The 123,679-nt window shown below is 35.1% G+C and overlaps 8 protein-coding genes, 2 long non-coding RNA genes and 1 pseudogene across 10 annotated transcripts; 5 read left to right on the top strand and 6 right to left on the bottom strand.

The window, feature by feature from the left end:
* Nucleotides 1–4,361: 4,361 nt before the first annotated feature.
* LOC123655419 (katanin p60 ATPase-containing subunit A1-like) lies at nt 4,362–29,417 on the bottom strand. The gene is made up of 8 exons (XM_045591234.1): nt 29,266–29,417; nt 18,412–18,635; nt 17,743–18,218; nt 15,343–15,522; nt 14,585–14,727; nt 6,107–6,216; nt 5,293–5,419; nt 4,362–4,788 (listed from the first exon to the last, which is right to left on the bottom strand). The coding sequence occupies exons 1-8, from the start codon at nt 29,415–29,417 to the stop codon at nt 4,590–4,592; spliced, it is 1,611 nt and encodes a 536-aa protein (XP_045447190.1). The 3' UTR covers nt 4,362–4,589.
* Nucleotides 29,418–30,205: 788 nt separating this feature from the next.
* LOC123654900 lies at nt 30,206–36,485 on the bottom strand. The gene is made up of 11 exons (XM_045590757.1): nt 36,369–36,485; nt 35,581–35,730; nt 34,928–35,024; nt 34,166–34,295; nt 33,615–33,699; nt 32,927–33,089; nt 31,965–32,369; nt 31,737–31,862; nt 31,467–31,655; nt 30,830–30,909; nt 30,206–30,593 (listed from the first exon to the last, which is right to left on the bottom strand). The coding sequence occupies exons 1-11, from the start codon at nt 36,483–36,485 to the stop codon at nt 30,339–30,341; spliced, it is 1,797 nt and encodes a 598-aa protein (XP_045446713.1). The 3' UTR covers nt 30,206–30,338.
* Nucleotides 36,486–39,649: 3,164 nt separating this feature from the next.
* On the bottom strand, nt 39,650–49,857 carry LOC123655416 (sphingosine-1-phosphate lyase). The gene is made up of 10 exons (XM_045591232.1): nt 49,722–49,857; nt 47,421–47,636; nt 46,607–46,815; nt 45,079–45,312; nt 44,518–44,727; nt 43,461–43,581; nt 42,606–42,723; nt 41,545–41,691; nt 40,620–40,740; nt 39,650–40,062 (listed from the first exon to the last, which is right to left on the bottom strand). The coding sequence occupies exons 1-10, from the start codon at nt 49,855–49,857 to the stop codon at nt 39,943–39,945; spliced, it is 1,632 nt and encodes a 543-aa protein (XP_045447188.1). The 3' UTR covers nt 39,650–39,942.
* On the top strand, nt 44,013–51,659 carry LOC123655417. The gene is made up of 3 exons (XR_006743396.1): nt 44,013–44,023; nt 50,889–50,894; nt 51,583–51,659. It is a non-coding gene; the product is annotated as an uncharacterized LOC123655417 (long non-coding RNA).
* Nucleotides 51,660–51,683: 24 nt separating this feature from the next.
* Nucleotides 51,684–52,775, top strand: LOC123654899 (annotated as a pseudogene).
* A 4,420-nt stretch (nt 52,776–57,195) lies between these two features.
* Nucleotides 57,196–83,093, top strand: LOC123655415. The gene is made up of 3 exons (XR_006743395.1): nt 57,196–57,443; nt 82,868–82,883; nt 83,079–83,093. It is a non-coding gene; the product is annotated as an uncharacterized LOC123655415 (long non-coding RNA).
* On the top strand, nt 57,455–60,750 carry LOC123655414 (ras suppressor protein 1). Its single transcript, XM_045591230.1, has 6 exons — nt 57,455–57,724; nt 57,992–58,282; nt 58,729–58,811; nt 59,186–59,300; nt 59,743–59,875; nt 60,290–60,750. Exons 1-6 carry the CDS (start codon nt 57,574–57,576, stop codon nt 60,375–60,377), a joined length of 861 nt encoding a protein of 286 aa, XP_045447186.1. The 5' UTR covers nt 57,455–57,573; the 3' UTR covers nt 60,378–60,750.
* LOC123655410 (nuclear envelope integral membrane protein 1a) lies at nt 62,483–71,238 on the bottom strand. The gene is made up of 8 exons (XM_045591227.1): nt 70,909–71,238; nt 69,390–69,517; nt 68,475–68,682; nt 67,141–67,307; nt 65,961–66,176; nt 65,548–65,672; nt 63,545–63,706; nt 62,483–62,802 (listed from the first exon to the last, which is right to left on the bottom strand). The coding sequence occupies exons 1-8, from the start codon at nt 70,979–70,981 to the stop codon at nt 62,643–62,645; spliced, it is 1,239 nt and encodes a 412-aa protein (XP_045447183.1). The 5' UTR covers nt 70,982–71,238; the 3' UTR covers nt 62,483–62,642.
* On the bottom strand, nt 78,296–106,447 carry LOC123655409 (myosin heavy chain 95F). The gene is made up of 25 exons (XM_045591226.1): nt 106,261–106,447; nt 102,704–102,777; nt 101,152–101,281; nt 100,751–100,915; nt 100,399–100,661; nt 100,173–100,322; nt 98,207–98,463; nt 95,960–96,117; nt 95,557–95,721; nt 95,261–95,384; nt 94,933–95,041; nt 94,336–94,533; nt 93,457–93,681; nt 92,909–93,116; nt 92,289–92,398; nt 91,660–91,791; nt 90,953–91,065; nt 90,646–90,753; nt 86,346–86,483; nt 85,629–85,721; nt 81,809–81,929; nt 80,874–80,991; nt 80,329–80,514; nt 79,318–79,489; nt 78,296–78,477 (listed from the first exon to the last, which is right to left on the bottom strand). The coding sequence occupies exons 1-24, from the start codon at nt 106,445–106,447 to the stop codon at nt 79,350–79,352; spliced, it is 3,672 nt and encodes a 1,223-aa protein (XP_045447182.1). The 3' UTR covers nt 78,296–78,477; nt 79,318–79,349.
* On the top strand, nt 86,684–89,712 carry LOC123655413. The gene is made up of 3 exons (XM_045591229.1): nt 86,684–87,056; nt 87,719–87,804; nt 89,057–89,712. The coding sequence occupies exons 1-3, from the start codon at nt 86,825–86,827 to the stop codon at nt 89,618–89,620; spliced, it is 882 nt and encodes a 293-aa protein (XP_045447185.1). The 5' UTR covers nt 86,684–86,824; the 3' UTR covers nt 89,621–89,712.
* On the bottom strand, nt 88,012–90,196 carry LOC123655411 (putative nuclease HARBI1). Its single transcript, XM_045591228.1, has 2 exons — nt 89,732–90,196; nt 88,012–88,815 (listed from the first exon to the last, which is right to left on the bottom strand). Exons 1-2 carry the CDS (start codon nt 90,143–90,145, stop codon nt 88,069–88,071), a joined length of 1,161 nt encoding a protein of 386 aa, XP_045447184.1. The 5' UTR covers nt 90,146–90,196; the 3' UTR covers nt 88,012–88,068.
* Nucleotides 106,448–123,679: the final 17,232 nt, after the last annotated feature.

Here is a 123,679-nt window from a genome sequence, read left to right as displayed (position 1 = left end):
AGTCGAAGAATGAGCAGTGTCGTCTGTCCATACTTTGCCAACAGTATGATTGGCGTTCAAACATGTCTAGTCAAGGAATACTACGTTGTTCCAATCCGTAATGTTTTTCGCCTTTTCTAAGAATGTCTCAAAGTTTTCACGCACTTTTCCGTTTGTTAACTTTTTTTTTATTTTATGGAAATCCAATTTTATTTAAAAGTCGCCATAACGATGTCACACTTCCATTAAATAATTTAGCGCCTTTCAAAGACATTAATTATTCTAAAACTGTGGGTAACTCATTTCTCCGCTAACAATCATATTCAACCTCAACGACCAAACATTTATTTCCTTTGCCTCTTTTTGGGAGTCAATAACTTATTATCTTCCATATTGGTGTCACCATACTTTTCTTTACTTATTTTTGACACTAACCTGTGTGGCTACGGTAATAAAGAATATAGCCACCAGCGTCTCTTCCCGTGAGTGTCGTAGGAGGCGACTAAGGGTTATACAGTTCCACTACCACCTTGAAACCTATAAAGCCGACCGATAGCGGGATAACCATTCAACTGCTGGCTTTGAAATACACAGGCCGAAGACGGGCAACAGCGTCTTCAGTGCGACAAAGCCGGCCCTGCGGTCACCAACCCGCCCAGCGTGGTGACTATAGGCAACACACATGAGTTCACGCCATTTTTTGGCACGAGCTTGTGGAGGCCTATGTCCAACAGTGGACTGCGATAGGCTGAAGTAATTTTTGACACTGTATTACGCTTAATTTCAAGTGCCTGTGCAACTCGATCCACTATGTGGTTGACAGATAGTAATGGACCGCTATTTTCTCACTCCCTTTCAAAGTATTCCCGAAAGCGGACAACCAATTGACTGTTTGTAACGGTCTTCTTTTGTTCTTTTCGGCATTTTAGAGAACAGTACACACACACAAAATGAATAACTAAAAAAATAATAACAGAACTTAACAACAATAAAACAGCAACAAATACAACTTTAGCAACTGGCAAAACCAAAACACGGGAAGCATACAAGAGACAGAAAGTACTGATTGAGATATTTCGAGTCAGTGAGATGACGCGATTCACAAGATAGCCGTTACGATTATTTATTTAGCCGATTACTACGAGTCAATCCCTATCATTAAACGTTTCGTTTGATGCCTGTAATTTTAAGTTATCATTTTTTCTGTACCTTTTTTATTTTGTTTAAAATATAAAAACGCATATATAAATACAATTTCAATCTAATCAAGCATTATTATTTGCTTTGGAAACTAATTGGTGATTTTTAAAAATGTATATTTATCCGATTTGTTGAAAATTGTGAGCGTGTATTGGAACATATCAAATGTCACCGTACCCATCTTATGTGAAATAGGGTATAAATAAAACTCTTTGTTATTTAAAATATAAACGAATATTTAGATCTATTGACAGCTATGTCCAACCGAGTACAAACATTTTATATAATAAAATAATTACTTGTAATCGAATAAAAATTAATTTACTTTTAAAATGAGCTTACTATTTTTGTTATTGTCAATTATACGCTTATGGCAGTAAAATAACAGGCTACAAATTTTATCGACTTTGTATGTACACCCATCACTATCATTATACGATTCGAATCAATTTCCTTCAAATTTAACTGTGTCATATGTAGTCAGTATAACATTGAATATGTGTATATTATGTATTTATTTTCTTGCCTGAAACATGTAATATGTTATATAAATTCTTTACTATCAAAAAATATGTACGTACAGATTTCAAATAGTGTATAATAAATAAATGGGATGATTATTACAATGAAAATGTAATTTGCGAGATCTTTATAATTTATCTCGCAAAAATAACAGCAATACAAAAAGTTTTATTCCTTAAAATGTAAGTCGATTTATTGTAAGTTGTATTATTATTTACATTTTATAAATTGTTTTATTGTAAGTTATATTTGATTGCATGTTGGTTGTTTATTGTAAATATAGACTTTCTCGTGCCTTTTAGAATTTAGTCAAACTTTTAAACTATTACCTAGAATTAAGTACTAATTACTAATGTAAAGACACCATTAAAATTTTATTTATTTTGTTTATCATTTAATATATATTTTGATATGACATATATAATAAATCACTTTATATCTTTTTTATAATTTAAAATAGTTTTTCTTTTTTTTATAATGGATAAAAATATAGCATGTAAAAAATATTTTAAACTGAAAAATGGTTTGAAAAAAAAATTAAAAAAGTTTTCGAATTTTTTTTAATCGAGCTATTTACTATGTTACCATAACAAATTTATCTGAGTACATTTATAATATGCATTTATAATGCAAACATATTAATATAATAATTTATAAAGGCACTGTGAGTTTTTATATGGAAATACGACTTTATTAATTAATTTCAGTGCAGAATACTCTCTTATAATGTCAAGTTTTGTTATGGTAATAAATATTTAGGCATAATAAGTCATAATCTATAAATGTATAAAGATTATATTATTGTGAAGACTATGTAAACCAGCTCTGTAGATAGTAATATATTACTGAGCGCAGGTGCCGTTCTGCTGTTTTAATTTATCGTTTTTCGATTAGATTCTGTTATAAAATTTTAACCCTATTGTCAAGCTGCACGAATATAAAATAGTATGATAATTGATAACATATTAAAATACAGTGCAACATAATTTAAGTTGTGGAATACTAAATTTGTCAAAAACGTTAAAATGATCGAGCTCTGATCTAACATAGCTCTGAGTAACATACGATTGGATAGTAGAATACGATCAAATAGTTGATTGAAAATAGTCGTTACCTCGAATTGCCATTTGCCAAATATTTTATTCAAACAAATAAAATTTATAGCTTCAAATCGAGTCAAACTTTACTTTTTTTTTTAATTTTAGACTTTTTTTATATAATGATTATGGGATAAGCGGACACAAAGGTCAATAGTTACTTTTTTAAATGTCGTCAGTACCACAAGTGTTGGTCAATCGTTTTTACGCAAATATTAGTTACGTAGAACCTTTTCGGGATAAATGAAATTTTTATCATGTTTCCCGCTGAGTTAATATCATTTGGAAAATATATCTTAACTGGTCTAAATACAAGGTCAATGAACTACATTTAAGGGATATTTTTAAATGGTCAGTTTCCTGGATAGTTCGTAAAAGCATGTAAGCTTTATTACACATACAACGCTGGACAATGTTAGATGACTATTCTGTCCCTTTAAGCTACATGACATAATCAAAAATACCAAAAAACTTTTGGTTTTAGTGTAACTGATGAACCTTTGTCCTTTAATCGAAACATTTATGTCAGCCAACATCGTCCTAGGTGCCCTGAATGAAGATGTCATGTCATTTTATTAATAGCGTTGAGCAGTAAATCTGTATAATAAATTGTAACACACTTTTTTGGACCAATTCTCGTGGCCTTGAATGTAACATATCGCTTTAATAAAACAATGAAATCAGAAAAAACAATTTATTGATCACAATTTTACAGCACATTACATTTTACATTACAGTCAGACATTGTAAAAAACCACACCATTCCTCAATAAATCTATTTTAATTGAATATGTTTCTTATTTCAAAACACTAATATGTATATTTAAATATTAAAAGGTACAATACTGTGCGTACTTCTTTGCAGGCGAAGTACTCACTAGACCATATGTTATCTTTTTGTTTGTGACAGAATTAACAGAGGTAAAAAGGTAATTATTCAACGTTTTTGTCTTCCGTCTTATATTTTTTTTAAGTTTACAAAATTTTGTACATATCATAAGCAAAACGAAACGGTTTTATAACTGACCTCTTTGCCGATACGTCATTTTAGATGTTTCGGCACGGATTACAAGTATATTAGCAGTAAGTATTAGTGGAAGCCATAAAATCATAACATAATCGATTTTTAATCGGCATACTCATTAGTTCCTAAGGATTAGTCTGACGCAAGGGAGAGGAACTAATCACGAAATAACCACAACCGATACTTCAAAGCCGGAGTGCAATTGACCAATCATTGTACGACAATATGATTACATCGCCCTTGTGCCTCACTTCTACCCCCGGAGACCCAAAATTCAGTTCTGCACAGGTTGAAAATCAGCGCTCAATACCCTTGTCAATAATTATAGCTTATTAAGAAAATTAAACTTTAAATTTATCATTACGTATCGGAGCTAACTTTACTAAGAAATTTCTCTGACGATATTTGCTATTACAAATACCAAGAAAACATTTTAATCACATCTTAGGCTATATTATAAATATTAATTGTAATATACAACCTTTAATTACATTCTTAATTTTACAAACCTTGCCAAAATATGCAAAATAATAAAAAAATTTTGCAACGCAAGTATCAAACTACTTTATTCCAATAACGTTTATACGTCAAAGTCAAGCAGTAAAAAAAACCTTATAATTTTAACGATAATAAATAACTGCATATGAACACGATAGATATATTATTATTCATTTTAAAATGTCAAAAAGTCAATTCACTTTCAAAACACTCTGCGCCTAAGAATTGTTAAGGCACCGAAACAGCGCTTTCAGCGCTTTAGCCCGACGCTAGGAGCAACCGTGCTTCTGTATCCAGGTGGTGTAACGCGCTACATCCGCTTGCGTGACAGTGCGGCGTGTTTTCTCTATGGCGACATTCAAATCCTCCTTGGAAACGGGAGCGTCTAATTCTGAACGCTTTAAGCGACGGATTTGGTCGGGACTTTTTCCGGCTATTTTGCGACGCATTGTCATCATCGCTGCGTCTCTATTAAAAACAATGCAAAGAAAAACATTAAATGCAATACGTACCAATTGTTTATTATAAATAATAAGCTTGTACGTGATTTTGTAAAAGCTGTACAAATATAGGACGTCTATTTTATAACAAATTTTCTATAACCTTGATAGTTTTTGGTATTTGAATACTAAACTTTACTTACTAATTTTCTTACAAGTTAGAATTATATATCTTCTATTAAATCATTTATTGTACTTGTACTTAGCCACATTTGTAATCGCGTCCGGGAAAACGACTAACATTAATAATGAAATTTGCAATACAAGGATTTACTGGTACAAAAAACGAACCAGCTAGGCTTTATTTTGGAAGCTTTTGACCAGGAGAGACATATGCATACTGAATATCAACGGTTGAAATTTATGAAAAATCTCGCTTTCCCTTATTTCGCCGTAGAATAAAAAACATTATGTGTTTCTACGCCATTCGTAATAAAAATAGCCTAAGCTGAGTAAGTTAATCGTATATTACCTGCACATGTTATTAATATCGGAGCCGCTGTACCCTTCTAGCTTAGCCGCTAATTCTGTGAAGTCAACATCGTCAGCAAGTACCACCTCTCGAAGACAAAGTCTTAATAACTTCACTCTTGTTGGCTCTGTAAACGAAAAAAAAATTAAGTATATTTTTCATTATAGTACAAAAAATAACTGGTAACATTCCGATGCTGGACATAGGCCTCTTTCCCCATGTAGGAAAAGGGTCGGACCTTAATCCACAACGCTGCTCTACTGCGGGTTGGCAGATATATTTTCGCATCTATGAGTAACGATCGGTCAGGTCTATATGATAACAACCGGGACCGACAGCTTAACGTGCTCTCCGAGGCACAGTCACGAGACCCACAAGGACAGGTATCCAAAACGAAAACAAATATTAGTACGAATGCAAATATCCATTACGAGCGGAAATCGAACCCGCGACCGCCGGTGTATTGGCGCATACATGGCACATGAATAACTACACCAGGGCAGTAAAATACTAATATGCACTTATTATTTTAGCGATATCATGAATTAAATAAACTTCTTTCCGAATAAAAAAATAGTAATCATTCTAAGGGTTTGAACTTTGTTACAAAAGTTGGTTACTGCAGTCAACAGTGTTTTTTTTATATATAAACAAAACATTTTAAAAAATTAATTAAAAAATAATCGCACACATGAACCGTGTTTTTTAGAGTTGTATTATAGGAAATCATTGCTTATTTTAGTATTTAACATTATTTTTCTCTAAAGCTTTGTTAATTATGTATAAGTTATTGTTTACTTCAATAATATATTACCGTCAGGTAGTCCAACGTAAATTCGTTTCTCGAAACGTCTTCTAAACGCCTCGTCGATATCCCACGGGTGGTTCGTTGCGGCCAGTACCATAATTACCTTATCTTGATTACTAGAAATAATACGATATTCTATATTCGAAAATTTATTACAATTAGACTATAATATAAGAAGAAATGATCATTTAAATCATAATATCATTCAAATTCAAATGTTTACTTCGTATTCAAAATCACAAATTTTGAACTCACATAAAGCAGTATCAATTTAATTGTTCAATTTCAATTTCCTTAGCATTTAAAACCCCTTTCATTGAAGAATAGGTACTTATATATATGGCTTGATATGGGTTTGAAATTAGTGGAGATATAACTCGGTGGCGTAGCGTGGATTTTTGCCGCCCGAGGTTCATCGAAAATTTGCTGCCCTACCAGTTCAATTAATTTTTTTACTAAATGAATTTAACGCACTCATGGCAAGCACAATTTTCATTGTATTGATTAACCGAGTCTAAAAAGGAGGGGATTCACAATTCTACTGTATTTTTAGGTGTCACATTGCAGGCGCGATTTGATTTTGTCAATAGAAAAAATTATAGGGATTTTCCCGCCCCTGACCCGTCACTGATCAAGTACAAACACGTACGAAAGACAAGTCAGGAGTTAAATTCTGATGTCGACAAATACGTCATTTATGTAATAAATAATAAAATAATATCTATAGCTTACACACACGGTCATCAGTTCCTAAAGTAAGCAACTTAATGTTTTTGTTATAGGTAACAGCCTACATAATATTTTTTTTCTTTCGATAATCACATACTTTTGTTATAGGTAACAGCCTACATAATATTTTTTTTCTTTCGATAATCACATACATATAACACCCAGAATCGGGGTGGGAATCGATCTCACAAACCCCGGAACAGAATACAGGCTAACTACAACCAGGGCTGGGCAAAATACATGCTTTGCTTTAATTGAAATACAAATTAAAAAATAGTGTATCGCAAGTAATTAAAATACGAAATACAAAATACTTTTAAGAAAGGTATTTAAAATATAAAATACAAAATACAGTATTTTAGCCATTTTTAATTGAAATACAAATTACAAAATAAGTAATCTAGACCAGCACGGGCTGAAAAGTAGTGGAAAACAAGATTAATTTATCAGTAAAACCAGAATTTCCTTTAACCCATTCGCTGCGGCGGACGCCTATCGGCGTTTTTTGATTTAACATTGAGGTTCGAAGGACGCCCATCGGCGTTTTTTTTCAATTCCTTTTATCTTGGCGAAAACAAGTCACAAAAAATTATAGTTGCAATATAGGCACATTTTTTTAAAAATACAACAAGGTACTGCTCGCCGTTTCCGAATATTTGTTTGAAAAATAACTTTTGAAAAAATGCGTATTCCATCCTAGGTGCGAAAGACGCCTAACGGCGTCTTCCAGGAGTTAACAACCTTTGATTCTAAATAAATACCTATTATGTTTTTTTTGCAATATTTCCTAAATGTATTTAGTTAATATTATTTTTTCTATAATAGAGGTAGTTATTAGTACTGCTTCTCCTCCGCCGCTTACGCGCCCAAACGCGTACGGTTATTCATATTGTGACATTCTTTAACGAAATGAAAAGAGACCTGGCAAAAGAAGTAATAATGATAAAAATGATTTTAGACTCAGTTCGAAACTTCGAACGTTCGTGAAGACCGTGAGTCTTACTTTATTCGCAATTTTACTATAAGCCAAAATCTTTGGACGTTTTATTTATTAACTTAACTAATTATGAACTTAACTTACACACTTAAACTACTTACTTAATTTAATTTACACATATTTAGATAAGTTAAAGCTTATTCTACAATATAAAGGATAAATTAGATCAAATAAAGAATCATTCCTGTTTTAATGAGAATAAATTACTCAGTCTATTGTATCAATCACTTAATTAGTTATCCTTTGACAACACTGGTCAACAAAATTTAACGTGTTTGGAAACAAATAAACATGTATGAATTCATCTACTCACTTTATATAAATTATTAGATAAATATTTACGAAGTTAAAATTTTAACGAATTGAAACTTGTCCGTTCTATATAATGTCGACGAATTGGATCAATTATTTCAACAAAAGTTCATTTTGATACTAATTTTCATGTTAACGAAGGTCTCTATAAAAAAAGGTCTGTAAATAAATAATAATAAAATTATAAAAGTAATCAAAAGGTTTGCAACCTCTGATATTAATTTATAATGATAATTTAGCCGTTGTTATCAGTTGACACTAAAATATATGAGACTGTAGTTTAAAAGTGAAGTATAATTATATAATTAAAATAATTTAATTACTATTTATCGCAAACAAAAACTTCACAAAAAAATCCTAATTAATGTTAATTTAATTTTTACACCAAACACGATCATGAACGTACCACACGTTTGGCGTATTTGTAGTTTTTTCTAAGATTTTAGCGCTAAAATGATCATTTTTATTGCACAATGCTGAAAACGCCGATCGGAGTCCCATATTATCCTAATGAGGTGCGGAGGACGCCCATCGGCGTTCGCGACGAAAACCTTCCCGCACCTGGCTAATAAGCGTAATTTTTATCGCCGCAAGGAATGGGTTAATGAACACTAGATTTTTAAATGTACTGTCAGACAAACAGCCTCTTGTTGGAGAGTGAATAAAACCTGCAAAAGAAAACAATTTTTCTACAGGTCCCGATGAGCACAAACTTGTGTTAAATTGTATGAACACATTTTTTATATTTGGATAGCGCTCAAGAATTGAAAGCTCTTTGCTTCTATCATTTAGGAAACTGAACAACTCTAACTCCATTTTTGATGTCTGTGGTTGATCACTGTCTTTGTTCTCGAAAATAATAAAATCATCATCTACTTTACTAGTGCTGCTACTCCTGCTGCTTCCAGGCATTATTTCATGTTTTTTGTAACTTGTCTCTAAGGCATGAATGGAAGATTTTGAATTCTTTGCCTCTCTTCTGTTGTGATGCTTTCTGGCAACCAACGCATTTTATAACTAGTTTATAACTAGGGTAGTAGCATCACGCTAATATGGCTCCATTTACTTCAAGTGACAGTTTAAAAAAATTTTCAAATCTTTTTTCTAAACTCTTTTTAGTTGTGGTACAATGAAAGTAAAATGCCTCAAGTTGCTATCTTGCAGTCGATCTAATCTGGTTCTTACAGAATGTAATCTAGAGCTGTAGCAATTGGTTTCTACACTTCAATGAATTCCTCCAAGTATAGTTCGATGGCAGAGAAAGAGTTACTCTTATCCAACTTATCAAATAGGTAATTTAATTTTGATTTGCTTCTCATAAGCTGCACTACAGAATCATAAAGAGAGTTCCATCTTGTGGGACAGAGAGACTATACTAGCTTCTTTACCATCAATATCCTCTGAATGAAGGTTAAATGTATTTTGTTAAAATGTATTTTGAAGTCTCAAGTATTTGAAATACTAATTACAAAATACCTCGGCGTCAGGTATTTGAAATACGAATTACAAATTACATTTTAAGAAAGTAATTGAAATACAAATACCAAATACGTATTTGTATTTCAATTACGTATTTTAATTACAAGTAATTCAAATACTGCCCAACCCTGACTACAACTATGCCGGAGGGAAATGAAATGAAATTGACTAGCCCTTGGCGCAGTTTGTAGTGACCCTGCTTTCTTCTCCGAGGGTTGTGGGTTCGATTTCCACCCCGAATGTGGGTGTAATATAAATATTTGTATTTCCTTTATTCCTTTATGTATAAAGGAATATATTCTTTTGAGTTTGTATATTTGTTTAGTACCTTTTTTTATAGCAATAGTCATATGTATTGTTTTATAAAGAGATTTTTGACACTCCATAATAGTCACATATAAAAGAAATATTTAATTTTAATTTTATGTATAGGAATTGGTAAATAACTTTAAATGTCGTTTCATTGTTTTTTCAGGTAGGTTAAGGGTTCTTATAATTTATTTTTGTACCATAATGTATAAAGAAAAATTGTATAATAAAATCTTTGTTTTTTCAGAGCAACACATTGTATAATTTTCCGATTCCAATTTTAAGTAGTCAACTAATGTCTTATAATATGTATTATTTATAAGTAAGGTACTACGGGCAATTAACGCCCACTTAACTTTAAACTATTTTTTTTTCTATAAATATAAATTCAATTAAAAAAATAATGCGATAAACAAATAAATCATACTTTTCTGAACCCAAAAATATTGATTAAAAATATAATTCGTTGAAATTTTGATACTTATGGCATATTTTTAAAAACTTTGTCTTTGGGCGTTATTAAAAATACCACGTTCATTAACGCCCGTTTACTTAAATGTAATTCTAGACGCAGAAAACATGTTCCTGGAGGATAAATATATAATAAAACACATCAGTCACATATAAATTTCTTTATTAAAAAGTTAAAAATATATAAGAAATCAAAATTTAACACAAAAAATAACAAACTTCCTAAAGTAGTAAAAGTACTCTGAAACTTCTCTGTATAATCATTTGAACAAAACTTTTTTGGTCATATATCAACATTTACATCAAATAACAATTAAAAAGTTTTTCTGTCTAAAAATAATAACATAAATATTATCCTATATTGGGCGTTATTAAACAGAAAAGGGCAATAACGCCCTGAGGTACTAGGTTAATAACGCCCGTTCATGGCAACAACAACGAAAGGTACATAAGTAAGTCTTTTAAAGTACTTAACATATATGAGATCTAAGACACAGAATTTTTAAACTATAAACATTAAATTATAACGATAAGATAATAATCAGTCTTGCCCCATCTAGCTACTGTATATTACTTAAACCATAATTTCTATCACTCTTTGATTCTTTGGCACTTAAGAATTAATTTTTAATCAACAAGATGAGCAAATAAATTCGGAATCATCTTTAGTAAGACCTACACAGTCCTCATGGTACCACTTCTTACAATCGTTACATTGTCGCATATCCAACTTTTGATTTTCATGGCATGCGTGGCAGTACCAATCTTCTGTTTCATCATTCTCTTTGTTGTTCATCTTTTTTATTTGTTTTCTTTCTGGTTCCTTTGTGTTCTTTTTCTTCGTATATTTTAGAGCTTTTTTATCTCTTACGAGTACATCTTTTTCTCGTGCTTTATTCGATTTGATCATAAGCGGTTTTTTCATTTTCTTTTGACTATTATTTTTATTATCAGTAAATAAATCTTTGGTAATTCTTTGTCCTTTATAGTTGATCGCTTTTTTACGTAGTCGTTTATTTTTAACTACGCCATAGTCCGGTGTAGGCAGAAATTCATGAAAAGGTGTTTTATTGGATTTTGTTTTAAATGTACTTAGTGGAACGTTGTCTTCACTATCATCCGAACGAGAAGAGCTATTAGACTTTTTTGAATTTATTTTGCGTTGTTTAATTGGCGTACTATATCCCTTATAAATGTAATCCAGATTATCATTCTCGTCATCAGAAGATGAATAACCATATATTTCTGCAACTGTAAACTTGGTCTTATTTTGGCAATAGAGACTTGATACAGCAAGTGCACTATTTGATTTTTGTAATCCCGAAGAACTTGGTCCTAAAATAGATGGTAATAAATCACATTCTTCGGTATCTCCTTCCTCTCTTTCTTCTTCTGAACATTCAGTAGATGAACTGTACTCAACAAGACGAGATTTTACTCTTATATTGTCTTCCAAAGTTTCATCTTCCACCTGTTTAGAAGTTCGAAGGCGTTGAATGGGCGTACTAAATATGTTTTCTATTGTTCCCAAATTCTGGTTGAGTGGTTCATGAGATGACGGATATGAATTTTCAGATGAAAGCGACAGGTTATCAATTTCTGACACTGATTCATGTATGGGCTGCGCACTAGTTGAAGACCGTGGAATATATGATGGGTTTGATAGTATATCAGCGCTTCTATCAAATTCTGACTGTTGAATTGACTGTTCACGTGTTGGAACGCAAGGAATCTCTGATAAAACCGATGGGGCATATGCTTCTTCTGGAATCGCCTCAGGATTAAAAGGAAAGAGACCTGTTGCTTTAAAACCATTAACGATATTACTGTATGTCATACACTTGGGCCAGACTTTACTAAATATTTGATTAAATGTGGGTTTTGACAATTTTTTATCAGGATTGGCGTACAGGAAGCTCATAACAGCCTCATCCCAGTGGTGTTCGTAAGACTTGTTTACAGATTTGTCTAACGGTTGAAGCTCATGTGTTGTATTTGAAGGAAGGCAATATAAAGTTATATCATTTTTATCGGCTTCATCAAGTGCCTCAATTGAAAGGTGACATTTTGCACCATCGAAAATCAATAAACATTTTCCAGCCACTTTGAATTTCCCTAGGTGTTGAATGAATTCTACAAATAGGTCACTATTCATGCTACCCTTCGGTGCCATTCTTACCAACGTTCCTGCTGGTAAGTTTTCTTCTAAATCTGGTCTTTGTCTCTGTCCTTTAAATAAAATCATTGGTGGGATTGCTGTACCGATTGCGTTGACACACATTGCTATTGTGACGTTTTCAGCGTGTTCAGGGGCAATTAGATGGACTCTTTTGGCTCCCTTTTCTGCCAACACTGTTTGCTGTTTATGCAGCGTTATACGACACCCTTTCTCGTCCATATTATATAATCGTGCAGGATATCGTATGATGTCTAGCTCATCATATAAATCTTTCACAGCCTGAAAATGTTGTTTAACTATCGGTTTATTTAACTTCTGTGCTCTTGCTGGGTTCATTATTTGTGGTTTCCTTTTGCAGATCGAGGGATTACGTTTCAAAAAGCTTCTTAACCAATCTGAACCAGCTAACCTGTTAGTTTCATTAAAGTTGTTTTTTATATCATATCTCTCACAAAAAAGATAAGCCTGTTTTCTAATAAATTTTGGTGTGAGAGGTACTCCGATGTTTGCAAATCGTTTTATTCTTGCAGCCAAATCAGATTCTTGTGTATCTGTGAAAACAGGTTTTCGTCCCAAACGTTTTTCAACACTCCCTATTTTTAAGTGATCCCTCAAAGTACGTCGGGGTATATTATATCTTATACTTGCAGCTCTTTGAGTGAGTCGGCCACTTTGGACAGCTTTCATTGCAGCTCTGAGTCCATCTTCTGTCCAAGATTCCCCTCTTTTTCTTTTACTCACAGAAGTCAGCGGCGACATTACAAATCCTAAACAAAAGAACAAAATTTACATATTTATTATATAATAAATTAAATACTTATACTAGGTGTAAGGGACAGTTCAACGAAACCCGAAACTATAGCTTTAGAACATTACCTTAAACTGAAAAATAGTGCAAATGCTCCTAAGGAATTTCAAAAAAAAAATTTGGTCTCTTAGAATGTTACGTGAAAGTATCGATACCCCACGAATAAAGTAAACATATTTTTTCGTTTTCTTGGTTACAATGCAATTTGGTTTAAACTCAGAATAAGAGTCTATAGCCCATAGTATAGCCCATAGGCTTCGTTAAAGCGTCCCTTACACCACCGGGTACATATCGATGTAGAAAATAAATTTAATAATATTTAGTTTCTAATTACAAAAGAAAGAATAAGTTAGTATTTTGTTGAGTTAAGTAAGTATGCTTATGTCCACATAATATAGTACTTATAAAATCGCTTACATATAATTGGTTCAATAACGCCCAAGAAGCGTAATATCGCCCAACGGTCATTTGAACAGGCGTTATTAGCCGAGCGGGCGTTATTGTCTTTTTCGCGTTTGTTTACGAAATTATTTATGTTATCTAATGAATATTAGTGGAACATTAAGAATAGTCACTTACAACACTACGCACAAAGTAAATTTAATAGAAGAAATATAAGGGAATAATTAAAAACTTACAATTTCGTTGGAGCAGTTTTTATAACAGCAACGTCCGTGAGCGATAACCTTGAAGCGCGGCACTATACTGGTAAGATGGCGGCTCCAGAAACTTTATTTTACGCTAGACGCGTTCCTATTGGTGTTAACTATGAATGCGTACGCTGTGACGCTGCTCATTTGAATTAAAGTGCGTTTTCTCAGTTTTGGGCGTTATTTGACAGAGGGCGTTAAATGCCATACCTACCTTATGTTTATCGAAAAAAAATGTAGCTATACCAGTCGCCCAAATATAACCCAAGTATTAATTTGCTTACTTTAGGAAAAGACGAGACCGTATGTGTATTGTGTAGATATTTATTTATAAAAAAAAGAAATTATTTATTTCACCATAAGGTATATACACACACGTAACGAGTGTCACAAAATTATTAACATTCAAAAAGAAACTAACAAAATAAATTAAAAAGTCAAGGTCAGGTAATAATTTCATTAAAAGTTAACTCAATTGAACGAAATCCACATCATTCAAAACTATTAACATAATTGACATATCTTTAAATTAAAGTACATAAAAGCTTACAATGCTGCAGCCAGACCATCCATCTGAATGAGCAATTCCGCTTTAAAGCGCCTTGACGCTTCATGTTCAGAGTCAGCGCCTCGGACCGCGCACAGTGAGTCGACCTCGTCGAGGAATATTGTGCTCGGTGCGTGGAAGGCCGCCTGGACAAATGTGACACGAGGTCAAACACACACTAGGACAAGTAGATCTATTAATTATTATACATTACATACGTACGTATTTACCTGAATTAAACGGACATATGTGTGAATAATTTGCATCTGTGTTGCAAATTTTTGTACGCGTGAATATAATTAAAATATCAATCAGTAACTCAATTAAAAAAGAGAAATACTGAATTTGTTTACAAGCTGGTGTTCTACTTTTTACTATTTTACTTTCTTTATGATCTATTTTAAAAGTCAACATACTCGATTCCATAACTCTCATTTAATTTAAAACAAAAATCTGACTGTCCCAAAAAAAAAAAAAAAAACTAACTAAACTTTTTATTCTTATAATTTACTGTAGTAAAAGTTTCTAAAAAACTAAAATATTCTTATATTTTATTCTAATGAACTACTAAAACACTTTTAAATCGTCACTTTCCACATCTATCATGTCAGTTTTACGTGAAACTACCAAGTAACTTTACGCTTTCGGAATATAAATTAAAGAAAATATCGAATAAAAGCCTTAATATATATATATATATTCCTTTTATCCTTTGCGATCGTTTATACTTATATAGTTCGTAATCGTAATTCACCACGTACCATATCAAATAGAAGTCTGACGAGCTTCTCCGAGTCTCCACGGTATTTAGATGTTAGAGTCGCCGATGAAACGTTAAAAAATGTGGTGCGACATTCGGTCGCTACCGCCCTGGCGAGCAACGTTTTCCCCGTACCCGGAGGACCGGTTAATAACACCCCCTTCCATGGACGACGAATGCCCTGAAAAACAGTGTAGAACGTAGATACAGCACTATTAAAATATATGTGATGATGATTAAGTTGCTGTGGTACACGCTTATTACTTTTTTTACTATTTCGTGAACTATTGAAGATTTTGGGACATGTCTCAAATTTATCTTTGGAGATTTTACTTCGTCAAAAATCAATTAAAATCTGAGTAACCCACGAAAAAATATTAATAGCATTTCGTCTACTTCCCGTCTTTGACGCTTGCCTTGTACAAATTATTAAGCGTGCAGCGTGAATACTTGGGTGTACGTAATCGCTCACGCGAATCGCCGCTTTAAACTAGGCTAGTCCAACGAATTTGGTGTGTTGATTGTTCTTTTCACTTTTTTATTACGTACACAGCTTAGCCATAAAACGATTTCTAAGATGACATGTGAGTTCCTTCTTTCCATAAGTAACAATATTTAATTATAAACATTAAAATAAAAATATAAATAAACTCATTATTAAGTACCGTAGTGGCACCAATGACCGACAAGACCCAATAACCGACAGTTTATATTTTGATTCAATAAAATAAGAGTAGGAAAACGATTTCTTAATATAGCAAAACTGTACCATAGATAGCACACTTTTGATTGGCTCCCAGTGACTTTTGAGCGATATCCGTCTTTTTTTTTGAAAATGACGGTGTGACAACTGATTGCGCCTGGAGTACCGGTGAAAATTACAATATTTCTTAGTGAAATCCTTAAGGAAGTGAGTACATTTTTTTTATTAATTATACTAATGTAGTCTAACATATTTGGATTTTATGTTTTTCACGGGTTTATTATAAGAACTATACGATCGATTTTTGTTCTAACGAAAGTTTAAGGTTATTTTGATATTAGTATAATGTTGGTGTCGATCACTGGTTTTCATAAACTGACTTTTACCAATAATCGACACGGGTCGATAATAATTTTTTGAAAACATTTTTCATTTGACAAGCGAATATAGTTCTTCTTACTTTGCGTATTTGGTAGATATTTGAAGTAAACTAAACAAAGTCGAGAGACCAGTAATCGACAAGTGTCGATTATTGGGAAATAATGTGTCGATGATTGGTTCTTACAGATGGTTCCGAGAAAAAATTATACTCCCAACCAGTTAGAAAAAACCTTAGAAGCTGTAAAAAAAATGACGAAAAGATTGCAGTCGCATACCATTTTTGGCGCGAACTTGTGGAGGCATATGCCCAGCAGTAGACTGCAATAGGCTGAAATGATGATGATAAAACTTTTTGATAATTGTTTGTTAATTATATTGATCCTTTTTATTATAATTTACATAAGTCTGTAAGTGTGTAATCTCTGTATTTTTATGATTAATACACTTCAGAAAGAATAATTGTGTTTGCAGGCAAACGAAGAAAAGCCGACTTCAATTATATCGACAAGTAATACAACGTAGGTAGACGAAAAATTAGTCAAGTAAATACGCATTATCAAAGATTACTCAAAAAGTTGTAATCAGATCTCGATGAAATTTAAATGTGACCACATGATAAACATCGGCTTTCGATTAAATTAAAAATCATTAAAATCGGTACACCCAGTAAAAATTATGCGGATTTTCGAGAGTTTCCCTCGATTTTTCTGGGATCCCATCATCAGATCCTGCTTTCCTTATCATGGCACCAAACTAGGGATATCTCCTTTCCAACAAAAAAAAAAAAAGAATTATCAAAATCGGTTCATAAACGACGGAGTTATGCCCGAACATACATAAAAAATAAATAAATATACGGTCGAATTGAGTAACCTCCTCCTTTTTTTGAAGTCGGTTAAAAATATGGACATTATACTATGGACAATAAATGAATACTTATTAAACTGTTAATTTTATTTTAACGGCCCACTAAGGAGGCCGCGATTTGGCAGATACACATTATAGGTAATAATCGATAACTGGGAGTCGGTAATTGGTAACTGTCGATTACTGGGGTGTCGATTACTGGAGATTCGGTGTCGATGATTGGAGATTTATACACTTTTTCCATTTTTAGGATTTTTTTCTAATCCGGATATAGTTCATAAAAATATTACACCCTATTCTTATATCAAGAATATATCTTACCATACTCAATCGTTACTTTTGGTTTAAAGATGACTAAATGACCTTTAATTTTATAAAGAAGTCCACTATCTCCTTAAAGTGTCGACGATTGGTGCCACTACGTTATATTAATACAATAAGTACGTTTACCTTGAAATAATCAGGCATTACGAGCGGCAGTACCATGGCTTCTTGCAACACAGACTTCGCATCGTCCAATCCAATCACATCCCTCCAGCGAACATCTGGATTTTTCTGCAATATATCCCTCTCCAAAGTTTCCACTAAGTGTATTTCATAGCCAGAAGTGTTAAATATCTTTTCGTCTTTTTCTAGCATGGTCACATCGCCTTCTGTTGGTATGTCACTTTTTCGCACTATTGGCTTTATTGGAACCAGCTGACGTCGTGTTCTAGGAATTCGATCTACAGAACGTGTCTTTCTTCCACTGCTCACTGAAGAATTTGTGGCAGAAACCTTTCGAGATACAATAGATGGTAGCGTTGGTTGGATATCAGGGTCTCGTTTCCTCAGAGTGCCTGCCCATTTCTCAGTAGTCGGATCTGTCTGCTTATTTTGATCAGTTGATTGTTCTTGAAATGAATTTACTGGCGTGGGTTTAACAACTAGAATAATTAATAATATATCATTACTTTTAAGATTTTTTTTTCAAACTACGTAATGAACTTTACATTTTAATTTAAAAATGTAGAAAATATGCTTTCGTATTTGTGTCGTATATATGGTAACATAATATAAACTAGGTATGTAAATAGTATATAAATTACGTAACTGTATCAGCTACATATACGAATCTACCTTGTGTAGGAGGATGTCTAGTGCCGTTGCCAGCGTGTGTGTTAGAGTTTTTGTTTCTCTCTCTCTTATTGTCGCTCTTTTCGGTTCTGAGACCATCCCTCGGACCTTCATCTTTCTTGTCTCCACCACGTCGTGTTGTCATCCTCGCAAATCCAAACGGCTGCAGACTCTCAGACATCATGCGATCCATCATTCTGGCCATTTGATGGAAGCCAGAAGATGGACTGGTGAAGATAAAATCTTGTTAATATACGTTTGTTACACGCATAATATACAGCATACAATCAAATTAACTACAATGATTATGATAATGAATATAGTGGCACTATATACATAACCAGCTTCTGCCCGCGACTCGTCCGCGTGGAACATTTTCTTTGGGCTAACTGTGGAAGCTCTCAAAAAGAAAAGAAAAACCGATTTTAAAACATTCTTCATTAATTCTCCGCTCCTATTGATCTTGGAGTGATAATATTTAGCCTATAGGCTTCCTCGATAAATGAGCTAACACTGAAAGAATTTTTCAAATCGGAGCAGTAGTTTCTGTGAGATTAGCGCGGTCAAACAAACAAACAAACTCTTCGGCTTTATAATCTATAATATAAAAATGAGTCGCTGAATGTGTTGCTAAGCGCAAAACTCGAGAACGGTTGGACCGATTTCGCTAATTCTTTTTTTAAAATATTCCTTGAAGTACGAGGATGGTTCTTGCGGAGAGAAAAATTCTAAAAACAAAAAAATTTAAATTTCCTGAAAAAGTCTAAAAACAACACTTTTCTATACTCCCATACAAAAGATTTGTGGTAATACTTAAAAGTCAATTTGAACTTTAATACCATACGATAAAGTTTGTGTTAGGCGATACAAAGTTCGCCGGGTCAGCTAGTATTAGTATAGATATGATATATAATATTATGTAGTACTATATTACATTTAATATATATTGTCTTAATCAACTTACGAGTAGGTACAACATTAATTATATACTTAATGCATGCAGTGTCGTAAACGTAAGGAATGTGTAAAAAAATTGATGAAAAATTCTAATGATACTTGTAGTGTAATATGCTAATTCAAATTTGAACATATTGCAAGGAGTTAATTAATTTTCTTTAGGCCTTAATTTTATGTTTAAAGTAACAATAAATGTTATCCCACCTTTTGTTTTCTACTTATACTTTCTACAAATTTTCTGATGTTGACAACATTGGATGTGGATGTATATTTTTATATTTAACAGATGTTTTCTTTACGTAATTAATGTATATAAAATTACGATCGAGTTTGAATGAACAAAATAACGATATTTCGAAAAACTAAAACCAACTAATCTTACATTGAAAAAAGATTAACACGAATCAATCGAAACTGCATCCATTGTGCTTAAACCGCGCGTCTTATAACTGAAAATTCCAATTTTTCTTCTCTAGGGCGTAAAGTCATAATAAGGACACATAAAACTAATAATAGTCATGCAATAAAACATAACCAGCATTAACTTGCATCTTCAAGGAGCACTTCATTTTGGAATCTTGGAATGTAGGTCTATGATGGGGATACTACAATTCTAATTGGTTGAATATTAAGGTCATAATTTTTAATAATTGGATTTCCCAAGGTAAACAAGTGAATTTTAAAGAGAAAACTTTCCCAAAAAAAGACTGTTCCTGATTAATCAATTGCACTTACTTGCCAAGTAAGAGGTCATTCAACTTTGCAAATGCTAGTCAATTTTTGCAATAGGATTTTATACAGTAAACTACGGAACCGGAATCATAGATATGTCCCTAATGATAAAAACTAAAATTGTGCAATTATTGTATTGGTTTTGAACTTTGTGTACCTTACCTATGCTTATAATATATTAAAGTATATCCCAAATCAGCACCTAAAATGATTTTTGAAAAACTATGAGGTATATGTTTTCAGCTTCAGCTTTCAACTTTTTCCTTTCATAAGAAATCTTGGCATACAAAAAACAATATTTCATATATATAACGGAAGGTTCTAGTAAATCTAACTTCGCGAAGTTTTTTTCGCAAATACGTACCTAAAAAATGGATCATGCTCAAAAAACTGCCGCAGACCGCCAACATTGGGAAACAGTGACTCGCCAAAACCAAAATTCATGGTGCGTTTGATAAATCTCAACGCGTAAAAGTACATAAGTATATTATATAGTAGTAGTAAGTATATTATATAGATTATATAAAATGTCACGAAAACATAATTTGTCCGTAATTATGTCATTTATCGGTCAGCCGAATTGTAAAAATCTTTTGGCAAGTCTGTTTTGTATCCGTTACCATGGTGACTGACCGGAAACTCCCGACGCTATACCGTGCGTGTAATGAGGTTTCTCTCTTCTAGTAAAAATAAAGGAAAAACGTCTTTATGACAATAGCCTAAACACTATTAATATTGTGAACTATTAACATATATATATTCGCTCAAAAGGTCATTTATTACGAAAAGATTTTTATCGTTATTCGTTATACTTACTGACCCAGTTTAACGGAATATCAAGACTTCTAGAGGCACTAGACGTCTCAACCTTTATATTGCCGGGAACACATTTTAATAACTACTAAAAACTTTTTAAAAAATTACTAAATTAAAAATCTTAAATATACATTTTAATTTAATCCTAGGCGATAAATAATTCATATATTGAACGAATACACCAAAATTCTGCAAAAATTAAATGAAAAGATAAAAAACAAGAAAGTATGAACACCGGCAGGAACAAAATTCAATGAAAAATCTAAAACATAACATAGTTATCTAGAGGTTATTCAACTTTGTTTGTCCATTGACGGAAGTGGGGTAAACTTACAAGCAACGAGGATGTGTGTCAAAGGCCATCGACTACGAGGTGATTGAACTGAAGGACCGATGGTATTGAAACTTTAATGCACGTATCTATTTTAAATAATTACATATAACGTCGCCCTTAAACAAGGTTATGAGGATATTAGGGTCTAATCCAAGGGTCGTTAGCATAGGTGTTCTAGTTCCTTCGAACATAATGAGTGTCACATATAAATATTAAAATAACTTAAACTTGTAGTAATGTATGATATACAATGAAGTAAGGAAAAAACTTTTTTAATACCTATTTTACTAGCTTTACGTTTGGCACTTCGCCGTCGTATTACACCGGTAAAATATCGCTTATGTCACTCAGTGACAACATAGCATTCTCCTGGAGATTTTCTTTAAATGGGTCCCGTAATTTTTGAGTTTATTAAAAATTTCAGTTTCTTTTTCGTTGACTAAACTAGCTTCAGGGTGTCGGTTTTTTTGTGATGGTGTGCGCGCGTATCGTCAAAATTTATTCTCATAATTTTCCTTAACGTGCCAAAAGAAGGATAACTTCAAAAAATATCAAAGCCTTCCTCTTTATAATATTAGTATAGATTGTGTTTGACTATGATATACAGTAAGTGACAACAAGGTTTTATAGGCAAAAATATGGTGTAATTTCACTCTCCACAATTATAGTTCCAAAAAGCATAAACTGTGATTTTTTCACCGTCTAAGTGTTTCGCTGTTGCACAAAGACTTTTGCTGTGAATGAAAAGCATACGGAACTTAATTCGTCATGCTGCGTTTAGCCCGGCATAGCTGTAAATGCACGTACGAAGTGTGTTTGCCCTGTAGATTTAGATTTTTAGTCTTAAGGTCCTTTCTTTTGTGTTCTCAAATATATTAAATTGATATATTTAATGAAACGTAATTGAATTTTTAAAAAAAGGAGGAGGTTCTCAATTCGACTGTATTTTTTTTTATGTATGTTACATCAGAACTTTTGACTGGGTGGAGCGATTTCGACAAATTTTCTTTTAATCGAAAGGTGGTGTGTGTCAATTGGTCCCATTTAAATTTATTTGAGATCTAACAACTACTTTTCGAGCTATATCTAATAATGCGTTTTTACGTGACGCTTTTTTCGTCGACCTACGTTGTATTATACCGCATAAATTTCTACTGGATGTACCGATTTTGATAATTCCTTTTTGTTGGAAAGAAGACATCCCTAGTTTAGTATCATGATAAGGAAACCAGGATCTGATAATGGGATCCCAGAGAAATCGAGGGAACTTCTTGAAAATCCGCAATAACTTTTACTGGGTGTACCGATTTTAATAATTTTTAATTTAATCGAAAGCTGATGTTTGTCATGTGGTCACATATAAATTTCATTGAGATCTGATAATTACTTTTTGAGTAATCTTTGATAACGCGCAGTTACTTGAGTATTTTTTCGTCGATCTACGTTGTATTACTCGTCGATGTAATTGAAGTCGGTTTTTTTTTCGTTTGCAAGCAAACACAATTATTATTCAATTATTACATCTGTTATGCCATTTTAAGCAGTTTGAAGTTTTGCTCATACAATTTTTTTATACCGTATCACTTCTTCTAAGTGTATCTATCTGTGTGGCTACGGCATTAAAGAATATAGCCACTCCCTCCTTCTCGTGGGTGTCGTAAGAGGCAACTAAGGGATAACACAGTTCCACTACCACCTTGGAACTTATAAAGCCGACCGCCTAGCTGGGATAACCATCCAACTGCTGGCTTTGAAATACACAGGCCATAATGTCTGGCGCGAACTTGTGGAGGCCTATGTCCAGCAGTGGACTGCAATAAAATAATGATGATGATGAATGACTTCCTCAATTGAATCTAAGTCATCTTACTTTTAACAATATGAATTTTAAACAATGCAATAATAATAAAAATGAAAGTTAGTAAGAAAGAAAAGCCAATGCGGATAATATTTATCATTAAAGTAATATTCCAATCAACCATATTGACGGACATAATCACATTCAATCAAAAAGCTGTCGAGATTTATTTCACAAGTACTAGAAAACCCACGCAATAATTATCATTGAGACAATAACATCACTGGAATATATCCTTGCGAGTTGTTCAACGTATCCTAAGGTCGTTGTTAATTTATTTTATTGTCCGTTCTCTCAATCATCGTTTTAGAGGCTCTTATAAATTATAACGTTGCGAATTGCTTGATACGGTTAAATTTGAAATGATTGCAGACTCAATTTGAACGATAAAAAAAAGGAACGTTACTGCGTAGATTCTAGAGGATAAAGTCAGGATAAAGTTCATAGAATAATTTTATGTGTAATTTAATCTAAATTTAAAAATATAAAGATACTACGAGTGTTTAATAGGAGAGCCTTATTTTAGAATATGACACACCTGCTGCAAAAGGTTATGAAATATTTTATAATAAAAAAAGACTAAACAATTTTTTCTTGTAAATGACGAATTGATATTCGAATAATGATCAAAATGGTTTTGTATTTTGAACTGAGAAGTAAAATGGTAAAGCCGAAACAGGTGTTACAAGACACGGAAACATCGAAGATTGAAAATCTATTGAGTCAAATTTAAAAAGAAACTATGCACACTTACAATTAAGTCTAACACCTCCAAACCAACCAAATTTCCAACTGCTAAATTAGCTTTTTAAAAATCACCTGGTGTTCGGTGCATTTTGCGAAAAAAAAAATTCGAGTACAATATCTATATTTGTACATATATTCGCTTAGTCTCTTTCATGTAAAAATAAGGAATCTTTAGACTATTTAATTGCTGTTACAGTGCAGTAGGATTCAAACAATGATTGAAAGCACATTATATATATATTTTACTTTATTGCACATTATATATATTTTTAAATTGATTTATAGTAACCACCGGTTTGTATAATTGATTTTTTTATTCAATATTTTTTTTAATAAAATAAATTAGTGTTGCCCAAATTCAGTCTTGGTCTTGCAGTCTTGGTCTTGTTCTTGCGTTTTTGCAAGACCAAGACCAAGAACAAGACCGCGTATTTTTAGCAAGACCAAGACCAAGACTGACCGTGCAAGACTTGAGCAAGAACAAGACATAGCCTGCAAGACTCTTGCGTCTTGCAGCTAGGACTTAGCGCTATTTCACTGAGTAGTTAGGTGTAACAGTTCGGTGTATAGGTAGGTACGCTTAGGAATTCTATGAGACGCAAAAAACTGTATCAAAGAATATGAAAAACTGGACCTATGCGCATTACGACTAATACCATAAACATAGCGAATAAAAAAATATCTATTAAAATCAAACTGAGTGCACTTTGATAATGCGGCATCAAAGGTTTTGTACTTACTTCTCAAAGAAATTTGCCGCTTTTCGGAAGTACATGGTTATGATACACGCGCCGGCGGCTTCTTTTGAAATCTAAAACAATCGTTGCCGCCACGCCGAAATCATAACATTTGACACTATTTGATTGCCGCCATAGGGCGTAGGTATACTCATGCAAAATAATTTCGAATTTTAAGAGTACCTACAGGTGTTCCAAAGAATAAATAAGTTTCAGAGTGCTTAGAATGAAAATGAATACATTATACTGATCACGCAAGTAGTATTATGATTAGGATAAAATGGTAAGGATAGGTAGTAGATGTCATATTAATTCATTCTAGTAAGTATATATTATAATATTGGTTACTTATATGGTTTTAAACTAATTACTTAGGTACTATTATTGTACATTTAGTCATTATATTTCTTAAGTTTTTACAAGAAAAAATAGCAAAAAGTGTTCAAATATCACCCGTTTAATAAATATTGGAGCCACTTTTAAATATACTTGAAACGTGTAAAAAAATTCTACAAAACTAATAAAATAATATAAAAAGCGTAGGTACTTACCTACTAATAAAATAAAAAGACTGCGATAAGAGTTTTGTATTACTTACCAGCCCGAATATCTCTGAGAGAGATGATGAGAGTAAGTATTTACTAGCTGTGCCCGCGACTTCGTCCACGAGGAATAGTAACTTTGGAGGTATAGTGACGTACAGGACTTATTTATTTATTTTAAAACTTCTGTCATCAAACATACAAACGAACTCTTCAGCTTTATAATATTAGTATAGATGTACGCCAAAACATTCACTTATATGTAAAGAATAGTGATTGGCACTAATTCTTTACATATATTTTATTCACGCGTCGCGTCTGTACAAGTAGGTAATATTTAGTGTGTGTTTGTACGCCGCACGCGGCATTGTTTGATTTGCGGCGGCATCCTTTTCATAGAGCCGGCACGTGGCGAGGCGGCGCGGTAGAAAGCAAGGAAACGTACTATAAATAAAGGAATTATTTTAATTCCAGTCATTTCCAATTGAGCTGTGCTTCGAGCACTTGTACTTCTTTAATTTTAGACCCAAGGCATAAGGCTCAGACTTTTGACCTGACAATGTGGGGGAAGCAACTTAAAACAGAAAGTCTGCGCAAGTTCAATGAACTTTATGAAGAATATAAAAGTCTACACTCACTGAACAAATCTCTGGAATTACCAGAAAAAGAAGATAAAGTATGTGATGAAGATGAAGACGTAATAGACTTTGATAAACTCTATGAATGTCCCTCGACGTCATCTGGATCTTGTCTTCAAGGCTTAGTGATAGACGAGTTGGAGGAGTACCTGAGAAAACCAAGAACTGCCAGCTCGGAAGACATTTTAGATTGGTGGAGGACGCATGAGACAGAGTATCCGATTTTATCGAAAATGGCCCGTGATTTTCTCTCAATACCTGCAACTTCAGTACCTGCTGAGAGGTTATTTTCTAAAGCATCATTAGTAATTAGAAAACATAGAAATAGGTTAAGTGATGAGTCAGCCAGATGGTTACTTTGTATTAATTCTTGGTCAAAAAAATTGATATAAAGTATCATAACCTAATGATAAAGCTGTTGATTTGTGTTGTATTTTATTTTTTATTCAAATAAATGATAAATCGTAAAACTCTTTTATTAAATTTCTTATAAGTTGAGGGTTCAATCTCTTTCTAGACAGATAAGTATTGTTCTTTAAAATACAGTCAAGTTATTGTAATTAATTTGTTTTTTTACATGTTTTAGCAAATGTAAGCTTATAAATCATAAATGTTTATTAAGAAACAGTTACTTCCATGGAAAACGACATATAGGTCAGTTGATTTTTCGAATTTCTTATCAAATCTTCAGTTATTTATTAATCTGCTTGATCTTTACTATGGCTATGTTAATTCAAGCTCACAATGTTCCAATTCTAATACGTTTTTCTAAGATTTAAAGTAAACTTTAATAAATAGTAATAGACTAATAGGTAATTGCAAGACTTGCAAGACTCTTGCTGCAAGACCAAGACCAAGACCAAGACTGGGAGCGCAAGACCAAGACCAAGACCAAGACCAGGTGTATTGGCGCAAGACCAAGACCAAGACTGGCTAAGTCTCGTCTTGTTCTTGCATTTGGGCAACACTAAAATAAATATCTATATAAATAAAAATGAATGTTGCTAAACGCATAACTCTAGAATGGCTTGACTAAATCGGATAATTTTTTTGTGTTTTCTTAAGGCCCACGGAAGGTTTGAATACGATAAAAAAAAATAATCTGTATAAGTAAAAATCTACTAACTTTTCGACAAAACAAAGTCTGCCCGGGCAGCTAGTTTATAATAAAATTTATACCCATAGTAGACGAGATAGACATAACAATTATACAAATATAGAAACCACTTGTAAAACAGAAAGATAGTTTTTCAGATCGCAATGAATATTAAAAAGCTTCATTGACAAATGACAGTCAATTGCTCGGTCAGTTTTAATCGATACTTTATCACGCTAGCAGTAATTACTCGCTGTCAAGTCCGATGCGCGTCTAGACTGTTTTTATTTATTGGTGTATTAAATAAATGTGACGAGTCAAATTAATTCCAGTGAATTTTGTTAATTGTCTGGGGAAATGAAATCACTCTTTATATTATTATGTAAAAATTAAGTCCTTTTATGTTCAAAGTAATTTGTTCTTTTTCTTTACATTATATGATTTACTACATTATAGTAAATCGGTTTATTTCTATTAAGCTAACTTTTAAATAATACCAATATATATTTAAGAATACTTATTTGCCGACCTGAAGATACGCAGCATAAATTAGGTTCCAACCTTCTAACCCACCACCTACATAGGACAAAATCTAGAATTTAAATTAAAGCTAGCACAAAGTAAATAAATAAAAGTAATAAAATAATGTTGTTTGGTTTCAAAACCCGTTTCCTCAGTAAAACATTTCCACAAAAGTAGAATAATAATAAGATTTAACAATAATAATACGTGTATTTATTTAAAAAATGCATGTCAATAAAATCTTCTATCGAAATAGGTTGTTTTTAATTCAATTTTGTATTTAAGTAATTATGAACTCTTTAGTCTTCACCTACATAAATCTCGACAAGTCTATAATTAGTGGTCATATTTGAAAATATCGCGTGAGGAAACGAAAACGGGTCACACAAAAGGTTTTGAGCAATAGCAATTGTACACAGTACAGTACAGTAATTGTACAGTGTTGTAGCAGTTCTTTTTTTATCTTTACGTCCTCTCAATAATTGTTTTAAGTGTTTCTTGCGAAATAAAATAGGTACTTTGAATTTACTTTAAAAAAAAAAAAACAGTTTTCGTTTAGGAGCTACGATGATGATGATCATACCCTTATTTTGGCATCAAGGGCTACAATCGTAAATAAATGTCAACTCTCAAGAGTCCGTTATAAGTAAAGTATGACAGAGAATTTCAAAATATATACCACTAACTGAAATAAACTTAGCATTATTAACCGACCTTATTAACCGACATTAAAAAAAGAGGAGGTTACTCAATTCGACCGTTATTTATTTGTTATTTATGTTCGGGGATAATTTCGTCATTTATGGACCGATTTTGATAATTCTGTTTTTATTAGAAAGAATATATCCCAAGGGGTATGGTACCATGATGAGGAAACCAGGATCTAATGATAGAATCCCAGAGAAATCGAAGGGAATCCTCGAAAATCGTAGTGACGACTAGTGCGTTTGTTAATTTTTTCGTCTACTTACGTTGTATTACTTGTCGATGTAATTGAAGTCGGTTTTTTTTTGTTTGCTAGCAAACACAACTATCTTTCATACAAACCTTATCCTGACAATAGCAAGCTCTAAAAAAATATCCAATTTGTTGCAGTCTCAGACTGTAGACTCTTTTATTTCAAAACAACTATAAGTAACTGTTATGAATCATGAAATCAAGCTCATGATTAGTGACTGAGTATAAAAACTCGACCCGATTCATAATAATCTGTAACTATAAAACTATAAAATCTAGATTAGTTTTAAAGTTAACCAGTTAGCAGTTAATAAATATTGAATATGAGGACTGCCATAGCGATTATATAACATTGTATTTATTTGTCGAAAATCGCTCGTAACATATTGAAGTTTTTAGAAAAATAAACATTGCAAAATCTTGACCGCACAATTGTAAAGTTTTATAGCTGAAAATGTGACTTTGTGACAAGTTGAAGACTGTACAATTAATAAGTAAGGCTATAAATATCATCCTTAAGCTTTGTTAAATACGAGACAATAATATAGTTATGATATTTATTACTGATTTTACTTATTAACTAGCTATGCCCACGACTTCGTCCGCGTGGAATTAAAAAAAAAATATGTTGTTCAGTTCGCAGCGTACAAAATAAATAAATTTCTAAATTAAAAGTAGTACTCCTTATTACATCAGCTATCTGCCAGTGAAAGTCACGTCAAAATCGGTCCAGCTGTTTCAGAGATTAGCCGGAACAAGCAGACAGACAGACAGACAAAACAGTCTTCGGTATCTATCTAAGTATAATGCGGTAGGATAGGAAGTACGCATGGGTTAGTGCTGCTGTGATGGTTTAAAGAATATACTATCTTTAAATAACGTAGGCTACCTTTGTGCTTAGCTTCTGTTGTGTTTACTTACCAACCGATATCCCAAGCGGAATGGAACACAGGGTGAGCGGACATCGCTCCCAGTGGTACTCCAAAGCCAAACTCGATCTTCACATCGTTATCTCGCCTGCACCAGCGAGAACCGTTCAGATCCATCGACGCCGACTTCATATCGTTCGACATTTTATCTTTTCACACATTTACGTACATGTGACTGATATTATAAGGTCTTATATTTCATATATATTAATTATGTTAATGATCCCTTATTACTTTTTTTATAACGTATATATTTAATTAAATGGCAATTATAAAATTCGAAATGCAAAGTATTTCTAACAAACAAACAGATTAATATAGAATTGACTTTTTTTCTCAATTTATTAGCAAATTGCGATATGAAAATGACATCAATTAAAAAGATACGTTCGTGAGTTATTTGAGAGCATTGGATGCTCTGTTTTATACGTATTCAGCATCCATTACAATGAAACAATGCTTTAGTCAGGGCCTATCAATATTAAAATAAATAAAACTCTTAATTCAACTAACAAATGTAAACGAAATATTTTCAAATTATCAATGTGTAATTTCATTAAATTGTAATCTGAACTAACAAAACAACGATCAACCGGAGCAATGCATCTAGCAATGCAAATGCACGTAATGTAAGAACGCGTATTCTCGTAGCGATCTACGGTGCTACGCGCCGTGCGAGCACACAAACGCGACTGCGGCCGATGACCGCGACACAAGCCGTCACTTCTCGCTGGCCTAATTGCACTGGCCTCTGAAAGTCTGTACCTACGTAAACTATACACATAAAAACATTAAGGTGTTCTTTATAATATATTAATACAATTTTGGAGCTAATGTTTTATCACACCCCTTTGCGTCGTGACGGCAAGCGTTACCCTAGGGTATAAACCTGCAACTGTTTAAGTAAAGTTTTTATTTGTAAAACCACCTCGATATTTCGTATTATTTATTAAGTTATAGTTTAGTGAATGATATAAAGAATTATTTCTACGAAATTGTAATAACAGTTAAATGTATTAACATGAAAATTCAAATACAACAACAAAAATTATCAAAGTAAAAATTCTAGACAATATACATAAATAAAAAAATTGTACAAGAAAAAGTATACAAATAGATAGAAAAATTATTTGTTCCAGTTGTACTAGTACCGCCTATGATATCCTTTTCATATTGTTTCAAGTATGGTACATATTTTAACATCATATTTAGCATTGGTCCCCTTTCTATAGATTTGTTCCTTTCTGCTTCTTCAGAAAGTATTCCTCGATTCTTGTTTTGATTTTGATCTCGTTCAACATTTCTCAATTCCCTTCGAACCTGAAAGTAAATCGCAATCGGCTGACATATTCACGCCAAAGCCAGCAAGTCGAAAAACATTACATTTAGTGCAAGAACAATTATCTGGTACAGGTACATGTAAAATTTTACGCGATATAATGTCAGTGTGCACTATATCTTTCATCTCAACTCGACATCGTCGTGAATATTATAGACTAAAAATTTTATCTCATGTAATTGGAATAGGAAATAACTATATAAAATAAATTAAATACCTTTCCCGAAACATTATCCGGCGATGCCAACTTGTACTCCATACGTTTTAAACTTTCTTGTATCTGACGAACCGTTTCAGCTGCATAATAGAAATGACAAAAATACACAATGGCTGCTATAAGGTACAATTATATATTGTCTGTTTTCTATTATAATCATTTAACCTACAACTATGCCAGAGTAATACACTTTAATTAATAACTAACTCCATTTTGCTTTTAACAAGACAACACACACACCAACAAACACTGACCAACTCAGGCATAGCTGTGTTGCAATTTAGTAATGAAGAAAATGAAAAGTGCGCTTTGCGAAAACAAACTAAACAGTGGAATCGCTAAATTTATGTTATATTTTTCAAATACACGCGTTCATGATTATACCACAAGTTTTATAATATCAATACCATTAATATTGTATATTATTTTGACAAAGATTCCAGATTTTTCTTTTTCATACAAACCATATTCTTGCAATCGATTAAATCGATCTACAGTGGTGATAAGTTTACATTCGTTATTTACTTTTGTTTATATATTAATTGAGTTATTTTACATAACAATAACATGTTATTAATCAAATAGTCGTAGACTATTATCATAAGTAGTTTCCTGGTCATTATGTTCCTGTACTTACGATTAGACAGATATTCTTCAATATCATTTTCATCTATAGCCGTTTCATTTAAAATATTTGACAGAGTTAGGTTTGAAACGATTTCGTCAATGTATGTTTCTAACATTTTAGTAGTTGAATTTCCTAGAGTTTCCACAGGCAACGTAGTGTCTATGTTATTTGTCACGGTAATGACACTCAGGGTAGTGTCTGTGAAACGTGTTTTTATTAGTTTTCAACGTAGCAAAGACTACAGTTCAAACATGATAAAGGAATCTCAAAAATGTTGACCGTATGAAGGAAAAGTAGTTTCTGTCGAAGTAATATTTGCGATTGTCGTGCTATCTCTAATTTCCAGCAATTTGTAACCATCGTAATCATCTCTTCTCTGATTTAAAGTTCCTTCTAATTTGTCATCTGCAACATACGACAATTCATTTTACACCTATTTCATATAGGAAATAAATTTATTTGTCTATTCTGTTCTGTTGTTTTATTCTCCGCATTCCGAGTTCTTACCATTGAATCGATGATTGTTCTGATCATTCAAATCTTCTAAATCATAGGTTTTTGGTCGACCAACAAAACCTTTAAGTTTTAACAGTTTTTTACTCGTTATAAGAATTGATTTATTTTTGATACCTTCAGTAACATTCAATTCTTTATTTATATCTGTTGTACCTCGAGTATTTTCAGAATTATTTTTATTTACTAAATCACGTTTTTGTATAGAATTAAACGGCAAATCGGTTAAAGCTGAACTATAAATAGTAGCCACAGCTAACTTCGTCAAATAGATTTCATCTAAATTTCCAATGTTATTCAAGGACGGATTTTTTTCAAGCAACATAATTGTATTTAACAGTAAATGCTCTTCAGTCGTCATTACGTTATCTTCATCATATGTTTCATCCATATCATATTCTGAAATGCAAATGTGACTTCTGATTTTACCATTACTTAAAAGTTAGTATCACTTAGACCATTATTCGTTTATTCAACTTCATTCATATTGCAACTATTTGGATTACACTGTTCTTGCAACGTAGTCTTATATCAATGCACATTACTTTAAGAACTCATATTTTTTTAGGATTAAAAGTGTACTTGTCTGATCTTCCTTTCGTTTGAAAAAATAATATACTTTAATATTTATTACAACAGCTAGGTTGTGCCTAATCTGATATCAAAATAAAAAAACAAGTGGTCTCTAGACCACATGACTGAAGTAAAACTTCTTTAGCAATAGGCCTCCCTAATAGGCCTGCACTGTGTCTTAAATACCTATACGAAACGTAACTGCCTATGTGAAAAAGGCAGAAAAAAAATTGGTGCTCGTACCTCTCTCTTTTGTTCCGTTCGCCAGATCACACTTTTCGTAACGCTTTCGTCACACATTCGCCAGCTTACTAAAAGTCAAGCGTGCATAAAGAAGTTTTACTTCTAAAATGTGATTTATATTGTAGTTCATATTGACTTACGAAAAGTACACAGCGCTGGTGAGTCGCTATCTGGACGAGTTCGCGGCGGACAGGAGGAGGCAGGAACACCAGGTATCCACAATGCTTGCCAGGGAACAGGTCCTCTAGGCGCGAAGTTGCACACTAACCTCTCCACAGTACGATGACGATCATGCCATGGTATCTTAAAATCCAATACGTGTAATTGATTATTTTTTTTTTTATTTCCTTATTTACCTAAATTCCTTTTTGTCGCTTTATGTCAGCAGATATTTTCTTAGTAATAAATAGTAATAAAACATAGCCCTAAATCATTTCTTTGCAAAGACGTGAGTTTTAATTATTCGTTACTCTAATAACAGATGAACCGATATCCAGCTCAACATTTGGAGCAGCCCGACTGGAGAAGTACATCGACCTTACAAAAAATCACAGCGAAGTAATACTGCTTTCAAGTGTTGTATTCCTTTGGTGAATAAGGTAGCCAGATGTCTAAGGGATTGAGGGTAGGGTCGGCAACGCGTTTGCGATGTAAGTATATGATACATATTGCAAGCGTCTTTAGGTTACGGTAATCGCTTACCATCAGGTGAGCCTCACGCTTGTTTGCCAACCTAGTTGTATAAAAAAATACTATTGAGCTCGCTTCTAACAAAATATATTACTTATACGTAATTGAAAACGATTTTAATCAATTTAAAATACGAACCATAAATTTGCTTCTTCCGCATCCCACCATGTATGTTCGTGACCAGACCATTTGAGCAAAGTCATCGTAGTTATTTTTATATGGACTGGAAACAACGAATATCATTTTTTTCTAAGATAAAAGTAGCCTTGTGCTATTTCAGGCTATAAACATATCTTAAATTTCATTCAGATTTGTTTAGGGATTCTGTCCTGATAGGGTAACAAACATCCATTCTATCAAGACTTTTTTATTTGTAATAGTATTAAGATAAAAGTAAAAATGTTGATGGATTTGTATCACAGCCACCTATTTAAATATAAAGCAAATTTGAAGGCTACAACTCTTATTGTATAAAGGCATTTTATTAGTAAAATATTGTTGGTAAAATACAAAGACACCATTTAAAAGTACTGAAGTTTAAAGCTCCCTGTGGTGAGTAAACTATTTTTTACCCGTCTGTTAATAAAAAATGTGGGAACAGCTGATTGTAGACACAGATAACATACAATACATTTAGCTGCCATGTTATACAATAATTAACAGCAGATTACTTTAACAACGATATTTACGGTTTGTATGAGGTCGCATTTCCGTTATAGTTCATACTTTGCATGAACCATATATCGACCATCGTCTCCGGGCGCAGCCCTGGCGCTTCGCCCACCACCGACGCTACGCATTGCCCGACTGATATGGAGACTAAATAAAGAGATGGAAATTTTAAAGCGTTTTTGTCAATTTACGCAATTATGGTACACGTAAAAAGTAACAACGATAGAACGAAGTATTGGGTAGTTCAGTTTACCTAAATATGTTATTCATATGCTGCTAAATATGTTAGTCATATGCATATAAATTACTACCAAATTTTAAAGCGCGAATTTCAATAAAGGTTTCCCAGTAAACATTATAGGGAAACTCGATGCTTTATGAGACAATTCGCTAATTCGCATTAGAGAACCGTGAACAACCCAAACGAAACAAACAAAGAACTAATATTTTTTATAATGGATGAGATACCTTTCTAATATTTCTTTATATATTGCCATAAATATACTACCATTACAGGTTTATTACCTAATGCGATAGTACATACTAAAATATTATAACCAAAACAACCACCAACCATAACATATAATAAATAAAGCAGCTCTTGTGAATTCATTCAGAGTACAACAGAATATGTCCACCTGATCTGACAGCTGATTCAGAAGGCGTGTAGCGTGAGTGAGCGGCGCCGCCCGCAGAAAGTAAGTGCGCGGGCGGGGATTAATTGTTTAATTTTAATATTTTACAAGCATTAGATATAAATGTAGAGTATGGGTACATACACAGATCACGACAAGCGTCATGTTCTTCCGGAGTAGTGGGCGGTCGACACTGGTCGGCCCAACGCTGAGCTTCTCGCGCTAATTCATCCACCCAACGCTATATGAAAATTAATTTATTGTATTTGAAAGTCGTTGTTAACCATAACCTACAACGTGTAAGATTTAGATTGTATCTGAAGCTAATTAGGTAAAGTTGCCTAATAGGTAATAAGTAGAAAGAAAAAAATCATACATCCATCCACTGTACCTACATAGTACAGAATTCGGTTAGGATATTGAGCGCTCGTCAATGAAGTAGGACTCGCTTTCCGCGAATATAGAATATAAAAGTAGTTTCGTTCATTACAAAAATATAAAATAATTGTAAATTTCAAACAAAAAAAAACCGACTTTGTTCAATTTACTTTGCATCAACAAGTAATAAAATCCGCATATTTTAATGGGACTTCATGACATATCATGTGGTGATACACCATCTATCGAGTTCCCGCTGAGGTTGAAGGTCAGCAATCGTTTAATTTTTTTCATTCCGTCAAACAATCATTCGTCCACTACATCATCATCAGTCATTCAAAAATGTTAGCGTGTAGAAGTCTTAGACGGATTCTTTCCAGCGAAAAGTTTTGTCTACTAAAAACTATTTAATCAATTACCAATTTTAACATGTTCCCAGCTGTTGGTAATCCACGTATACCACGCGCTACTTCGCTTCGCCTCTGATTTAAACGAGCCAAGACTCGAGCTTGCTCTTCTAGCGAGAGATTTGAATCAATGTACCCCATGCATGAAAGATTTGGACCGGGCTGAATAAACAACTCTTATTATGTAATTATCTTAAACACTTATGGTAGATTTAGATATGTAGGTACACAAAGCAGAAGATAAACATGTGCCTTAAAATCAGACAATTTATATATAGCAGAAACATTTTAAAACCTTTTGTAAAATGTGTTTATTCCTAATCGGGTAGTAATAATTTCAATGATTTAATGTTTTCTTTTGTACGTCTACCTACTTTAATTTCTGTCTGTATCCGTTCCTTTCTGGGTGTGCTGGAAGAAATCCCTGACAGGGATAAGCACACCCATTATACGTGAGTCTCCATGATAAACATTTTATGTATATAATTTTGTACGTATAAAAATTATTAAATAAATAAATAATACGGCATAACAGCATGCTCAATTATTTTATGAAGATTTTCCAGCGGTTGAAAATATTGGAGCATTTATCTATAGTTAATGAGGGAAGAACAGCAATGTCCGCATGGACTTTTACGAATATTTATTGATTTTACCGGTTTATTTTTTAGTAAGCTGTGAGCTGAAGTGAAATCTTTTTTAAATGAAAATAATGACTTCGCCTTAAGTTACACAACTTTGAATTTTAATATAATTATAAATGATATGACAAAAAATATAATTGTATAATCTATACGTACAGAATAACGACAAAATGTATGAGCGTTAGTATATCCACACATTTTAGCCCCACAGTAATTAATCGTCCCTTCCACAACCAGTATATTTAAAAACATTAATAACAAGATACATTGCATTTTGTATACCTTTGATTTTGACATATTTCTGACTGATTGATTTTAAGATCACGCCCTTTTGACAGCGGTTATAAAGAATGTAAATAAAAATAGCATAGTTTATACGATGCGAAATCTTTCTGATTGGACGGACGTATTGATTACAATTTATTAATAATCAAAAGTTTTATGTGAAAAATCCTAAGGTCCTACTTTCAATTTTTTTTTTATACAACTAGGTCAGCCAACAAGCATACGGCGCCTGATGGTAAGCGATTACCGTAGCTTATAGACATTTACAACACCAGAAGCATTGTAAACGCATTAGCGACCCTAATATAATAATAATAAATCCCCCAAAGAGTTCTGTTCACGTTACTCATCACAGGAACACGACACTGCTTAAAAGCAGTATTGTTTAGCCATAATCTCTTGTAAGGCCGAGGTACTTCCCCAGTCAGGCTGGTCAGATTTTGAGCAGAACATTTCTCCTGCTATACCTCAATCAAAATACAAAACGGAAATCAGTCAACAGAACCTAAACCAGGCTTAGACCTTTCTTTTGAGCCTTCAAAATGAATTTAAACAAAAAGCCGTAGCCTCGAAAAAGTGCATGTTTTTTTGTTTAATATTAAGATTCCTAAAAGTAAAGTACAGTTCCATTGAGGGCACAGACAGAAATATCTTCCTTGTGTATGAGAATTTAAACGTGTCTTTGTGGTTCTAACTACAATGTCTCACTCATAGTAGGAAATATATTCGCCAACCCGCATTGGAGCAGTGTGGTGGATTAAGCTGATCCTTCTCCTACATGGGGAAAGAGGCCTATGCCCAGCGGTGAGATATTACAGGCTGAAGCGATTATTTTTCTGTAAAATACATTTTTGTAAAGATATATAAATATTTAATCTGTGAATAGTTTTTATCTAATTTTCAGTTTTATTAAACAATAATTGTTTGCAGGCAAACGAAGAAAAACCGACTTCAATTATATCGACGAGTAATACAACGTAGATCGACGAAAAAATACTCAAGTAACTACGCGTTATCAAAGATTACTCCAAAAGTAGTTATCAGATCTCAATAAAATTTATATGTGACCACATGACAAACATCAGCTTTCGATTAAATTAAAAATTATTAAAATCGGTAAAAATGTCAAGGAAATACGCATTATCAAAGATTACTCCAAAAGTTGTAATCAGATCTCGATGAAATTTAAATGTGACCACATGATAAACATCGGCTTTCGATTAAATTAAAAATCATCAAAATCGGTACACCCAGTAAAAAGTTATGCGGATTTTCGAGAGTTTTCCTCGATTTCTCTGGGATCCCATCATCAGATCCTAATTTCCCTATCATGATACTAAACTAGGAATCTCCTTTCCAACAAAAAAAAGAATTATCAAAATCGGTCCATAAACGACGGAGTTATTCCCGAACATACATAAAAAAAATATACGGTCGAATTGATTAACTACCTCCTCCTTTTTTTGAATTCGGTAAAAAAACAACAAAAAAATTCAAATGATTTTATTTATAATAAACAAATATAAACAACACTAATTTGATTAGTAAAGTTATGATTTCAATTACAAAATTATATAAATGTACAAAAATTTAATAGTTTCGTCGACCACTTTTGTAGAAAAATATGAGCTTTACAAAATAAATAGAAATATTAAATTTTAAATATTACACTGTTGCTTCTCTTTTTAACATACCTAAGTACTTCGTAGATTATTGGTGCGAGAAAGAGACAGCAACATTTATAATATCTATCTCTTGTAATAGGTAAGAATAAAAAAAATGTAATATATAATGGTTAGCAATAACTTAAATATTCTATTTTAAAACACTAAAGACCTCTTTCACCAGCTACCACTAACCCATATTCCGTGAATAGACTAGGATTCGATGGAGAAAAGGAAAAATACTTTATAATCTTTAATCTATTGGATATCGTCACGAAAATTTATTACGGATCAGTGAGAAAAGAACCTTATTAATATTTTAAATGTTTCTAATCACATTAGACGTGAGAAAAGCTTATTTTCTATATTACAAATATTAATAATGCTAATAGAAACTATCACAATGAGACTAAATTGGTTTTGTGTTATAATATTTTTAAAAACCATTAACATTATTGCACAATATAACTTACATCTCGTATATTCTTTAAAAAATTTCGACTTTATACATAGTTACTGGAATGTTTTACAAGCCCCCAAATTAAAAGGTTTTTGAAACCATATATTGACAGCTGAGAGGTAGAATTTAGATGTAAACTCTTTTTAACACACCGCGTGTTTACGCGGTCGTCTGTTCCTGAGATAGGCAACTTGTAACCTTTTTTAGGTAACAGTCAAACTGCTTCAGATATATTTAAATAGGGGTTGAGATTAACTCTATAATAACAGTCTATCGCTGGTAAAATCAGAGATACTTTGCTGAAGGCCAGCGGTCGTTAACAATATCAAATATTAATTAAAAATATTTATAACCATTTCATCACATGACAAGTTGCCTGATGACCTTCGAATGTGGTAGATCAGTTCTTACAGAATGAAAACATAAGAAATTTGGGCAAACGTTTTGAAAAATTTAAGGATTATTTAAATTTCGAGTGTTTGACAGACTGCAAGACAGAACAACGTTAGTTAGTTCAGACATTACTAAAAAAAACTTTGGTATTATTAGGTCTGGTTTAGCTACCAGTACATCCAAATTACCTACAAAGCTAATATTTTCAAATAAACACGACTATTGATAATTACAAAAACAGTAACTTAAAATTACTATGACACAACCAGACAATATCGAATTTTAAATAAAAAATCTTAAATAAAAGTAAAGTTTTTATAACGGCCCCGAAAACCAAATTATTATTTCAATAAATATTTTTTTACATATGGCAACTCTATAAAATATATTTTTTATTTATATAGCTATCCTATTTTAAACTTTATTGCATAGTGTAAATTAGGCGATTTATATGTATAGAGTGGACATAAGTTAGGCATTAAATACATCATATTATAATTAAGTTCACTTGTAAACCTGCCTTGTGTCTAAACTATTAGTTCTATTTAACAGATATTTTTGTACATGTCTCTGAAAAATTCCTTTACGATTAATACCAATAATTAATCTTTGGAAAATAAAAATAATAGAACTTGTAAAATAATATAGTGACGGACTGATTTAATAACTCCTACGAAAAAGAAACATAAATATTAGCAAGTAATAGTTAATAACCTTACATCCAATTAAAAAAAATTAGTAAATATAATCCATTAAGAGGCAAAAAAAGAATATAATTTGTTTCGACTGTTATTTCATTTTTGCAAATTAAACATACGAAAGTTAATTCGTGTAATTAGAAAAAGAATAACTAGGTGTTTCTACACTGGAATTAAATTTACCACGCGAGCGAATCCGCGGGCAAAAGCCTTGTATAGTATCAAATATATTATTCCTCAACATTATCTTCAGGCTTCGGTAAATAGTACATGGAATCGATAAAATACTTCGTGATGTCTGACACTAGGCTCCTGTCGGGGATGCCTTGAGCGACTCCGTATATGGCCATCTGAAAAATAATTTATAATTTATAGGTACTTCTTATCGAAACTGGACTGAAACAATGTTTAGAACAGTGGAGAGAACGTGGGAAATCGTGTGAAACAAGTTATGAGTGACGTTTTACCACACAACGTCGCCTGCGAGAGAGTCCAAGCTGTCACACTTTTTATTAATTTATTTCTATTGTGTGTGCGTGTGCGTGTGCGTGAGTGCGTGCGTGCGTCCGTGTACCCAACGAAAAATAATATTAAACCGTATACTCTTGCGGATAAAGCTCATCTTTCCTTAAACGGCTAGCCTTCCTTAAGAAAGTCGCTCGTAGCAGATAGCACATCTACTGCGAAGTTCTTTGCTACGCGTTTCCGTGTGTATATGCGATTTCAAAGAATAGTAAACCGTATGGTCGTGTCGATAAGGCTCATCTTTCCTTCAACGGCTAGCCTTCTTTAAGAAAGTGCTCGTAGCAGATAGCACATCTACTCCGCAGTTCTTTGCTACGCGCTTACGTGTGTATATGCGATATCAAAGAATATTAAGCCGTATGCCCGTGTCGATAAGGCTCACCTTGCCCTCCACGGGCTCGCCGCCCTCCCGGAGGCAGTCGGCGGTCGCGGCGCGCACGTCCTCTACGAACCGCTCCGCTACGCCGGGCAGCGTGTGCGCGTGCGTCACTGCTATGTGGATGCTGGCGACAAATGTTACGTTTGAACTCATTTTATACATACAAATAGAGTTTTTGTCGGAAATAAAAAATATTTTTTTTATTAGGTGCTGTGTGGCTACGGCACCAAAGAATACAGCCACCCCCTCTCTTCCCGTGGGTGTCGTAAGAGGCGACTAGGACGTTCCACTACCACCTTGGAACTTAAGAAGCCGACGGATGGCGGGATAACCATCTAACCGCTGGCTTTGAAACACACAGGCCGAAGACGGGCAGCAGCGTCTTAGATGCGACAAAGCCAGCCCTGCGGTCACCAACCCGCCTGCCCAGCGTGGTGACTATGGGCAACACACATGAGTTCACGCATTTTTGGCGCGAACTTGTGAAGGCCTATGTCCAGCAGTGGACTGCAATAGGCTGGAATGATATTAGGTAAATAAGCCGACGAGCAACTGCTTGGTAATTCTTGGTTATGTTTTTATTATAACCTAGTTTATATTTAGTCATGTATTAATATAGTGTATAGTGTATACTTAATCTACTTTTATGATTAATCATCAATAATACAACTAATAGCTACTATTTCACACAGATTTTTTTGGCATATACAATCATCTGTTTTGACGTTTGACAGAGAAAGTGTTTCTATGTGACATTGGCGAAATCATCTGTGCTCATTTGGCACTATTGAAACCCCTTTTAATTTTAAGAAGAAGGAGAAGTGAAAGTGACACGAGCATAGCCATTAAACGTTAGTTCAAAAGATAATAGCGAAAACCACGCTGGCATCACGTAATTTTAAGGTATTAAAAAGTGAATATGTCTCACCCGGACGGGAACTGCAGAGCGTTCAAGCTCCAGCCTTTTTTGTGTAGCTTGTCTGCCAGTTTGAATACGTCGAATTTTTTGGATCCCATGGCGATCACTGTGGTTGCCGGCTTGCCGAATATAAACAGACCGTCGATTTTACGCAACCTGAAAGAAAAAGCAATAAATAAATATGTATTTATATAATGATACTGATGTATTAAATATTCTCGTCTGTTTCAACGGTAGGCTACTTGATGTTTCAGATACAGACAAATTATAACAGATAGACTGATTAACATTCTGGGTGTTGTATATGATGTATATAACACCCAGGCTTGAAAATAGACGTACAAGCATACTAGAAATGTAGTCCAAATCAAATCGCCGTTTAGGAGAAGTTAGGTGACAAACACATGTACCAAAGAATTATATTTGTCGTATACAGTCATTGATACTAAACGAAAACGGAAGTTTGACGCGACTTCCTAAGGTTAGCGGCACTGTCACACAATCCGGTCAAGATGACAGGCCGTCAACGCGACGGAAAATTAAGTAGAATTTTGTGAAAATTATTAAAATTAAGATTTACGACGGAATTGTGAAATTGATGACGTAGTTTCTTTGCTCGATTATCCCACTATTCGCCGACATGATATTTGATGATAATTAGAATAACGCTGTCTTTGACAAATATTTTCTGATTATTTATTTATTTTACTTTATTTCTTACATCTAATATTACAGGCATAACCCAATTCATTAGACATAGTAAAGAAGACAAAAAGCAAAAGGAAAAAAAAATAAACTACAATTAAGAAAGAATTAGCTGACTTGCGCATAACACATTAATAAATATAAAAAACATTAAATTCATTTCTCATAACATATTATATACAAAGTAACTTTTGCGAATTCACTCCACGAACAAGAAAAAAGGTCTAGTGTATCAGCCACCAAGTTCAGCGTTCTGACTGAACGAGCAAGGGGGCCGTTGCGCACTAGCTCGGTTCTGCCGTATTATAATTCGTGTATATAGATAATTGTAATACTAATGATTACACGTATATGTAACAACTCACTCGGCCTCTATGCGCCTGGCGGTGTCCAGTATCTCCCTGGTCATGCGCACGTAGCGCGCGCGCCCCACGAACAGCATGGTGGCCCAGCACGCCGCGATGAGGCCGCCCGCGCGGCTGCCTGGACACACATTATATGTTTTTAATTTACATTTAAACACACAACACGTACGCCCGTACGCACGTTTACGCACACACACACGCACACACGTAACGCCCGCACACACGCATACGCACGCACACACGTAACGCCCGCACACACACATACGCACGCACGCACGTACGCCCGCACACACGCATTCGTACGCACACACGTACGCCCGCACGCATACATCACATATCACAGACTCGCAAGTGCAAATAACTTACCGAATATTTACGGTACCCGTATCTTACCACACTACAACACTCCGCTGTTTACCAACTTAAAAAAGGACCAAGTTGTCAATTCGATAATTTTTTATGTGTGTTACCTCAGAACTTTTTACTAGTTGTACAGATTTTGATGATTCTTTTTCTAATCGTAAGCTGGCGCTTGTCGTATGCTCCCATTTGAATTTGATCGAGATCTGAGTGACAAGTGCTTTTTGAGTAATCTCAATGTAACGTAGGTGGACGAAAAATTAGTCAAGTAATGCTTATTCACTTGAACATTATTTCGTCAAATAATACAACGTAGGTAACGTTGTATTATTTGTCGATGTTATTTCAGTCGGTTATTTTTTTCGTTTGCAACCAAAGTTATACTACATATGGTAAGGTATAATAGTGTTTAAGGTATTAGTGAATAAGGTAAATAAGGTAAATAAGTAAGGTGCACTGTACTGTACCATAATACATTGTCAACACATCACTCACCGTTAACGGTGGGCGAGCCGTACACGCCGCCCGGCCAGTCCGTAGTGACGGTGTACTGGTGGTGACGCAGCGCGGCCTTCCGGTATACCACCACAGATGTACCCTTCGGCGCGTAGCCGTACTGCGAAACGTACATTCATACATAAAAGGGCAATAATATTCGCATAATGTGTAATAACAATAGTCATACGTTAGTAGAATTAATTTTATCTTTAGTATAGTTAGTTTTTATTTTCTCAGGTAACTTTTAATTTTGTTTTGCGTAACAATTGTACATACAGGGTGGGGATGACAATACAACGATAAATTTGACATCGTATATATAATGACATTCCAAGCCCACATACAAAAAATCAATAAAATACATCCAGTAGTTTAGTCACAAAATATGATTTTTCATTTTTTTTAAATTTCTACGTGATGTAGAATATTAATAAACTGTCACCCGCAGGTTAACGACCCTTTGAACGCGATCGGTACAAACAATCGATTCGTCACTTCATAATATTACGCGTAATTAAAAACGTGCAAAATTGTTACCTATTTTAGTAGGTCAGTGATAGGTTAAGACAAATTAAAAACATTTGTTAAATAGTTTCAATTCAGTATGATTCTAATAATTTTCTTTATATATTTAGTGTTTTTTAAAAATTTATTGTTTCTTTTAATGCTTAAATTTTAAATTCTGAAAATGTAAATTGTGAATCTAACATAATTTTTTCAAATAGGTAATATCACGGGAGATACACATGGCATATCAAATTTACAATCTTATGCGTGAGAGAGTGCGTGTGGGAGTGCGTGTGCGCATACGTGTGGGAGTGGGAGTGTGTGTGCGCGTGCGAGTGCATGTGGGTGTGCATGTGCGTGTGCATGTGCGTGTGCGTGTGCGTGTGCGTGTGCATGTGCGTGTGCATGTGCGTGTGCATGTGCGTGTGCATGTGCGTGTGCATGTGCGTGTGCATGTGCGTGTGAATGTGCGTGTGCGTTGTGTGTGAGTTCAGTGTGTGTGCGCGTGCGCGTGCGTGTGCCAGTGCATGTGAGAGTGCGTGTGTACCTTGTGCGTGTCGGCGGACATGCTGGCCACGCCGGGCAGGCGGAAGTCGAAGGGCGGCAGCGGGTGGCCGGCCTGCGGCATGAAGGCGGCCACGAACCCGCCCAGGCACGCGTCCACGTGCAGCGGCACCCCGTACTGCACGGCGATGTCGGACAGCGCCTCGATGTCGTCCATCGTGCCGTACGGGAAGTTGGGAGCCGAGCCCACTATCTAGAAGGTATTACATCATTTCGTTTCAGCCTGTAATATCCCACTACTGGGCATTTCTTTCCTCATGTAGGAGAATGATCAGAGCTTAATCCACCACGCTGCTCCAATGCGGGTTGGCACATCATTTAAGTTCAACTTATTCAAATAATAAAATATATATATATATATATATAAAGTCATAAACCAACAAACCATGAGCATAAAAAGTTTCAACGCAATCACTAATCCTTCCTCCACAAATGAGCTGTCCAACATTAAAATATATATTTTTAAATTGAATCAGGCGTGTTCAACCAGAAATATTTAGCCTTATAAAATTAATATAGATTCAATTCTTAATACTCAACTCACCATACAAGTTCTCCGACCAATAGCGCGTCGCACAGCATTCAAATCAACAGTGTAAGTATCACTTGAAACCGGCACAGTCACCACCCCGATACCCAAATATTGGGCAGCCTTATCGAAAGCCGTGTGGGCTGTTGTTGGCAACACCATTTGAGGGTTGCTAATTCCTTTACTGTACGCCAGATCTCTGAACGCCTTGCACGCCATTATAATTGATTCCGTGCCACCTGTTGTTACCTGAAAATATGTACAAATTATTATAACTTTGTATATTAATTAAAATTATGTATTAATTGCAAGTTTGTTAGACAAAATTTTTAATTGAAGGTTAGATTATATAAAGTTATATTTCAGTTTATATTTATATAATTAATTTTTTAAACAAAAACTCATTACACAATTCACTGATTTTATAATACATAATCATTCATTCACTAAAAAGTTTGTTGAGAGTATTGTTGTGGATATTTCTTTTTGGAAATTTTGATATAAAAATATTAAACTTATAGTCGTATAAATATATATTTTTTAAATATATAAATTTAGTATTTTTTTTTTATTTTTAATTAATATTATCTTAGAATGGTTATCAAATAATAATAACTGTTTTATATGTATAGCCTGTGAATTGTGGACGAAATAAGGAAAAATTTCAAAATAAATCTTTGAATAATTACCAAACTGAATAAAAAATTTAAATCACTAATTAATAAAGCTAAACATAAACCACTTCATAAATAACATTGTATTATTCGTTACTTTAAGCTTGTTTTACAAGATACAAAGAAAAAACGCAGTTATAAAACAAAAGAGCTACAAGGTAAATCTGCTGGTAAATTATTTTTATGAGTAATTTCCTCGAACGTTCAACAGTTTTGTCTTAATTGTAAACTATATACTTCCTTGAATTAAAAACAATTTATAAAATATATCAATGTTTTGACCTTACATTGTAAACATTTTAGCTTTGTACCTATTTATTTATTTCATACCTCATTGCAAATTTAGAAGTAAATTAAAGACATGGTACGGGTCATACTGATTCAAACATCAGAAAACACACCATTTGCAATATTGCTGAAATATCGTGAGCTAATAATTACCTATTACAAACTTCATAAACATCCAGTTTCGATTATAAATCGCAAGGTTAGACCGTGATATTTTTAAAAATAACAAATATTCTTTATTGCAAACTGAAAACAAGTACAGACTAGAAACTTTTACAAGAAAAATGTACAACAGGCGGCTATATTGCTGAAGTAGCAAAAAAACGTTACATTCCTATAACCTATAGGAACAATAAAATTAAACTGTGTTTGTTCTTAAACAAAAAAAAAATACTGACTCCAATTTACATCAACAAGTATAGTACAATAGTACACATAATGAGTGATAAATCAAAAAATACTTGTCAGTTCGCACTCAAATTTAAATAGGACAACATGACTAATACCAGCTTTCGATTAAAAAAAAAGAAATCATTAAAATCGGTACACCCAGTAAAAAGTAAGCAATGAAATTTCCATACTGTGCCACAACACTCGTCGTCCCCGTGGAACAAGTTGATAGTCATCCGTACTACTTCGGCCTCCATCTTGTTGATGCCAGGGAACACATCCGAATGTAATGGATTCGTGTATGCAGTCAAGGCGTAGGCGTCGCACGCTACTTTGCTTATATCTTCGCTCAAGTGGTACACCGCCCCAGACACATTGCCACCCTTCCAATCGTAAGAACCTGAAATTAAAACATATAACTCTAAATTTGGGCTATTTAAACTTTCTCTAAAATTAGTAACATGTATGTTTATGCAAAACATAATTTATGCAAAATATAATTTACTGAGGTAGGGCACAGAAGGAAACGTCTGCTCAAAATCTGAAGCAGACCAGCTGGGGAAGTACCTCGACCTTACAAAAGATCACAGCTAGTGGTGAGTAGGTAGAAAGCTCTTGGGGTAAGGTAGGCAACGTGCTTGCGAGGCTTCTGTAGTACACTGTCTTGTTTGTCACACTATTCGTATAAAAAAGAATAATGATAATATCAATTGAAAACACGGATATTAAATTACAAGGAAAAGTAATTTGACTATTTAAACACGTGATTTGTTACCTACCGAAAGTGGGGGGAATTATCATCACTGTTGCACATTGATCATAAGGCACTACATAAGGGCAGTGTTTTTGGCTGTGATTTTGTGTAAGCTTGGGATACTTTCGCAGTCGGACTGATCTAAATTTGGAACCTTTGCTCCTGTGCCCTATCCCTATAAATGGGTAGCTGAACTTCGTTGTATTATTTTCAATATATAAAATTATATTTTTAGTATAGAAATAAGGTACCTAGTGCCACAAGTTTCTTGACCTCTTCAGCAACCTCCTTCGCTGTAAACCCGTTCTCTGGCAGTTCTCTGTACAACGTCATACCGGCCAGACGTTTCGCCACGTCTTTTTTGAAACCACGCTTGATTTCTGTCATACGTTCCTCTATCTTGCGACGAACGAATGGCACTTGACGAAGCCATCTGAAGAACTCTCTCCTTAGTCTTACAGTGACGCCTAGAATAAAATATCATCATATAATCTTCAAAATTTTGAAATATTTGAATAATAAATTGAATAAATTAACGTCTTTAATACGTAATTAAACATAAATGAATGACAACAAACAAACAAATGAATAACATGTTGAAGCTGGTTAAGAGTTTGTGGTGGGTTCGATGCTGTTGGACGTTCCGACGGACGAAGTTCGGACGGTTCGGACGGTCAGAAGAAGAAGAAGAAGAAGAAGAAGAAGAAGAAGAAGAAGAAGAAGAAGAAGAAGAAGAACAAGAAGAAGAAGAATGTATTTTGATGTATTATTATTATGAATGAATCTGGTTAATGTTTCTTTTTAGTTAAATTTAGTAGTTGTTTAGTTTGGAAAAATAATTTATTGTAGAACCACCCTCTTTTTCTTTTGTTTTGTAGCTGTTAACTACATTTCACCTTTTCTTTAGATATAATAAATAATTAGTAAATCTGTGTTATGTATTTTTATTATAATGCATCATTCATTTCATTCATATTCCGCTCCAGGGTTTACAAGACCTCATGTCCCTGTGATACTAAATCTGAAATTGATAATATGTATGTCTCATAGCTAGTCCGGTCAAATTTTAATGATCCAACGGGAAGCGCTACAACGCCTAACCGAGTGACGTTACAGACTGAAGGGTCGATAGCTCGAAGGGAGGTTCCTGGATTTGCCAGGTTTGGGGATTCCTATCACGGTCGCCTCTTCCCACTGATCGGGGAACGAGCAACCGGCCAGAAGGGCGTTATAGATCATGACTAGCAGCATGATAAGCTGCTGAGGAAGACATTTAAGCGTCTTGTTGGTGATACGGTCGGGAACCGGGGCTTTTTTCGCGTGGAGTTCCTTAATGATCGATTCTACTTCTTCCGCCGTCGTCGATGGAAGCGTTTCGTTGGATGGCGGTGAAGCCGCCCTGCGTTCCACGGATCCGTCCACCATCGAGAGGTGTCTGGGATCGCACGGCTCAGTGCTCGGAGAGCATTGGCTCTCCAGACTACTCGCAAGGCACTCGGCCTTGTCCAGGTCGTCGAGGACTGCCGGGAGATTCGGCCTAATGAGGTGCGGAGGCTACGGTGACGCTTCGGAGTCTCTTCGCCCACGACCAGTAAGCGGTGTGCGACAGGGTGAGCTCTCCTAAGCGTCTGCTGTAGTAGTCATCCCTGAGGCCGGCGAAGCAAGTTTTCACCTCCCTCTGTAGGGCACGGAGTTTCCTCCGATTGTCGTCAATCGCGTTAATAACCTTAGCTTTTTGGAGAATATAAACTTTTTTGATGTAGCCTAATGACGTTTGACATAGAATTGACAGAAAATTGGTTATAACACTTTTTTTTAATATTTTTTATTTCTTCTACCAATTCGAAATTCAATATTCATAGTTAAGACTCGACAACGTCTATCAGGTCAGCTAGTTTATTTTATACTAGCTGTGCCCGCGACTTCGTTTGCGTGGAATTTAACAAAACTTTTGGTTACATATTCAATACTTGCTTATGAAAAATATTTGTATTGGCCATATAAAAGATTATCACGGTCTGGGTGTTTGTGCTTGTTTATAGTGTGCGTTTTTGGACCCCGACACAGGAGTAAATCTTACTGGTCCACATTGAGCTTAAAATGTTTACTTATTTATGTGTACTTAATTAAATATTTTAATAATTCTTTTATTCAAATTTTTAAATATCTTAAACATAAGCTATAAAACTTAAGACAGGTAGGGGTTAAGATTAGCTCAAGTAGAACCTATATCCAGGATAACATGCAATAAAATAAAAAAACACAATCATAAATATTTACAGTCTAATAGCTAATTTGGTGAACTTGGTGTCACCATATCTTGTTTTTCGAGAATAAATATATTTTTTAATATCCTTTAATACAAACTTTATTGTGACAATCAGAAACACAAAAAAAGAATGATCTAATTTGGTGTATATTCATTTGAAAGTTATGTGCAAACACACATTTCGGCATATGCAATCATTAGTCACGTGAGGGGACCGAGCCTAAAAACAAGTTGCCGACACAAAAGCTATAAAAATGAGGAAAACCATAAAATGTTTACTTACTGTCTTTAGCGTTATAGAGACTGTGAGCCCAAACTATAGCGAGCACTGAAGAGGCAGTCATGGTCACTATCTGCCATGGTTCCTTCCCTTCGAAGAACCGGTTCACGGCTTTTAAAGGCTGCGGGCGCTCACTCATCTCTACAGACAAACATTTACACAAATTTATAAAACATTTAAATATAAGGTATTCAGATAAAAACTGACGCTAACAACTTTGAAAAGTATATTCTGATTTTACATTTTATAACAAATAGGAAATCGTTTTAAGTTATTACTATTCACCATTATGTCCTTTGTGTGGTGAATAAAAATTATTTTAATCACACACTGTTTTTAATGTAACTTTTTTTTTTAACACACGACAATCGGTGGAATAAAAAAGGAAATTAATATCAACTTACCTAAGCCTTTGAATTATTTTTTATACAAAAATGTGGCGATTATGATATGGATATTATGATTTTTTTTAACAAAGTTACCAATTTTTCAACATAACTATTATCAGAATAATCCCTAAGATAACAATAGTTGGAGATACACAAAATCAGGCACAATTACGTAACTACAATGTAGTAATTAGCGAATAACAATAGTTGTTAATTGATATACAGAAAACTAGAACGGATAAAAGGAAAAACAGCTGTATGCGATACAACTGGACCTTGAACCTTTGAAACACCTGTCAAATTAAATAAAACACAAAGTCACAAATGTCAAACAGACCGCGTTCCATTAAGCGTCCGCAACGCCCCCGGTGCCCATTCTGGGTGCGCTCTACCTACGGCCCACAACGCCATCGATCAAGACCGCTGAAATTGCCGTTTCACAAGCGTAAAAAACGCTGCGGGCGTTTTGGGCGAATTTTATAAGTGGAACGCATATTTGGGCGCTGTCAAGAGCCAGGTGTCAGCTGTGTACTCACAATATGGTGGCATGGTGAAAACATACAGCTGTGGGTTTTGTGAGTGAATATTTCGCATAGATTAGAGTAAAATTTAATTCAACATGGGTTTGCGAGAATTTATCATTGCGTTTTTACAGAATCGAATGATATATGACATTTACAATTTGACATTGACAGTTGTATTAAATTCCCGCCATGTTTATGAAGATCATTGCGATGTAAGTATCTATTTAACTATACCTACGTATTATTTAGTTGTTGAGAAAAAAGTTGCTACCTGCTATTAAACTTAGTGTAATTAAGTATTCTCTTATTATAAGCCTTCTGTATTAATAAAAACGTAACTACTTACTTTTTTTGAGTTTTGTGGATAAACCTACGTACTTATCTACTTGCCCGTTCCGATTTCTACACGATATTCCAAAGTCAAAACAATGACACAGAGACGTACTCGGATAAAAAAGCAAAAAGCACAGGATATTTTTTTATTACTGACACAACTTCGGAGCATTTATTAACCTGCCCCAGCTATTTCATATAGTTAGATGCAAATAAACGAATAATAGTTTTTTATATTTCAGTTGGAAGAAGACATGGAAAATTTCATAAAGTTTACGTTGGTTGGAGGAAAGCTTAAGCTGAAGAAATGAGTTTTGCTTCTCTACTTCGTACTGATCCTCATTTCAGCGGTCGTTGTTGCGTTGGCGTTGTGCGCCTTTGGTGGAATGGTGGAACGCGCTCATAGCCTTCGGGTTCGGACTATTGCCATTTAATAAATTTTCACGATGATCTTTTTTATTAATCTTTGTGTGTATTAAGAATTTTATTTTAAGTTAAATAGCAGTAAAAAAAATCACAAAAGCATTACAAAAATATTTTTAACACACCCTAAAATATTGAAATAATGTAATAATTAATATTGTGTTTAGTCTGTTGAGTGTTGAATTTAGTTCGCAGTTGATTCTCTTTTTTGGCGGGAAGAGAAACGCGCCTTTTTTAAAATCGTCCTATAATTAAAATTAATTTTAATAGTATTTAATATTAAAAAATAAATAAAAATGCAAGGAGAAAGCGATGGATATGAGGAGGAGCGATCAGTGAAGTCAATATCAGGAAAAAAAAGAAGAATTACAACTCCAACAATAGATAAGTATAAGACATACACTAAAAATGGATATACAAGACAATATCCAGACAACAGCTCAAATGGCGACTTTGTGGTTTATTTAGAACATTTAGATAGAGAAATAAAACTTGGCAATATGAATCCTTTAAACCTCTCCAAATATTTCAAAAATATCAAGGGGGTTCATGAGAGAGCAAGGATTAATTCAAATAAAATTAAAATATCTTTCAAACAGGCAGCTTTAGCGAACGATTTTTTGAAATCCCGATGCTTATTAGAGCATAATTTAAGAGCATACATACCTGCATCCTCTGTGGAAAGGGTAGGGGTTATTAGATATATTCCGAAAGAAATAGGAAACAAGGAATTATTTGAAAAAATTTGCTGTGATAGAGACGTTGTTGGAATACGTAGATTCATGAAACGCGAAAAAGGTAATTTAATCCCATTATCAACCATATCAATAACATTTTCAGGTACTTCTCTACCTGAATATATTTTATTAGACGGATGGAGATATAAAGTACATACTTATATCCCTCCGTTATTACAATGTTTTAAATGCTTAAAGTTCAATCACTCAGCTAAAATATGTCGTAGTGAACAAGTTTGTTCTAAATGCTCTGAAAATCATTCATATAAAGATTGTAGTTCTGAAACGTTATAGTGTACTAATTGCTCTGGAAATCATCTAGCTATTTCAAAAGATTGTCCAATAAAAGCAGCTAGAATATTAAAACATAGGCAATCTTATGCAATGGCTACTATAAATAAAGATTTTGTAAACTTTCCAGCTCTTCCTAAGAGTAGCATACAGAAATACACAGGAAAAGTTGACGGTAATAAAAATATAGAATTACCTCATGTACCAACAAAAACAGATAACTTTAATATCTCAGATATTGTAAATAATACAAAAGTCATGAACTCGATAATAAAAACATTAGTAGCATTAGGAAATTCGGAATCAATTAAGACCACATCTCATATTAAGGAAATTTTTATTAAAAACTTATCTGAATAATGGATAGTTTAAAACTAGTACAACATAATATACAAAGTATTAATAATAAAAAACCTTTGTTACAAACACTTTTATTTGATAATGAAATAGATATATGTTTATTAAATGAAACATGGTTAAAAAGTTCCCATTCACACTTTTACATGCCTGGATATGATTTTATTTTTAAAAATGCTGAAAATGAACATGGCGGTGTAGCCTTTTTAATTAAAAGTTCTATAAAATATGTCCAACTTTCAACTCCAAATTTCCAAGATGTTCAAACGATTGCCATTTCTGTTGATACAAAAGTCGGTCCTCTAACTATTCTATGTGTATATTGTCCACCTAAAAATAAAATTAATATTTCTAAATTAAAAAATATTATAACCAGTCTCCCTAAACCATACATAATATCAGGTGATTTCAATGCGCATCATGTAGCATTTGGATGCACTTTAACTAAAACTAGAGGTAAAAATCTATATGATTTAATAGATGATCTAAATTTGTGTATTCTTAATACTGGTAGTGCCACTACTGTACGTAGGCCAAATGACAACATATCTGCCATTGATGTTACTTTAGTTAGTCCAGAGTTAGCACCCATATGCGACTGGTATGTGGGTGAGGATCCATTAGGTAGCTATCATTACCCTACATTTACTAATATAATTGCATCTCCAAATACTTATGACTTTAATAAAAATGTAAATAAATATATGTATAATAAGGCTAATTGGGAAAAATACTATTTTCTTTCAGAAAGTCATTTCATTAATTTTAAGATAACCAATGAAGATCCTGTAGGATCTTACAACAAATTTTGTAATATCCTAAATAATTTAAAAGAGGAATGTGTTCCCAAATTGAAATATTACACAAAAAAGAGAGATAATAAAGCCCCTTCCCCTTGGTGGAACGACATTTGTGCAAAGGCTGTAAATGATTGTAAATCAGCTTTATGTAATTACCGACGGAATTTAAATATGGAAAATTATCTCAACTATAAAAAAATGGAAGCTACGAAAAAGAGGATTATTAAAGAAGAAAAAAGGAAAAGTTGGAAAAATTTATGCACTTCATTTAATAGATACACTCCCATTAGCAATATATGGAATTTTATAAAAAGATTTAATCGCATAAAAATAGGTTCTAACAGTAGAAATGATAGTTTTATACCAGACTTTTTTGATAAATATACAAAGACTGGAGTTGAAAATGATACTTGTTTAGATAATTTATTTGATAAAACAAAAGAAGATAAAAATAATGAATTTCTTCTAAAACAATTTAGTTGGGATGAATTTAATAGTGCTTTACTGTCAAGGAAAGATTCGACACCTGGTTTGGATGATTTTCCATATTTAATGATTAAAAAGTTACATAAAGTAGCACAATTAGTTCTTCTAAATATATACAATCTTTTATGGTCTTTTCAAATTGTTCCTGAATCGTGGAAAACACAATGTATTCTTCCAATTTTAAAAAATAACAAACCAATTCAAGATCATAACTCTTATCGTCCTATCTCTCTCACTTCTTGCGTAGGGAAAATATTTGAACACATGATTAAAGTAAGGTTGGATTATTTTGTAGAAACAAATTCTTTATTACCTGATTATCAACTAGGTTTCAGAAAAGGTAAAAGTGCAGTTGAAGGCTTCGTTTCATTCATTGCTGACATCAAAAATTCTATCTTTGCTCACTCTAATGCAATCTGTGTATTTCTGGATGTTGAAGGTGCATATGATAATGTGAACCTGTTTCAATTGGTCAAAGTTTTGAGTGAATTAAAAATACCTGGTAAGTTATTAAGATGGATATTCAACTTCTTTTATAATCGTACAGTATATGTTAAATTTAATAATATTATACATGGGCCTAAATATGCACATAAAGGATTAATGCAAGGTGCTATCTTATCACCAATTTTATACAATCTATACACCTCTCAGATTCAAAATAATGTAAGAGAAAATAATGTAAATATCCTACAATATGCAGATGATTTGGTCATGTATTCTATTAATCAAAATATAAATATAGCTAAATGTAGTATAAACCAAGGTCTTAGTCAATTGCAAACTTTTTACCATAATAAACTTAAATTAAATATTAATTCTACCAAAAGTTCAGTTATGTTATTCGGAAAATCAAATTGTAATGTTCAAGTTACATATAACAATGAAAACATCCCTATTGTAAAGGAACAAAAATTCCTTGGTGTAATTATAGATAGTAAACTTAAGTTTAATAGCCATATTGATTGTATATGTAAAAGAGCTTATAAAAGAATCAATATATTAAGATATTTATCAGGAGTTTTTTGGGGTGCTGATGCAAAGATTCTAAGTATTTTATATAAAAGCATAGTAAGAAGCCACTTTGACTATAGTTGTATTGCCTATATAAATGCTAGACCATCTCTACTAAAGAAACTAGATATTATTCAAAATAATGCATTAAGAATAATTACGGGAGCTATGAAATCTACACCAATTAACTCAATGGAAATTGAAACAGGTATCCCTCCTCTAATATTAAGACGCTTGATGTTAGCCCAGAAATTTTGTCTAAAAATGCTTGCAATAAACTCTTCTTTACCTGTTAAGAAGTTAACGTTAGTAGAAGAATTATCAAGTGGTATAGTGTCTTCTACAAATATTATTAACGCTCAATCAATAAATTCTGCTATGCTTCCGCAAATGTCAGTTATTTTACATCTTACGATAAATATCTCAAAATCTGTCTATTCTAGCTCTCTATGGCCTATTTATGGATATAAATTTGAAAGCATTTGGGAAAAAAAATTTACAATTATTCTCGATATCAATAGTAAAACAGAATTACTTAGAATATTAGATCACAAAAAAGATTTTTATAAAATTTATACGGATGGATCCAAAAGCACCCAAGAAGTTAAAGCAGCCTATTTCGACAGTAATTTAGGCTGTACAAAATGTATTTTACTAAACAACAATTGTTCAATTTTTACTGCGGAATGTTACGCAATTTATATGGCATTATTATATGTTAATTCCAGTAGTAATATTAGAAATGTTATTATTATTAGCGATAGCAAAAGCGCTTTACTAGCTATAGACAGTTGTAAATTAACCTTTAAAACAAATTATTTAGTATTTAAGATTAGAAATTTACTGTGCAATTTAAATACGAGAAATGTTTACGTTGAGCTAGCCTGGGTACCCTCCCACAGAGGAATATCAGGTAATGAAAAAGCTTTTAGGGACTGTTGTAGTGTCGAAATGAAAGTCTTGATCAGAAGGTGTCGATCGAATATATTTGAATAAAAAGTGGTAATATAAATATAAAATAATTAACAATAAAAAAGTAAGTATAACAATAGTTGATTAGTTTTTATGACCAATCACGGATAAGCCTTGCGTCTCTTTCTCGCGCGTGGCTCTCTTTTTCCGCGCGTGCCGCTGTCGATTACTCATGCGCTTCGTCGCGAGTCGGAGGCACGGTAGCGCGGAGCGATATCTATAAATAGATCATACGTTCCCACGTCTCGCCCTTTTCGGCGGCGATCGGCGCGGCGAACGGATCTCTGACGTGTACTTCACTCGGCGGCGGCGTGATTGTACTTCGTGAAGATCATCATGAAGAATACGTGCGAGTTAGCTTGAAGACTTCTGTGAAGATCTGTGCATGTGATTGCTAGTGCATCCGCTTGCATGGTGTGCTGTGCTGCTTTCAAACAGTTCTTTTCAGAGCTAACAATCTTGTTTCACGAACATTAAAACAGTTCTTTTCAGAGCTAACAATCTTGTTTCACGAACATTAAAACAGCTCTTTTCAGAGCTATGTGCTTTCTGTTTCACGTACACGTCAATGTATCTTGGTAAGGTAATGGTTGAGGTTATGAACGGTAAAGGTATCGGTAAGGTTAAATGGTAAAGGTATCGGTATGGTTAAATGGTAAAGGTATCAGGTAAGTTATCTTGAAGCCTCATTGAATTACTATTACTACTTATGTAATAATAGTTCGATGTGGTAGGTAGCCACAAGCTGATCAAGCTGCAAAAAGTAGATATGATGAGGACCATAGAGATGTTGTTAAAACACCTTTCTCAGATTACTTTCCAATCATCAAAGACGGAATTAATATACTTTGGAGAGATTATTGGACCATAATAAAGCAGAATAAAGGACAATGGTACGCTAAAATTCAAAAAGACTTCAATACGAAACCCTGGTATAACATCATCAGCTGTGAATCAAGAAAATTTATTTCCATAATTAATAGAATGAGATTTGGACATTGTTTAATTCCCTCTCATCTTTTCAAATTAAAAATTATCCAAGATCCTAAATGTACTAAATGCAGTGAGCCATACGCCGACATAAACCACATTATTTTTAAATGCGAGTCATTGAAGTTGCATAGATTAATCCTGGCTTCGGATATAAATGAAAGCTCAGAAAATAAAATAAAGACTCCCCGCCGCCCAGAAGAAATATTAGCCAACCCAAGATTTTTTAAACCATTATTCAAGTTTATATGTTCGACAATAGAGAAGATATGATAAGAAAAAAAAAAAAAAATCTGAAGTGTAGAAGTTTTTGTTTATAATTATATACATAATAAAACAGTAAAAATTTGTACAGTTTAGAGCGAAGGACTCGAATCCAGCTCTCAATAAATTAAAAAAAAAAAAAAAAGTTCGCAGTCATTTTGTTTTGCTCCTATTTTGTCCAACCACATAAATGTAAATAAAAAAATTAGACATCTTATTGGCTGAAATTTTGACACATTATTGTAGCTACGAAACGCGTAACGCGCCTGCCTACGATGAGTCATCCTCCTCCAGTTTCCTGTATTCCAAACACTGCCAAAATGTCGAAAGCTAAAAAAGTTATCGAAGAAGCGAAAGAAATAAATAATCCAGAAATTGATTTAGTGGATAAGGGAATTTCTAGCTTGGACGAAATACCTGGGCTATGTGAGTTGACATTCTGAAACTTGTTTTTCCTTTTATAGTATAGAACAAGCTTAGCTTCGTTTTTCAAGATGTTTCATTTTTATTTATAAAACGTTTCTTGTGTTAATCATTACTATAAAAAACATTAAAAACACAAATAATTTTTTAAAAGAGTTGCTTAAAGCTATATTGTTGAATCTAATTGGGCGATGATCTAATACGATAAAGCTATGTATGAAACATACTATTGAGGATAATTTCAATAATATATTTTCGCTTATATTTCAGTTAGCCTAGATAATATAACACGATTAACATTAAGTCATAACAAGATACAAGTTGTTCCGGCCGGGTTAGCAAACCTCATCAATTTGGAAATTCTGAATCTTGCTAATAACCACATTGAAGAGTTACCAGTCAGTTTATCATCTTTACCAAAACTCCGCATTTTAAATGTATCCCTCAATAGGCTTTACACTCTACCGAGAGGGTTTGGTGCATTCCCTGTGTTGGAAATTTTGGACTTGACTTATAATAATCTGAAGGAAAAAACTTTGCCAGGAAACTTTTTTATGATGGGTGAGTATACAGTAAGAGTTGTTAACACAGTTGTATGTAAAGTTTATAGTCAAAACTGGTTTACTGGAAGCTAGTATATTTGAAAGTGTTTAATAGTGTAATTATCCTTCTTTGACAATGGCAACAAAACAGTCTCTAGTTTTTTTGTTTTCTTCTAATTGCTAAAGTCAAGTATCCATAGTGTAGAGTGAAATAGTAATAATGGATGAGAGGAGCAGCAGTTTTGTAAAAAAATTTAAAATAACTGTTACATAAATAGACAATGTTGGCTACTAAAAGTTACCTTTGAAGTTTAAATTCAATGTTATATTTTATATTTAACACTAGCAATGCTATTCATTCAGCCAGAATCTTTAGGCCATTAGTGCCATTATTACTCAGAATTTTTTTTAACTGTATAGTTTTTTTTTTTGTGTAATAGCAACAATTTCTCATGCATGTTTCAGAAAGTCTGAGAGCTTTGTATTTGGGAGATAATGACTTTGAATTTCTACCACCGGAGATTGGGAACTTAAAAAATTTACAAATTGTAAGTATAATATTATATGTTTGATATTTTTCCTTATTTTGCCACAAAGTACAAGGAAAATATGTTAACAATACATAATTCTGTTACTTACAAAGAGATCTACATTTATAATGTATATAGTGATTATATTGATTATATCTTATAAAAACAGTTGTTGGAACTGTAATTCTTCTCACCAGTAGACATGGCCCTTGGTCACCAGTAGGATATTTACACATTGTTACAGTACATTGCTAGAAATATACAACTAAGAAATTCTTATGATATATGGTCAGACTAAACGATAATCTAAGGTTTCTAGTTATAATGTCAATGAAGTCAAATGAGATGCCAAGAATGTTTTTGCATTTATTATTATTATTTTTATATTTTAGCTATCCATGCGGGAGAATGATTTGATTGAAGTACCAAAGGAACTCGGTCAATTAACTCGACTAAGGGAATTGCATTTACAAGGAAACCGTCTCGTCGTCTTGCCGCCAGAAATAGGTAAAAACTAATTCATATGAGTTAAACATTTAAGAACAAGCTTTGTGTAGATGGAATATTTTTGTGGTGCACTGGAGAGGAAGAAAAGTTATATTTTGACTTAAAATTAATCATGGTCTATTGTGATATAGTTAAGTTGAGTTTATTATAAAATGTGCATGTGTGGACCTATAAAATGTGATAAGATATAACTGGAATTGAATTTATAAATAAAAATGAGGTTTGTTGCTATATGCATATGAACATGACTGGATAGGTTTTAATTGTCTAAAATAAGTTTTATTTTCCATACATTTGACTCCTATGTGGAAAAAGAAGAACTCATAATAAAATAAATTATTATGTATTGAAATATAAAAAAAAAAAAATTCTTCAGAAGTTTTGCTAATATAATAACTAATTTACACAAAAATTCCAGTTACTAGTATGTTACATTTTTTAGGTACACTTGACCTTGCCAGTAACAAATCAGTGTTGAGATTAGAAGGTAACTTCTGGATTCCACCTATCGAAGATCAACTAAAGTTGGGACCCTCACATGTGCTTGACTACTTGCGGTCGGAGACTTACAGAGTGTGAGTAATAGTATACTACTTGGACTATGTCTACTAATCCTTAATGCTAATGTCTTGTAGAAATAAGTGCTGCATAATTTCTTCTAAAATAGGCAAATTTAACAAATTTTATAGACAAATTTAGCACTCATAAGCTTAATGGTTTCACTGAGATTTGAAAACTTTAACCATTTCTTGTTAAAATATTTAAAAAAAATTGCATCAATGCTTATTTTTATGGACCAACTATCGCCTTTTTTAGGCATTGTTAATATTAGATTATAACACTACATAGAATTTTTTCAAAAACTCGGTAGTAGCCATTCAGTATTTAAGCGGTAGTAGCCATTTAACTGAAAAATTTGCGAGAATATACACTATAATTATGTACTTTTATGTATTGAACTTATTTTTTTTTTCTAATAAACGTTGCAGGTTGTACAGTCGTCATATGTCGGCGAAGCCACCCCCACCGCCACAGACCCTCGACAAAAGCAAGAAAGCTTCGAGAGCTCGGTCTTGAATACTGTGTATTAGTACTCGTCATAACAAATATTTAGATATTGTAGAACTAACAATCTTAACAATTTTAAAATCTGTTTGATAGATGTGTTGTATGTTATAAAATGTTCTGAATAATTTTTTCATTGTATTAATATCCAATCGATATATAATCCATAGTAAAAGTCTCACAGTCAGCCCCTAGAGATATTTATTTTGTATGGGGGTCACACACAATACACAAGCACAAACGCCCAGAACATGACAAAAATCTTTATAGCCTTTATAAATGATTGCAATAAACAGATCAAATTTATAAATACCAATGCAACCGTCGTTAATGTTATCTATTTATATGTGAAAAGTATGTTAAAATTAAAAAAAGTATTCGCAAACTACCTTCAATTTACTGTATTCAAGGTTGATTGACTCAATATCAGTTAATTATCATATTTTATACCAATGAGAATAATGGAATAAATTACCTAAGTGTAATAGAATAACTACTTTGTAATAAACAAGCTTGAAGTTTTTAACATATATATATATATATATATATATATATATATATATATATATATATATATATATATATATATATATATATATATATATATATATATATATATATATATATATTTTATTTAGAGAAGATTAATATTTCTAGAGGCCACTGTTTTTTTTTTTTTAATATTTTGCTTAAATAATGCTTTTGCTTACTACATTTTGCTAGTGTTTTGCGATTTAATATTAGTTTTATTTTAATTTTTTTTTGTCACAAATTGAAAACAAGTAATTCAAAACGTGGCATAGTAAAAAGTATTCTTTTTTTATATATAATCTCATTCAACCCATGACATTAAATTTTGCTAACAAAATATTTAAAATGGCTACATTTTTTTATTACAAAATTTGAAGATTTTCCACAATTACATATAAAAGAACTAAAGAAAGAAGCAGACATCAATTATTTTATGTTTCAAGTAAATTCATCTCGCTTTAATGTATTATTAGTGTGCAAATTTTTATTCATTATTTAGGTTTCTCATATTATTCAATTGAACTGTGGCCCCTGTAAGTGCCATAATTAAATTATAAATGTTATTTAAAATATTAATTTAATAATTTAAGGGTAATAGAAAAATAATTTTAATAAAAAAATCTTTATTTCAACTTAAAAATAGGAACACAATGTTAAAACAAAATCAAATTAATATAAGCCTTTCAAACACATGGTGCTAATCAGTAATGTTGTATTGTCAATTTGTAATTTAATTTAAATAATTTAATTCTAAGAAATAAAATTGTTACTAACAAAATGACTTTTTCTGCCAAAACCTCATTAAATTGTCTCTAAGAGACTGTCTCAATGTGAAAAATAGTTATTTTGAATAATTGTGAAGTATTAATGGCTCATAATTTGCTTACAAAACAAAAATATTACAATTATAAAATTATTTTAATTATGCAGATTTTTTTACTGTGTACCTTAGTTCAGAAATATTTGTTTACATATTATAGCAAAAATATAACAAGAAAATGAAATCATTCATATGACGATTGAGGCTGTAACATCCCACGCTGGGCATAGGCCTCTTTCTACATGTTGGAGATGGATCGGAGCTTAAGTCACCACTCTATCCCGCTGTGAGTTAGCAGATAAAGAATTCATAGTAATATGATTCAACTCTTATATATGTTATACACAACCAACTGATCACACGGTCAGTTCTCGGCACAAACTTGTTTTATAACGAAGTATATTAGAACAATTTCATTTATGTATGTACCTTAAAATAAAAAACAAATTATGACTACATTAAAACAAAATTTATTTACAACTTATTTTACTGTGTCAAATCAAGAAGAATGAGAGAAATAGAACAGATCACAAAGCATAGAAAAAAACAAAATAGTTTTTGAAATAGAATTGATGTTCGAAAGACACAATTATATAAAAACTGAGATCAATGAAATTGGTTGATTTATTTTAATAGTACATAATTAATTAAAGAAAACACACACAATACATGATTTAAAAAAAGCATAGAAATTAAGTAAAAAATAAAAAAATAAAAGTTAGACAAAAAAAAAATTAAAATTATATTTTAAAAATAAACAACTTTATAACCCTAATGTATGTAATGTTACAATTAGCCATTGTCATAAAACATTCGACAACACTCACCAAATCATCCCAAATCTGGGAACAACAAACTTCATCGACTCGTCGAATTTCCTTCTGAAATGTTTCTTTCAGTGAAGACCATATCGACTTTTCATCATCTCAGTCATCATCATCGTAGTCTGAGTCATCATCGGATATCTCCATGTTCCTTGTGGAGTTAGCGACGGGTTTGGGGTGTTCCATGGAGAACGCGTAAGACTCGTAATTTAGTACCTCATCGTCGCTTAGATGAGAGTCGCCTTCTACAAAACTGGCGAATCTGAAATAAAAATTTTAAAACTAGATTCATGATAATCATAGTTGGGGTAGTGACGAAACATACTTGAATGAGATAGGGTTAAAAATGAAGCCATTCGTAAATTGGATCTAACAGCGGAAAGCTGCTTGATAAAATATGATCTGACAAAAAAATAATAATGATATAAAAATAAAAATTAATAAACTAGGCTATAAATAAACTAGGGGATTTTTAAATCAAACAAAAGTATGCTTCTATTTAGTGTAGTAGTATATGGCTTTTTAGCTAAAATATATTTTGTAAGGTAATTTTGAAGTGAACCTTCTTTACACTCGTTGTGATTTGTAACTCGATGAAACGAAAATGCGTCACAATCAAGGGAACGAGATTTATGAAACATTACACAGTATTTTATATTCTTAGTGAAAAGTCTCTCGTAGGCTACTTTAGAAGTTTCACCTCAGCCGTACGTGAATTGCACACACACTAATTTTATATTAGTCACACGACTCTCTAGGTTTAGACGTACGCATTGCTTAGGCTGCGTAACTGCAATTATAATATAACTAAATAAAAACTTCGTCGTCTCACTCGCACACTACGCTTGTGCGTCATCAAAGAGCAGGATGGATATACCACGAATATCACTTTCCGATCTTATCGAGTGCTGTAAAAGCACAACACGAGAGAAATATATTCGTCTCGCTCGCGCAGCACAAGGCTCGGCGAGTCCGGCGCGCTAGAGAGAGACGGCAGTACGTACCGCTTGCTGTCGTGCAGCTTGAGCATGATGCTCCACTGCTTGCAGTCGGGGCTGGCGCAGTAGCGGCGCAGCTCGTCGAGCGCGCGCTTGGTCTCGCGCGCGCCCTGCTCGTAGTACTGCGCGTCGGTCAGTAGGCGCGGCCGCGGCGGGAAGCGGCGCCGCCTGCGGGCGGGTTATAAATACACTAGGGCGGCAGAGCGTACGGCCCACCCGATGGTGAGCGGTTACCGTTACCTAAAAACGACTGTTAACAATAAAAAAATACACCAATAGCATTTATTGGTGTACTTTGCGACTTATCAAAGGCATTTGATAGCGTGGATCACAAGATTTTATTTAGAAAACTTGAGTATTACTGTGTTAATGGTAAAGCTCTTAGTCTCATTGCTTCGTATCTATCTACTAGAATTCAAAATGTATCAACGGAACGAAGTCTTCTGGACTTGCACTAAAAATGGGCGTTCCACAGGGATCGATTCTAGATCCTTTTCTTTTTTTAATATCTATAAATCATTTTCCATTTTTTGTAAGAGTTATTTATATTATTTTGCCATTTGCTGATGATACATAGCTTTTTTAAAGGTTGATAAGAAAAAAAAAATTGTGTTGACATGAAAAGTTCTTTATCGCAAATTCAAGGTTGTTTTAAAACAATTTGGTTTTAAACGTCACGAAAACCAAGTGCGTTGTGTTTGGGTTGCCCAATGTTAAGCATCCGAATTAAAACTTTGAAATAAATAACGAGAGCCTTAATTGCCTGATTTAATACTACAGTTTTCTTAGGAATAAATTTGGATTCGCAACTTCAGTGAAATTTCCATTTGTCATCCTTGAATGGCAGACTCAGCTCCGCAGCATTTGCAGTTATAAAAGTTCAACTACTGACCGACGTTGCTACTGCACGTTTAATATATTTTAGCTATTACCATAGTGTTATATCTTACAATTTATTAAGGGGCTGATAGACGTGCGAACTTAAAGTACGCGATTATTAAAATCGCGAACTTGCTCGGCTCGACGTCGGTGACACACGTGAAGCTTACTCATTTTAGAAATTGTATCGTATTTTAAAAACCGAAAAAAGACGAAGTTCTGAGATAATTCATTTTGAGTAACTTCTCAATCAAAAGTAACAAAAATTACAAATACCTACACTACAAGCATTGCGCGTCCACGGACTGGCGAAACATAATTGTGTTTGCTTGCAAACAAAAAAAAAACCATTAATAGAAATAGCTCCAAAAAAAAACCCGTTAGATCGCAATCAAATTGACCACACGACACACACCAGTTTTCGATTAAAATAAAAATCATGGAAATCGGTCCACCCAGTCAAAACGCCTGAGATAACATACATAAAAAAAGTGCAATCGAATTGAGAACCTTCTCTCTTTTTTGAAAGTCGGTTAAAAATAGCGGATTGCGGCTCGTAGTGTTGCCACACGTAGAAGCGGAGGCGGGTTACGAGCAAAATTTCAAACTTGTCGGATCACCAAAGAACTTGCTTGGCGGTTTTAAAAAACGCGTACTTAGGGTGACACACTGGCGAAAAAGGTCGTCGAGCCACAAGTTCACGAACTTTCTCGCACGTCTATCACCCCCTTTACTGTAGAGTATTGCTATTATTATATTACAGATATCATGACTGTATTTATTTTGCAGATTGAAATGCGTCGAATTGCCGCATTTTTTGCCGATTCTTCTCTATAGAATCTACATTCCGAATCGGTGGAAGCTTCATTTTAAAGTATAATTCACTATAAAACTTTAGTTTGCAAAATGACGATTCGAAAGTGCTTTTGAAACCTATTTGAATTAAGTTATTTTTTATTTTGATTTTTACAACTTTATGTAATCCACGCAGAGTACAATAATCAAGATGCCAGATTTTTTAATGCAAATGAACTAGTTTTTATTGGCATTAATGACTAACCAACGAACAACCTGTTATATACAATCTCACGATTTAATCTTATTTAAGAAAGTTTGTCAATAATACCTACCAATAGCCCTGTATATAGTAGAATAGAGATTTCGGGAAGTACTTGGCTCCCAGTGAGAGTATTGCGACGGCTGTGGATGCTTCTTGATACTGACTGCTGAACACTGTTACTAAGGCACCCACACCCTGGAAATAAATAAATCATTTAAACTCAACATCCAGGACATAATATGTCAGATAACATCAAAGACAGAAGGTTACAAATGACCAAAGATAAGAATCTGGTCAGAGGTCTGAGTTTCAAAGATTAGTCATTTTAAGGGATAAATCCTCTTTATATCACAAAAGCAAGTGTCAATGTTTTTTTTTTATATTATGAATAAAAAATATTGCATAATCTGCATTAATTCATTTCATGAATTATAAGGAGTTTGTTTGTGTATTATTTTATATGTAAGTAATGATACTATTTACCTGCAAAGTCCACATGACTAGGTTTTTACTTCTCTGGTTCTTTGGTGGTCCGACTCTATAGCAGATTAAGAAACTTATGAAGGCTGCTATCAAGATGTACCAAAATAAGTACGCACTGTATGTTGCCACAATACTTTGTATGTTCTCCCACAGCTGCTGCACTAAGTAGACACCTACTGTCCAACCACCGATTAAAAGACCGTAAGTTAAGGTTCTCTGAAATCAAAATTTATATTAAAGATTGACTTTTTAAAAGCTTTTATTTAACTTACAATGTATTATATTATTTTTGTACGTATGTATGGATGTTTGTTAGGGTGGGATCTTGCAACTCAATTTTGAAGCATATCATTATCATCATCAGTTCAGCCCATCACAGTCCACTGCTGGACATAGGCCTCCACAAGTTCTCATGTGTTTTGCCATAGTCACCACGCTGGGCAGGTGGGTTGGTGACCGCAGTACTGGCTTTGTCGCACCGAAGACGCTGCTGCCCGTCTTCGGCCTGTGTATTTCAAAGCCAGCAGTTGGATGGTTATCCTACCATCAGTCGACTTTTTAAGTTCCAAGATGGTAGTGGAACTACGTTATCCCTTACTCGCCTCTTACGAGTTACGACACCCACGGGAAGAGGGGGGGGGGGGGGGGTGGCTATATTCTTTACTGCCATAACCACACAGCAAAATCTTTGTAAAATCATTAGTTGAAGCATATATCTTTGCCAATTGCACTAATTTTTTTCTAATTTACCTACATAGATAAACAAGTAAATTAAATAACTTCATTTTATTTGTTTTTAATTTTAATAATTTTGAAACAAAGTAAATACAAGTACTTGAATCTTATGACAAGCTTAGCGCATTCCAAATAAAAGCTTGTTTTTTTAATCTTTTTAAGTTTAATTTATTTACAATTAATAAATTAAAAAAAGAAACGTAAAATTATATTATTTTCATGAGAAAATTCATCTATAAATCAGTCAAATACACTACTTCTAGTTCAGTTGGAAACTATCTTTTTTAAAAAATATATAAATTAAACACAGATACAGGGATAAAAAAAAAAATAATCAAAATTCTAATCAGCCCAATTGACACCGGTAATTTATCCAAATATGGCTAAACACTTAAAATTTAGTAACAAACATTAATGATAGGTACATAGGTACATAGGTACATACCCCCGGTATGAATCTCGTAACGTAGTAAACAAGGACCATGAATGAGGCTGACACACCAACCACAATACCACACAAGTAAAAGAACACAGGGTTGCCGCTCAAGGACCGAGATGCAAATATAAGGGATACACCGATAACCATCATCAGAACACGCCAAAGATCGACCCCTGCAACAAAATGGGTTAATTTTATCACTAGCTCCATAAAATATACATTTATCTGAAAGGTATTGTTTATATAGGTGTATTTGCTTTATTTTTTAGCATAGTTATCATAAATACATATAAAAAATGTAAATCCAATATGTTTGTGCACGCTAATCTCAGAATCGTCTTATGGCATTTAGTGTTTGTTTCATGTCAATCGGTTCATAAATAAAAATAATAAATAAATCAAAAAGATCTATTTAAAAAATGCTGTCCAAAGTCACTTATCCATACGGACGAAGTCGTGGGCACAGTTAGTCTTATATAAAAAAAATTAATTACATACAGCATACAGATTCTACGAGTGCTTTATTGCATATGTGTGTGAAAATATTAAAAGGACATTTCTTTGTTTTACAAGTTACTTATAAAGTGATCAATATAATTAGTTGATATCAAAATGATCGGTAATTAATTACTTAACAGTATACACTGTACGCCGCGTTGGCGCAACGGTCACAGCCATGGATTGTACCTCTTGCGCTTGCGGTTGCGGGTTCGATTCCCGCACGTGACAAACATTTGTATTGGCCATACAGGTGTTTGCCGTGGTCTGGGTGTTTGTGCAGTCCGTGTGGGTCTCCCCGCCGTGCCTCGGAGAGCACGTTAAGCCGTCGGTCCCGGTTGTTATCATGTACACCTGATAGCGATCGCTACTCATAGTAGGGAATATATCCGCCAACCCGCATTGGAGCAGCATGGTGGATTAAGTTCTGATCCTTCCCCTACATGGGAAAAGAGGCCTATGCCCAGTAGTGGGATATTACAGGCTAAAGTGTATACACTGTACTTATACATGTTAAAAATAAAACTTTTTACTAGGGTACACAGCAGAATATATCTTGCACAATATCTCGAGTAGCTCATCTGGGAAAGTACCTCAACCTTACAGAAGATTCTCAAGTAGTATTGTGTTCGTGTAGTGAGTAAGGTAGCTAGGTCTCTAGGAGAGGCGAAGAGGTTAGTGTCAGTAATGAGCTTGCAACTACAATTTCTGCTTACTTTCAGACAGACATACACTTATTAATTTACAAGAAACAAAACAAAAACAAAAAAACTAGATGAACAAGAACAGGGCTACTTTGTGACGGTAAACTTGTTATAAAAATAAATAAGAGTTCAACTTACTCTGAATGTGTAATTCAATATTGTAGTTCTGTTTAGTGTTAAGTGCCATACAAGTAGATCTGAAAATATCCAGCGACACAGTCTTGTAAGATTTCTTCCTGAATAGATTACTGGTCAGACCATAATCGTTCTCATACTCTTTATAGACCTCTTCTGGGTTTTCACCAAGGTACTGACTGAATTCGTCATTTTTTATTTTTATTTGGAACTAAAAAAAAAGAAAATTTTATAAAAGTACAGTTTATTAATGTAATGTTTAAGACATTAAATTTGTAGCGACATCTATCCTCGCCACATAGGAACTAAGAACTGACGTATCCTACATCGCGATATTAAAGTTATTCGAAGATTGAAGATATACACAAGAACCCGACAACAACTGTCTGGTTGGATGAACTTCTCTTTGCGATGGTGGATGAGGGACTCCACATCCTCACACACTTTTCAAACATTAATAAACTATGGAGTTACAATGTATAGCAAGTTCAAAGACATTTTGCACTGCACATATGCTAAAAAGGCTAGGAAGGCTAGGAAACCTTATGGTTATTAACATGTTAAACGCCAGCTTGATTTTTTAGTTTTTCTGTTTGGGCCATGGGGGATACCATGTAGTTTTACACACAATTTTTCCATTGGTGCTGCGGGGGACACCACATGAACATGAGCGAGATGCAACATAAAAAATATGACTTAGAAAAATATGTCATATAGTGTAAAGAAAAATAGGTAAGATCTTTAAGAATGGGTATGGTAATGCAATAAAAACTTATCACAAAGTTTGTGTAAATTAGGACTTTTCAACTGGCCCCATGGACTAAACAAGTGAGGCCCAACTGGTGTCCCCCATGGCGTTCAACATGTTAACACATATTGCTTATCTAAGAATATTATTAAAATTTAACAGTATCTTACCTTGACGGTTTGCCACAGCGTCAATAAGTTTTTCGCGGTTCCATTGTAGCAGTAAATGTCAATATTTTGTTTCAAGGACTGCACATTATGCTCGGGTAGGGTCAGCTTGGTTTCGTTGAGCCAGTGAACTAAACATATAATAGTATATATTTTTAAATTAATGTATCTTGCATCCTTAATGACGTAATTAATCTTGACCAATCAAAAAGTTATCTTAGCTATGTAAACAAACTAATTCTCGACTAATTTATTGATTGGTTGATTGATAGACTTAATAGCTTTCAGTTGTGCCATTGGCGTACGGTTGATTCAGCTAATGTCACGTAAAATTTAGAAGACACGGTGGAAATTGATCGGTGTTGAAATGATTTTTCAGTCTTCAAATTTAATCAAATTGTTTACAAATGACATTACATATTCAATTTTAATTATATGAGAATTATGCTTGCAGCAGTCAGGTTTAAAAAAACCGAAGGTCATTCGTTAGTTAAGTGGCCTCGAATTTATGGGGTGAAATGGGGGTGGGGGGGTAAAGGGTGGTGAGGAGGATGGGTTTTTAGCCCGCCGAATGTGACGTCGCCGAAGGCGACCAGCTTCCGCTGCGGAACGGAGCATGAGGGCGGAAGGGCTGCACTTCCCGCAGCGCCGGAGCCAAGCGTTCCTCTAACTTTCGAAATTCTTCTTCTAACCTCAAAACTTTAACCATGGATATCTCCATAACCATGGGGTTCTGAGGTGTGACAGTGGTACCAGGGGTAGCGTCCCCCCCCGTTCCCCCCACGGTCCCGAAATTCGGTTTTTCCTAATCTAAAGCTTTGTGATTTAAAGGAAATGCTAAGTGACGCGTTATTTTGGTCAAAAGTGTCTATTTGTTAGTCGTTAAACGTCAGTTCGTATCGTTTGTTGATCTTGCAATCGAGATCGTTTTTACATAAATTTGTTCGAAAATAAAGTGTGAAAGTTGGTGAACGGAGCATATGAGTGCACTTCCCGCAGCACCGGAGTTAAGTTGGAGTCAGATGCGGAGCTCTAAGGTATTGTAATATCTCTGAATCACGTAAAGTTAACCTCAAAACTTCAAACACAATATCTTCGAAACCACGGGGTTTACGCGAAAAGCACACTACGAGGGGGGTAAAAAAAGCCACCTTCCCCCCTCCCTTCACCCCCTCTTCCCCCAGGACCCCCTAAAATTGGAGGCCACTTAACTAAAGGTTTACCAAACCGAATAATTATTAATTATTTATTAATATTATAGTACTACAATAATTATCTTATAACTAACGACTACTCTACTCGAAATGTGAATAAAAAGTAATCAAAATAATAATACAATTACTAAAGTTAGAAATTAAAACAATGGGGGCATTGAAAGGCTAATACGGGGAACTTGACTAATGTGGGAAGCTCGTAGGGTGGTCGCCTGGGAAGATTCCATCCGTTTGGTTAGGCATATTAGTGGGATCAGGATTCCGTAACTAGAGTAAGTAATCTAATATTATAAAAATAAATATCTTACCGTCATAAAGTTGAGAATTAACTTGAGTGTTTAAAAATAATAATAACACAATAAATCGTCCGTTTGACTCCATATTTCTATGACATAAAGTAACAAAAAAAATAGTTCGAGAATGTTGGTATATATGTTAAGTAAATGTCACGATTTAAAGAGACATTTATAATGTTATATTACTTTTAATATGTAAACAGAGAGTACAGTGCACTCCACAGAAGCTTTGAAATCGAGAAACCAAAGTAAATTAGTTTATTAGTAAATACAATTGACAGCTACATGACATCAAACAGCAAAAAAAAAATCGTGATCAAAACAGATAAAATATGAAGGAAAAGGATCAAAATGAAATTACCTACCCCACCCCAGCCTGCAAAATAATGATATTTGTAATAAAATAAATACTAATTGATAGATTTTGAATAGCTCAATTCAACTACGTTGTCCTTTTAAATTGCTCACCTCAAATTGTATAATTAAAAATCAATTTATTTTTTTTTAAAAATCAAATATTTTCAAACTCCTATATCTTTTGATGTATACAATATTTTAAATTGCTCAAAGTGTAAAAAAACTGCTCAAGTTGCATTTATAATTGCTCAAGTATAGTTTGGAACAGATCCACTTTCCTTAATTTTTAAATAAATATAAATAGTTTGAACAAATAAAATAATGATATTTGTAAAAAAAAATACTAATCGAAACATTTTCAATAGCTCAATTCAACTACGTTGTCCTTTTAAATTGCTCACCTCAAATTATATAATTAAAAATCAAATTTTTTTTAAAAAAATCAAATATTTTCAAACTCCTATATCTTTTGATGTATACAATATTTTAAATTGCTCAAAGTGTTAAAGAACTGCTCAAGTTGCATTTATAATTGCTCAAGTGCAGTTTGGAACAGATCCACTTTCCTTAATTTTTAAATAAATATAAATAGTTTGAACAAATAAAATAATGATATTTGTAAAAAAAAAAAATACTAATCGATACATTTTCAATAGCTCAATTCAACTACGTTGTCCTTTTAAATTGCTCACCTCAAATTATTTAATTAAAAATCAAAAAAGTCGTTGAAAAATATTCTTTTATCAATATTTTCAAACTCCTATATCTTTTGATGTATACAATATTTTAAATTGCTCAACGTGTTAAAACCCTGCTCAAGTTGCATTTATAATTGCTCAAGTACAGATTTAAACAGCTCCACTTTCCTCAATTTTTAAATAAATATATAAAGTTCGAACAAATTTAACGTTTAAACCATAAGATAAGGTGAGCGCTGCGGATGCGCATAGACAATGACGGGAAGCCAAAAAAAAAATGCGGATATTCGTAATAAAAAGATGCGAATCGTTCGATTTTCAATAGCTCAATTCAACTACGTTGGCCTTTTAAATTGCTCACTTCAAATTATTTAATTAAAAATCAAAAAAGTCGTTGAAAAATATTCTTTTATCAATATTTGCTGCTGAGCTGTTCCAAACTATACTTGAGCAATTATAAATGCAACTTGAGCAGTTTTTTAACACTTTGAGCAATTTAAAATATTGTATACATCAAAAGATATAGGAGTTTGAAAATATTGATAAATTATTTTTTTGTTTCAACGACGTTATTGATTTTTAATGAAATAATTTAAGGTGAGCAATTTAAAACGACAACGTAGTTGAATTGAGCTATTAAAAATCTAACGATTAGTATCTTTTTTATTATGAATATCCGCAATTTTTTTGCTTCCCATCATTGTCTATGCGCATCCGCAGCGCTCACTTGGCTTATGATATACGTTAAATTTGTTCGAACTATATAATTATATTTATTTAAAAATTAAGGGAAGTGGAGTTGTTCCAAACTGTACTTGAGCAATTATAAATGCAACTTGAGCAGTTTATTAACACTTTGAGTAATTTAAAATATTGTATACATCAAAAAATATAGCAGTTTGAAATTAAAGATAAATAAATATTTTTCAACGACTTTTTTGATTTTTAATTAAATACTTTAAGGTGAGCAATTTAAAAGGACAACGTAGTTGAATTGAGCTATTGAAAATCTATCTATTAGTATTTTTTTTTACAAAATCATTATTTTATTTGTTTAAACTATTTATATTTATTTAAAAATTAAGGAAAGTGGATCTGTTCGAAACTATACTTGAGCAATTATAAATGCAACCTGAGCAGTTTTTTAACACTTTGAGCAATTTAAAATATTGTATACATCAAAAGATATAGGAGTTTGAAAATATTGATAAAAGAATATTTTTCAACGACTTTTTTGATTTTTAATGAAATAGTTTAAGGTGAGCAATTTAAAAGGACAACGTAGTTGAATTGAGCTATTGAAAATCTATCGATTAGTATTTTTTTTATTACAAGTATCATTATTTTGCAGGCTGGGGTGGGGTAGGTAATGAAATTTGACATAAATGACAACAGATAACTAATGGCTCGTATATTCACACAGACCATAGAAATACTACATACTACTCCGTGTATATTCGATTTGTTTTCTTTAAAATTTTAAATCTCAATCACTTTCTTTCTTTGTATAAAATATCTCATAAACTCTGTCATTAAATTGTTGCCGGGGCAATCGTAATCGTTCCGCTGCACAACATGCGTTCTTGCTTGCTTGATTTTTTTTATTGATAATTTTGTATCGTGTATCAAAATATTTTATCTAGTTTAGATTGATCTTAAACACTCTGACTTTGGCAATTCCTATGGGAATCCAATTATAAAAGAAGAAGAAGTAGTTTGATCATATCTTAAAATATTATAAAAGTCTCTTCAGATTTGTCTGTTCGCGATGAACCAATTAAAAAAAATCACTGAACGGATTTTTATGCCTAAAGATTAAGACTGTTGGCTCCGTATGTAGTGATCCTGCTGTAGGGGCTTACTCCCTAGCTATACTACCCGTAGACTTCTTCTTTTGGAGTTGAAAAGAAATAACACTTTTTGCTGTTCGGATCGGAATGTATTTATTTCAAAAACTTACGACTACATATACAAAATCTTATTGACATTATAAACGTCTTACATTAATTTTAAACAATATTTAAAATTTGGCTGTCCAATGAGATTGTTTACACATAGCGAAATCGTATGTAATCATATTATGCATATGTGTAATGTAGGTAAACCCCACACAGCTTTCTGTCCAAGGGTTGTGGGTTCGATTCCCGCCATAGTCTGGGTGTGTTTATTTAGAAGCTAGTAAGCTTGGAACCATAGGAACAAACTTTCTTCTAATTGGATGGGGGTGGATATAGATTACCCCGCCTGGCTCACGACCACTATCATGACAAAGCCGAACCGCCAAATAGCTTCGGATGTGTACCAGTTTGATGGCATGTAACCCAGTTCCTCTTATACCACCCTATCATTTGCCTTTGTGTGTGGCATCCACGCCAGTCTTTGGTCCTACACCAGTGGCGCGGCATTTCGTGCGGTGTGGCGTGTGGCGCTGCCATGGGCTCCAGGGAGACCCTAATAAAACGGTTCACCGCTGGCCGCCCGGTGGTTAGTACCCGAACCCAGACCATCACAGCTTGGTAGGCTTTCCCGCCACCACCAAAAAAGTCCGTTAGCTAATCACCATGCTGGAGTGGGAAACCGGTGTGGAACTCGATGATTGGTTAACGGGTCGGATCGTGGGCCCTTCCGTCCCCCGTGCCAGTGAGAGACTTTTTTTTTTTTTTAATATATATATGTATACATCCACGGGCTTATGAACCCATGTCCTTTTTTATCCTAAAAACATCCAATTTTTATTTTTATTTTTTTCTATTTCAAGGCAGGCGTTACTCAGCAACATCGCTGTTCAAGTCAGACTATGTTTTTCTCTTCTCTTTCACTGGTTCTTAATCTAATGTATGGTACAATTTGTTTTTTTTTTTGTATTATTATTATTTCCTTATCATACTATACTTATATCTAGCTTAATCTTACATTATTTACATGCGAAATAATCGTTTTCTTAAAAATATATTTTTTAATATTATCTATGTTACTACCAACTTACTTTTCCCAAGCAAAGCAACCTATTCGAATTTTATTTTGACATCTCGAGAATACTCTCAACGACGGCGGTGTCTCTATTATGAATCGCCATCTTGAGACTATGCTCGAGGATGTCTTTTTCCGTAGCCTCCGCCGCCCTACCGACGAAACGACAGATCGCGTCATCTCTGTAGTCGGTATAGTAGACACAGGCCTTGGTGTGTCTAGTCACCGCGACTATCGCGTGCGAAACGCTGTCATGTATTCGCAGCCTCCCACTCCTCGTCTGGATGACGATGACACTCTCACTCGTCTGGCCCTGCGCCTCGTGGATAGTCAATACACGCGACCCCTCCCCTTTCCCGTATCCCCGGTCCACCAGCAACTTCTTCTCTTCCTGCGTGAAGACCAGGTATAGGGTCCAGTTCTGTCTTGCAGAGATTCGCACGCCCGTGAAGCTTTCCATGCGCAGGGAACGGATTATTGGGCTTGAGCTATAAATATCATTGTAGACCTCGCTGATGGCGAAGGCGACATCCTTGGGGTTTCGGTGCGTACAAGACAGCTCCCACGATATGCCTGTTATCAGGGTTGGTCTGCTGTACCGCATCTTGAACAGGTTTTCCCTGTCGATGTACGCTGCTGGTTAATATCTCCGATGAGGACCACCTTCTTGGCCCCTGATAGTCGGGCTGCCATCACTATGGCCCCGAAGTGGTTCATGAGGGCTTCATCTACCGTAAGACGGCTGATTTTTGCGCCCCCTCGAAAACCATTGACCAGTACGGAGGCCATAGTGCGCACCTTAGATTTGGCTTTAACGCCATAGCGGTGTGCCAGCTTCTCCTTAAGTTCTTTGGCAGCCTCGACTGTGGTCGTGATGACGACTTCCTCGTCCTCATCGAATTCCCCGACTATGCGAGTTGTCTTGCCACATCCTGGAACCCCATTTATCCATTCCAGTGATGGTAGCCCCCAGACCACGGAAGAATCATCGGCGTCACGGTCCCCCGTGATGGTTTGAGCCATCCGGAGTATCCGATCATCCAGCATTACTCTCGTGCATCTGGCCACTACCACCACCGGGTCCCCTGGTGGTGTATTGAAGATCTGAGGCTCTTGTTCCTGCCCCTCAGACTCGACTGCGCTCACGAAGCCTGCTGTGATGTTATATGCAGCCATATACCTCCCCGACATATTTCCTTTGAGTACCTGTCGAGTGTCGTTGTTGTAAATGGCTGCTTCGGCTTCTTCGAGTTCCACCTCCAGTAACTTTAGGTTGTTGCACTGGTAGGTCTGCATGATCTTATTGCATGTGGCCAGGTTCACCTCTCGGTTTGCCTTTGTTATGGCCAGGAACTCGGTAAGTGCATTTTGCGCGTGTTCAGACGGTGTGGACGCTGGTCGAAGTCTTGGTGGTGTTACTTGCCCCATATCGGCCCTTGTTCGAACAGTTGGTGGCGCCTCCGGGTGCTTCGAACTTTCTTCCTCGGTGAACCTTTTACCCCACTGAGAGACTACTGTCTGTTGTCGTAACTGACTAGTGCCGGTGTACTCATTGCCCACGGGACTGCCGGGGTTGCCTTGTGATCCTTTCTTAGCACTAGAGAATATGACTAACGGATAAGTTTTTAACACATTCGATGTGGACTTCTGCATCATAAGGGGTCTCCATAGTAACTTGAATGTCGTCCACTACTATCTTGAGACGGCGAAGCCGACCTTACTCTTTCTTGTTGAGACACGTATATCTCCTACTCTACTCCTAAGGATACCTCGTACCTGTGCTATCCAGGGTACAATTTTGAGTAAGTCTTTTTACCCAAGGCCGGCGTGTGTATGTACGTAATGAGTGATATCTGTTGTCGACGGCTCCACAACTTGTCCGTTGGAGATAGAGACCTGTCCATTTTATGGGTGCGCGTAGACTTTGGTGGCGTTATACGTATCCACTCGTGCCAGTAAAGATCTCAAGCGGTGATGCTGAAGTCGATCGTCTCTTCGGCACGTCGAGAAGACTGCAGACCATGTGTTTCGTCGGTACACCTGCGCAGAAGTAGTGAACCTGGGTGATTTTAATACTCACCACGTTGAATGGCTAGGTTCACGCACCACAGACCGCGCAGGGAGAACCGTGTATAACTTTGCCCACGCGTATGGTTTCTCTCAAATAGTGTCAGGTATTACCAGAATTCTTGATAGAGAAGATCATACTCAATTAAGTGATATTAGAAAGAAATAAAAGACATAATATAATTAGCTTAAATTTATTTGGTAAGGCATAACACAAAAGTCATGTAATATAGGCATGAAAAAGGCACTCACTATAACTCTGTACTCAAGTTAATTGTACTACACATTTCATAATACACAATTATAAACTCTATTTTAATATATTGATCATAGGAATGTTTGAAATACTGTTAGAATTATACTTTCAGTTAAATTTTTAAATAATACCAAAACTGCCACACCAGTCTTTTGCATTTGGAATGCTTTAATAAATACTTTTTTTTTACAACTCATCTACTAAAAAATAATCACAGTTACAAACTTTATGATTAATTCATGCACTGTAAATAATAAATATAAATTTCCGAATAGAATATTTAATATATTATTGTATACTTAGGCACTTGTACTTCATAATGAGTGTTATTTTTAAACATTTCTTAAAATTTTAGCTAAGTTACAAGCTAGTGGTAAGGAAAGCGGTCGTGTTAAGGAATGGAAATTACAACTTTCAATGGAGTATAAACTTTTAGTATTTGTAACTTTGTATCATTCTTTTATTTACTTAAATAATACTTTAATTTTCAATTTGATATGTTCTTTTATATAAAATTCACAGTAAACATGTAATTATGCTTAAACAACAAGATAACTATCCACTTTCCCCACCAAAGCTATTTACTACTAAATTGTGTACTTTAAATTTAAAATATCAATTCTACGGTGGAATATCCTTTGAATATATATTGCACTATTATATAACTATATTTCACATTACAAGCGATTTTATAAATATAATAAAATAACTTTAATTTCATTATTCAAAATTCGTTCAAAATATTATAATAAATGAAATTTCCGATTGTAAATTTTATCCCTTAGTCGTACTAACGATTAACATCAAAAGAAATATATTAGTTTTATCTTGTTACAGTAATCTCCTAGGAGCGTTGTTACTAGTTCTCATACAAAAAATTTAATGAGAAAATATAAATAAGCTAATATTCACTGTGTGTAATGTGCCCTTTGGGATAAATTTCTTCATTTTTCAAAACGGAATATATCAAACTACTCTCGGACTGTATGACTTCATATTTACCTTTTCTTATCGCAACATTATAATTTTCGTTAAAATTATTAAATAAGGATCAAGATATATGTATATATTATTATTTTGTATATATTTTTAAAACTGTAATAAAATACAATATAAATACGTGAAGGCACATATGAAAGCACTAAATTACTTGACGTATCTCTATCATAATTTTGAACTATGTTTCTATGTTTTGATAATTTAATGGGCTCGTTCTGAAATGTAACCCAATACCTGTAAATGAAAATAATATAGTCAGTAGGGTTAATGTGAGTAAAAGTCAAGTTATTGCGCTTATGCATAGTGTCGGATAATATTCTTTTCAGATTTGTCGATCAACTAGTTCGCTAGTGTACAAGTCTCCTCATTTCTCACATAGTTACTAGGAAACCAATAATTCGTTTAAAGCATTATCGGCAAGTTTGTGTGCATAGGCGAACAGTATACGTAGTGTTGTTCTTAGGTCACTATATCAAAATTCTAGGACAATTTACGTATGATATTTCTTAGTGTGTGTGCCAATAAATTTGGTAACATTTGCTCATGGTCAATGCAGTTATCTCGGTATGGTTGACCGCACACATATGTAAACACCGGTCAGGACATTGAATTTCACGTGCATGCGTATTGATCACACACACTAATCTATGTTAGCTTACGTTGCTACGCGTCAGAGTAAGTACGCACTCAGTCTTAATACGCACGCGTGTAAAGAACACACACTCTAACAAACCTTATCTACACATGCGTGTGTCTCACATAAACATACCACATACTGTTATGTAGTTTAGTGTGTGTGCACTTACTTTTAGTCACACACACTAACCCACCACACCAGAATCTATCCTGCTCAAAATCTGGAGCAGTTCGTCTGGGGAAGTACAGAAGATCGCTGCTAAATAGCACTGCTCTCAAGCATTGTTGTATTCCTGTGGTGAGTAAGGTGGCCAAAGCCTCTGCAAAGGACCAGGGGTAGCGATGCTTCTGGTATTGTAGGCATTTATAGACTTCGGTAACCGCTTACCATCAGATGGTCCGTACGCTTGTTTGCCGACCTAAAAGAAATCACCTTACCTAAGTATGCACGTATATTGCCAAGTGTTAGTCTAGAGGGCGCGCGTGTATGGAGAACCGCTGTGTCGCGCCCATTCGCGTTCAAATTCATGTTCCAGGATCTCAGCCCCACGCTTACGTGTCAAACCTGTCTCGTCTAGGCTCAGTTCACACATCTGCATGTCGTCGATACCTGTAGCGAAATGGTCAAATAGAAAAATATCCGGCACACGGAGGAGTAATTTTAAATAACTAGGGCTGTCCATAAACGGTTTTTGCTTAGCGAGACGACTTATGACAAGGGGAAGATTTATTTATATAGACTATATTAATATCAACCATAGACTGTACCATACAATCATTAATATAAAAAAAATCATAATATAAAAATAAATTATATAGGGGGTTAGACTGCGTTCCTTCAAACGGGATCTGTAAGTGTTAAAGATCACGTTCTACGTGAAAAAAAAATTCCTAGCTCTTTTTAAAAATAGCTTTGTCTTAATACATGAGCTACTCTGGCAACGTACTTCTGCATAATCGTCTAGTACTACTTTTCATAGCCCTAAAAACATTAATAATAGCTACCGCATATAACTAAAAAACTGATATAGAATCTAATTATTTTTCAAAATTACCTCCTCTATTTAAATAAAGCCAAATTTAAAAAATGGACTAGGATTTTATTTTCACGCAGAACATTATCTATTACGCCTACAGACTTACATTGCCTTACTCCCCATTTTAAGGAACGTAGTTAGGAGTGGAACATCTGTATGTCTGTGTGCTATTTTTCAATCACAAAATCATTTATGCGGGTGAACATAGCTTTTGTAATGTAACATTTGTTATAGAGGTTCATTGAAAGCGTGCGTGTGTCAAAGTGACCAAAAGGGTAAAATTCTCCTTGGCGTATTTTATGGATAGCCTCATACAGATTTCTACTTTATTTTCAAAATATTTGTTAAATTGAATTGGAGACGAAAAATGGAAGGAAAAGAGGTACATAGAAGACACTTTTTGAGTGCTCACCAGCCTGGAGAAGCACGGGCGTTTTGTCTGGGTGTAGTTCCATCTGGCGCGCCACGTACTGTCCGTCGAAGTGAGCGTACCACCAGCCGCGTCTCTCCTCTCCTCCGGGACGTACGAAGGGGATGCGGAAGTAGCGGTGTCGGGCCCCTAAGATGTCGCCTTTTTGCGGTAGCCGTGGCGTCTTCGCTGTTGTCGTATTGTCGTGTTAGACGGTATATTAAGGGAGGCATATAATATAATTTTAATATGCAAAATGACATGTTTTTAAGGCAATTTGAATAAAATAATCTTTGATTAGTATTTCATCCGAGGGGAGAGTGGGGTGAGTGGGGAGAAGGGTGGGGTGAGTGGGTAGAGGGGTGGGGTGAGTGGGTAGAGGGGTGGGGTCAGTGGGGAGAAGGGTGGGGTCAGTGGGGAGAGGGGTGGGGTGAGTGGGGAGAGGGGTTGGGGTGAGTGGGTAGAGGGGTGGTGTGTGAGGAGTGTTGAGGGTGGGGAGAGTGTTGAGGGTGGGGAGGTTGTGAAGTAGACAGTGGGGCGGCACTGACCGGCGTCGAGCACGGACTGCGGCGCGCGCTCCTGCTCGGCGAGCGTGCTCTTGCGCGCGTTGCGCGCCTTCCACGCGTGGTACACCTTCAGGCGGCGGTGGAACTCGTGGCGGCACGCCTGCGGGCGCAGCGGAACTAGCACTATATACTTTTTTTTATGTCACTAGATCGGCAAACAAGCGTACGGCTCACCTGATGGTAAGCGATTACCGTAGCTTATAGACACCTGCAACACCAGAAGCATCGCCAAGCGCGTTGCCGACCCAATCCCCAATCCCCCCAGGAGCTCTGGTCACCTTACTCACCAACAGAAACACAATACTGCTTGAAAACAGTATTATTTTGCTGTGATCTTCTATAAGGTCGAGGTACTACCCCAGTCGGGCTGCTCCATATTTTGAGCAGGAAATTCCTGCTGTGCCCTACCTCAGTATACAGTATACTGCGGTTATATATGCATATGCGGTCCATATTTGGTCTTCGCAAATATGACCATGTCTCCAATTTTCGTAAACAACTCAAGTGGTTCCCTATCCGCTTTCGCAGGAATACTCACATCCTATCTTTACTTTATTTTTTCTGTTCAGATACTCCTCTTTACCTAAAAAATCGCTTCGAGTTTTTCGACTCATGAGCGTTCTCTCAAGTCATCTTTAACCTTAACACTCAAAACTCCTTCCCATACTACTTGCTTTATTCAAACTCATTTTTTGTTAAAGCTGCACAACTTGGAACTCTCTTCCCCTTTCTATAAGGGAAGCTCAATCTCTATCGTATTTTAAAAAATATCTAATGGTTTATTTTATGTCACAAAATAAGTCTTAAATATTATCTCCGCACTATATTATGTAGAATTTGTTTATGTATTATTATCGCATTTGTATAAAGTAATGTATGTGTAGAAAAGATTACTGTAAAAGAAATCATTACTGTACCTCTAGTAGTTCAATATCACAGGACGTATTAATAGTGTCCCGCAGTTCTGAATACTTCCACTTCGACAGGTCGTACTTCTGCTTGCCTTGTAGAGCCTGCTGCATGCGGACGCGTTCTGATCTGTTACGTGATAGACATACATACAATATTGAGGTTATTTGTATATTTGTGTGTGTGAGACATACAGTTCGAACGAAATTAGCGTTTATTTAGTTAAAAGACTTTTTAAATAAAATTACAATTAAATTAAAATAAAAAACTTGCACATTTTAATTTATCCATCATGAATAGGACATGCTGTAATTTTTGTATTGAGAAAAATTTATAGACTTAAAGAATTGTGTAGTATTTTTTTTTAATTCACAACAAAAAAATAATAAACCAAAGTATATTTAATTTTACAAATTAATCCCATTAAACATAACATATAAAAAAACAAAAACAAACATCACTAGCTAGTTAGATATAGTTCAATTCGTTTTTATTTCGTTAGAACTGTATTAGGAATAGACAACTAGAGCTACAACTACAGACTAAATAAAGGATAGTTAAACAGGTTACATACATGCTAATTAATTACAATATACAAGAATTTAGGTACATAACGTAATGTCATACAGAGAAATCATATTGTAGATGATTTTTAAGGTGATTACTATGACTAGTAACTGAGGTAGGGATATATCCTGCTCAAAATCTGGAGCAGACCATCTGAGGAAGTACCTCGACCTTACAGAAGATCACAGCTAAATAATGTAGTGTTGACAACAAACGTAATAAAAATTCCGTTTAACATACTCGTATAAAGCAGTGTGACTATGAAAGTATAGACATTGAAAAATTTACTCATTATGTAAGCATATTTATTTTTTAAGTCTTTATTATATATTAATATGATAAGTAAAAAGTATTTTGATGTTAGAGTTGTTTAGGAGTTTTATTAATCCAAATTCATAATAACTAACGTAAGGATTGAGTTTTACTTATTTAGCACTTATTTTAGACTTAGATATTAACAGTAACACCTTTACGCCTTACACCGTAGCTAGAGTCACAAGAAAAAAAAATATGAAAGTGTATGACATTGCGTTATTGACAATCGAAAATAATAAAAAAACACGTGCAAGAAAGAAATATTAAGCGACAGCCTAGTGTTAGGAGTTAGTTTTGTTAAGAACCTCTTTCAATATCTTGCTATATTTTAACTTATGTTAAAGTGGAAAAACCTTTTTTTATGACATTTTTTTTTCGAAACAAAAAAAAAATAAGAATTTTTTTTTATAATTGATTCAGTCTGTAACATCCCATTGCTGGGCATAGGCCTCTTTCTCCATATCTAATAATACATAATAATTACTTTATTGTATCATTTTCTATTAAAGTTTCTGCAATATTTATCTAAAATATATCTTATATTTTTTAATTTAATATTATAGTAGTTATATTTATATTGATACTAGTGTAGTATATGATACTAGTATATTTTATCTGATATTATTTCTACACTACTTTTTTTTTTTTAATTTTAATAAAAACAGTCAATATATTGAAAGAAGGATGTATAGCGTGCGAAAGATAAAACATTCTCATTTAATTCAACATTCATTGTACCTGTTCAATTTATTTTCTCCGTTCACTGAGTCCATTGTTGGGAAACTGTGCAAACACATATGATTACAATGTGTACAAGCTATGTACAGAAGATCGCCGGTTGTGGACTTATGTTTAACTATATTATATCTTAATATACTATATTATCAGGAGGTAATGTTCAAAAGTGATGAAGTCCGTATTGAAACTTGAACAAAATGTAGCACACGTTTATACTGAGGATTGGAATTAATAAAAATAATTTTATGCTTATTCCTATTTTTGAAATAGGGATGCCCGATACAATATGACATATCGGAATATCGATTCACACCTATAATATATGTCGATATACACTACATCGTAGCCATAGGTTTCGTTACGATGTATCGTCTTTCTATTAAAATTATTTTAAACTACGACAACATTTCGTTTATAGTTCAATTAACTTAGTTGCTTTGATCCGTACGATTGCAATATAATAAATAGTAATATTAAATATTGTTATAATAATGCGTGTGAAATAACTAAACAGCGTGTAGCTTCAAGAGCCAACTTTTGTTTAAATTTCGACAAACCTCATGTTCGTATTTTTTCTTAATTTTATCCTTTTTTGGGTCAAAAGAAGTCTAAATGATTACTACGCAAAGAACTTATAGAGTAGATGGAACGGCTATAATTTGATCTTCATCACTACGTAACGATAAATAAATCGAAAGATATGAAAATTACCTCCTAATATATCGCTGGCCCCGGGCAATAAAGCGGTATACGCCGGTTACACCCTTTTTAATGTTATTTAATTTTTGGCTTCTCTGAGTATCAATCTATCACTCTTATTTTTTTCAGTTTTTTTTTATTAATATTTCGTTAGAATAAATGACAATTACCGTTTTATTGCATGGATAATTCTCTTACGACTAAGCTATGTATTATTGCATTACTCTAAGAAAAATAACACAAAAAACCTGCGAACATCTTTACAGTAATTGTTAATGATCTTGCAATTAAAATAGTATCATCTATGAATTGTATTATACATTTTTTTAATTATTTCATTAAAAAATTATACGATTTGTTTTTAAAAAATTATTTTTAAAAGCTTAAATTGGTAAAAAAAAATAGCTTTCATTTGACATATTGAACGTCTGTTTTGGATCACTGTACACTGCACTATAAACAAATTAGCTTCTTTTATTTCTCCTGTAAAATTTGATTTTTGATATTACCGCTTTATTGCCCGGGGACAGCGATATCACATTTCTTTTATCGTATGATAATTGCCTTTTGGTAATCAGTAATACATTTTTTTAAATTTATTATAAGATTATAAGCAATTATTTAATGATAAAGAAATGTGATATTAAAGTGTCAACACTCATATTGATTCAATTAATAATTAATAAATATAAAATAATTTATAAATATTTATTTCGTAATTATTAATATAAATGTAAATAATTGTTTTATTATTAAATTGTATTCTATTCAATAATTAAAATATTGAAATTGAATCTGTAAAATTAAAGTACAAAATTATAGTATCGTATATTATAGCACCGGTCACCAACCCGCCTGCCCAGCGTGGTGACTATGGGCAAAACACATAAGTTCACGTTATTTTTGGCGTAAACTTGTGGAGGCCTATGTCCAGCAGTGGACTGTATAGGCTGTAATGATGATATTATAGCAATGAATTAAAAAAATTTATAGTTATTGAAGCAATTTTATCCCCAGTAAATGTACACGTGACTGCGAGACCAGTTCAGTCTCACTTTACATTAACGGGGTTTATAAGACTACCACAATCAATAACTCAGTTAAATAGAATTTTAAATCTTGGACACCTTCGATCAGCGATCGATGAGACACTCATAACATTTTTATATTCAGTTGTATCTTAATATAGTTTTTTTAAGTTACATAGTAATAATTTATTTATTTTAAAAGATCATGTATAGTATCAGTTATTGGTTTTGATATGGTAGGAACTACTATTAATGGGGTACCTTGGTTATTAGAACTGACTTTAAGTTCAAATTTTCAATAAATTAAAATTAGGAGGGGGGGGGGCATTAATTACAGGGTCCGGAATAGTGGCCCAGAGCGTTTAAAAGTAAAGTAGGTCACTAAGGATTTATTATACAAACTTAATACAAATTTAACGAAATATAGTTCAATGAAACATTGTCAGATATACGATTGTTTAATTTAATCGAATAGACATACCTCCTGAGTTGCGGCGGAGATCCTTCCACATGTCCGTTCGTCTCGCGCGCCAGGCGGACCGCCATCTCGTGGTCTCTGCGCTCTTGTTCCAATCTGAAAAATAAATAAAATTTAATAAGTATGTATTTGTCGTATACATATTATGAGTGATTACAAATTACAACGAAACTTGGTCCCGCGCCGCCTGCTCCACCTCCCGCTGCAGCTCAGCGCCCCGCCCCTCCGCCCCGCGCCGCGCGTCACTCACCGCTCGCGCTCGTCGCGCTCGTCCCGCGCCGCCTGCTCCACCTCCCGCTGCAGCTCAGCGCCCCGCCCCTCCGCCCCGCGCCGCGCGTCACTCACCGCTCGCGCTCGTCGCGCTCGTCCCGCGCCGCCTGCTCCACCTCCCGCTGCAGCTCAGCGCCCCGCCCCTCCGCCCCGCGCCGCGCGTCACTCACCGCTCGCGCTCGTCGCGCTCGTCCCGCGCCGCCTGCTCCACCTCCCGCTGCAGCTCAGCGCCCCGCCCCTCCTCCCCGCGCCGCGCGTCACTCACCGCTCGCGCTCGTCGCGCTCGTCCCGCGCCGCCTGCTCCACCTCCCGCTGCAGCTCAGCGCCCCGCCCCTCCTCCCCGCGCCGCGCGTCACTCACCGCTCGCGCTCGTCGCGCTCGTCCCGCGCCGCCTGCTCCACCTCCCGCTGCAGCTCAGCGCCCCGCCCCCCCTCCCCCCGCGCCACTCACCGCTCGCGCTCGTCGCGCTCGTCCCGCGCCGCCTGCTCCATCTCCCGCTGCAGCCTCAGCGCCGCGGCGCGGTCGCGCTCCTCGCTGAGCGCACGCTCCGCCTCCTCCGCCTTGCGACGCGCCTCCATCTCCGCTTTCCTGCAACATTCACGACCGATATAAATTGAAATTAGTTTCCTTTCATTTCTTAGGAAACACCTAAAGTTAAGGCTTTGTTATTGTTTTTACTAACTATATCACAAGATACGTCTATATACGTCACACTTATAAGAATTGGTGTGTTTATCTCCCTAACCAAAAAAAAAAAGTGAAGGCGTGTCCAAACATAGCGCGGCAATCGTGAGCGGCATGCCGCGCGCGATTTCCGCGCTGTGTTTGGACGGCCGCCGCGCACGAATGCCGCGTGTTGCTGCCGCGCGCGAACGAGGTTGCCGCGCGCGTAGTGTTCGTTCGTCAGTGAAGGTGTGTGGACGTAAACGATGGATAACGAAACGGCAATTCGACTTATTGAAATATATGGTTCATTTAATGCATTATGGGACACCAGGCGCAAAGAATATCATAACAATAATTTAAGAGAAGACATGTGGGATGAAATCGCAAAAAATTTCGAGCAACCGAAAGCAGTTCTAAAAACCAAAATGAAAAGTCTTTTAAGCTCATACAGAAGGGAGAGAAACAGAGAAAAAACGAGTAACATTACTGGTTCGGGTAAGTTTAATCTTTTATTTAATGATATTGATGAAATGACAATAAGTACTCCTACAGCAAACAATAACAAAATGAAGTACTTGTAACAAAAGATTCTATTCTACTTACATATAGGTATCTAAGTTAAATGTATACTGTGGTATATGTAGTTCTTGGAATTTACGTAACCGAGTGAGCTTTATTTGTGGTTACGTCGTGTACATGTATAATTGTGTAAGTGTGCGTGCCTGTCGGAGCCTAGGTGAGAGCGGTCAGGCGCATGCATTGCGCTCGCTCACATAATGATAGTAATATGGTTCGTACGCAGTTCGCACGTTTGTAATGCTCAACTAAGTATAGTACGTTTTTTCATGCACGACCCAAAATATAAATAAATATGGCAAACCGATTGAGTTTGACATTTCTTAGAGCGCAAAATCATTGAATGAATGTTTTTAATAAATCAATGAATTAATGCAATTACGTAGATTGAATAATTTTCGAAATACGTATAATCATCATCGAAATATTTTGGTTAAAATATGTGACCGTTGTAAAATATGTTTAACGGTCTGATCAGCTGGTAAACTAGACTGATGGTCGTGAGTTTATACACACATGTTTAGGAAAGTATTTCTCACAAGCAGATGGATATAACAGAATTGACACTTTTATTGTTACAGATAGAAACAAGGCCTACAAGTCTAAATGGTTTGCCTACGAATCTTTCCACTTTTTGCATGATAGGGGTAATCCTATTGACACAGTGGTAAGTACGCTAATTTCATACATACATTCATGTATAACCATACTAATATTATAAATGCGAAAGTGTGTTTGTTGGTTTGTCCTTCAATCACGCCGCAACAGAGTTACGGATCGACGTGATTTTTTGCATAGGTATAGCTGAGGACCTGGAGAGTGACATAGGACTTTTTATCCCGGAAAATCAAAGAGTTCCCGAGGGATTTTAAAAAATAAATTCACGCGGACGAAGTCGCGGGCGTCATCTAGTTTCTCATAACGTAATTATTTAATATCTATCTTGCCAAATAATCGACCCGTTTGCCATAAAATGTTCTGCCAAAAAATTACGAATATCGGTTGGAGTGCCACCTATACATTCGTTCGGTGTTAAAGTAACTGATTCATTCATTGAGTTATTAGAGGTTGTTATTGAAGAGCTGTTTCGAAGAAAATTATGCAAGTGAACAGCAGCTAGAACTACCTTTTTAGCTGATGTTGGGTTTAACATAATTGCATTTCTCAGTACTCTAAATTTAGACGCCAAAATACCAAAAGCATTTTCAACTACTCTACGTGCTCTCGATAGTCTGTAGTTAAAAATCCGTTCTTTAGACCCTTTTGAATGAATTCCTGCAAAAGGTGTCAACATATATTTAGTTAAAGCAAAAGCTTGATCTCCTAATATGACATAGGGTACTTTTGTTGTGTAGGGTATATTTAAAATTTCTGGTGCTGGTACATTAAGTTGATTATTTTCTAACTTTCGGTACAATTCACAATGTTTAAAAACGCCTCCATCTGATATTCGACCTTGACTTCCAACGTTAACGTACATAAAATTGTAATTTGAGTCTACTAATGCTAAAAGTACAATACTAAAATATTTTTTATAATTGTAATACTCGGTGCCGCTTCTAAAAGGAGCCTGAATAGTTATATGTTTTCCGTCCAAAGCACCGATGACATGTGGGAAATTCCATTTTTCCTCGAATTCTTTAGAGACTATCTTCCAATCTTGTTCCGATACTGGTAACTGAAAAATATAAAGTTCACATTAAAAAAATGCGAAATTTATCTTAACACGGGTGGGGGTGGGTAACCTCAAAGAATCGCGTGGAAATCTAACTACGACATTCTACGACAGATATAAATGAAAACAGTCGGACATCATACGAAAGCATTTTAGTCCTAGCTGAAACGGAGACACTTCTTAAATCCCAAAGACTATACCTATATTCTACAAACACAACTAAAAATCGTTGTTTTGATTACAGGATTGTGGCTCATCGTCGCAGTCACATAATACAGAACAAGGAGCTACAGAACAAGGAGCTACAGAACAAGGCGCTACAGAACAAGGCGCTACAGAACAAAGCGCTACAGAACAAGGCACTTCAGAACTAAATACGACTAACATGAATACTGCATCTACGATTCCAACTAAAAGGAAGCCAACAAAGAGAACACACGAAGATCCGGAGTATGATGCCGAGAATAAAATGTTAGAAGATGCATTGGAAGAAATGCGAAAACAAAGCGATAACAGCAACGATTTATACGTTGCTTTTGGCATGCACGTAGCGGCAGAGTTGAGAAAATACGATCCCATAACCTTAGCAAGAGTAAAACATTCCATAAATACTATAATATTTGACGCTGATATGGCATGTATAAACCAACTCAATCAGTCTACAATTCAAGAAAACGATGAAAGAAGACCAGGTTATTTTACTACACATTATACCGATATCTCCAATACGGCATCCTCTAGTGACTCTAGTATGGGATCCGGACTTACACAATTGATTAACGATTTGAATACTGAGAATAGTTTATAATTAAATAGTGATTGTTTCATTTTTATTGTCTGCACATTAAACATGCACATATTTATGATTGATTAAAAACTTAATAAAAATAATGTAAGTAATAAAGTTGTTCTTTTTTACCTTTATCACATCCTTCAGAGCTTTCACTAGGGCATCGCACACCTCTGGGACTATTTTTGAGATTGTTTGCTTTGACACGTGAAATATATATTGTAGACTAGTATATGAGTCTCCTGTGGCCAAATATCGCAAAGTTATTGCGAGTCTCTCTTTCGTCGTTATTGCTACACGCCAGTGTGTATCAGTTTTTTTAATAAATGGTTCCACCAGTGTATGTATATGTTCAAATTCTTCCAAGGTCAATCTTAAAAACTGTGTTGTTCGATAGTGGATTTCATAATTAATCACTTTCAAATTCTTTACCCTCTGTTGGAAAAGTGGTCGTATCCAGCATTGCCTTGTTTTTTTCAGTCTCTTCCTTCTGCGTAATTTTCGAATAATAAGTAGAGCTACAACACACGCGGCCGCTTTCATTTTGGATCGAATGCAAACTGAGAGCACAGCGTGTCTAGGACATGCCGCGCAGTATTGCCGCGCACACATTTCTGGGATGTCTATGTCACTAGTCGCGCATCAGAGCTGTGTCTCGCGATTGCCGCGTGTTGCTGCCGCGCACTCGCAGCGCTATGTTTGGACACGCCTTGAGTCAACTCCGACCACGACTGGAGTTTACTCCGAGAGACTGACTTTCTAAATAGTCACAAAAAGGCTTACTCGTCTAAGAAAAAGATTAATACCATATCAAATGCTAAATAAACGATTCAAATAACGCCATCTCCTAACCTAACCCAATAGAGTTCCGATAGATGGCGTCATTAGATAACGTCGTAACGCTATTTATTATAGATGGTGTTAACAAAACGTAACGAGGTCATTCGTTCAGTAGATTTTACTGCTAATAATTTTTTTTATACTGGTGGCCTTGTATGAAAATGGATTCTTAAGGAGTAAATCTAATAAAATAAATAACTAACAGCCTGCGATGTTCCTCTTCCTGTCGGAGTCGCTCCTGTTCTTGTCGCTTGGCCTCCTCCGCGGCTCGCATCTCAGCCTCTAGCTTACGTAAGCGCTCTTGTTCCTCTCTATAAAATATTAACATTCTTTGAAATTAATGTGTTATTTTTTAATCAATTTAAGTTCGTATCGTTAGATTTTATTTTATAGTCAATTTACGATACCTCACAACCTAGTAAAAAATCTTATTTGTAACCGTTAAGTATGAAGTGTTACTTATTATATGTATAAATATTAATTTAAGTAAGTCATGCCTTTGTCACTTACCTGTTCTTCTGTTCAATCATAGCCTTTTGAAGAGCTGTCATTTGCGTCTCCACTGCCTTTGTCAAATCGGTGTACAGTTTATCGATTTCTTCAGGCGATATTTTTTCATTTTTCTGAAAGTGTAATTATATTTTCATACTAATAACTTGCGATAGTAAATAAATTTAAGTAATGTAGAAATTGTAAAATAATAAAATAACAACAAAAGTGCATTTTTCGAAACAAGTTGAATAACAATTTTAGTATTTGTGTCAATGAGTGCGATCCACAAAGCGACCGTAACGCCCTTTCTATCTAAGACCACCTACACGGCACGTGGTCGTCACGAGCGATCGCTGGACGTCATAGATGACGTCACTGTTCGCGATCATATTGCGCCCACAGTATACAAGTGGATCAGAGTTGGCTTCCAACAAAATGTTGCGAGAATTTAAAAATAAAACAAAATTCGCCTACCTCGGCGTTTTTCACGTTAGCGAAAGGGCAATTTCAGCGGTCGTTGTCGATGGCTTTGCGGTCGCTTAGTGGAACGCAGCCAATAAACAACAGATTCATCATTACAGCCTATACAGTCCACTGCTGGACATAGGCCTCCACAAGTTTACGCCAAAAATAACGTGAACTCATGTGTTTTGCCCATAGTCACCACGCTGGGCAGGCGGGTTGGTGACCAAACAACAGATTACATAGATGAAATTAGTAATGACCTTGATGGCGGCGCAGGCGTCCCCGACGGCGGCCCGCAGCGCCGCGATGCGCTGCTGCGCCGCGGCGCGCCCGTCCCGCAGCTGCGCCGCCGCCGCCAGCACGTCCTGCAGGCGCGGCTCCAGCTGCCGCAACTGGGCCGCGAGGAAAGCACTCCGCTTATTTATTTTTATTTATCATTATATAGTATGAAATAAAGTCGCTTCCCGCTGTCTGTATGCTTAGATCTTTAAAACTACACAACGAAATTTGATGCGGTTTTCTTTAGTAATTAGAGAGATTCAAGAGGAAGGTTTATATGTACAATATATGCATAATATAGTAGAGGGACACTGATAGTTTTTGCAACCATGCGAAGCCGGGGCGGGTCGCTTGTTTATTTATATAGTAAGCCAACATAGTATATATTGTTTTTTTTATTGTGTATATATTTGAACCGCACTTGAAAAACTAACAGCATGCAATACACATTAAACGGTTGTTTCGAACCTTATGCTAACAATATATATTTATCTTATGACAAATTAACTCATCAAAAATTAAAACCCCGTGCTAAAACAGTAAAAAATATGTCAAAGAATTTTCCATCAATCCGGAGGGTAGGCAACAAGTGAGCCCGAGGGCGGCGCACCTTGCGCAGGCCGCGCAGGCGCGGGCCGTGCCGCCGCCGCGCCAGGTGGCCGCGCACCGTGCGCTGCAGCGTCACCAGGCACGCGCGCCGGTACGCCAGCTTGTTCTTCACTGCGGGCAGACAACGACCTTCTATTAGCAGATGCGTCTCCGACCCGCCTTCGTGACGGCATTTGTATGTAGATCTTTGTCGTGGTCTGGGCGTTTATACTTGTGTAGTGTGTGTGTTTCCGGACCCCCGGCAAGGAGAAAATCTTACTGGGGGCCGTTGACTGTGAAGCGTTTATTTATTTCAAAGACTACTTATACAGAGTATTGACTCGTACATGTATTTTTTTAGGTATTATTTAGTATTTATATATTTTTATGTGTTTGTAGTAGGGGGACAGAAGGGATATATTCTGCTTAAAATCTGGAACCTACCTGGGGAAGAATATCGACTCGAATTGATATTGCTCTCAAATGGTGTTTTGTTCCTGTTATGAGCGAGGTGAACGAAGCTCTCTCGTGCTAGTGGTGTTGCAGGCGTTTATATGCTATGGTGACCGATAACAATGTCATAATAGGTGCAATTTATAGCGAACTAAAACAATAAGTAATAACAAAATAAAAGCCACCTACGCTTAACAATCGATAGTACGGAGAATATCCCCTTCCTCCAGCGCGATTTAACGAGCCAGGCCAGCACTGAGTCCACTATGGCCTTTAAGTTCTCGGGGTCCGAGCGCATGATGGTGTCGAACTCCGAGTACTTGCCGGGCCGGAAGAACACGCGCGTCACTCCGAACTTGTAGTCTTTGTCTGACAGACCGAAGCTGTGCACAATCGCCTGGAATTTTATCGATACATATACTTACAAACTACAATACAAATACTCTAAGATAATTAATTATAGATATTATTTATTGAAAGTGAAGAAGAGGTGGGAATCAAAAGAATTGGACATATATTCAGCAGAAGGTATCCTGCTCAAAATCTGGAGCATCGCGACTTCGTAAGTACATCAACTTTACAGATGATCATGGTTGAATTATAGTATAGTAAAAGGTTCATCGAAATCGGTCCATACAGTCAAAAGTTCTGGGATAACATACATAAAAAATACCATCGATTGAGAACCGCCTCCTTTTTTGGCAGTCGGTTAATAAATAAAAAAAGACCAGACCCACCTGGCAGAAGACCTTCGGCGAGAGCGAGTGCAGCTTGGGCGGCAGGTAGGAGCGGTACATGGCGTGCAGGTCGGCGAAGGGCGCGCGCGACGGGAAGCCGTGCTCCATGAGCGCCAGCACGGCGATGGTGCCGCTGCACTGCAGCTGCGTCAGCACCAGCGAGCCCTCGATCTCGCGCCCCACCATGCGCGAGTTGGGCTTGATGCAGCGCACGAAGTTCGTGCCCTGCGAGCACGCTATGTCACTGGGGTAGGGCGCGGCGGGACTTATTGCTAGCTTGGGGCTACCCTACTGGGGCGAAGTTGGTACTCTATCCGAGCACGCTATGTCACTGGGGTAGGGCGCGGCGGGACTTATTGCTAACTTGAGCAGCCCTACTGGGGTAAAGTTGGTACCCTATCCGAGCACGCTGTCACTGGGGTAGAGTACGGCGGGACATATTGCTCAAATATGGAGCAATGCTACTGGGGAAGTACCTCGACTTCACAATACACAGCTAAATAACACTGTTTATGAGCAGTGTTGTTTTCCTGTGGTGAGATGTGGCCAAAGCTCCTGGGGGGGGGGGGGAAGGTTTGGTATTTCAGGCGTCTATATACTACAGTAATCGCTTAGAGTCAAGTGAGTCGTACGTTTGTTTGTAGTCCTCAAGTTTTATAGTAGTCTTCAGATTTTATTATCATTGTTCTTTACAATGTGCCGTCATGTCAGAAACAGTGATAATGAATTTGCTCGGTTATTTTTTAAACACGATGAAGTAGTTCTACTTTTGGACTACTTTATTTTGGAAACTTTATTTTGTTTTATATTGAAAAGGAAGATTAATTGTTTGTTGCATTATTTATGATGTCAAAAGAATGGTATATAAATCCCACTTACATTCTCCTTCAATTTATCCATGAGCTGTGACAATTGACTTTGGAACTTAGCGCCGACGGATATAAAGTTCAATTTCCCCTTGGCATTATTGTTGTCCGACATTTCGAACAGTTGTTGTACTAAAGTGTTGTTGGACTCTTGAACGAGGAACTCAAGGGAGGCGTGAAGGGCGTCATTATTCTTTTCTATGAATTGACTCTGTGGAAGTAAGGCGTGTATTTGTGATTCTTCGTTTTAAAAATGTTGGCTCACCAAATAGAAAAATATTTTTGTATGCGAAAGTCTCTTTATGCAGAAAGTAACATAGGCGAGGTGCTTAAATTGTAACTAAGAGATTACTGGGCTTATCTCAGGATTTCCCAAAAGAGTCGTCGGTCAGGAAGAAAATGTTGATATAAGGCCACAAAACACCCAAACAAAATGTAAATCTGAGATTACCTCTGATCTTCTTCTAGAAATGGTATACATACTTAAAACAATTTTACTTATTTCTGAACTTGGAGAATTTAATGTATCATAGTTTTAAGTGTAGGTGACTTTAGTGAGAAGTTACAATGGTTGGATCATGGGAATGACAGATTAGGGGTGTATACGCACGGTGTTGTAGCAGACGGCGCCGGCGAAGTGTCGCAGTAGGAACCCTTCGTGGTCTCGCAGTGTGCGGTGTGCCTTCAGGCGGGACGCACGAGGCAGTTGTAACCTCGAACTGAAAAATATAGAAATTACACTGTAATACATTAATCTTCCAAAACCCGGTTCCTATTTTTAAAAGAATGATTCGTTTTTCTTGCTTAACCAGTAAATTTCGGTAATAATTTTTTTTCCGATACACCCAGAAGCAGCTTTTTGTTCTATTATTGAACAATTTCGATTTATAAGTGGATTTAATAAAACTTAGAATAAATTTTGACTTTAAGTCGCTTACTTTGAGTTGCTGCCGCCGAGTTCCTTGTGTACCGAGTTTGTGAAATGTCCGTATTCCGGTTTTGGTAGTTTTGACTCTTCGTCGAGTATGTGGAAAATACCATGATTTTTGCTTTCGATGAGATCTGCAAAATTTATTTTACAAAATTTTTTAGGGTTTTCCGCTAACTTAAATTTTGCACAGAAATTCACTAGTAACAGTTTCCTATATGGGCCAGAACCATAAAAAGAAAATATCGATTGTTGTATGTAAATTTTCGTATTTTGTTTAAAGTTCATATAAAAAATAATAGTTACCAATGCAGTCCTGATTATCCACGAATCTGATTTCAGGTACGTTCAACCCCTCACGCTTGTACAACTCCTGTTCATTCTTTAAGATACGTTCGTTGAAGAATTGCTGCAATTTTTCATTGCAGTAGTTGATACAGAACTGCTCGAAACTGTTCATTTGGAAGTATTCTGAAAGGAAAGGTAATAGAAATTTACATAAATATGTACGCATATAGTGCTGTAGATGTGTAGTAATGCATAGATGTGTGATGTAAGAGCATATCGATTTATAGACACAATGGTATAGGACTGAGGAACTATAGGGATGTGCCATTAAATTTTAGGATTGAATGAGGAGGTAATGTGAGGTGAAACTGGTATAAGATGCTGTAGGACCGTCCTAGTGTGGCATGAAGGCAATAGTTACCGAAGCCGGCGATGTCGAGCACGCCGATGTAGTAGGCGGAGGCGCTGGAGGGGATGCTGCCGTTGATGCGGCGCACGATGTAGTCGAACAGGCGGCTGTACACCGCCTTCGCCAGCGCGTCGCGTGCACTGCACGCCTCGTACGTCTTCAGCGGCACCCTGCACCGGGGGGCGAGAGGTGAGTGGTGTGACAAGTGATGAGAACTTATTGAAGAGAATTACTTATAAATAATTAACTACGAACAGTTTGGTGGTGATGGTGGTGGTGGTGTGTGTGCGTGCGCATGTATGCGTGTGCATTTGTGTGTTTGTGTGTCAGCGCATGTGTGTGTGTTTGTGTGTCAGCGCATGTGTGTGTGTGTGTGTGTGTGTGTGTGTGCGTGTGTGTAGTTACATGATGGCGGTCCCCTTGGCGCCGCCGCGCGCGCTCTGCATGAGGCGCGACACGAGCGCCAGGCGCAGCTCGGGGGGGTGTGTGTGTGCGTGTGTGTAGTTACATGATGGCGGTCCCCTTGGCGCCGCCGCGCGCGCTCTGCATGAGGCGCGACACGAGCGCCAGGCGCAGCTCGGGGGGGTGTGTGTGTGCGTGTGTGTAGTTACATGATGGCGGTCCCCTTGGCGCCGCCGCGCGCGCTCTGCATGAGGCGCGACACGAGCGCCAGGCGCAGCTCGGGGGGGTGTGTGTGTGCGTGTGTGTAGTTACATGATGGCGGTCCCCTTGGCGCCGCCGCGCGCGCTCTGCATGAGGCGCGACACGAGCGCCAGGCGCAGCTCGGGGGGGTGTGTGTGTGCGTGTGTGTAGTTACATGATAGCGGTCCCCTTGGCGCCGCCGCGCGCGCTCTGCATGAGGCGCGACACGAGCGCCAGGCGCAGCTCGGGGGGGTGTGTGTGTGCGTGTGTGTAGTTACATGATGGCGGTCCCCTTGGCGCCGCGGCGCGCGCTCTGCATGAGGCGCGACACGAGCGCCAGGCGCAGCTCGGGGGGGTGTGTGTGTGCGTGTGTGTAGTTACATGATGGCGGTCCCCTTGGCGCCGCCGCGCGCGCTCTGCATGAGGCGCGACACGAGCGCCAGGCGCAGCTCGGGGGGGTGTGTGTGTGCGTGTGTGTAGTTACATGATGGCGGTCCCCTTGGCGCCGCCGCGCGCGCTCTGCATGAGGCGCGACACGAGCGCCAGGCGCAGCTCGGGGGGGTGTGTGTGTGCGTGTGTGTAGTTACATGATGGCGGTCCCCTTGGCGCCGCCGCGCGCGCTCTGCATGAGGCGCGACACGAGCGCCAGGCGCAGCTCGGGGGGGTGTGTGTGTGCGTGTGTGTAGTTACATGATGGCGGTCCCCTTGGCGCCGCCGCGCGCGCTCTGCATGAGGCGCGACACGAGCGCCAGGCGCAGCTCGGGGGGGTGTGTGTGTGCGTGTGTGTAGTTACATGATGGCGGTCCCCTTGGCGCCGCCGCGCGCGCTCTGCATGAGGCGCGACACGAGCGCCAGGCGCAGCTCGGGGGGGTGTGTGTGTGCGTGTGTGTAGTTACATGATGGCGGTCCCCTTGGCGCCGCCGCGCGCGCTCTGCATGAGGCGCGACACGAGCGCCAGGCGCAGCTCGGGGGGGTGTGTGTGTGCGTGTGTGTAGTTACATGATGGCGGTCCCCTTGGCGCCGCCGCGCGCGCTCTGCATGAGGCGCGACACGAGCGCCAGGCGCAGCTCGGGGGGGTGTGTGTGTGCGTGTGTGTAGTTACATGATGGCGGTCCCCTTGGCGCCGCCGCGCGCGCTCTGCATGAGGCGCGACACGAGCGCCAGGCGCAGCTCGGGGGGGTGTGTGTGTGCGTGTGTGTAGTTACATGATGGCGGTCCCCTTGGCGCCGCCGCGCGCGCTCTGCATGAGGCGCGACACGAGCGCCAGGCGCAGCTCGGGGGGGTGTGTGTGTGCGTGTGTGTAGTTACATGATAGCGGTCCCCTTGGCGCCGCCGCGCGCGCTCTGCATGAGGCGCGACACGAGCGCCAGGCGCAGCTCGGGGGGGTGTGTGTGTGCGTGTGTGTAGTTACATGATGGCGGTCCCCTTGGCGCCGCCGCGCGCGCTCTGCATGAGGCGCGACACGAGCGCCAGGCGCAGCTCGGGGGGGTGTGTGTGTGCGTGTGTGTAGTTACATGATGGCGGTCCCCTTGGCGCCGCCGCGCGCGCTCTGCATGAGGCGCGACACGAGCGCCAGGCGCAGCTCGGGGGGGTGTGTGTGTGCGTGTGTGTAGTTACATGATGGCGGTCCCCTTGGCGCCGCCGCGCGCGCTCTGCATGAGGCGCGACACGAGCGCCAGGCGCAGCTCGGCGGGGTCGACGCCCAGGCAGGCGGCGGCGGCGGCGAGCGCGGGCTCACTGCGGGCGCTGACCCCGCAGCCCCCCCGCGCGCCGCCCTCCTCCTCGAACTCCACGTTCCCGAGGTGCAACACGCCCGCCACCACGCCGTACACGGACATCTTCTCGACGTCCGTCAGACCCACCCGAGATAGCGCCTGAGAGATAACGATAGCCATAGTTTACATACATACATATAATCACGCCTCTTTCCCGTAGGGGTAGGCAGAGACCACTTCTTTCCACTTGCTACGATCCTTACATACTTCTTTCGCTTCGTCCAGTTTCATTATTCCCTTCATACACGCTCTTCGGTTTAGGGTACTCTTGACCTGGCCTTTTTTCAAGACGTCCCTTATTTGGTCTCGGAACGTCCGCCTAGGTCTACCTCTTCCAACCCTTCCATCCACACTCGCCTTCACTTCGCCTTCACTTTTTCGTCAATCGTTCTTCACTCATTCTCTCGACATGACCTAACCATCTGAGCATACCTTTCTCAATATTTGTTACTACATCTTCTTTCAGACCACAACGTTTCCTTATCTCACTATTTCTTATCCTGTCACTCAGTTTAACTCCTCCACCATACCTAACTTTCACTTCCGTACATGAGTGTCGGAACCAACACCCTCTCATGCACAGCCAAACGGGCCTTGTTAGACACCTCCCGACTGCCCATGAAGGAGTGCAAAGCTCCATTCACCCTGTTTTCTGCATTCACTCTTCTTTCAATATCACTCTCACGATTTATATCTCTTGTAAACTTTGAACACAGATACACAAACTCATTCACCTGTTCAATTTGTTCATCTCCAATCACGATGTTGCAGTCTGTCATTGCCTCATCTCTTTCGAACACCATCACTTTCGTCTTCTTTACATTCATCCTCATTCCCTTTCTTACAAAAGCTCCACTCATATCAGTTACATCTCCTGCAACTCCTCGGGCGAAGACGCAAGTAATACTTGATCATCAGCATAGAGAAAACATTTGACGAGTAACTCATTCATTCTCAACCCATTTTCATTCTCTTTTAATTCTGTCAAACAATTGTCCATGAATAGATTAAACAGCCACGGTGACGCTACACATCCGTCTAACACCTTTTTCGATATTAAATCATTCAGTGTATGCCCCATTTATCCTCACACAAGCACTAGAATCCCTATAAAGAGATTGCAATACTCTTATGAGGATACTGCTCACACCATTCACGGACAATGTTGACCACATTCATTCCTCATCACTCTATCATAGGCCTTTTGTAAATCCACGAACGCGCAAGACTTTTTTGTTTTTGGCCAAACATTTTTCGGCTATGCACCGCAAAGAAAAGACCTGATCCGTACATCCCATTCCCTTTCTAAATCCCGCTTGTGCATCCATAGTTTACATTTACCTATATAAAACTCTCATCGACTCTTTTAGTTTAACTTAGCCCTAAAACGTTATTCTAAATATCTACTCAGGTAGAGCACAGCAGGAAATATCCTGCTCAATGTCTAGAGCAGCCCGATTGGAGAAGTACCTCTCTGCTCTCAAGCAGTGTTGTGTTCTTATGGTAAGGTGACCAGAGCTCCTTGGGGCGATTGGGAGCAGAGTCGACAATGTGCTTGCGATGCTTCTGGTGTTGCAGGTGTATATAAGCTACGCAAGTAATCGATTACCACCAGGTGAGCCGTACGCTTGTTTGCCGACTCACTTATACAAAAAAAATGTTCTTTTTAAATCAAAATTTAGCAGTATAATTTAACTTTACAATATAAAATAACTGCTCGATTTATAATTGAAAGTTCTAGAGATGACTCAAAAATAAACAAAAAATCATCAAAGTATGGCATGAAATATTACTGCGTGGTTTCTGACCTGATGTAATCTTTGGAAATCTTCTACATCATCTAATATTGGGTCTCGTAGGCCACCCTTTGCTTGCTGCTCCTTACTCTTCTGATTGGCTTGTATTTTTTTCTCAGATTGGGATGAAGTGAAATACTGTGTGCAACCGTTTTTGAGGTACTGGAAAAAGAAAAATACATAAACATACCGATCATATTTAATTCACTATCTAATTACTACGCTCGTCGTCTTTTACCAAATAATCATCGGGCTTGGTTAGCTTCAATTTTGCTCTCAACTCCGGCGGAGCCCCCGCGCATAGGAGGTAAAATACGTGGTAATTCCTCTCCTCGGCACTTTGTGTACATATTCTAGACTTTTCTAGAAGGTAGTGCGAAATATGACCACCAACAACTTGATATTTATTTGAAAAATGAACTTCCATAAATTTGCCGAAACGTGAACTGTTATTGTTACGAGTTGTCTTGGCGTTACCAAATGCTTCGAGAATCGGATTGGCTGAAAAAAAAAAAATTTAATGTTAAGTAAAAACCATTTTTATAATTTAAAATCACAAACTATATTAGTGCTGATAAGCAAAATTATACCATCTAAAATCTTCTGCTCGACTGGTCCTGCGCCCTTGGCCCATAAATCACAAAGATATTTGAGAATATATTTGGTTGATTCAGTCTTTCCTGCTCCTGATTCCCCTGATACTATTATAGACTGGGATTGTTTTAGCGCTTTCATATCTCGGAATGCTTTGTCGGCTGAAATTTTAAGTACAAAGACAATAAATATCAATTCCTAATTGACTGTAAACTTTTTAATATAATGTACAAAAGCGATTTTTTTTTCTGACTTTTTTGAAGCCGTTTTTATTAATATATTAGAGTTTTTTTTTTTTTCAGGTTAGTCAAACTTGGACAAATGATTTGAATTTAAGTTTTCAAAGTTTTAATACATTATTAAGACATTACACTTTTTTGTTAGAAATTTAGTATACCTATTGCGAAAACATGTGGCGGCAACTCTCCCAATGATCTGCCTTGATATTTTTTGATAGTTTTCGAAGAATACATGTCCGGAATATCTTCGTACGGATTGACCGCAAGTAAAATGTTTGCTACATATGTCTGAAAAAGATACATACAAATTTCTACAAACAAAAATTTACTTTTCTGCAGTTCTCACTCTAAAAGCCGCTAAACCTGCTAATTGTATTTGGCAAAAATGACGGAATACGAAGACGAATTGACGGTTTTTAGACAGTTACTTTCAAGTGATGATATTTATACATAATTCACTAACTTCATTAGCAATCTGCAATGATAACTCAGATTTTTACCATTAAGTGTATGTAAATCGCTCTTTTAGCGTTAAGACCGCCTTTTACATTTAGTTTTTTGTTATATGACTTTACTTTCTTTCACTGTTAATTTCAATGTTTTATAAATAGCACAATAAATTATATTTGTACATCATAGCTTTTTTAGGCATCAAAATATTTTGCATGGTGTAATGATATTACACATTATAATAATCGCATATGCTTTAAAGGTATTATTGTGGAGACTATACTTTTACAACTTTAATAATCAAACTAGTAAGCAGAAAAAAAAAACACCATGGGACCAATTATACGAAATTTCAATATAATTCTATTCATTTTAAATAAATACCTACACTTTACTAATATTAGAAAAAATTGCTACTGGCAACTAATACGAGTAGGTCATCTGATAGACGTAGTCAAGTTGATGTACATGTAATAAATAATTTACGTTATTTTCAGGTAATTCTAACATTATAATCGATATGAGGCACGGTTGACTCAAGGTGACGAATGACGATATTTTAAAATATAATTTAGTAAAACGACATTGTTAAGGATAGAAATTTTTAAAGATGACACGTTTCATATCTACTTTTAGACAGACATACTCGTATTTAGACCACCATTCACTGATTCCTGGTAAAGTTTCAGACAGTTATCTAACGTATAATGGTATCTAATAGACATAAGTTTAATAGTCTTATCTATTTATCACCATCAAAGTAGTGGACTTTATCTGTCAGACAAACTCTACTAGAAACCTACTTATTTGAAGGGTAGAAGTAAAACAGGATCTATATGATCTTATTGATAAAGTCTCAGATATCCCGCTAGCTCTTTTAACTGATATAGGGCACAGCAGGAAATATTTTGTTCAAAATCTGAAGCAGACCTATTGGAGAAGTACCTCGAGCTTGCAGCAGAGCTAATTAATACTGCTTTCAAGCAGTGTTGTGTTCCTGTGGTGAGTAAGGTGACCAGAGCTCCTGGAAGGGTAGTATAAGGGTTAGGGTAGGCAACCGCTAGCGTTGCTTCTAGTGTTGCAAGCGTCTATAAGCTACGGTAATCGCTTACCATCAGGTGAGCCGTACGCTTATTCGCCGACTTAGTTATATAAAAAAACACAGAGTACATTTCATATAAGTTGGTCACGATGATAATTTAGGTATTCTTAGGGTGCTACCAGAATATGTAACGTTCAAATAATATAGGACATACTTACGTAAATTTTACTTTTCTTATAACGGGTAAGTATATTGTTTAATAGCGTCGCCTCGTTCAGGAACATTAATTCACCTGAAATAAAAATTACATATAAGTAAAGAAAACACTACACTCATATATTAATTTCGTAGTATTTTTAAGTTTGAACTTGCTGCGTTATCGATAGAGGTTACAAATATATACTACAGATGTCACTGCTCTTAGTTATTTATAATTTTTGTTTTGGACATAATAATGTAATTTCTGTTTTGCATAATTACTCCACCTGAATAAAGGCTTCGACTAGCCCGTTGGCGCAGTTTGTAGTGACCCTGCTTTCTGCTCCGAGGGTTGTGGGTTCGATTCCCACCCCGAGTCTGGGTGTAATATAAATATTTATTTATATATTTATATATGTATTATTTATAAGTATGTTTATCGAAAAAAAAAATATGTAGCTGTGTACCAGTCGGCTGTAACCTATAACACAAGCATTAAGTTGCTTACTTTAGGAACAGACGACCGTGTGTGTATTGTGTAAATAGATATAAAAAAAAAATATATAAAAAAAAAGGCTTTACATGTTGTTTCTTTTGTTTTTCTAGGTGAGTGAATATTTTACTTATATGATAATGTATTTCTGTGGTTAAAAATTGTAAGAACGTATTGTAAATAAAAAATTTGTTTTTTATAGAGAAACGCAATTTCGTCTTTATTTCAAGATTTCTACAAGAAACTACAAAAAGTATAAGTACTATTATTAATTATTTATATATTATAATATTATTAAGGTAGAGCACAGAAGGAAATATCTTGATCAAAATTCGGAACAGTCTTTATGGAGAAGAGGCTCAATCTTACAGAAAGTCTGTTATCGAAGTATCAAATAGTGTCAAATAGTTCCCACGATGAGTAAGAGAGCATCCATTAATCGTCACGTTGCTTTGTAGCAATTTTTAACCCCTACCCCCCGTGGTGATATGTGGCAAGTTTTAAGATCACCCCCCACCCCAACCAACAAAACTCACGTGTATTATTGAACGTATATTTAAATTTTCAGAATTTTATCTTTTTTTTAGAGATATAATCCGATTAAATTTTGGAAAAATAAGCATCCTGAGCATCATGGTTGTTTATTATGTTTAGTAATCCCGTGCTCAACGGAAAAATAAATTTACGTGATATTTTATTCCATCCCCCACCCCTCTTTAGAATATATCTTGAGCTTTTCTGAACGCCCCGCACCCCTCTTTCGAGCGTCTCATGATTAATTGATGACCCCAAAGGTAGGTGTGGTAATTAAGGTAGCCAGAGCTACGGGAAGGATCAGAGGTAGGATTCGTCCATAGGCTACAGTATCCGTTTACCATCAGGCAGTCTATACGCTTGTGGATGTCGTTTGTAGTGTGAAAAATTGTTTTAGAAATGATGTAGTGTAGGCAATTTGCATGAAAGATAAATACGCGTAAATAGCAAAACTATGAAGGTTTGTTCGATTACAAAGCTTGACGTTATGGAACAAGTAATAAGAGTGATATTACTTCAGCAGCGTGACAGAACTGCACACCGTGACTGAGAGAAGCGATTTAAATTGTGTCAATAGGTTTCGTTGTATTCAAACGATTTTACTCATGTCAAAAAAAATTATAACACTAAAACAGTTCCTTTCTACCGAAGGTTATCTTTGGATAAATGTAATTATGACTGCTGTGTGGTTACAGCAGTAACTAAAGAATATAGCCACCCCCTCTCTTCCCGTAGGTGTCGTTAGAGGCGACTAAGGGATTACACAGTTCCACTACCACCTTGGAACTTATAAAACCAACCGATGGCGGGATAACCATCCAACTGATGGTTTTGAAATACACAGGCTGAAGACGGGCAGCAGCGTCTTCGGTACGACAAAGTCAACCCCGCGGTCACCAAACCGCATGCCTAGCGTATTGATTATGGGCAAAACACAAGAGTTCACGCCGTTTTCGGCGTGAACTTGGGGCGGCCTATACCCAGCAGTGGACTGCGATAGGTAGAAGTGATGATGATGATGAAATGTAATTATGACACTTGTACTTTGGTTGTGGCATAATAATAATAATAATAAACCACTTTATTGCAACTAAAGATAGTGTACATAGCAAACCTTAATTCTAGACACATATAGTGCAATGGGCGATCTTATCACTAAATAGCGATCTCTTCCAGATTACCCAACAGAAAAAAGCTAGCAGTGTAACGGGCTTGCGCAATAGTAATAACGTTTAATCAGAATACATATATAAATTTCTGCAAACATACATACATATATACACATGCAACTAAAATACAATAAATAAATCATATAAATTTATATATATTTATATACACACATTCATACATATACACAAACACGGGTACATAAATACATACATACAAACACACACATATATACAAACACATACACATATATATACATATACATAAAAATAGACATGTAAATACACATATATAAGCCAATGAATAAACGTACGCGATAGAGAGATGGGTACAAACAGTGGAAATAAGTACTGATGAATATTTACTGATGAAGAATAATTACTGATGGTAGTGCATTCCACAATTTAACAGCCTTTAACGTAAAAGATTTAGAGTATAGTCTGTGAGTTACTTATATATAGTTAGTATGGCATGAGTTATGATTGTAATTATTTTCTAAAAAAGCTATCATAACTGCAGTGTTACAAGATGTTGCAGTTATCCAAGGAAAACGAGTCCACTGCACACGTGACCTTCTCAAGGCTTTCGGCTATTGTGTTTGTTCAATGTCTGATTAAAGTATGCACTTAAAGTAGCGGCTGTTACGATAAAATATACATATTATTACAATGAGCTAATATATTGATAGCTTCAATGTAATATATTTTAAATACAAAATACGAACGAAAATGAAACACGCTTTGAGCAACAGATTAGAATTTATAAATTTTTAACTGGGACAGCATATGCTAATAATAGATCTTCACCTATGAAATTGCCGTTTTTGATGAAAAAGTTAGTGCACTTTTCCATGTTTTTTATTTTTATTATTCAAAGTAATTAAGTAAGTAAACCCATGGAATCAATGAATTTTAATGGCATATAGATTATTTTGATAATAAAAAATAATTTGAAATTCGAGTTCTTAGTGATTTTTTTTTTGTTTTGAAATAGCCAGTACCTACGATGAAACGGCAATTTCATAGGTAAAGACCATAACTAATATTACAAGAAAAAAAACATATTATCGTCTGGAAAGATTAAATGATAGCAAAAAAAAAACAACTGTAAAATAGTTTCAGTCACGAAACTATCCAAATGTAGCCAACAATTAACCATGGCCACATACAGCTCTCATTACACGCATGCATTACATTATACGTGGGTTTATACGATGGACAGTTTTGTTTTACAACTGCGGGGTTTTCTTACCAGTTCTTTTGTGCATAGTTCATTACGAATTGAAGGTAGTATAAAACATGTACAAATTAAAATATTTTTTTATTAATATAATTTTATGACTTGATGAAGCTTACTTGAATAAAGAGAGTATTGATTACTTACAATTATCATCGACATCCTTAGCCGGGTCACCCGCAGGGAAGATGTCGTCGAAGTTACACACTCGTCTGGGGTACTTGTTATCCAGCGGGAAGACATCAGCTTCCTCACCCATCAGCTCGTGGAGTCGAGCCAATATGAACCCGTCGTTCGGGTCTCTGACCCATACTAGCTGTTTGTCGATCGTCATTTTTCACTGCAATAATGGAAAACAATCTTAAATACTATTGTAAGCGAATTTCGAACAATACGAATTTATTTAACAAAAGGTATTTGTCCGTAAGAAAAACAGACCAATAAAACTGAAAGTTAAGTACAATTTCTATGCTGGTGATGAGGGCGAAATGTTTATGTCATTGGACCATTGGGACTAACTAATCTACTTTATCTTTTTATGTTTTGATTTATAGAAGATTTTTTTTTTTCATTCTTTAGATCGGCTGTAATCTGTGAACCACATTCAAGATGATTCCATTTAGTAAGTTAGATCACCGTGACTATTAAAATGTAACGAATTCGACATTGATGTGACGAATCGAAAGTTTGATTGTCTAAGTAGAACATTACTTTAGAAATTTTACCATTTTGTTACATTATGTTTGATCCATTATATTACTATTTAATTTATATTCAATTGTTGTTCCATTTCGTAATTCTATCTCTCTCTAAGCCTATTCTCTATCTTATGACCTTTTCTATTTTACGTATAATTTTCATTAAAATTAAAGCTTGGTTGTTAAAATTTTTAAAGCTGTAATAGACATTTTTTTGCCTTGTGATATACTGCTTCCGTAATACGTATATCCATAGTTTCGTTAATCTTTCCAAAATTGGATTGTTGGTAATATGAGAAACGATTTAATTTATGACCTACATATATAGACATAACTAGTAACAATAAAATAGTTAAAGCTTGACCACTTTAAATATATGGAAGTGTTTATGTATAATTACATTTATTAATTAATATATCTTTGATATATACTATCAATGTAATTGACATTGATAAATACATCATGGAATTAATATTAAGTGGGTGCCCACTTGTCTGCCACAGAATTTGAATAATAATTTTAATTATAGCTTATAGAATATTGCAACAAATTTAATTGTACTTCTACTAGGAAATTATACGGTACACCTGTACTTATAAGTAATGTCATCTGTTTGTTTTGAGGGTATCAACCTAACGATCTAATCCCTAGGTCTCATACATTAAACTGTAATTTATATTCGCATTACTTATAATCCTAAAAAAAATGTCAAAACTTAGGACATTATAGAAGATACTCAGGTTTTGGAATATGAATGTTAATATAGAAATGGTAACACAAAATATAAATATGTTATTAAGTTACTATTAATAGATTTTTTTTTGTATCTAAGACCAATTGATAGATTGATCAATTGCTAGCTAGTTTGGTGAGAGTATAGTAGAAAAATTAATTTTAATCATAAATATATTAACCTAAAGTAACAACTTATTTACTATAACAAATTATATTTTACTAAGTACATTAAGTCCTTGAATACTAGTAAATGCTCCCTCACATCTCATTAAAATACGAGTCACAATTACGCACATGTAAAACACGAACATGTAAAACGCACGCGTGCATAAAAAATGCAATAGCAAAAACTTGTTGTACAAAGTTATATAATAATTTTTAATGTTCCAAACGAAACGGCTAATAAAGATTGACCGAAACGTTGATTGATAGACGAGAGGAAAACGGTTAACGTCATAATTCACTTTCGTCACGAACGTGTGTGGTATACTTTCGAGTTGCGTAATTTTTAACCGATTTCCAAAAAAGGAGGAGGTTCTCAATTCGACTGTATTTTTTATATGTATCAGAACTTTTGAGTGAGTGGACTTTGGACCGATTTCGATTTTTTTTAATCGAACGGTGGTGTGTGTCATTCGGTCTCACTTAAATTTATTTGAGATCTAACAATTACTTTTCAAGTTATATCAAATAATGAGTTTTTACTTGACTATTTTTTCGTCGACCTACGCTGTATTATTATACCGCATAACTTTTTACTGGGTGTACCGATTTTGATGATTTTTAATTTAATTGAAAGCTAACGTTTATCTTGTAGTCAAATTTAAATTTCATCGAGATCTGATAACAACTTTTTGAGTAATCTTTGATAACGCGTATTTACTTTACTATTTTATCGTCTGCCTACGTTGTATTACTTGTCGATGTAATTGAAGTCGGTTTTTTTCGTTTGCGGGCAAATACAATTATTGAATATCTATACTAAAATTATATATTTAGTTATAGAAGTCGGCTGTTATTTTACCTATAACACAAGCATTAAGTTGTTTACCGTAGGAACAGACGTACCGTGTTTATATAATATCCTTCAGCCTGTAATGACACAAGGACAGACATCCAAATCGGAAAGAAATATGTGTATATTTGTATTGTTATGTATTTTAATACAAATATCGAACCCGCAAAACGCCGGTGTTTAGATGCATACATGGCACAGGCTTCACTACACCAGAGCGGTTGTTACACCATCGTAGTATATATTATAATTATATACATAGTATTACATACACGGTACATATAATGTATTAATATTTTTTATATCAATATGTAAACAATATTGCTGCGTTAACATTTTCGTTCTAATACAGCTGTCGTACCGTTCCGCTGGGTGCTTCCGGAAACGAAATGTTAATGTTACCCAGAGCTCGGGGATCCAAACAAATAGCCATCGATCGATAAACAAAGTTTACTCGTGTCTGCATTGAGCGTTTTGAGTATAACTTGCTTAATATCTTTAGCTCTTGTATTATCACATTCGTAAATAACATTAAGAACAAAAATTAAATAGATGTGAAAGCGTACACCAGTTGTTGATAAGTCTAAGATACTTATCTAGGATAATAAAAATAAAACCAGATATTTTGAAATATTAAAAATTATTTGGAGATAGAAAGATAGAATAATTTGTATTTTGACAGAGACGTACGAAACAAAGGGTAATAAAACATAATCTGATCCACAGACAACAACAAATACACAGAACAACTGATATGTCGTTTCTGATTCACCATCAAAATTACACATGACATAGTTGTGCTTGCACGCAAACGAAAAAAGAAACGACGTCCGTCCGACGTCAATTATATCGACCAGCTTGTATTATAATACAACGTAGGCAAACAAAAAAATAGTCAAGTAAATACGCATTATTTGAGATAACTCAAAAAGTTCTAGTCAGATCTCGGTTAAATTTAAATGGGTCAATGTGACACCACCACCTTTCAATTAAAAAAAGAAACATTTCATTTCGTTAAAATGAATAAGGACCAAAATCCTCGTTTTAGCTCTCGCTTACTGTCTCTGATAGTCTATCAGTCAATAAAAATCGTTTTTAAAATTTCACGGTTAATATAAAAACTTCTTATTCGACAGGGATAACCGCGACTGTCATTTTGAAATTGTGTCAACCTTGACTACTGACTCTGCAACGTTTTTACAGGTATTATTATTTTTACAGGTATGACACAGCAGGATATTCTGGAAAACTAGAAAAGCGCGTCTGGGGAAGTACTTCAACCTTACAAAAATGAGTAAGGTGGCCGGAGCTCTTGGGGACGATCGGAGGTAGGATCGGAAACGCGCTTGCGATGCTTCTGGTGTTGCAGACGTCTATAGGCTATGGTAATCGCTTGCCATCAGGTAAAATGTGTGCGTAAGCGTGTTTTCACCCTGGTTGTACAAAGAAAGCCGCATTAAGTTTTCCGTAGTGAATGTAACGAAAATTCTTCATCATCATAATCATCATTTCAACCCATTGCAGTCCACTGCTGGACATAGGCCTCTACAAGTTCGTGCCAAAAATGGCGTGAACTCGTGTGTTCTGCCCATAGTCACCACGCTGGGCAGGCGAGTTGGTGACAGCAGGGCCAGCATTGTCGCACCGAAGACGCTGCTGCCCGTCTTCGGCCTGTGTATTTCAAAGCCAGCAGTTGGATGGTTATCCCGCCATTGGTCGGCTTTTTAAGTTTCAATAGTCAATGTTCAACATGGCTGATTACGCGTATATTTTAACGCACGGTATGTTGCTTATTGTTTGTTTATTTACTCGTAGCCATTCCACGGTTTCTGGCTAACTAAAGAGATGACTATTTTTAAATCTTTAAATGTAAATAAAAAAAATGTTACACATTTTAATGTAAGAAAGTATAAAAAGAAAGCGGTAAGTGATGAAATAAAATAAAATATAAAAACTGTTTTTGAAATTTAAATTATAAAAATATACCAACTAGCGAGCCAAAAAGCAATTTACAATAGTTTTCGAGTACGGTTTTTTTTTTGTAAAAGTCGTAATATTAGTGAAAGTAACAAAAAGTTATAAAAAGCGACATTAAAAAGCAATTGCCCGTTGAACTATTACAGCGTACGATAACTTTTGTGGAACAACGCTATGTAACATTCAAAACGAGCTGCTTTTAATTGAGCGGATCAAAAGAAAACGATATGTTACAAAACTGTTGTATAATATGAAATCTTACACATGCGATCTTAAGTGGAATATACTCAGCGAAGTTCAACAAAACGTTGAGCGTTTGACGAATTCGTCTGATTACCTACGAATAAAAATGTCATAACTCATAAGCGATAGGACGTGACGATTCTTTTAATTTTTCATTTGTTGACGAACGGATTTAAATATGTATTATTTTTATGTATGTTTATCAAAAAAGTATTTAGGTATAACAGTCGGCTGTTACCTATAACACAAGCATTAAGTTGTTTACCGTAGGAACAGACGACCGTGTGTGTATGCATTATTTATATTTATTTATTATGTCCACAATGCCAACGTCTGGTCCCATAAAAAAAAACTTAGGATTTTTTACTCCGGTTGCTAATAAAGATTATCTTGTATAAGTTACACGCATTTATCAACATTACGTAAAAGAGGGACACCACAAGGAAAAAAACTATAACTTTTTCATTCTAGATTTGAATAGAAATATCTATCTACTAGCTGACCCCGCAAACGTTGTTTTGATATATATATGTTATTAACCCTCTTGTTCTCCCCTCCCTTATAGCTTAGGGGTATAAAAAATAGATGTTGGCCGATTCTCAGACCTACCCGATATGCACACAAAATTTCATAAAAATCGATCAAGCCGTTTCATAATGTTAGTTAAAATACTCCTCCTGTATTTTAACTAACATTATGACACGAAATTTTTACTTATATATAAGATAAATATACTATAAAGTTTTACCTGTTACCTTTTTACGTCATGTAGCTGCTGTACTTTAAAAGCATACGGAAGAATCAACCCTTATGAATTTATTTTGGTTATATTTTTTTTATATAGAGCTCGGTTTAACTTCGAAGAAAAGAAAGATTGACTTAAAAACGTTTACATTGAGTGATTGTCGATAAATAGTTATTTTCGAGTTGAGCACATTATTAAGTCGAAAAAGTCATTGACCTGCCAACATGATTTGCACAGATAAGATCAGTAACTTGTCAGATAAAGATAAAAACTAGAACTTAAAGATAAGAATTATGGTTTTGATGGTTCTATGGACCTATTGTCAAAGAATCTAGTCTAATTAAAATTTGCTACTATAATCCTTTAATTGATATGCAAAAAATATGAAGCTAAAGCAATCTTTACATATATCACTGACGTAATAAATAACATACATACATTAAAAAGTAAAAAAGAAAACGTTACTCACAAGATCATCCGCTGATAAACTAAGAAAACTAATTTCAAAACAGATTGATTACGACGATCAAAAGAAAACAACTTATGTACAAACAATGTGGCACTGGCGGAAATAATTGAATACGATTCGAAACAGAGGAAAACCGACGAGAGTAGCGAAAGCGAACACAACCTAAATCGTAATGATGGAACCATTGAGCATACAATAATAGGCAAGTGAAGAAAGTTGATTCAGTAATCACTTGAGTCGAAATGCAAATTAAAATGTCCTCGTGGGAAACAACATTTCTATTTATAATTATCAATTACAATATATTCAAAGATTATCGATTTCATTTCCTATTTGTTTTAATTATTTCAACAAAAGTGATAGTATGTGTTACTAAACATAATAGATTGACTTCAAAAATCCTTTTACACAATTGATATACAAACATAAGTGAAGTACCCATCTGCCAATATATAGATAAATGTTCAAGTAATTGACATTTATTTATATTTTGTAATTTAGTGCAAAATAAAATAACAGATTACATGCCGCAAAGGATGTGTGCAGGCTTAATATTTTTAAAAGCAGTTCTGTTATTATTTTTTTATATCCGACCTTTAGAACAAGCGTGTACAAGAAAGGAACTTTATGGATAGGTAAAAGAAGAAATGGGCCATAGATACACACACACACTAACCCACTTTAAAAAAAAATAAATTTTACTTAACTATAATTCATCATCATCATTACAGCCTATACGGTCCACTGCTGGACATAGGCCTCCACAAGTTTACGCCAAAAATAACGTGAACTCGTGTGTTTTGCCCATAGTCACCACGCTGGGCAGGCGGGTTGGTGACCGCAGTACTGGCTTTGTCGCACCGAAGACGCTGCTGCCCGTCTTCGGCCTGTGTATTTCAAAGCCAGCAGTTGGATGGTTATTCCGCCATCGGTCGGCTTCTTAAGTTCCAAGGTGGTTGTGGAACCTTGTTATCCCTTAGTCGCCTCTTACGACACCCACGGGAAGAAAGGGGGTGGCTAAATTCTTTAGTGCCGTAGCCACACAGCACAACTATAATTCGATATTAAAAATTATACAAGAGAAATTTAATTTCGTTTATTCCGAATAAAGGTTAAAGGGCCTTTGAGTGATTTGAACTCAAATAACTCCACAGTTGTCTCTTCAAGCAGACGGCCAATAACATTAATCATGTCCCGGCCTCTGACATTTTTAGAGCGTGTTGGACAACAATGGATTTTCAATGCGATCTTATAAGACATGGAATCAAATACTATTTGTTGGGTGAAATTATGCTTAAAGCCTTTCACCGATGGTATATAATGCAATGACGTGAAATACTTCGGTCACGGTGAATATTAGACTTGACCGGATAACCTCAAACCGCGGTATTTTCATCGAATCAGATTAAATCACCGCACCTACAAATATTACTGTGTCAGTGTATATAACAAAAAAAGGAAACCTTACATTTGTATTATTGAAGAATTATTTAATACATAAAAAGAATTATAAATGTGTAATTTTAATATTGCTACAAATAATTTTAATTTTACGAATCTGATTAGCATCGAGTTATTTAATTTCTTTAAAACGTCTGGTTTATTGAAAAATAGTTTATATAGTTAAGTATGATATATGCTCAAAATCCTCATTGTAAGCCTCACAAGGGGACCATAATTACCAACAATATCTAAAGTCAAAATATTCAACTTAAAACAGATAAAAATATAATTATGTAATTGAATATTTCACCTAACATCTTGCCAGAACTAATCAAATGTCATGAATCAATCATGACCATGGATAATGCATGTCTTTCACAAATTTAAGAATCTACAGTTCTACACGATCATATCTTCGGTGCAGTATACGATAGTTATATGACGCATTCAAAGAATGAATACGAGAGATGTTCAATAACTATAAGCTTGTGAATACCTATAGGTTATTGTAACTTAAATTCACCTAATTGTTATATGCTGAATCTTGTTCTTGCAAAAAATCATATAATACATGTAGTAAGTAAAACAGCTCCAATCTAACAACCATATTTGTCTTTCCTATTGCTTGCAAGTATTGTTGGGTGGTCAAAATGACCACTAAATACAAAGTTGATCTAAAATAAGTGATTATGAAGAGGGTCAAATTGTTAGATAAATAATAATAATAATAAAATAGTTTTTTTTTTTGCTCAAATCAAGCAGTTTACATATCTAGAAGCTCTGCGACCCGTGCTAGCTTAAAAAAGCCGTGTTAAAGGTCACAGTGTCTTCCCCAAAAGTATATAAGTATAATTTACTATGGGAATAGCTACATTATAACTTATGTAATCGAATTTTAATCCTGAGTCATTATACTAAAATTATATAAACACTATTTTTTACCCCCCCCCCCCTTTTAAAGTGTGACGTAATTTATGGATGACCCTTATAGAAAAACTGATAAACGGTTCTCTGCGCGCCCGAGTTCTCATGAGTCAGAAAGCCTCTAATAATAAATTGCCAGACGACCTCCGAGGTCGGGTTGCGATTTACGGAGCGAAATTACGCTCTGTCGAATTGATACTTATTGCTCATTTCTGGTAATTAGATTGACATTGAAACGACTGATAAGAACACTTAAGTGGAAAATAGTACTTAACTTTTTTTTTTAATCTTTATTAGTATGATGTAAAAGAGGCTTTGGTCGCTTAGCGACTATGTCAGCCCCATTGATCATAACAAAATCACTATACTCTTAAACTAACCAATCTTAAAAACATCGAATACACCTTAATCGCCAGTTCCGACGTAGGATCAGAAAGGATTGCATTACAAATTCCCACACATCTAAAATCAATACCAATTTCCTTTTTCAAGCCTCTGCGTTCGGCTCCGACCCGAGCACTAAACGTTGGTATACATCTTCTCGCGTGTTACATACTGTACAGTAGTACTTAACTTTTAAATGTTGTGTTTTCATTTTTTTAATGGTTTTTGTTACAAAATTAAAAAAAGTTTAGAATGTCACATTATAATTTAATTTTTTTTTTATTTAATGAATATTATAAAAAATTAAACTCATTAAAAAAGCGACAAGTTCCGAAATAATTAATTTTAACATAAAGACCTACCCATACTTTTTTTATATCGAAGGTCGCTTTAATTGGTATGTTGATAAGGTTGATTAATATTAATTTTAATGTTAAAAATTAGTTTCTCATTGACATCAGAACAAATGACTCGACATTGTTCAATTATATTATCTTATCGCGCCAAGGCTCGTACACAATGAAAATTCTTAAACGTGAACTAAGTAGGTATTTCTCACTTTTGTTTGTAGAAAAAATAGAGAACAATAACTATGACGTGTATGAATATCATTACTCATACATGTCATTTACATGCATGACATTCTAATAAAAAAATGTATTTTTTTTTTAAATATACATATGTATATTTGTATAAGGCAATATCCCGATTCACCCCAGAGCATTTAATGTTAAAATTTTGAAATGATATTGATTTGAAAGTGTGATTTAGGAACGGATTTTTCGAAATAGATTCCCCAAGACGGGAAACAGTTGATAAAATTTGATAGCAGTGTGGAAAGAAATCTTGCATTTAGTCTCTAGGTACCTAAATAAATATTAAAAAATGAGTTTTTAACTACTTTTGTAATCACACCCCTTCAAGGGGTAAAAAAGAGTGTGACAATTTGTTTGAAATTTTAATTGGTTATTTTCTAGTTATCATATAAAATTTATAGACAAACTTAATACATCAAATTGATTATCAAGTAGCGTAACATCCGGAACATTTGAGTAGCGTACAAAATTACATATATCAAAATAATAAAAGTAAAACGCGGTAGGAAAGTTAATCGTTGCGAAATTATGTTAGATTAAGATAAAACACAAACCGGTATGAGTCGATGAACGCGAAGAGTACGCTTGTCCCAGCGTGTCTTAGATGTAGGCGTAACAAGAGAACACCTGTCCGCACTTACGCTTAACTGCGCCTACGCCTAGATCCTTTAATATTAACACTACTAAATGTCTTGCCATGGTTTTAAAATCAACTCAATAGCTTGTAGTATAATTGGAACCATAGTTTAGTTGGTGAGGAACTGTTGTACAGTGACATTTCGATTTCCGTCGAGGATGGATCTAATATAATATATCTATAAAGGTTAGAGAAATAAATGTTTAACAACACCTACCTAAAATTCAATAATTAACTTGCATACCTTCGAAACAGACAAACGTGTGTGTTTTTTGTTTTAGACGAAACCATCCCACCCCACTCAAGGTTTCAACGAGTGTTACATTTTCGGCTAACAGTGCCGTAGGTTTCGTTGTTTTCCCCCTAAAATAAGCCGTACACAAAGTATCGTGATAATTACATCGTCCAAATGAACAAATATGCTTATAAAATGTAAACTATTGAATCATAATGAATCAAATTTTTAGAGGACCACATGGTAACTATTACGCATCGAACAAAAACAGAATCACGCAAAAAGGCTCAGAAAACTTTGAGTAATCGGTGTACATATAAACAAAGTAATGAGAAACTTACTTCGTATATGTTAACAAAAACGTTCAAAAAATAAAAAGTACTGAATTAAACTGAATTAAATTTTTATGGGACCAAATTGCAACTATTCCGCATTGAACAAAAAAAAAAATACCAACCTTCTTGATAACCTCTTCCTATTTGAAGTCGGTTAAAAATAAATATTCTTCTAAAGGTTTCGTTACAATTTTATTTAGATTTGTCCACGTAAATTTTAAACAATATTTTTATCTAAGAGCGAAACACTAAATTGTTAAAAATACAGTTTTTAATAATATTTTTTTAGTAAAATACAACAACGAAATATACAAAAAATTCAATAATAAAAATGCAACGGCAATTGAAGTAAATTTTTATTGAAACACGGTCTTAATTTTATGATTCATATCGTAAATGTTACGCAGTCTATAATCTTCTTGAGTAAAAAGATATTAAAGACTACAAAATTGTTATGCAAAACAATATGCTTATAAAATCTATATAAATAATATGAATTGCTGAAATATATGTACGAGCATATCTTTTGAAAGACTTCACCAAATAGATTTTTTTTGGTGTGTTTGTTATTGCCAGGACAAAATTTGTGAAAACGTATTGAAACTAAAGTTTTAATAAATGATGTTCATCTTTCAATATAAACGCTACAATATTATAATTTAACTTATATGAAGACATCTTGTTCATGTTCATTTGTCCGTGAATGATTTGCGCAAGCATTGTTTTAATTACAGTTAAAAAACTGCAGTATTTCATTTTGTTATTCATATCTATTTAATGCTTGGCTAGTTCCATCAGTTTTTTTTCCGCGCAGTCTTAGTTAGCTTGAACATTATCTGTCAAATTTGAGTAGTAATTAGAGTTATATGCTTTATTTTTATTTCCTTAAATAACATAGAGGTTACAATAAATATTCGCTTAAACATTTACAGTGATGTCTAATTGTGTACATTGAGGTAGGACATAACAGAATATAAATATTCTGCTAAAATCTGGAGCAGCCTTTCTGAGGCAGTACCTCAACCTTATAGAGGATCACTATTAGATAGCACTGCTCGCAACTAGTGCTGGGTTTCTGTGGTAAGGGAGCTCCTGGGGAGGATAAGGGTTAGAGTCGGCAACGCGATTGCGATGCTTCTGGTGTTGCAGACCTCTAGATTATGGAAACCATGATGGGCCGTTCGCTTGTTTACCGACCTAATCGTCAGTATATATTTTTTTTTTGTTTTTGACTTCATTGGGTCTTTTTTAATTGACAATTAAGAGTACAATATTGACGTTTTTAATTTTTAGGGTGTTTGTTGATTAATAGTCCAGTTATTGTAGATTTATTAGGGGAAAACTTAATTACGAAAATAACTTTTAAGAATGGCTGGGACTAGTCAATTCGTTAAATATTACAATTTATACAACGTTTTGATTAAACTATATTAGAAAAACTATAATGTAATAAAAACTTTATAATATTAATTACCATCATGTGTACGTTAGTTTCATCTCAATGACCGAGTCACCTGAGTTTTACAGTTCATTTTGTTGTTTATAGCCAATTTTCCATGTCGTCTAAACATTTTTTTTTATTTGTCGATTTTAAAGTTACGTATTAATTAGCTGTGCCTACTATTATTGAATTTTTGTTACGTATAATTTCGGCTATGGTATGCCTTCATGTATCTCTATATGGCCCTAAATGTAAGGATGTCAGTTTCATAACAAGTTGTATATTATCCAATTTTAAACACCCTTCTAATTGACATAGCGTTTATCATATCATGTTTAAATATGTATAGGTATGGGGACAGGATTCACAAAATATTACGTAATGAATATAACTTATACAATAAAAATACTTGTAATACGTGATAATACAAACTCGATTACATGATGCATCTTCTTTACTGTTGTGAGCTTAAATAATCTTGTTTCAACAGAAAAAAAAAACATGAGCGTGGCTAATGCTATATATTCGTAATAAAGAAATTCTAGAATAATATCGAATTGTATTGTATGTATTATATATGTATATATTTAACTTATTATTTAGCTTTCCAGTCACGGATTCAACAGCGTGGCTAACACCCAATTTTGGCTGTTCCGTTTTCGGCCTTTAAAATTAAGAAATTTTGAAATCGGTCTAAAAGTTTATCCATTACAAACATCCAAAAATAACCAAAATGCAAATTTTTCTTCTTTATAACATTAGTGTAGATTTTTTTCTAGAATAACTACACAGGCCCACAAAAAAAAGCGCTCTGTTCCTTTGACCAGACCTATCTAGGGTTAGGTATTTCGATGCGCTGAATACGGTTTGGTCTCTACACTCTCTAATTTTGAGAGATTTGCAAAAAACCGCCAAAAGTGGCTATAAATCGCAAAAAAATATATAGAGATGAAGATTTGTTTTTTGAACTTATTCAAGTATGTTTCTTATATTTCAATGCGCTGAATTCAAATTTTAATTACTTTATTTAAGACAAACACAAATTTAGCAATTTTATATATTTATTTAACAATTTTAGCGTAATATTCAATTGATAAATTTTGTATAAATTTCTTTTTGTACTAGGATTAATTAAAAATAATGACTAATTTAACCTTGCGGCATTGTTCGAGGATCATGAAGCATTTATTAATTAGCATGTTGTTAGAATTAAATAGACTTAGTTTAACAACTAGGTGTAAAACTGCACTAACTTTACATCCAGTTTAATTTTATTTATTATAATTATTTAACACACGCGCACACACCTATACACACACATACACATACACACGTGTCCTATGGGTTACTTTTATAAAAACACGTCTCGACATCTTAGTCATCCTTTATCAATGCCAAGGCTCACTTTGGTGCAGTTAAAGAAACTGGTTGTAAACTCGGTCATAGCTATTTCGTTAAAGTCAACGGTCTACCAACCGGTACAATCGCTAATGCAATACAAAGTATCAAACCAGCAAAAGCGATGCTAGTAGTTATGTATTGTTTAGCTCCTAGTGCAGTGACGATATTATATTATGATTGAATTTATTTATATTTAATACCTTGTTGCGAATTTTATAACGACGTTAAAAATATTTTTAAATGTTTGATAATAATCTTATTAGGTAAGTGTTGAATCCGACAATTATATTCAAAGTTTCGTTAGTCAATAGCTTAATGTTCTCATATAATCGTTTGTGCTTCGATAAAGATATGCATTGAATGGCTGTAACATTTTGCTCCTTTTAATGATACCATCACTACTTCAAGCTCATGTGAAAACAAATATTTGAGTCTCAACAAAATGTTACAAAATAATAAAACAAGCATAAAAATAATTATAACAAGTTGTTATTAATAAATGTTAACAATGGTTTCAACAATATTCTGCTTTTAAAAGTCCTAGTTTAATAAGTAATTGTAATTTTACTTTTGCGTTAGTGAAGATATCATCGCTTGCATTGGAACTCAGTTCTTATGTTATTTTGCATTTATTTTATTATACGGTGTGAATTTATCGGAGGAAGAATTAGTAGCGATCTCAAGAACTGCAACGTGAACGAGTTTCAGTCTGGTATACTTTCAAATAATAAAACCAGTTTTGATACTGTAAAGGAGATACGTCCGTGTATATGGGTTTTAATAAATTACAACTTTACGTTTCAAGAGTATATTTATTACTATGTTACATTTATAAACAACATTTTGCGAGTTCAATGAACCGAGTCAAGAAAGTATCGGAGTTTCATACTATTACTGTTCTATCATGAATTAATTGTATGGGTTTAATAACAAATAGATTTTAAACAATGCTTGATTTTTTTAACAGAAATAAATATAAAATATTATAAGAATCACTTACAAATGAATAAAATTGGAGTGTCCGTTTGTAATATTAACACGGTATATATACCAAAATAATATGTTTTAAAATTTTTGTCTGTCTATCTGTCTGTCTGTTTGTTCCGGCTAATCTCTGAAACGGCTGGATCGATTTTGACGGGACTTTCACTGGCAGATAGCTGATATAATAAGGAGTAACTTAGGTTACTTTTATTTTACTTCTTTTTCATAACTCTTAGAACTGAATAATAACTATTTTTTAAATTCCACGCGAACGAAGTCGCGGGTACAGCTAGTCTTAAATAAATCAAAGACAATATTACTAAAGAATATTTTTACAGAACTATCATAGCTTTGTATTTGTTACTCAAACAAGAAATATCGTTAAAAGGTTATAACTTTAGCCAAATCTCTTTTATTAAACGAAAAATAAATAAAATATTTTAAATGTAGCTGTTATTACGCTATAAATTTTAATACAGCTTCTTGTTTGCTACATCATTTTTATATCGTCTTTATTGTTATTGGATATGGAGTTCTAATAAACTTATATCTAAGCAATATGTATGAATGGTGTTGAAAAATATTTCGCAATTTTGAAAAGTATGAATAAACATCGATACTTGCATTAAAGATATAAATTGCAGTAAATCCACACTTTTCGATGCACTTCATGTCGATTTTTTGATATCTTCGTCGAACTAATTATACAGAGAACGGGCAGAAACAGAAAAAATATATAATTCACATACGCAAAACCCAACTAAAGTACAAAGTAACATAAATATATAAAACATTAATTGGGTACTAATCCTAGTAGTTGATACCAATTAGTGCAATCTATAGCGGTGTGTCGCAGGTTAACGAATAAATCATCACGGGAGGCACAGGGCCATATCAATTTATTCTGTCCCCCCATACGGATACGTGACGACTGTGTTACGTAGTTGCAGGTAAACGAGACGATATAAATAAATGTAGGCACGCGGCTTCTTCGTTAAAACTTGGTTTCTATAATAATAAAAAAATGTTCGTTTCGCTAAGAAAGAATACATGTAAAACGAATCGTTTTTCGAATTTCCATATTGAAAAAAACGATTCCTTTTACCGCTAAGTTGTGACTCGTGAGACTCGGATAAATCTGGAGATGGTGGAATAAAAACATGAAAGCGCTTTAAAACGTTCATCCAATGACAAGGCTATAATAATACAATTAAGCCTTTAACATCTCACTGCTGGGCATAGGCCTCTTTCTCCATGTAGGAGACGGATCGGAGCTTAATCCACCACGCTGCTTCACTGCGGGTTGGCAGATGTCTATAATAATGTATTTATTAAATTAATCCAGAAAGGAATAATAGGTAATATAGTTTTTTATAAATGATTCACAGTGACATTTATATAAGACATTACAAGATTTAATTACGTAGACTTAGCCATCCGGTATGAAATAACCAATTCCGGTTTACTAGCAACATTACACATGTCTGATCATTAAAGTCATAGCAGGTATCAATAAATTAAAATAATTAAAACACGTTTTTTTTTACCACTACAGTGGCGAATAAATTTACGGACTGCCATGTGTTAAACAAACACCATGGACGTCTGTAACACCAGGAGCATTGCAAGCGCGTCGACGACTGAACAACCGAGAACCTAACACAACACTTGAGGGCATTATTATTTGGCTGTTTTTATGTAAGACGGAGGTTTCGTGTACTTATCCAGTCGGACTGCTTAGAAATTTCATGACATAGGGTCATTGCGCCTGTTCGCGTCCATCGCCCAATTCGCGTCCATTTTACGGATCTCACTTTGAAAAGTCTCGAAATAAAGTATACTAAGACACCAATAAGTCGAAAAATAATTACCGGCTAATACCTCAATGTATAAGAGGCACGTACGCATAGACAAAAGTTCCGTGCGTCCAAGCAAACCTGGGTAAAAAAAAATAGTTAGTGGGGGCTGTTCAACAAGAGAGCGCGAAGGCACGGAATAATGAGAAGAAAATAGTGGGCAGCGGTTCGTTTGAAGGTGAGTCTTTTATTTTTTTAATGACTATTTTGGATACATAGCTGTTTCTAGGCGTTGGTTAAGATAAAAGGAATTATAATAATTATGAATTTGCTTATTTTTTTTATAGTTAATAGTTAAAATAAGGTGGACGCGAACTGCTACACCGAATTTATAAAACTTCCACTTTGCGTCCGCAATGGACGCAAACTATACCTAAAGGGATTAATAAGAAAACTAAATCGCGTCCATTTTTTAAATTAATTCTACAAGTTTAATACATAAAACTAAAAGTTTAATACCTATTCTACTTTGAATGAAGTAATTTCTTTCTTATTTTTTTTCTGTTTAAGATGAGTTTTTTGCAGATAAGAAAGAAGAAGGAAAAAAGAACATACACAAAGGAAGATTTAAGGGAAGATTTGCATGACATCCAAGAGAAGAAGAAATCGGTAAGACAAGCACCTATGCAAAAAATATGCTATTCCGATATTGGACAAAATCAGTGGGTGCAGACCAAGAGGGTACAAAACTTATCTACACAAATAAATAAAATTGGAGTGTCTGTTTGTAATATTAAAGTAACACCTTTTAACTAAATGTATATTGATTTATACACGGTACATAAAATAAGCAATCTCTTTACTGTATGATGCCCTAATAAGATGTCAGCTTGAGTATAATGCGGTAGTATGGTCTCCACATGAAGTCAAATACAGTCTCATACTGGAACGTGTTCAAAATAAATTCACCAGGTTTCTATACCATATGTTTTATGGCGTGTATCCCTTGTATCCCTTGATGTATCCAACATTGTTTGTATTGGGCATGGTTGGATACAACAAGTTGGAGACTAGGAGAGAGCTGGCTCTGGCAACTTATATTTTAAAATTATTCCGCGTTGTTGTCAATAATTCAGGAGTACTGCAGTGGATAGGTTTGAGCCCGCGCTAGAAGGTATCCATGAAGGATTTTCCCTACGTAAAAAAAATGTAGATTACATTGTAATCTTGATTACAAGTAATCATGATTGATTACTTTACTCTGAGTAAAAGTAGTCATGAAAACTTTTACTCAGATGACTACTCCGAGTACAAGTAATTGTTTACGTCTCTGTCTGCTGTGCCGTATCTCAATTAAGAAAAATTAATAATGAAATTATTTTTGGGTGGATGTTTAAGAAAGCGTAGAATTTTAATATAAATCATCTTTACTGCACGCCAATAATATGCACAAAGAAGTAACCAAGTGGATATCATACAAGAGCATCGTATTCAACATCACAGTCTTG

The sequence above is a fragment of the Melitaea cinxia genome, chromosome 7, assembly GCF_905220565.1.
Source record: "Melitaea cinxia chromosome 7, ilMelCinx1.1, whole genome shotgun sequence".
Lineage (NCBI taxonomy): Eukaryota > Metazoa > Arthropoda > Insecta > Lepidoptera > Nymphalidae > Melitaea > Melitaea cinxia.
This window is presented reverse-complemented; position numbering and strand designations above follow the sequence as displayed.

Coding starts and splice junctions, on each gene's coding strand:
- LOC123655419 (XM_045591234.1), bottom strand. CDS start 29,417: ATGTCGAACGATATGAAGTCGGCGTCGATGGATCTGAACGGTTCTCGC. Junction 18,219..18,411: donor TAGACATCCTCCTACACAAG/GTAGATTCGTAT, acceptor TAATTATTCTAG/TTGTTAAACCCACGCCAGTA. Junction 4,789..5,292: donor GATATTAATAACATGTGCAG/GTAATATACGAT, acceptor TGTTTTTAATAG/AGACGCAGCGATGATGACAA.
- LOC123654900 (XM_045590757.1), bottom strand. CDS start 36,485: ATGCAATGTATCTTGTTATTAATGTTTTTAAATATACTGGTTGTGGAA. Junction 35,025..35,580: donor CTGGGAACATGTTAAAATTG/GTAATTGATTAA, acceptor ATTTTCATATAG/CGTTGGGTGGATGAATTAGC. Junction 33,700..34,165: donor AATGCGACCTCATACAAACC/GTAAATATCGTT, acceptor CGTTGTTTCCAG/TCCATATAAAAATAACTACG.
- LOC123655416 (XM_045591232.1), bottom strand. CDS start 49,857: ATGAGTGAGCGCCCGCAGCCTTTAAAAGCCGTGAACCGGTTCTTCGAA. Junction 43,582..44,517: donor TGTCCGCCGACACGCACAAG/GTACACACGCAC, acceptor TACGTTTCGCAG/TACGGCTACGCGCCGAAGGG. Junction 40,741..41,544: donor GCTCTGCAGTTCCCGTCCGG/GTGAGACATATT, acceptor ATTTGTCGCCAG/CATCCACATAGCAGTGACGC.
- LOC123655414 (XM_045591230.1), top strand. CDS start 57,574: ATGAGTCATCCTCCTCCAGTTTCCTGTATTCCAAACACTGCCAAAATG. Junction 58,283..58,728: donor AGGAAACTTTTTTATGATGG/GTGAGTATACAG, acceptor TGCATGTTTCAG/AAAGTCTGAGAGCTTTGTAT. Junction 58,812..59,185: donor ACTTAAAAAATTTACAAATT/GTAAGTATAATA, acceptor TTTATATTTTAG/CTATCCATGCGGGAGAATGA.
- LOC123655410 (XM_045591227.1), bottom strand. CDS start 70,981: ATGGAGTCAAACGGACGATTTATTGTGTTATTATTATTTTTAAACACT. Junction 69,518..70,908: donor TAATTCTCAACTTTATGACG/GTAAGATATTTA, acceptor TTATATGTTTAG/TTCACTGGCTCAACGAAACC. Junction 66,177..67,140: donor TTACGAGATTCATACCGGGG/GTATGTACCTAT, acceptor TTTTGATTTCAG/AGAACCTTAACTTACGGTCT.
- LOC123655413 (XM_045591229.1), top strand. CDS start 86,825: ATGGATAACGAAACGGCAATTCGACTTATTGAAATATATGGTTCATTT. Junction 87,057..87,718: donor GAGTAACATTACTGGTTCGG/GTAAGTTTAATC, acceptor TTATTGTTACAG/ATAGAAACAAGGCCTACAAG. Junction 87,805..89,056: donor GTAATCCTATTGACACAGTG/GTAAGTACGCTA, acceptor TTTTGATTACAG/GATTGTGGCTCATCGTCGCA.
- LOC123655411 (XM_045591228.1), bottom strand. CDS start 90,145: ATGAAAGCGGCCGCGTGTGTTGTAGCTCTACTTATTATTCGAAAATTA. Junction 88,816..89,731: donor CTCTGAAGGATGTGATAAAG/GTAAAAAAGAAC, acceptor TATATTTTTCAG/TTACCAGTATCGGAACAAGA.
- LOC123655409 (XM_045591226.1), bottom strand. CDS start 106,447: ATGACGATCGACAAACAGCTAGTATGGGTCAGAGACCCGAACGACGGG. Junction 98,464..100,172: donor ATTTCCAAAGATTACATCAG/GTCAGAAACCAC, acceptor GTTATCTCTCAG/GCGCTATCTCGGGTGGGTCT. Junction 94,534..94,932: donor GCGCCGTCTGCTACAACACC/GTGCGTATACAC, acceptor TTACTTCCACAG/AGTCAATTCATAGAAAAGAA.